At 44.8% G+C, this 103,597-nt stretch overlaps 4 protein-coding genes across 5 annotated transcripts; all 4 read right to left on the reverse strand.

The window, feature by feature from the left end:
* Positions 1 to 24,187: 24,187 nt before the first annotated feature.
* Positions 24,188 to 40,828, reverse strand: LOC115801090 (interferon alpha/beta receptor 1b-like). The gene is made up of 8 exons (XM_030758799.1): positions 40,632 to 40,828; positions 32,909 to 33,047; positions 29,758 to 29,945; positions 28,475 to 28,635; positions 27,427 to 27,580; positions 26,821 to 26,978; positions 26,527 to 26,699; positions 24,188 to 26,189 (listed from the first exon to the last, which is right to left on the reverse strand). Exons 1-8 carry the CDS (start codon positions 40,693 to 40,695, stop codon positions 25,979 to 25,981), a joined length of 1,248 nt encoding a protein of 415 aa, XP_030614659.1. The 5' UTR covers positions 40,696 to 40,828; the 3' UTR covers positions 24,188 to 25,978.
* Positions 40,829 to 45,311: 4,483 nt separating this feature from the next.
* Positions 45,312 to 52,329, reverse strand: LOC115800238 (interleukin-10 receptor subunit beta-like). Its single transcript, XM_030757485.1, has 7 exons — positions 52,116 to 52,329; positions 51,689 to 51,812; positions 49,176 to 49,348; positions 47,385 to 47,539; positions 45,950 to 46,100; positions 45,728 to 45,873; positions 45,312 to 45,615 (listed from the first exon to the last, which is right to left on the reverse strand). The coding sequence occupies exons 1-7, from the start codon at positions 52,171 to 52,173 to the stop codon at positions 45,460 to 45,462; spliced, it is 963 nt and encodes a 320-aa protein (XP_030613345.1). The 5' UTR covers positions 52,174 to 52,329; the 3' UTR covers positions 45,312 to 45,459.
* Positions 52,330 to 53,662: 1,333 nt separating this feature from the next.
* On the reverse strand, positions 53,663 to 84,082 carry LOC115800600 (uncharacterized). Its single transcript, XM_030758078.1, has 15 exons — positions 83,819 to 84,082; positions 83,468 to 83,588; positions 81,576 to 81,705; positions 81,240 to 81,421; positions 80,995 to 81,140; positions 79,959 to 80,112; positions 79,718 to 79,833; positions 73,555 to 74,121; positions 71,457 to 71,577; positions 68,392 to 68,524; positions 66,738 to 66,913; positions 65,885 to 66,036; positions 56,333 to 56,492; positions 55,127 to 55,239; positions 53,663 to 54,836 (listed from the first exon to the last, which is right to left on the reverse strand). Exons 2-15 carry the CDS (start codon positions 83,514 to 83,516, stop codon positions 54,693 to 54,695), a joined length of 2,343 nt encoding a protein of 780 aa, XP_030613938.1. The 5' UTR covers positions 83,517 to 83,588; positions 83,819 to 84,082; the 3' UTR covers positions 53,663 to 54,692.
* An 803-nt stretch (positions 84,083 to 84,885) lies between these two features.
* On the reverse strand, positions 84,886 to 99,169 carry LOC115800772 (uncharacterized). Of its 2 annotated transcripts, none has more exons than XM_030758279.1 (8): positions 98,978 to 99,169; positions 96,784 to 96,864; positions 96,520 to 96,643; positions 89,989 to 90,155; positions 89,230 to 89,390; positions 87,008 to 87,161; positions 86,644 to 86,771; positions 84,886 to 85,863 (listed from the first exon to the last, which is right to left on the reverse strand). In XM_030758279.1, the coding sequence occupies exons 2-8, from the start codon at positions 96,830 to 96,832 to the stop codon at positions 85,165 to 85,167; spliced, it is 1,482 nt and encodes a 493-aa protein (XP_030614139.1). In that variant the 5' UTR covers positions 96,833 to 96,864; positions 98,978 to 99,169; the 3' UTR covers positions 84,886 to 85,164. The 2 variants fall into 2 exon arrangements, with proteins under 2 accessions (XP_030614139.1, XP_030614138.1); XM_030758278.1 differs by having other exon boundaries at positions 89,224 to 89,390.
* Between the last annotated feature and the right edge of the window lie 4,428 nt (positions 99,170 to 103,597).

Raw genomic sequence — 103,597 nt, forward strand, 5'->3', positions numbered from 1 at the left:
CATCACTTCGCGCTTTCTCAGGTTTAGACGTGTGACGTAAGACGCCCAGAAACAACCACCGGGCTGGCAGGGAGGGGCGGATTTTAAATGGATGGCGCTGATTTTGGTTCGTCTTTGCACCTGAGGCCTCAGAGCTGAGTAAAGGCCTGTACGTGCAGACGTCACTGAGGCCTAAATACCGTCAGGTGTGTTTGGCTAGCTGGCTCAGGCTGAACAGGTGTTTGCGGGACCATGATTACCTGCGCTGCTCTCCAAGTGTCGCAAAACCCGAATTTTACATTCTTTAGCTAAGTTACCTTATTACCACGAGCACATTTGAGTGCTTCCTGCCAGCTCAGGTTAACCCGTGAAAGTCCTGTGATTAGAGGATAAAGTGTTTTTGAAGTGGAAGTTTGAGACCCGATTTAAAAACACTCCGAAAGAGTGTCCGGAACTGAGCACCGGGAGCTGAGCACCGGGAGCTCGGATGCTGAGGACCAGCAGGGCTGACTCTCCCTCCTGCAGTGTGGCAGCAGCAGGACACCAAAGAGCAAAGCTCAGGTAAAGTTTGGGAACATGCCAACCTGCTGCTGTGCTTCAGAAAGAAGAAATACTCCCGAGGCTTCTGTTTGACTCTCTGTGTTTTCCTCCAGGCCGTCTGTAGCAGCAGATCTACTAACAGTAAGTGCCGTGTGCTTTTATTTTTCTACTTCTTCTTATGGTTTTTCCGCACACACCATCTTCTTCCTTCCTTCTTTCCCTCCTTCCTTCCAACATGGCCGCCCTGTCACGACTGTCCAGATGTTTTTGACTCTGTTGTGCATTAACTTGATTTTTTCCAAGGGAGACGACCTACAAAGGGTAAGTTTCTCCTTTATAAATTCTTATTTCCGTGCTGTGATTGCTCCGCTGCTGTGCCGGTGACGCTTTCCTCCGTGTTTCCAGAAAAGTTGGGCTGAGGCCTTTTTTGGCATCCAAATTGACATATTTGGGTGGAAAAAAAAACTTTAACAACATTAAAAAGATTTTATATGGAGTGTAGGTTTGCTGTGATTGGGAAACCCCTGCAGTGTATGTGTAGAAATACAGCCCTCCATCTTTTTTGGAAACGGGTCGTATCCGATCGTCGGGTGTTGCTGCCAGTCGTCCGTCTATCCGCTTGCGTCCCTTAAATTTGCTGCGGTCCAGTGTGGTCGGCCCTCGGTCCATCCTTCGGTATTTTTCCAACTGTTTGTCCAATATCAATTTTGGAGCAGAAGCATTAATTTGAGTAAACACCAAAATAAGGTAAGTGCTGTTTATTTGTTTTGGGGGGGGTCCTAACATCTTCCTCCTACAGGTGATTCCTTCCCCGTGTCCGGGGGCTGCTGATCATTTTTGGAGCAGACATTTTCTTCCGGATCTACCAAAGGTGCGTCCCTCTTTTCTCCTTGCTGTGCTGCTTGGTTTGTGGAGGCCGCCGTGCCTCGTCTCTGCTCTCCTGCTCATCTGTCTGATCCAGCTGCTGACGTTTGTGCGCTCTCGCTTCGTTTCCCGCTCCGAGATTTAAACACTGTTTCTGTGGTTGTGTATGAATCTCTCCGTGAACAGCGTTCACTGTGGCTGCTGTGCCACTATGAAAGCTGAGCTAAATATATCATCTGACAGGCCGGCCCTCTATCGGCCCTCTGCCACTATCGGCCCTCTGCCACTATCGGCCCTCTGCCACTATCGGCCCTCTGCCACTATCGGCCCTCTGCCACTATCGGCCCTCTGCCACTATCGGCCCCCATCTCTCTACATCTGCCTTTATCTTTTCTGCTCCTTTGTGTTTTTTGGATACTATGCTGCCAAATGTGTTCACACATCTGCACACACATGCACTTAAGTGACATCCCATAATCCTTTAATGGAGTTTAATGGTTTAGGAGTGTTTATGGGAATTTCTGACCATTCTTCCAGAAGCACATCTGTGAGGTCAGACACTGATGTTGGAGAGAAGGCCTGGCTCACAAAGGTGTTCTATCAGGCTGAGGTCAGGACTCTGTGCAGGCCAGTCAAGTTCTTCCACACCAAACTGGCTCATCCATGTCTTTATGGAGCTGCTTTGTGCTCTGGTGTGCAGTCATGTTGGAACAGGAAGAGTTGGTTCCCAATCGCTTCTACTTTGTTATAATCCCACTAACAGCTGACTGTGGAATATTTAGTAGTGGTTGGACTTGTTGCACAGGTATCATCCTATCATGGTACCACGCTGGGATTCACTGAGCTCCTGAGAGCGACCCATTCTATCACTGATGTTTGTAGAAGCAGTCTGCATGCTGAGGTGCTTGGTTTATACACCTGTGGTCGTGGAAGTGACTGGAACACCTGAATTTAGTGATCTGGATGGTGTGTGAATATTTTTGTGTGAAAGTGATGATAGAGACTCAGACATCTGTGGTTCAGAGTCTGGTTACAGCTGATCCAGGACTCTGAAGTGTTTCTGTGGTGGATCAGGCAGGTTTCCTGTTTTTTGTTTAAAAGGGAAGAGGCTCGGCTCGGCTTGGAGGAGCTACAGTAATGATGCGTCTGTCTCATTGTGTGTTGCCGGTTCTGTGAACTTGTCAGAAGTAGAATTGTGAACCCTGGTTTGACTTTGTCATGTTTGAGGAAAACCTGTTCTGATCTAGGCTCAAAAAACAATCATCACAGTATTAAACTTCAAGGATATTCAGTTCATTAAGGAAGCATTAATCATGAATTCATTTCACCTGCTTTGATGCAAATACGTTTCTCCGTAGCTCTACTGCTGGGTTGATGCCCTTCTGTCCAGCTCTCCTCGTGTAACAGCCCATCTCCCTCGTCTCTCCTCAGCACTCTTGAGTGTGCCAGGAGCCACAGCAAATGATGTAGTGGCATTTACAGATATACCATGTTGGAGGAGCTGGATTACATGTTAGCCTGGTACCATCTCATGCTGCCAGGAGTGATGAGAATACTAGCAAAAAGAAAAAATAGAGAAAAATCATTGAGAAGGAATAAGGACAGGAAAATGGTTTGTGGCCACCACCTACAGAAACTTTCCCCTTTTGGGGGGTGGGGGGGTTGTTGCCCCACCCCCCAAAAAGGGGGGGAGGGGCAACAACCCCCTTTTTGGGTTTTTTTTATATTAACTAGGTGATATCCTAGAAGTATAACTAACAAATGTTCTTATATTTTTATTGGATATTATTGGAGCCAAGAGGCGCCCCCTCTTGGCTCCAATAATATCTTGGCTCCCGGCCAAGAAGGGGCGCCCAGCCGCTTGCTCGCTCTTACGTCCATGTACCCATGATCCTTAAGTGAATGTGGGTGATATCCTAGAAGTATAACTAACAAATGTTATATTTTTATTGAGTATAAAAACTAGGGCTGTGAATCTTTGGGAATCCAAACGATTCGACTCAGAATCGATTCTTGGGGTCACGATTCGATTTTTTTTTTTTTTTTTTTTTTTTTTCTTCCCCCGATTCTTACAAATCCAAACGATTCGATTCAAAAACGATTCTTTTCCGATTCAAAAACAATTCTCGATTCAAAACGATTCTCAGGATCTACTCCAGTCTGCTGGCATGAAAGCAGAGTGCATTTATAAAGATTTTATAATTGTAAAGGCTTTATCAACCTATTGCAGTAATGTAAACACACAACGGTAAATCCAAAACGTCTCATTTATTTATGCTTGCATGCATTTTTTAAACTTGTACAAACACAACACAATATCTTTGAGGCTGACACTCAAGCTACTTGAACTTCTCACAGTTATCAGAACACTACATTAAAGTAATAAAACTGTAGTAAAATAAATAAAATTGGTAGGCTTAGGCTAGCTGCCAGAACTTGCCACTACTCAAAACTTAAATTATACAAAAATACTGCTCTTTCTGTAAAAACAACAAATTGCTTTGTACAAGAACTAGGCTTAGGCTAGCTGCCTATTTCTGAGAACATGCCACTTCTAGAAATAAAATTACACTTTTTTCCTTAACAAATCACAAAAATTACAAATGTATAAAAGTGCTGTTACATTAATAAAATGGGTAGACTTAGGTTAGCTGCCAGAACTTCCACTTCACAGATGAAATAAAACAAAAAATACTGTAACCCCTCTTTGTGTAAAAACTACAAAACAAAAGGTTTATAGCAGCCTCCATAAAGAAACAGGCATTGCCGAGGCAGGCATGCAAAATGAAATTAAACAAATACTGTTCTCTTTTTTTCTTAACAGCAAATCACAAAAATGCTTGACACAACTAAATTGGCAGTAATCAAATCTGTAGGTTCTTCTGCAGGAAGATAAGCTGATCTACATGCTCTGAAGAAAGACAGCTCCTCTGAGCTGTCCCTCTATCTCCAGCAGTGGAGAATACTCTCTCTGCTGCCACACTTGTACCAGGGATACATAGATAGCGTTTAGCTAATCTGGCTAGTAGAGGGAAATCTCTCTTCCACCAGTGAAGGGGGTCTTCTGAGAGAGAGAGAGAGTGCAGGTTCAGCTCCTCCTCAGCCCTGGTGCTGGCTGACTTGGGTGCAACTCTGACCTCAGTGAATGTCTTGCCCAGCAGATTCACCAAAGCAGCAGATGTTGTTGTCCTTTTAGGGACAGGACGTTCTTCTGGGCTGCTGTCAGCCTCCCCAGGCTCCTCCTGATCCTGTAGGAGGAAAACATGTTCTAGTTTTGTAACAAGGTCCCTAAGATTAACATTATTAATAATATAATTTAATATATTATTGTATTCTTATGTTCTAGTAAGTATTTATTAAAAAAAAACTTATCAATGTGTTTTACACTTGCTTTGTGTAAAGCACTTGGTTTGATGAAATATGCTATTTATAATCAATGAAATCACATATTTTATATTATAAATATAATATACTGTTGTGTACACACACAGGTATGTTTTTTTTTTTTTTTTTTAAAGGGTATTAATAAATTTTAGGTTCATTTAATTAAGCGCTGCCTCTTTTATCACATCTGTATGGATGTCCAGCTGTTGTTCTCTGGCAAGGAAAGGCAGTGCTTTAAACCTGGGGTCGAGTGTAGAGGCCTTGTGGAGAAGCTTTTGGGTCTTCACATAGCTGTATCTCTTGGCCAGATCCTCATGGATCGCCCGTTTAATTTCCCGGACAAGTGTGGAGTTATCAGTCATCTCCTGTGTCGTGAAGAAGCTGGGCAAGCAGGCTGCTGCTCCAGAAACCTGTCGACCATCTCCTATGCGCTATTCCATCTGGTTGCGACGTCGATTTGCAGCTTGTGATCTTCCAAACCAAGAGCCTTCTGACTCACTTTCAGAGTCAGAAGGCTCTGAAAGGTCGTTGTCCCTCTCGCGCTCGGCCAAGTATGGGGGTGGCGGGGTCATCGTCGCTCTCGCCCACTCCCAGCCGAGAGGGGATGTTGGTGCGCGCACTCGCTCGCTCCTGGCGATTAATTGGAGAATGCTCAGTAGCCAGTTGATCTGAGAGAGGACCACAGCAACCTCCCTGAACAGGATCTAGTAACCACCAACCAGCTGCTAATAACACACCTTGAATAGCTGACTGAAGGCCAGTTGGTCCTGATCTCCAAGGATACACAGAAGGGACAGTCCCATCCAAATACCAGTCAATAACCTGTGGCAGTATAAAATGGAAACTCCTGTCAGGTATCATAGCAGCTCAGACAAGCAGGCATGTGGCCCAATACATAAATGAGGCCTAAAAAGGAACTGGCAGATACAAGGGGAGCAAAACACCAGCTACTGGTAGAGCAGTCACTCATACATGGATCCTGGAATGCCTAGAACTATACAAGATCCACGGAACCTGCGGAACTTTCATCAAGAACTCAATGGCAATGTGGAGAATAACACTAGAGGCCAACTTGAAGCCCATTGCACAAGTCACCATCAAGTGCAGAATTTATCAAGGAGATATTCTGTCCCCCTGCTGCTCTGAATAGGCCTGAACCCCCTCAGCCAGTTCATTGAGAAGACTGCGCCATTCTGTAGTCGTATCCATTACCAAACATCAGCCACCTCCTGTACATGGATACCAAGCTGTATGCCAGGCGTGAACAAGACATTGATTCTCTGATCCACATGATTATGATTTACACTAGTGACATTCGGACTGGAAGAAGTGTAGGCAGATGGTAACAGAGAGGGAAGTTAGTTAGAACTGAGGGGATTGCACTACCAGAAAGCAACATTGCAGACATTACCCTCTTTCCCACCAACAGGGTTCCGGTACCTTTATTTGAACCATTAGGCGGGTTTTCCACCGCGGAAGCACTTGGTGCTTGGCCGAAAACCGAGTTCAACTCAGGCTCCGCAAACTAGCTGGTCTCGAACCAAGAAAGCGTGACGAAAGCGGCAGAAGGGCGTGACTCTGCCATCTCAACATCAGGTTTTCTACCATATTACATGTGTGTTACATGAGAAAAGTGAAGCGATTTTCACAGCTGTGAATTAGGTTGGGCTCTAAGGCTGAACTTGCTGCTTTGTATCAGTTCATATCACAGATAAAAGGACACAAAGTGTGTACTTGCTGTCTTGCTCTAATCGCTGTCTGTGTTTACATCTGTGCTGCACACAGATGCTGCAGTAGTTTGGTTTGGACCGTAAAACATATTTGCAGCGCAAGAAAGGGGAGCGTGTTCTCCCACATTTGTGCCCTTTGGCTTCAATGTCCAGACGAAAACCCGCCCACACTCATACGTAAAGGAGCAGTTCACAGAAATGTGGTGGAAACGCAGGCCTGTTAACACCTATGCCCTGCCAGTTGTCAGATACCCTGCTGGGATAATAAGCTGGCCAAAGGAGGAGATGGAAGCCACAGATGTTAAGACAAGAAAGCTCCTTACCATGCATGGAGGGTTTCATCCCAAATCCAGCACCCTGAGACTGTACGCTAAGCGGAAGGAAGGTGGCCGAGGACTAGTGAGTGTCAGAACCACTGTCCTACATGAAACAATGAAGATCCGTGAATACATCAGGAAGATGGCCACAATGGATCATGTGCTTAGTATCTCAGGCAGCAGAAACCCGAGAAAGAAGAGGACGAAGGACAGGAACCATCATGGAAGGACAGGCCTCTGCACGGCATGTACCACCGGCAGATAGAAGTGGCCGATATAGAGAAATCCTACCAATGGCTCAGAGGCACTAATCATGGCAACACAAGAGCAAGCTCTGAGTACAAGATCAATAGAGGCTGGGGTCTACCACACAAGGCAAGACCCCAGGTGCAGGCTGTGCAGAGATTGGTGTCCTGCAAACTGACAAGTGTGTTCCATGTTGGCAATATGGGAAAAAATTCTATTGGGAATAGCCAACTGTGGGAGTCAAAAACATCACCAAATCAAAATCCACCACCCACACTCTAAAATACACCAACTCAATGCCACACCCCCAAATTTGGGTGTCAAAAGCAATACCAAAACAAAACCCACAAAACACATACTAAAATGCATAAAACCACACTAACCAAACCAACGCCACACCCACAACTGTAGGTGTCAAAAACGATACCAAAATAAAATCTACCACATGCACACTAAAATGCACCAACCCAATGTCACACCTGCAGCTGTGTCAATAAATATACGAAAACAAAATCAACCACATGCACAATAAAATGCACCAAACCAACCAAACGCGGAAATGTGGATGTCAAAAACAATACCAAATCCAAACCCACATAATAATATGCAGCAAACCAAGGCCATGCCTGCAACTGTGGGTGTCAAAAATAATACCAAAACAAAACCCACAACCTTACCCACTAACATGCATAAAACCACACTAACCAAACCAAGGCCACACCTGCAGCTGTGGGTGTCTCAAACGATACCAAAATAAACTCTACCACATGCACACTAAAATGCACCAACCCAATGCCACACCCCCAAATTTGGGGGTCAAAAACAATACCAAAACACAACCCACACAATAAAATGCATAAAACCACGCTAACCAAACCAACACCATACCCACAACTGTAGGTGTCAAAAACGATACCAAAACAAAATCTACCACATGCACACTAAAATGCACCAACTCAAACAACTAAACCTATGCCACATCAGCAACTGTGGGGTGTAAAACAACCGTACCAAAACAGAACCCGCCATCCACACACTAAAAGACACCAAAGCAATGCCACACCTGCAAATGTGGGTTTCACAAATGATACCAAAACAAAATATACCAAATGCACCAACCCAACGCCGCACCCCCAGCTGTGGGTGTCAAAAATTATACTAAAACAAAATCCCAAACCAATTAAACCTATACCACACCAGCAACTGTGGGGTGTAAAACAACCATACCAAAACAGAACCCACCATCCACACACTAAAACATACCAAAGCAATGCCACACCCCCAAATTTGGGTGTCAAAAACAATACCAAAACAAAACCCACAGCACACATAATAAAATGCAACAAACCAAGTCCCTGCCCGCAACTGTGGGTGTCAAAAATAATACCAAAACAAAACCCACAACCCACACACTAAAATGCATAAAACCACACTAACCAAACCAAGGCTACACCTGCAGCTGTGGGTGTCTCAAACGATACCAAACTAAAATCTACCACATGCACACTAAAATGCACCAACTCAAACCAACTAAACCTATGCCACATCAGCAACTGTGGGGTGTAAAACAACCATACCAAAACAGAACCCGACATCCACATACCAAAATAATGCCACACCCCCAGCTGTGGGTGTCAATAAATATACCGAAACAAAATCTACCACATGCACAATAAAATGCACCAACCCAATGCCACACACCTGCCCTTTAAAATTACTGCAGCGATTTACCAGAGATGTGCAGTATTAATTCACGTGGACACTTAAGATGTGGACATTTTTGGGCCTCTTACACACACATACACAGCGCACTCTTTCAGAGATAATGCAAAGTAAGAATAACACAAACATAAACACATACACTTACAAGTTGGGGAGGGGGAGGGGGGGGAATGGGTCATCTCACACCCCGATTTCTTACACCTCGCCCGGGGTTGGGGGTCGGGTGGTTCCTTGGGGACCGGGCTGGTGGCACTGGGGTGGTTTCCACTCGCCCCATCTTGAGAGGGTGGGTAGCTATGGATGAATGTGTGTCTTTGTGTATTTGTCACTGTCTTTGTGAGTATGGGTTGGTGAGTAAATGTGTGCGTACGGTGTATCTATGTTTATATGTGCATGGGTGAGTGTGTATGTGCATGTATGTGTATTTGTGCATAAATGTGTACATGGGTGTGCTTGCGGGTGTGCGTTTGTGTTTGTATGTATGGCTGGACCTGGGTCTGGGGCTTGTGCCTGGCCTCCTAGCCGCTCCTTGCTGGTTGCCTCCTCCCCCCCGCCCCCCTGGGGTGTGGGTGCCTCTGGGTTCCTGGGTGGGGCTGGGGCTTCTCATCGCCTCGGGTTCTCTGGGCCCTTGCTCCTCGGCTGGGGGGGGCGTCCGTCTGGGACCTCCCTCTCCCGTCTGCTGGGGTGGGTGTGCGGTTCTCTTTGGAATGAGTGGCCGCAGGTCTTCGTAGGTCTTGGTGGGCTGCTGGTGGCCTGGGCTTCCTGGGGCTTTCTTTGCCCACCTCTAGCTTCTGATGGGCAGAGCTGTGGCGTTCTGCCCTCATTGGTAAGTACATTTCATGACACAAACACAAACACCCACGCAATAATAACACAAAATGGTTGGTTTGTGTAACCGTGCTTTTTTTTGTTTTCCCCACACAATTTTTAATTTTGCAAATATTGTCAGTATCTATATGGTTTACTTACTTGCGCTCTTTCCTGTTTCTTTTTTCTATTTTCTGTCTATTTTCTTTTTTTTCCTTCCTCTTTCCCTTTCTCGTTTCTTTTTCTTTCTTTCCGAAGCCTGTCAGCTCCAGCACAGTTTTTCACATAGCATGTTAAAAATAATTCAAATAAAATAAAAGGTCACACTCTAACAAGAGGAGCCTGTAGAGAACCTATAGAGCTCATCTTGAAATAGCAAATATGTTTGGCACAACAGTGCATTCAGATCACAGTTCTGTTTGCAAGATCTGCCAGACATGACAGGCTTTAAAAAAAAAAAAAGAATAACACAAAGTGTTTTGTGGCACGCAGTTTACTGTCATGGTCTCTGGGTTGTCGCTCTCTATTCTGTAGTGTATATGTTATCTAACTGGTCCCTGTGTTTTTACAGGTGGGTCTTCCTCCAGCTGTTGGTGATTTGGTGCTCAGCAGTTCCTCCTTAAGCTGGAGGGAGAAGTACGCTTGATGCCGGATCATTACCAACACCTAGTTAGTGGAATGGTTGTGTTTTGCTTATTGGTTACCAGAAGACCCTTGTAACTCTCTGTCTCCTTCTGTACAGGTAATCTGGACCCTGAGGTGGTTGTGGAGTGAAAAAAGAAATGGAAGATGTGTTATTGCGCTGGCTCTGTTGGAGTATCAGCTCAGGAGCTTTGGATCGGACCACTGCGAGCATCTGTTGCCACCACCCCAGACCCTACAGTTATCATTTGTTGCTTACCTTCACTGTAAATAAACACACTGAACTGTGATTCCTACGAGTCTGCATTTTGATTCCACAGATCACCTCAGCCATGACAGTTTACTGCATTTTAAAATTATACAGTCCATACATCAGTGGCAGCAGTAAGGATGCTTTTACTGGAGTCCGTTCCATTGAGTCCACATTTTCCCAGACAAACTGATGCCAAAAACATAACCAGAGAAACAATGCTGTGCATATTGAGATTTTCTGGCTGTCCAACTCAAGAAGATGCCTCAAACAATTTTATATTAAGAATAACATAACTCACTACTGCTAAGCAGCAGAGATGCCTTCTAGTTAAAATTTCATGACCCAACAACTGTGGTGAGGCATAACTATGGAAGGAGGACAGACTTGCCATTCCATGAATTTTTAATTACCAAAATTTGTAAGGGTAACATTTCAAGGCCTTGAAATATCCTACAACAAACATGCAACCTCACCCAGATGAGACAGTGGAGAAGAGTAGACTTTTCTTTGGACCAATCACTGTTAAACTGCCATGAGTTTTCAGCTGATGGTGGTGAAAACTGTTCAAGCAGCTGAAAGTTGTTCTTCATTGATTCACTCTTGGACAGATTTTTGTGAAAATTGTGTAGTTTCCATGATGAAAGGTCAGGCAAGACTGTGGTAGCACTTTGTATCCATTACATCCACAACACTCATGGTTCTCTTTAAGCTGTGCAGTTTGTTAAATATTGTGTTATTATTGATAATTACAACTAGAAGTTGCAGCATTATTATTATATGTATTATATTATATTTACAGTCATTATCAGGCTTCCCCAGCAGAAAGTGCAGCATAATAAAATGAACACTGATAAAGTGAAAGACCCGTCTACACAGATATGAGACCTCTCCATCTACTTGTACCTGTGGTGCTCAGATTTGATCCCATCACAGCTCCGTGTTGGCATTCAGCTGTTTTAACCTTGGTGTCATGGTGAGAGGCAGAGCTGTGATAAACTGCAGAACATTGCAGTAACTAACCAGTTCCTTATCCTTTCAAATTATTTATTGCTTACTGATTTAATTAAATTGGTATGTAGCCGAGGCTTCCTGCAGAGCTTCTTGACACAGAGGGAAGACTGTGTTCAACTCCATGCTGTGAAAGCACTTCCCACCTGAAGAGCCTGCACAACCACTGTTTAGATGTTTTTTCTCATGATGTTGGGAGAAACTGGTTTAGCTCCTCTGAACTTCAGATGTTCTTTTTGTTAGGTTCGGACCACCGTTAAATAAAGAAAGACACAGAAACCCGTAGTTGGTCTTTTTACCTGCAGGGAGAGTCTCAGTCAGCTCACACTCGTTTGCGTGTCTGAAACAGTGTCTGACTTCCTTCTTTCTGCTGGCGCTTTTATTTTAGCATCATGTGGGTGCGTGGGGGGGTGTGTATGTGTGTGTGACGTCAGGAAACAGGCGTTACCTGCTTTCCTCACCTGGAGGGTCCAGGTGTATGAGAGTATGTTTTGTGCTTACAATCTGATGGTCATGTGCATGTTTATGATGAACACATTGTGATACATAGAAAAACAGTTACATGTTTATCTATTCTAACACTTTTGAAAATATTTTTTAGACCAAAAGCTGAATTTATGAAGCTGTACATGTGCATTTCTGCTGTAACATAATGCATTTTATCACAGGAGTCCATGGGCATAGACTTACTGCTACATAGGCTTAGTTTTTCAGGTTGCAGGTTTTTATAGGCTCAGGTGGAGCCAGGGATTATTCTCTTGGTGCTATTCAATATACTTTTATAATAGCTCGAAACCCAAAATGTAGTTTTAAGTAAATGGTTTAGAATTCTCGAAAGCTGTAGGCTTTTTGGGGGAAATGAGGGAAATACTTTGATTACTTCACATTAAGCTGAAAAGTTATTGTAATTCATTATTATCAGGCTGTCCTAAAAGCTCCCTGAAAAGCCTTCAGCTGATCCAAAATGCTGCAGCTAGAGTACTGACAGGGACTAGAAAGAGAGAGCAGATTTCTCCCATTGGCTCCCTGTTAAAGCTAGAATAGAATTTAAAATCCTTCTCCTTACCTACAAGGTCTTCAATAATTAGGCCCCAAATTAGAAATCAGACTGTTTATGATGTGTCGGTGGGTCCTGCTGATCTGTGTAACAGGTCTATCATCACCTTTGCTGTGATTGAAATTCTCCCAAGGAGTTAGTCAGGATTTTCTGTGGTACGAGACTCATCGTGAAATCTCTGCGTGAAGTTTCATTCTGATAGAAATACTTTGTCTAATTTTTTTTTTTTTACACATCAATAAAGCACCAAAAAAAAAACTACACAGCATGTACAGTCAAAGCTGCTCTAATTGACTGCCACACTAAACAGTCCAGTGATGCCCACCTCCCTCCATCAGAGGGCGCTATTCATCTGTGCAATTCCCTCTTGCTCTTTGTTCAGTGTCAGCACTGCTGCATAAAAGTCCTGAAGTTCTCTTTGACATTACTGAGCAGTTACACATGACAGATCCAGGAGCCCCTCTCAGAGGTCACAGGTCACTCGGATTTGCTCCGTCACAAACTCGAGGCTGAGTCGGTCACTTCAGTAGAAACGTGTTTCCAGCCTGGAGAGAAGAGTTTGGGTCTCCATAGAGATCATATTGATACATGTAGAAACTCACTTGTCACACTCATCCATCCATCTTCAACTTTTGCAGTTCAGGGTCACGGGGGGGCTGGAACCTGTCCCAGCTAACACAGGGTGAGAAGCGGGGGTACACCTGGACAGGTGAGCAATCTGTCCCTCTTGCAGAGTACTTTTAATGTAACAGTGAGTGTCAGAGAGAAAAGGAGACAGGAAGCCAGCATCAGCAGCAAAGACAAAGGTTTTATTAAAGATTACGCTCACAGAGACGGCGCAGCTGCTTTTACCCACTGACAAAGAGCACCGCTACAGCGCTGACACTTCTAAAGATCACCCGAACCAGTGCCTGAACGCTGTCTCAGAAGTCATACTCAGTGGTGACATCAACAGTGACATTATGCTCTTCATCCAGTCTCTGATCTCCTCTACCACGATGGCTTATCTCCATGAGGACGGCTGGGTTGTTTGCCGTCTTCCTGCGGCAGCAGATGGACAGCAGCAGACCCGCAGAGATGCAGTACAGACAGAAGACCACCAGGTGGCAGAAGAGTCTGAGCACAGACACACGGGGAGGAGGAGGAGGCGGCGGCAGCTCTGCAGGAAACCAAAGAGGAGCAGTCAGGAGATGAAACGTTTACAGGTACCCTGAAGGGAAGACCTGGGTCCCATTCCAGGAAGCAGGTTTAGCTAAAAAACCTGGAGTTGTTAACCCTAACTCCATGGTAACAGGCTCTGTGACCCTAACCTGGCAGGTTTTATCCAACAACCTCTGAGTGTCTCTCTGACTCCTCCCCTCCTGCTGCACCTGAACCACCTGTCTGACACTCCCATTCATTTCCTCCTTCATAAAGTGGCTGTCAGAGCGTCAGAGGAGCGAATTCATCTGCAGACGTTTGTTTCTACAAGCACTGAAATCCCAGTTAGACGTTAGTTTGTTAATGCAGCCGACAAAGATACAGACATTCATACTGTCTCACACACACACACACACACCACAACATGATTGTTGGATTGTGTAGCCGTGTTTTTTTTTCATATACAGCAGGTGCTGAATTATTGTGTTTTTCCTGCCTGTCAGCTCTGGCAGTGCCATAATTCACCCACATTAACATGAACATAAATGAAATAAAAACACTAACGAGGAGCTCATAGAGACTTTGTAGAGCTCATCTTAACCATAAAATGTGTTTGGCACAAAGAGCATTCAGATCATGAAAGGCTGCAAAAGAATGACCAGACTCAGGGAGGGGCAGCATCTGGTTTCATAGCTAAATGGAACTGGGTCTCATAACCATACCAGTCAAAATGAATGCTGTCCATGCCCATCATTTCCCTTTGACCTTTACTTTGAGGTCACTGTAACGAAGCGGTGTTTTACTTGTTCAGAGTAATTTGCATTTTTGTTCTGGGTATTAGATGTGTGGGCATATTTGCACTTCAGCTAGCACCAGGGACGTTACATATGATACTAAACCTGTGTCGAGGCTGTATCGTTTCCTGAAATCACGTGACTGTCTCATTCTGAGACTCGAGTTGATGAAGTGTTCTGGGTGATCTGAGGTGAGTCTGATCCACTGTTAAAGCAGCATAGTCAGAAGCACCTGGATCCTCTCGGTACACATGAGAACTTCAGTTTCAGCTCCCTCAGTCCTCAGTTTTCTAAGGAATCACCTGAGCCCCAACACTGTCACAAATGGTTTATTCCTGAATAAAAAAAAAAATCAATAAAGCACCCCCACCTCCACCCAAGCACTTCCTGTAACTGTTTATTCACAAACACACCACACACCGTCTCTACAGAATACTTTATTGCTATACCACAATTGATCTATTGATACTTACGATCGGCATAGATTTATTTAACCCTTAGGAGATCTTAGGGACATTTTGCGTTTTTTTTTTTTTTTTAATTTGCCTGCCATTTTGTCTGTGCTGATTGAACATAACTCAAACTTGCCAAAGGTTAATCATTTTCAACAAATTTTAGAACTGTCAAATCAGTTTTTAAAAATAGCCTAAATTAGCTTAGCAATTCAAAAAGTCACACTCGTTATCCTAGGGACACAAAATGTCCCATTCAAAACCATTGAAAATGGCATTTTTGATCACACGTTTATCTTCACATAAACCAATGCAATCTTTTTCATTAAGATTTTATTTTGGACTACTGACTTTGAATTTTTGATTTTTATATTTGTCCACCAGGTGGCGCTACTTTTTACCATTCAATGCATGCATCAAAATTACACACTTTTTATTGTTTTCTGCAAGGTTTTCTTGCTCCCGAAATAATAAGTGTGTGTCACTATTGATGTTGGATCATCGTGTATGTGTGTATATGTGTGCGCGTGTGTGTGATGTCCAACTTCAAGTCTTTTCTCTTTGAAGGCCAGATTCTGCTTTATAAACCTAATTCAAGAATAATAAACAATGAGGGACCTTTCAGAGCTTCAAAGAGGCCTCAGCAGCAAGAACCAAAACAAAATTGGACTTTGTTCTGGTTCTCGCTCAGGTAGATTCTGCACCTGCACTGCAGCCATGGCTATAAGAATGAACAGTAGTGCAAGATTAGCCCTTTTGGAGATGACAAGATTTTACAGCACATGGCATGGTGTTTACAGGTCAAAAAATGAATCAACTCAAATCTACAAGGTGCTGCTGCAGGCCCCTCTCTCATCAGTAAATGTAGAAGTAAGAAGCAGCGTGAATTTTACATGCAAATATGGGAATTTTACATGCATTTTACATGCAAAGACCGCCACAGTTTGTCCATTTGCAGTCTCCGCTTTACCTTAGCTGGACTCTCACAATCACAGACAGACACATAGCTCTACACTCTCCCATCCTGTCTGTCTCTCACTCACCCTGTCTGTCTCTCACCCACTCTGTCTCTCACCGTCTTTCTCTTTTGCTCTATATTTTTACAGCAGTTTTTGAGAAGGTGACATTTTTTGTCCTCAGAACCTCAAGTATGATTTTTTTTTATTTGTCACTGCAGGAAAAACAAAAAAATGCATGAAAAAACATATTGCTGCCAATCATTTACCATCTCATGGCCTAATAAAAATCAAATATTCCATTCATTTGGTTCCACTTATCCAATTCTGCGTCACAGAGGGTCTGGAGCCTATCCCAGCTGCCACAGAGGGAGGGTACACCCTGCACAGGTCACCAGCCTGTCACAGGGCCAAGACAGAGAGACAGACAACCATTCACATCGATGGGCAATTCAGAATCACCAAATGACTTATCCCTACAAATTGCATGTCTTTGGACTGTGGTAGGAAGCTGGAGTCCCCTAAGAGAACCCACACATACATGTGGATAACATGAAAACTCCACCCAGTAAGGCCCCAGGCAGAAGGTGGATTTGAACCCAGGACCTTCTTATCTTCTTGGTGTGTGCCAACAGTGCTAACATTTGCACCGCCATGTTCCTCTCCTCCGTAAAATGTATTTTATGTAAATTATTTTAGTCATTTGGATGTTTGATAAAAAAAAAACAGTGGCGGTATGTAAGAATACTGGCCTTTGAAGGGTTAAAATACCCAAAAATATATGTAATATTTGATATATTTATTTCAAGCTGAAGTAGTTTTAAAAGACTGGATCATTTAAGGTGGAAAAAATACTACTTTATAATATTTTTACAACAGTTTTTGGATAGAGGACAGTATGTGTCCTTAGGATCACGAATGTAAGTTTTTCACAAAACCTGATACTGTAGAAAAACAAAAAATGCATGAAAAAGAATGTTGATGCCAATCAGTGACTCATCTCAGGGCCTAATAAAAATAATAATCCAATAGTCCCCAAAATACATTTTATGGAAATTATTTGAGTTTTTTAATTTTTGTCCATGAAAAAAAAGTGGCACTGTGTAAGTAAATGGGCCTATAAAGGGTTAAAAATTTTCAAAAAGTATATAATATTTGGTATCTATCTGTCAGGTTGAAGTAGTTTTAAAAGACTAGATCATTTAAAGTGGAAAAAAATATTACTTTATAATATTTTTACAGCGGTTTTTAGGAAGAGGACACATTTTGTCCTTAGGATCACGAATGTAAGTTTTTTAAAGGATCTCCCAAGGGTTAATCTGGTTTTACAATACCTCAAATGGAGATTGTGACATAATATTTTGCATAATTGTGCTAACAGATCCACCAGTCAACATGTAACATGAAAGCAGGAATGCTGTACATCGGATGTCCAGCAGGTGTCAGCACTCCTAAATGAAGAAAAACCAGCCTCTAAATGCTTCCTATAGCTTCCAATGAGAGTCTGGATTCTGGTTGAAGGTATTTTGGACTGTTCTTCTTTCCAAAACATCTCCAGTTCAGTCAGGTTTGATGGTTTCCGAGCATGGACAGCCTGCTTTAAATCACACCACAGGTTTTCAATAATATTCAGGTCTGGGACTGAGATGGCCGTTCCAGAACGTTGTACTTGTTCCTCTGCATGAACGCCTCAGTAGATTCTGAGCAGTGTTTAGGGTCGTTGTCTTGTTGAAGTATCCAGCCCCGGAGCAACTTCAACTTTGTCACTGATATTAACTGGAATCCATGCGACCCTCAACTTTAACAAGATTCCCAGTACCTGCACTGTCCCCACAGCCCCACAGTATGATGGAACCACCACCAAATGTTACTGTGGGTACCAAGTGTTTGTCTTGGAGTGCTGTGTTCTGTTTCCACCATGCATACCGCCCCTTGTTATGTCCAAATAACTCAGTTTTAGTTTCATCAGTCCACAGCACCTTATTCCAAAATGAAGCTGGCTTAAAATTATCAGGGGTGCCCAAACTTTTGCACACCACTGTACATGCTTCCCTTAGGCAGTATGATTAGAAATGCAGTCTGTCCTCAGATTTTTGAGGCACTTGCCCATCACACACTTTAAGTCATTAATATAATCAGTCATGTGATACTGCCATCATCATCGTGTAGTATTTCAAACTGAACACTCATGCTCAGAGTACATTTAACTGACTAATCCAAGTGTACTTCTACATTAACAGTATTTTTGGTTGAAGTGCTCTTTACTCTGCAGATTTCCCACCTTTCAGCCTCCTGGAGAGGAACCAGACCTGCTACAACTGGGATGGATATGGAGGAGGAGGGAGGAGGCTGGGAGGTGTAAAAGAAGAGTAGATCTGACAGGAGAGGAGTGAGTGATTGGAGAAGGAGGATGAGGGTCTGAGGTACAGATGATGAAGCTGTTTCAGTCAATAATGAGTTTATTATCAGGTCAGCAGGTTAGTGCATGCATTCAAACAGGAAGTGATGTCAGTGTACTCACCTCTGATCCTCAGAAAGCCCAGAGGAGATGATTCAAACTCCTCAGTAGAACACCAGTAGAGATCTTCATTAGACTGCTGCACGTCAGTGATGAAGAGCTCTGATTTTGGTCCAACATGACTTTCATTAAAGTGGAAATATGCTACAACTGCTGAACCATTCCTGTTTCTGCAACGCAGAGTGACATTACTTCCTGCCCTCACAGGAAGTGCAGGGATCTCCAGGATCATACCTTCATCTGACCAACAGAGACACAATCAGTGATGCAGAGACAGAGTGGCACCAGCAGAACAAAGTCCTCCAGACAGAGAGACCGCTGGGAGCAGCTCATTTCCTGTACCTGAAACTTTGATGGAGAGTTTATCGCTCTGCCGTCCAGATGAGTCTTCACAGAGGAAGTTTCCACCAGAGGAGACAGAGAGATTCAGAGCACAGAAGGAACTATTAACCCTCACAAAGTCTGAACCACCTGATCTGCAGTTCTCAGTAGGTCCTCCTCTGATCCTCTTCACCATCCACCCATCAGCTGTCTGTCCATCATCATCATCAACACAACCCAGAGACACTAAGGAAGATCTTCTGAAGAACATTTGAAGGTTTGGACTGACCTGCAGAGAGACTGGAGGGCAGGCAGGGGGGCAGAGTAAATGCATTTGTTTTCTTGTTGGAGTCTCACTGATTGTTTTCACTTCCATCAACTCACCTGCAGAAATAGTCAGAGCAGACAGCAGCAGCACACACACACCTGCAACAAGAGGTCAGAGGTCACTAAAGGTCAGAGGTTCTCAGGAGGGCAGAGATGCAGACATGTCAGCTGAGCTGTGTCTGAGTTATCTCAGATTAAATGGGGATCAGACAAACATAATCACAAAGCCTGGAAGTGAAAAGATACAGAAGTCAAGCAGATAAAGCATCCATCCATCCATCCATTTTCTTCCTCTTATCCGGGGCACTGTCGCGGGGGCAGCAGCCTAAGCACAGAAGCCCAGCCCTCCCTCTCCCCAGCCACCTCCTCCAGCTTATCCGGGGGGGCCCAAGGCATTTCCAGGCCAGCTGAGAGATATCATTTCCAGCGTGTCCTGGGTCTGCCCCGGGGCCTCCCCCCAGTGGGACATGCCCACAACACCTCACCCAAGAGGCGCCAGGAGGCATCCTATTCAGATCCCTGAACCACCTCAGCTGGGTCCTTTCAACATGGAGGAGCAGCAGCTCTACTTCAAGCTCCTCCCAAATGGCTGCACTCCTCACCCTCTCTGTAAGGGAGCCACCCTCAGAGGAAGCTCATTTCATAATGATCTTGCCCTCCTGTACAGAGTTAGGGATACCCAAAAGGCAGACAGGATTCAGGGTGATAGCACTCACTCTGTCTTCAAAGTATCAGCTACTGCCTTCAGGAAGGAGGTATTCTTTGCTGCACTGCAGAACAAACAGACTTAAATTCTCATTCATTCCTACCTCTATTAACTTTGTGAATTCTTTTAGGTGATTCTGTGTCCCTGGTTGTGAGTGAGTGATTGATTTCTGCCACTTGTATCTGCATATCTCATTATTTCAGTCACTACCCAGAGCACATGACCATAGGTGTGCATAAGGATGTAGGTTGACTGGTAAATCGATAGCTTTGCTTTTATGCTCACCTTTGGCTTCACCACGACAGACCAGTGCAGCGTCGATCTCTCTGTTGATCTCCCATCACTCGTGAACAAGACCTGAGATACTTAAACTCCTCCACCTGGGGCAGCAACTCATCCCTGAGAGGGAGAGGGCACACCACCCTTTTCTGGTTGAGGACCATGGCCTCAGACGTAGAGGTGCTGATTCTCATGCGAACCGTTCCGGTGTGAGCTGGCGGCCACCGCCTGATGAAGCCAACACGACCGCATCTACCAGTGAAAACTCAGATGTACAGCAAGCTGAGGGGATACAAGAATACCAGCTCACCACCTCTCACCAAGGGCAACTCCAGACTGGAACAGAGTCCAGCCCCTCTCCAGGAGACTGGTTCCAGAGCCCAGGCTGTGCGTTGAGGTGAGCTAGCTATCTAGCTGGTATCTCTCAACCTCACGCATTATCTCAGGCTCCTTCACCAGAGAAGTGACATTCCACGTCCCAGTAATCAGTCTCGATAGCCGATGATCGGCCCACACGACACACAGATAAAGTAAAACCACAAACATATATCCTGAACACAGAGACGAGGAGACTCTCACTATGATACAAACAGGGAAACACTCAGGAGATTGCAGCAATAATAAATCAAATTCAAAATCTCTGAAAGGTAATCATCAGAAGTGAGAACTGCGAATAAATAGAACAGAAACGGGCTTGAGGAGCACAGCCTTTCCAAATGGAAACAAGCCAATTCAAAACCTGTTCAAAGCTCGCTGTGAACAGGTTTAAACAACGAGGAAGAAGAAACCCTCAAAATAAAATAAACCAAAAAAAAACACCATGAGGAGGAGCCTGATACAGACAGGGTACAAGTGTGTGTTTGCATTTTTCTCCTGCAAAGATACAGAAATGGGTCGATCGGCCTGACTCTGCTTCACGCTCGCATCATTCTGCTCATGTTTGTGTTGTAACCTGTGAACCAGACACTTCCTGCATGAGCACTAACCTGACTGCAGGTCAGACAGGTGAGAGCTACTCTTCCTGAACTTCTTTCTAGCTGGTGTAATGATGTTCGGTCAGTCAGAATTCTACACAAAAACAAGCCAACTTCCTCTTTCCACCTCCTACAGCACCAAGAAAACTCAGCGACCATTCAGTATCAGTCCTTCAGCGGGACCTGGACTCACTCTGGTCCCTGTGGGGGATGGATGGATGTCAGAGTGCTGTGTTTGACTCACCGAGGAGCAGAGGTACAACTGGAGTCTTCATGTTGTCTGGATGGCGACTGACCATCAGTCTGATCATCACTTCCTTGTTACCAACCTCAGCGCATCACAGGTGTGAGAAGGCTTACTGACTTCCTCAAATCGTTTCATCTTTTATTACATCTTGCTGCTCTTGGTTTGTGGCTCACACTAACATCAGATGCATTGTTTGATTCTCTCTGCAGTTTTAACACCAAATTTGGAGCCATCTCTGCGTACTGTCAGGCTAAAATATTCATAGCTTCACTACACTAAAGTTACTCCCTCAGGGTCGTGCGTGTGGTCTCAGATCTTCAGCACTCTTGGGGGGCTGCGGGTGGCCTCTCTTTTTCACTATTGCTGTTTCTCATCCTCATTATCAAGTAACACACACCCATCTCTCTATCATCTCTTCCTGCCCTTCGGCTCTGATGATGTTGGGACATTTAAACACAAATATAGAAAGAAACTAAGAAGAGGAGCGTACTGAGTCTGTAGCGCTGCTCACTACCAATCAGCTGATTCTGAGGGGTCAGGTGGGAGCAACTGAGTAATTTTAATGGAACTCAATAATAAAAGCCTGAAACAGCTTCATCACTGATGCCTCAGAGTGGACAAAACTGCTTTTCCCCTCCCTGAAGAAACTGCAGAAATGTCTGCAGAGGATGAACAGTAATGCTAACAATTCATTAAAGCTACTTTTGCTTTATCATTTATTATTATTATTAACCAACAAAAGGTTTTTCAGTTTTAATTATTGCACTGCCTCAAACACATGAACATTTCTAGAGTTTAATTAAAATGAAATAAAAAAACATGCTTCCAGCTCTCCTCCTGTCACACATAAAGGAGCAGCTTTCAGGGGAGGGCGCCTTCACCCCTCATGAGATTTCGAGCTGGTATTCCCCGTCAGTTCCCAGAGTCAGAGGGAAAGTGAAATCAAAAGCCCAGCAGGACCAATTTAATTCAATTTTATTTATATAGCGCCAAATCACAACAAAGTCGCCTCAAGGCGCTTTGTATTGTAGGTAAAGACCCTACAAACATGTGGCTCCATTATCCTGCTTCTCCTTACAGCAGGTTCTGCACAGCTGGGCTCTGAGATCCTCCAGCTTTTTGATTCATCATAACCTCATGAGTCCAGAAGACTTCTTGCTGTGAGGATCATTCCTGGATAAATGTTGTCTTTCACTGATTTTCTTTTAGAAATAGAAACATGTAGTCTTTAATTTGGTTAAATATTTATTTTGGATTGAAAATAAATCTGCGTCTCAGTCAGTCAGGACGCCCCGCAGCACCAAGGAGGCAGAGCTGGCTGACTAGTTTAGAGAGGAAGGTGAAATTCAATGGGAAAATTAATTTAGCTCAACCTGAATCACTGACTGAAGCAGAACAGGAGGCAGAGCCTCTTCTGTGGAACCAGCTCCCAGCTTGGATTCAGGAGACAGACACCCTCTCTATTTTTAAGATTGGGCTTAAAACTCTCCTTTTTGATCAAGGTCATAGGTCGGTTTGGTTTTAACCCTTAAGGTTGAAGCTTGGTTATACTCCCCATCAGGACAGACTCTGACCCACATGGCAATGAATGTTCGGCCTGAATTCACTGGCATGTTGGATATTTCTGCTTCCACGTCCCCACAGGCACAGAGCCAGCCTTACTTTATCAGCAACACTCGAGCTGTTCTTCATCTGCAGGAAAACATGCAAAGATGGTCCAAAGGAAAGTTCAGCAGCAGAGCAGAGGCCTCTCCGTACTCCCAGAGAGGAAAGTGTGGAAAACTGAAACCCTGGTCTGTGGAAGAAATCAGCCTGCAGGAAAACCAGCAGCTCTCCAAGAATCAAAGCTCATGTGAACAATAACTCATTCAGTGTTTTAATACTTGGAAATGTTTCAGTTCTTAAAATACTGAAGCATGCTTTAGATCCCGGGGGGACATTAGTCCAGTCAGACAAAGAGAGGATCACAAATATGATGAGACTGAGCTCACAGACTATGATCACATCAGATGATGCTAGCTAGCTTTTAGTGCATAGACTGTAAGGGAGTATCACACAGACACTAATCAGTAATATCCTCATAAAATCTCTAAATTTCACCCAAACTGGAGCTCTGCCTTCTTGGACAGTCCGTTAGTCCAATGAAGCCACAGCAGCCATATTATTGGTCAGATAATTGTATTAAAAAGGCTCCAACTGCACAGACACAGCCCCTCCCAATAGACCTCAGTCATGCAGGTCTACAGACCGGCCAGTCTGACTGGAAACTTTGGGGATTGTGCATTCTCAGACTGGTTGGTGAGTGGTTGCTGGGTAAGGAGTACACTGCAAACCACCCTGTGATTACTTGGGTTGCTAACAGGCCAACTACTCTCCAAGCAGTAGTAAAACTTAAAGGTGAATGTTTGCCTTCAGAGCAAATCTGCTTTGCTGCAACTGAAACCAACACATTTCAGTTTTACTTTGAAGGCCAACAGTCTGTTGGTGAATGTTGGCAGACAGGCTGGCCTCTTGGTGTTGCTTTGTGACCGATTTCATCAAGAAACTGCCAGCTCCCACTCGCTAACCAGTCCCTGTAGCTGAGGTGAAGCCTAGCAGACAGCTGGAAGCTGCAGCCGCGTGCATCGCCATCCACCTGTCAGAGGCCACGCCCCCAATAATGCAAAGGTTGTTTTTAACACTCACCTGTTTAAACATCCTCCCCCCATACAGCTGTTATGAAGGGGAAATTATCTACAGTCTATGGGGACTGACTCACTGTGGCACCTCTGCTGACCATCAGAGGAACTGCAGTTAGTGACACCCCCACACTTTCTTTGACTAGCATATTAAATGAGGGTTTGGAAGAAGAAAAGGGATTTTTTCCAGGAAAAAAAAATTTCAGCTGATAAATCCAGAAAATGGTCCACACAGTAAAGGGAGGCAGTCAGAGGCGGGTTTGGCCTTTAAGGTGATTTATTTAGTTTCTCTGATTGTAACACAGCTGCACAAAAAGCTTCTACACAAAAGTTTACAGCTCAGCAGACAGTGGAGGGAAAGATGTCAGTGATTCAGAGTCAAACAGGTTCAGCAAATCAAACCACATTTCCTGTGATAATTACTCGAGGTCCTGTTTGCTTTGGGATGTTTTGTCCTGCACTCATATTCAGAAGTATTTAATCATGGTGTGGGTGGAGCTTCTGAAATGGTAGAATAAAAGCTGCAGATGAAGTTAAAACAGAGAAATAATGAAGACCTCATAGAAAACAGTAAGTGTGGACAATAAAGAGATTCTATAAGAATCATACACGGAAAATAAAATGTTCTGTTAAAATTAAAAAACATGAATATTAAATGAAAAACATCAAAGCGACAGAAAAAGTCCTGAATCCTTCCTCCAATCAGCAGTTTAAACGCAGCCTCGTCTGCAATAAAGTTACAGAAATTTGAATTGCTTCAGATGGTCACATGGTTGTGTTTCTGGAGGCACGTGCAGTTTCAAACTAATCGTGTTGGGACTGAAACGGCCCAACATAAAGGCAAGTGACACCAACCGGCTGGTTAAACTCATCAAGACAAACACCTGTACCTGCAAAGCTCCGCCCACCTTCAACCTCACGTGTATGACCAATAAGGCGTGATCTGCAGGGACTGAGACCCTCTCTGAACCACACGCAGTCTTTTTCAGGACCAGCAGGTGTGAGCTTTCATGTCCTCCACGTCCAGGTGAGTCTGTAATAACAGTCAGCCTGGACTTCTCACATTTATGAGGTGAACGTTTCAGGTCATCCTCGCTCCGCCCCACGCCGTCAGGGTTCTTTGTAGAGGTGTAACGGTTCAGTGAGTTTAGGTTCAGTTCATTTGCATCTATGAAACAGTTATTTCTGGTGATTATTGATTAAAATACATCAGTTGTTCAATAACAAAGAATAACTTTCAGTGAACATAAAACCACAAAAACCTGATGATCAGCTGAGAGGTCTGAACATGAGCTGATAAATAATCCTCTGAGATTCATAAGAACTAAATAACTTTATTCCAGCTAAAGCTGGGCTGAATGTCCACAACATTAGAGCCACCTACAAGACAGCAGCCCTAAAACAGCAGAGAAATATTTATCAATCTGTTTTTACTCCTGATTTTATTACAAAATAGTCAAAATATAATGTGTAAAAAACAGTTTTTATCCACGGTCAGCAGAAACACTGTGAGTACAACAACCGTGAGATCCGTGGCTTCTGGGGAACCGTTACACCTCCAGTTTTACGTGTACGATTAATCGGGCTCATTAACATTATGAAGGGAGGCGGGGCTTTTAGTCAGGTGTACTCAGGTAATGAACGATTTCCTGTTTAATGCTAGCACCTGCAGGCTACCTGTGTTAATTACAGAAAGGTGAGAGAGTTAGACGACATTAATGCAGATTCGAGGTCCGCGTTGGTCCCTCGCAGCACAGCGAGCGTTCGTGGTTCAGACGATGACAGCCGAAGACGAGGAATGTTTTTGAATCAGCACCAGCAGAACTTCCTGACTGATCCGACGCAGGATCTAAAAACACAAACAGCAGCGAGGCGGTTCCTGCCCAGCGTGATGCCGTCCCTTCGGTTTGGGGGGAGGTCGTCCAGGCAGTTCAGTCTTTTTTAATTTTTTTTTTTATATTGTTAATAAGAGCTCCTCCTTTTACAGTGAGGTGGAAAAAAGGAATGCCGCTCATGTCCCACAAACCTGCAACATCTTCAGACGCACACGTCCACGACACCCTCATCCACAACCACGGGCCGGCTCTTGAGGCCGGCCGCCATCTCCAGTAGGTTCACCCGCTCGGGGTCAAACGAACCCTTAAAGCCGTCCTCGCTCCCTGCGTAGGCGAGCTGCTGCGGGGCGGAGCTGCCGCCGGACGAGTAGACGCCGGAGTCACCGCTGCTGCTGCTGTCCTGCCGGCTGTGTCTGAAAACACAAAGACATCGTTCAGGATGATGAAGCTGCGTTTGCTGACCTGCTGAAGTAAATGAAAACCCAAGTTTCATGTCTGCAGCCTCAGCAACCAAAGGAGACGTCAATTAATGTATTTAACCAAGAGTGACAGTGGGATTGACACCACAGGGCCACCGTAGAGCGCCCCCGCAGGACAAACATTTATTCCTACTGTGCTGTAGGTAAAGGAAATGAATACCGGAATAATTACCCACAACCCCACGTTTACGGCTCAGGGTCAAAGATCAAAGGCAGCTTTGTTGTCTTCACACTGACACTCACCAGGTACACAGGAGCTTCATCAACTGACCTACTGTTTGGATCCAGGCCCTCAGGGGGCGCCGACAGGCCCTCAGGGGGAGAGATGTGGATCTCCAGGACGGCGGGCAGCGGACAGACCGTCACGCCTTTGCACAGCAGCTCTGACTCAGAGTCCGGGGTGAGGAGGCGAGGGGTGTCTGAGCTGGGAGCGCTGCAGAGGTACTGCAGGGAGGACAGAGGAGGCGACATGAAGGAGCTGCACAGCACCTCTGCTCTGATCACAACTCACACATGATCAAGTGAATCATTCATCAACATCCGGTTATTAAAGTCAACAAGGTACCTTCTTCAGGTGTGGGGGCAGCTGGTCAGAGGGGTTCAAATAGTCTTTGATGGTCTTGCAGCACCTGAAGGAGCCGTAAAACACCACCAGCACAAACAGGAAGAAGAACAGCAGCGAGCCGAGGAAGTACAGGAAGACCTTCCACCAGGGGATCGGACCTGGAAACAGACAGACGCTTCAGACCGTCACAGCTCCAAAAACAGCTCACAGCTGCCAACACCAAGAAGTGAAAGAGGAACGTCTGATTTCAGAGCAGCTCATCATGTGACCACCCTCAGAGGTCTTTTTCTCAAACCCTGAACCTCATTTTTCACCTCCAGAGGCTGTGATTGGTCGAATTTACGAGCCTTTATAGCCTCTCTTGCAGCTGCTCAATCATCATCATCTAATCAGTTACTTTGCTCAATAGCTGCAATCTCGCTGAGATACGAGCAGCACAGGGTCAGAGGGTACAGCTGCTGAGGGGCTCGGTGTGTGATGTTTGTGGTCCTCCACCTGAGGCGAGGCGAGTGTGGTCACTCAGTCCTGACGGCATGCTAACCGTGGTTTGCACCACTTTCCCATCAGACCTTGCTCTGCTCTGTCAAGTGAAACTAAGGGACTTACCTTCGGTCTGCATGCAGTGTGGTGCCGTGAAGTCGCTGAACTTCCCGTAGTAGTCGTAGCGCGTCTGAACCATCACACAGTACCAGGTCCACGCCTTCAGGTCCGGCAGAGTCACCATGGTGGTGTTGATTCTCAGCAGCTTATGGGCCGAGGCCTGAAGGAGGAGAGGCGAACATCAGAGTGAGGTTACTGCTTCAGTCACAGCTTTATCATCACAAAGTTCCTCTAATGGCTCTGAGTGGACTGTGGTGCATCAGTGTGACTACAAACATGCGGTCAGACATCATCACGCTGATGCTCGGCCTGACTGCAGCTCACCCATGAAGCCCACGCCTGTGATGCACTGCACATATTTACACTGCAGGCAGCACAGGTGTGGGCTGCTCAGAGGCTGCTGTAGTCTTCAGGCCGGGACTCTTCAGTGGGTTTAACACTGATTTGATTCCAGGTTTTAATGGAGCTTAAATGATGTTCAGAGCTGAGAGCTTCATGTAGATCTCTGCAGGACTCAAAATGCTTTTCCAGCCTGAAACTGAAAGCTCAGCGTTGTCAGGTTTCATTAATGAAGTGACCTGAAGGGGTCGGTGGGGCCTGACTCAGGACTCGGCACGAGGACACGTCTCTGCTGCTGTCTTTATCTCTGGGTTGTAGTGTGGAGTTCACCCACATCGCCTGACTCACTCACCACGTGTGCTTCGGTTCGGGGTTATTTTGGGATGTGCTGCAGTAAGCTGCTTCCTCCTGATCAAACCAGTTTTCAGAGGCCTGATCGCTGCCTCGACTACAAACGGGTGGCAGGAAGTCGAGGAGTCGGGTACGCCGTGTTTGTTATTGTCAGACAGGAAACGCCTCTGCACGAGAGAAAACCACCAGGCCGAACCTCGACTGCGAGGGAACGACTTATTTTTGTGACATCTCGACTGATTTATGTCCTCAACCAGGTGAGGAGAAAACCGGGATCAGCAGGAGGAGCTCACAGCACGCCGTTCACATACGTAACATAACAGCCACTTCAGGGAAACACCAAACCTGGGACAAAGTTTCCTACCTGGCCGTCCGCCGGGCGCTCCCAGTACTCGAGGCGGTAGTACAGGTCTGGGACGAGCAGCTTCATGGAGGTGTTCTGGCTGCTCAGAGGGTTGGTGACGACCACGTCCAGGTCACTTCCAGCAGGTGCGAGGGCCACGCTGCTCGGAGGCCCCAGAGCAGCTAGAGGACAGAGAGGAGATCACGTGAGGTTCATAAGAAGTCGACAAGTTACCACCAGTTCAGGCTTCTCTGCCCTCAGCAGGAGCTTCCAGCCTGCACTGACTGCAGTCCAGGCAGCTTTAACTGTGCACGCGCGCACACGCACACACACTTTTTCCTCCTCTGACTGTCAGAGCTCTAAGAGCACTGAGTAAAGGCGGTTCTCTGATGTGGGCCTCGTTGGATTTGATGTGATTATTATTTGTGCACTAAAGAAAACGTTCTTTAAAAATAAGATTGGCACAAACACACTGAAAGGACTCGGGTTTGACAGGTTATGCAGTTAAACTATTAAAAACTGCAGTTTGTATAATGGAAAGCAGAGTGCAGCTCATTAGTAAGACTAAAGTAGTTCCTGTCTGAGGACTCGCTTGATCGAAGGAATACTCGATTACTAAAATAATTGATGCTGCCGCTCTAAAAGAAGCGTTCACTGATCAGCTCTGTTAGAGACGTCGATCCTGCCTCGAGTACAAGAACAGCACAAACTGTATTTGCTAAGACGCCCGGATGGCCGGAGCAGCTCGGGGGAGGCGGTGTGCTGTGACCGGCGGTCCGACACACAGAGCTGAACTGCTGGAACCAATGAGCAGCGTCTGCGCTCTCCAGCTCAGCTCTCAACAATCAGCAAACACACAGTCGAGCTCAGCTCACAGCGTAGGCTCAGCTTAGGCAAATACCTACAGAAATAGACAACCATGGTAGCATAACACAAATGAGGTCAGCTTATTTACATGGGACCAACAATGTGCCATCTGCACAATCAAAGGTGAAATCACAGGTAACTTCCTCATTCTTTAGAAATGTGAAAAGCTTCTGTTGATTTCAGTGATGCTTCACTAACGACCCGGCACCATTCAGGGCTCTGCAGCCTGCACTGAAGCCTCGTTAGGAGTGCATTTGAGACCTTTAACGTTACTGAACTCTGCCGTGCAAAGTCTGCGCACTTCCGCACCGCGCTGCTCACGTCTGACTCACAGCGCCTCGTCTCTGAGGGTTTGTGGTGAACCACCTGTGCTAACACGCCGCTGCAGAGCACCACGGGCACGCCGCGTTTCCTGGAAACTCAAAAACTCGTCTTACCTTCCTTATCAGGGCAGAACTCCAGCTGCTCCCAGTCAGAGTGTCGCCCATCCACGCTGGCCCGTACACGGAGCGCGAAGATTCCCAGGTAGTGCAGGTTGAACGGTGTAAGGTCACATGACCGGGCTGCTGTCTGATTGCACACAGTGATCCATTTCGGGTTCTTCTTGTACTTCAGCTCGTGCCGTCTGCAGAGATGAGGAAATAACACATTAACACAAAATACTCATTACAGCCATTCTTTGTGTGGCCTCATCAGCGTGACGTGAACTCTGACCTCCACAGTTCAGTCGAGTTTACAACAGGCAGAAATGTCAGGCTTCAAGCTTTCTTCAGTAACCTGAAGCTAAACGTCTGATGTTAAAGTGTCAGAGTAAAAAATGTCCCAAAATTAACTCCTGACTCTTCAGTGCAACGAGAAGCCACCAGCTGGGTGATTAACACTGATGGAAACGGGATAATTGGGAACGGGGCAAACAGAGAGTAAGGAAAACTATGAGGAGGAAAGCTGCTCCAAAGAGCCGGATGGATTTAAAGTAGGAGCGGAGGTCTTTAATGAGATGATGAACAAGCTCAGCTGGTTAAGAAACTATTTCAGATGAATTCCGGTGAAAACCAGAGAAGGAACCAAGAACTGGGAAGAAATGTGAATCGTGCTTCAAGTATGAGGAACTGCTGGCTGTTACTGAGGTCTGGCTCCTGTTTCCAGTAAACGCCTCTGATCTGAAGCCGTTTCCTGCTCTTGGTTTGGATTAACCACATCAAGCTCCTCCAGGGGGGGAAAGATGAGAGTCAGAGAGCATCAGCAGAGACCGTCAGGACCGCGATCCAGAAACAAGTCTGAGTGGCAAACTGGGAGATTTCACTTCCACAAAAGCCGATGGAAGTTTACTCGGTCCTGAGTTAATGAAAGGATCCTGTTATCAGAGGAGCTCTGATAGCAGGATCCACCGCAGCAGCATTAACCCGCTCACATTTATCAACAGATCATAAAACCAAAGCATCTCTGCTTCCTCAGCTGTAAGCTGACAGGCAGACATCAGACTGAGTTTAAGGCTCAAACTTTCATTTTTTAAATGCTGCTGAGCATCGTTCAAACACCTTAAAGTGTCTTCAGTCTGTGCTGTGTGGATGAAGGCAGCTGTAACGAGATGATGAACACCAGTCTGAAAGATTAAAACTGGACTCGTTTCACGCTCAAACATCTTCAACTACAGTCACTGACGCCTGGCAGCATCCTGTTGGGGATTTTTATCACTTTGACATTAATAATTTACTGTCACTGTCTGGTATTATTAATCACCCGTTATGTTAATCAGTCACACACTGGATTAATGGTCACTTTTTAGATTGTCACACATTGTGTCACTCACACACTGGAACAGTGCATGCTTTAGGTGAGTGGATAAAACTGAGGCCTGCTGGGCTCAGGGTCTCATTTTTCCCTTAGTAAAACCACTCAGTCATATTTAGAGGTTCACTTTTATCTAACGCACAACTTTTTGTGTATCACATTTTAATTAAGCTCAGGTTGCTTGGAACCATGTGTCCAGAAATTGGGGTTTGAAGTCTCACCTACATTCATTTAATATAAATCATGTGTGGGAGTGAATTTTGTGTACCCAGATAAGACTGCAATTAGGGCTGTGAATCTTTGGGTATCCCACGATTCGATTCAGAATCGATTCTTGGGGTCACGATTCGATTTTTTTCTGATTCTTTCAAATCCAAACAATTCGATTCAGAAACGATTATTTTCCGATTCAAAAACGATTCTCGATTCAAAACGATTCTCGGGATCTCAGGATCTACTCCAGTCTGCTGGCATGAAAGCAGAGTACATTTATAAAGATTTTATAATTGTAAAGGTTTTATCATTAATTAATCATGAATTTGAAGCTGTCTCTCACCACTGCGCTGTATGGTCGCAGGTCTTTTGCGATGAAACAAGCGATGGATTTTGTTATCTTCTTTGCCCGTTCACAATTGTGTGGCAGTTTTTCAAAGTGGTGAAGCGTGAGCTGATCAGCTGGTCGTGTTGGCGCTGTCTTCACTGGATTATCCAATTCTACCAACAACTCTGGGTGATGTCTTTCCAGGTGAGAACGGGGATTTGAAGTATTCCCGAAATACTTTACTGTTGCAATCTCTGCAAATCTCATGAGTCGTGTCATGCCCTTTCTTACCCGGGCCGGGTTGCCGGTAAAATCCAAAGTGTTTCCAAATGGTTGCTTTCAAAGACCGCGGAGGCGGTTGGATTTCTTTTTCTTCATCCTCCATACTTTAGCGGCGCAATAACAAACACTGTAACACGACACTACACACCCCTCTGTAGCCTACTAGGCTTGCATGCCTGTACATAGCCCACGCTGCTTCCTTGTTTTGCCTAGCACTACGGTGGCTGAGAAGGCACCGCCGCACCCGCAAAAAAAAAAAAAAAAAATCGATTTTTTAAAAATGAGAATCGATTCTGAATCGTTCAATGTTAGAAACGCGATTCGAGCTGGAATCGATTTTTTTCTGCACCCCTAACTGCAATAATGAGTTTTTAATAATGAGGAGCCCAGGACGGCTGTCTGTGGGAGTATTCCTGTGGGAGGCGTTTTCACCTGGGAAAGTTGATCATTTGGACAGCGCCAGAGAACCGGGCCTTGGAGCCTGCACAAAGGAGCTGAACTAGTGGAGCTCATAGTGGATTGGCTGATGGAGACGCCACTCTGTGCAAACCAGCCTGTGGCTAAAGAAGAGGGTGGAGCGAGCGCTCCTCTCTACAGCTCTGAAGCGATTTGCTTTCTTGTCCTCTGTTTAACTCTGTGCATCAATAAATCCTGGCAACGAAACCTGCTCATCTCCGGTGATTTTATTGAAAAGTTTGGATTTACTGCCGAGTGCATTTGTTCCCGCTGGAATTACTTCCATCTGCTGGAGGGGCAGCGGGAGAGTCGAACCACGAACCGATGATTTTACATCTAAAAATGTGGAGTCTGAACTTTAAGACCAGTCTGATGTCACAGGTCCATCAGCGAGCTCGGTCTCACAGGGGAGGTCAGAGTGCATTACCATGGTAACTGAGTTCACAGCCAGCTTCCTCCATAGACTTGAATCAGTTTCAGCTGAGCGTGGACCACACAGCATGTTCTCTGAGACTTACCCCACATACTGCATGGTGAAGGTGACGGCGTGGGACTCCGCGGCGCTCGGTTCCCACTCCCAGCTCAGCACGTAGTGGGTGTTCAAGGTTACCATGGTGACGTTCTGAGGAGGCGGCACCTCTGCTTCACCTGCTCCACCTGCAGGACAGGGAAACAGATTAAAATACACCATCTCAGGGCTGAAGCCTCTCCCAGCTGTCAGAGCGCGCCCTGCACAGGTCGCCAGCCTGCAGGGCTAACCTGGAGACACACAACCTTACACAATCACACCTACGGCCAGTTCAGAAACACCAGTTAGCCTAACTGCAGGTCTCTGGACTGTAGGAGGAGCCTGGAGAGATCACATGACCCATGATCACAGATTACAGCTCAGAAATCCCTCAGATCACTCTAAAGATCACTCTACAAATAAATAAGTCTTCTTCCTCACGGGGTCTCCGTCCCAGCCGGCAGCCTGGGACAGGGCCGCTACAGTTTGAGAGCCGTATGTTTGACACCCCCCATTTCTCCGGCCATCGGCCCATCACTGCATCCCATAACTAAGTTTTATTTTAGAAAATCTTCAAAGTGTCACATGACCCTCATTTGGTTGTAATTCAGTTACAATAATCAGTATCAGCCATGAAAACAATACGCATTTTAATAAACGTCTGCTTGCATCTGCTGAGGAACAGGAAGTCCTGCGACAAACCGTGACCGCACTGAAAGCGAGAGAGATTATTTACCCAGCAGCCCCGGGGGCAGCATCAAAACACAGGTGCTTCCGACCGTAATAAAAATAGGAGCAAAAGAGTGGAGGGGGAACCGTGGAGATGTTTACATGAAAACTGAGACTACAAAGCTCAAACCTCCCTCCACATGGAGACCAGTCCCCTTCATATCTGAGTGAGGCTCTGACACCAAACCGTTCAGTTTCATCTGACCTCATAACGGTAAAAAAATCATCAATCAATCAAATCAATCAATCACTAAGGGCTATCCAGCACAGTTTACCCAGAATGCACTGTGAGATGTTTCCTGCAGTGTATCAGATCCATCATCCAGGTCCCAGTGCTGGTTCCTGCTCCATCACAATGAAGACCTGCAGGTCATTCAGACTGATGGATCCGTCGCCCCGACGCTCACAGTGGCTGTAAAACTGATCTGGGTGCAGTTTTTAGCAAAGCCTGAATGGGTTTTTCAGGCCTGAAGGCTGCAGGTGGAAACCTGAAGGACTTCTGAAGTTATGAGGGCTCAAAGGTGTGTGTAAAATAATGAAAAGCAGCAAATGTAAAGTTTGTGTAACTGAAAATATTGCTGTGTATGTGAGGTCAGATCAGAGCTGTGAGGCCAACGTGTTCATGCTGTGAACAAACAGAGCTTCAAACCAACCTCAAGAAAGAGGAACAGGAAGAAAACCAGAACAGTTTGATCTGTTTGGTGTTTAAACACCTGTGTGTGTGTGTGTGTGTGTGTGTGTGTGTGTGTGTGTGTGTGTGTGTAGCCCCCTGATTGGCCGAGCCTGCTGTGCCTCTGCTTGTTGCTAACAGTTATTCTCGGTGCTGCTCATGTTCTCAGCCACAGGTTAGAGATTATACTGATTGTGGTTTCAGTGTCTGTAACGACTCTAACGAAGCACCACCCAAAGTCACAGCGAGGCACCGATGTGCCCGCCTGCACCACCGCAGGCCCAGTGTTGTCGTGTCAGTCCCTGAGGGCAGCATCCGGTGAAGAAGAGGAGCGTCCTCTGGCCTGAGGGTGGCTCCTTACTCACAGTGAAACTGAATGGGTGAGTCAGAGAGCAGATGCAGTCAGAGTGAAACGAAAGTAAACCAGCACACCACCCGCCCGACATCAGCTCACTGACGGCCAGTTTCTGCACCCCCCCCGTACACCGTTTAATGAGAGAGGACTTTTCCCCTCGTCACGAACTCGTTGGACAGCCTGACTCTAAATGACTCACTGTAAAACTATTAAAGGCACTATTAAAGCTGGGAGCAGCACAGAGCCTCTCACCGACCAGTTACTGACCAGTTACCTTCCAGCACACTAATCCAGCGACCCGCTCAGGAGACACACTGCTCGTTAACAGGGGAACACAAAAATGGACCCACAGTGTGTGCTCACTGTAGACTTTGATGCTGACATGATGCACTCAGTTTGATAAAACATGCAGCCGCTCCCAACAATCACCACAGAAATAACTTCTACACACACACACACACACACACACACACACACACACACACAAAACACTGGGGCTGAGCCGTGCACGCTAAACAAATGTCACACTGAAGAACCCGTGCTGACTGGAAAAAGCTGGCTTCAAAGAAAAGGCGTGACGTGTTTACAATCACACAGGTGTGTACCTGTTTGGTTTTAAACACGTCACTGATTCAGATAAGAGCAGTTTGTTAGCAGCTCATCCACATAACCTGCACTCCTCCCACCGTCCAGGCTCAGATCAGCAAACAGTGAGGCCAATAAATGGGAAAATACATGACCGTAAATAAAGACAAGGATCACAGTTAGTGTATGTGCTCGCAGGTCAGAGGTCAGAGTGATCTGACAGGACTGTAAGTATCAGCTCGCTGCCTGAGCTGCACAGTGTTCACAATGCTGCAGACTCTCTGTCCTTAGCAGAGAAAACAAAACCAGCAGATAAAAGACCGTCTTTAACTCGAGCTGAAGGTGAAGCCGCTGGCTCAGGTGAAGCATCACAGAGTGCATTCTGGGTAAACTGTGTTGGGGCAGAGCAGCAGCCTCTGAGGACGATCACCAATTTAAAACCAGACGTCCTGTAAGAACAAGAGCCTGCAGCAGTTCCCTGACTCTGAGGCGCAGGGCTGCTCGACTATGGAAAACATCACAATCACGATTATTGTGGTCAATAATCACGATTTAACACGATTACTCACCGACTGCGTAAACATTTACTGCGCTTAAACAGTAAATACCTTGAAATCTACTGCACTTCTACAGTCTCGTGAAAATACAGAACATATAAATAGAAAAATCTAAATACAAAAAATATATATATTAGGGGTGGGACTTTAACGCGTTAATTTTGATTAATTAATTACGGGGAAATTAACGCGTTAAAATTTTAACGCATTTTAATCGCACTTTGCACCGTGGAACGTTTCTCAGTGCACGAGTTCCAGGCATACAGATTATATTGACGCACAATGTCCAAATTAGGGGCCGCATCCTGCGAAGGACCCGGCCCACGTCTTTCGCAGCCCACGAACACCACAAAGGCCGGAAGTGAGCGGCTAGCCTTCATATCAGCTGCCGTCACCTCTGTGTAGCTCATGTCGCCTAGCAACCGTGAGTGCGAAGCACAGCTGTGTAAAAACAGCTGTTTAAACGGAGAACGAACTTTTTCTCCTTTTTGTGGTTTAATTTGAAGTCTTTAATTCAAAATAAGCTGTTAAAACAAGCATAACACATTTCAACATCAAGGAATACAGCTGAGAGAATGATTAATTTCCAACTATATTAAGTGAGACATTAATGTTGAATAAAACTATCCAGTTATGATGCTGAACTTTGATTTCAGGAGTTTGTTTATCACAGGAGCACTTCCACCCTTCATTGGTCTGTGTAGCAGACTGGTGGGAAAATAAACTAAATTTTGAAGTTTAAGCTTATGTATATTGATTTATTCATCAACTAAACTTAAATTAATATTTCTCATGTCAAATATTGAAATGCGATTAAAATGCGATTAATTTTGATTAATTAATTACAAAGCTTGTAATTAATTTGATTAATTTTTTTAATCGAGTCCCACCCCTAATATAAATAGATATAAATACATAAAATATAAAATGCTAAAAATGTGACCACATACACCTCAGAAAGTAGCTGCAGTCCTGATGGGAGACATATCAAAGGCACTCTGAAATCTTTGCTCACCTGCTGATTTAATTCAACACGTTAATACAGAGAAGCGCACATTAAAACTGTGCACCCTTCTCTTCTCCGAGGCTCAGAACCATGGGTTTCACTGCTCCAAAACACAATGAGACAAAAAGACATGAGCTGTACTGCATTAGAGCTGTACTGTTTAAAGCAGCCTCAGTACACAGTGTGGTGGGTTGCCAGTTGGGCTTTTTTTGGGGTTGTTTTCATAGAGTTGGTTGCTTGTTTCTATCACAAGATCTGGCAACACTACTGGTGAAACAACACGGCGTGTTAAATGATGCAAGGTTTGGGACAATTTCAGTCTAGATAAAGGAAAAAAATATATATTAAAAAAAATATAGTATGTATTTATGGTTAGTCGTTAAATTTATATCAGCAGCAAACCTGATTAAAATTTCTGAATGAAGTTTCCATCTTCCTGTGCGTTTACTACCACATTTTAAAATAACCTTATGCTAAAATGTAAAAGCTGATAGCTAAAGAAGTGCCATTTCATAATTATGTGATTCATAATCCGAATAGTCGATGACTAAAATAAAGTCATTAGTTGCAGCCCTACTTCTAAAATAACACCAGGGAGAATGAGAATATTTCAAACTGATCAAACTTTGTAATTTTTCAGGTAAAAAACTGTGACGTGAATTTCTGCATCAAAAAAAATAAACTGCAGCAGACGCAGACCTGCTCTGATTTCTTTTTTTTGACAACATGGAAAGTGGCATAATTTCCCTCTTTGCATAATTTCCCTTTTCAAGTCAAGCTGCACCAGCGAGAGGACTTGAAAAGCTTTCACTGTGTCACACACGTGTGTGTTAATTACACATGTGTGACACAGTGAAAGCTGCAGGTTTAACACATTAAGATGCTTCATTGTGTTGCAGAGAGAGGCTGACTCACACAGACACCTTTCCCCCCGGAGCCCTGCTGAGACTCTTCCTTTACTTTTCCCTGTCTGTGTTACAGTGTTTATGATGCGTTCTGTCTTCAGGACTTTGCTGCATCATTTCCTGCTGTGTGACGCAGTGACGCACTGTCAGCTCACCTGTGCAGGTCTCCCTCTGCAGCTTCTCCTGTATCTGTCCCACCAATCTGCTGGGTATTAACATTATTGGTATTAACATTGGCAGGGATGGGAGTCCAATCGGTTTCTGGGATTTTCAGTGATGAGTCGGGGGGGAGGGGCGGTGCTAATACAAATATTGATAGCGTCAGTTCCCTCCTGTCCCTGTTATTTGTATGGCTCTGATTCCACTCAGGCTGACCCAGGCCAGAACAAACAGGAAACATGTTCAGACTACATTAGAATTATGCAGGTCGACACAGCAAACACTGGAATTTTTATATATATATATATATATATATATATATATATAAATATATATAAATAAATAGTTGTTTTGTTGGAGCCAAAGTCAAAATGAAAATTGGATTAATTGCACAGTTCTACTGAGGCCTCCTCGCTTTAGAACTGATCTGAGGACTTGCCTATTTAGTCCACAGCTTTATGCTTTTGGACCTGGACAGAGAAGCACAGGCTTCAGGGTCGGACCGAGGACGAAGCCGAGCGGCAGATCATTCAGATGATCTTCACACATAGGAAAAACAGCTCACTTGTCCTTTTTTTTTATTTTAAAGAAAAGCAGAAGAAAGCAGCGCACAGTAACAGGAACAAGGGTTTTTTTTGTGCTGCTGTTGAAAATATTTTCTGAGAAATCCCTGACCTCTTCCCATTTCCATTCAGCAGGAACAGGCTGATTTCTGCAGAAGACTTTACCTCCCGTCAGCTCTTTCACATCTTAACACAAGTTCACCAGCCTGCAGCCGTGAGGAACAAACTGCAGACCCGAGGCATCAGAGACTCCTGAAAATACGGACGTGTTTTTGGTGACAGGATCTGCTTTCAGACGCATCCATGTAACTGCCCAGTTCTCTCACATGTTCATGTTACATTTAAAACACTAACCAGAGTCCATGGCAACTTACTGCAGTACATTTTGAAGTATATGTACTTTAAAGCTGTATTCAGGAGTGTGTTTGTGAGTAAAAAGTTGACTCTGAGGCCAAACTGCAGCACAGTCTTCCTTTTATCTCAGTTTTCAAAATCCCAGAAATAGGGGTGTGTGATATTGACAAAAAAAAAAAAAAAAAAAAAGATATTTTCTGTAATTTTCTCAGTAACGATAATTAACGATATTTCGCATTTAAAAATATGTTGACACAAGAAGGGCAAGCTGGTAAAATATAAGACTTAAATCAGTGTTTTTGAGACAATAACTTATTTATTTTATTTAACCAGGAAAAACACATTGAGATTAAAATCTCTTTTTCAAGAGTGTCCTGGGCATCAGGACAAATGTAAATAGAAAAACTTAGGTGAGTTTTTCAAAAGCAATCGCTCAATACGGAAGACTTGACAGAAGGAGAAAAAATAAATAAAATAAGAGGCTGTCCAGGGCGATTCCCTTTACATTATAGCAAAATAAACCACAGAACCTACACACCCTCATCTGATCAGAAACCCGCTTCAGCGTATTATCCAAGGCTCCAAACAGGTGAGCTCTGAGAACGTCGCTGGGTTATGACGCAGTGATTGTAACAATATCCTTTAAGTTAAAGTAGGTATAACATCTATCCATTATTTTTCTCTTTATTCTAGTCGTGGTTTGTTTTGGACGGCGGTTTCCCGAAACTTTTCATCTTCCTCATACTCGCTGATGATGAACATGTTGGTTGTGGATCTATTGGCTTTTTTTCTTACAAGATCAGCAAACAGCAAACCACCTCCTCGCCTGGGAATTAAGGCGGTAGACTGCGAGGCTGGTGATGTCTGAGTTTCCTCCCCTGGCGCAGTGTGTTCACTCTTTTCCAGCTTTAGGTGTGTTGTTCAGGCAGCTATGCTAGCGCACAGTATGGGCACTCTCAATGCGCACGCGCAGCAGTCTGTACTAAAGCATGAAGTAGTGAGCGCGTGGAGCCGAGGGTTTGATTGTTTTTTTTCCCCCTCATTAGCATACTCAATGTCAGCTCGCACATTGTTAACACGGCAAATGCAATATTATCGTAGACGATATATATCGCACACCCCTACCCAGAAACCAAAATGAAACTTGAATCGACCCCACAGGCTGAGGCACATTTTCATGTCTGTGTACACAGAAGCCAGACCCGCTCTGGGAAACATGATCACATTTAATACGGTAAATATACTGTAAAAATCCCCCCCCCCGGGGGGGGGCTCCCCCGGAGTGAACACACCTCTGACAGCTTTCACTACAACAACACACTCACTGCTGTCTGACACATCCTCACACTGTCCCCACACACAATTAACGCACTTAAATCCATGTAACCCACTTTGTCTGCGTTTGGAAACAGCGTGCACCCTTTAAACAGTTTTATCTCAGTTTTAAACCGTTTTAAGGAACTCTGGCTGTATTTGATCCCGCTGAGCAAGATTCTCAGACTTGGACAAACTTCCAGAGGAAGTTCACGGTGTCCACAGGAGCTCATTTTAACCGGTTTACTTTGTGTCTCCTCGGACTCGCACCTCGGGCCTCCACCTGCGTGCGCCCCCACTTATTTATACACTTGCGGTGATTTCTAACCGCACAGCACGGCCCAAACCGAGATAAAGGTCACTTTTCATCTTAAACAAAACCTCCACAGCGGGCAGGGAGCGAGGCTGGCGGGTAAGACCGTAGGTGTGGGTCACACAGGTGAGCTCCGGTCTGTAGTTTCAGAGAAAATGAAGCAAATAAGCAGCACCGACCGGGGCTAGCATAGCATGCTAACGCGGCCAGCTGCGGGACTCACCGCAGAAGAGGAGGAAGAGGAGGAAGAAGTCGTGAAGAAGGCTGGGGCGGGTGGGCGCAGACATGGCGACGGCTGCTGTGAGACCCACAGACTGTTAAACTTGTACCAGACACCGTCGGTCAGCCGCGCGTCTCCCGGGGACGATCGATCCAGGTCTGAGAGTCACGGGGTATAATCCGGTCTGAGCTTCAAAATAAAAGCTCCAGCTCTGAGCGTCATGGGGTATAATCCGGTCTGAGCTTCAAAATAAAAGCCTGGGCGGAGACTCTAGCGACATCCGGCCCGTGAGACGCGTCTCTGCCGCCGCCATCTTGCTTCGGGGCTGCGCTCTGACCCACTCTCACACAAACTGCTGACCTTTGACCCTTCCATAAAGAAATACAGATCAACCAGGGATCAGATGCAGTCTGTGGAGAGGTTTTAATATTTAACCGTCATAAATGTGCATAATTTGATGCGCCATAATCAGGAATCCCTCTTTAAGCTGGACTGGAATCAGCAGGATTTCTGAGAATGATGCATTTGGTGCATTTGTGTTCCATAAAGATGTTAAAGTGGGTGATCACAGCTCTGCGGGTGTGAATCCAGTCAGGTGGGGGGAGAGAGAAACTGAAGTCTCCTGAAATCATGAACAGTGCCTCTGGATGTTTACTCTGTATCCTAGCAACAGTTTCATGGAGAACGTGGAACTTCGGCTGTTGTTTTGATTGGACTGAATTCTCTCGGTACTCAATATGGTCGCACACAAACCGCCAAACTTCAGTATCAGGACAGCACATCCTCTCCCCGACAGTGGCGTGTGCAGGACTGCACCACCTCTGGTTCACAAAGTCAGACCCCCACCTTTATTCTTGCCACTGACTTCAGCATCTGTCTGACTGTGTGAGGGTGAAAAGGTCGATGCTCATTAGTCAGAGATGCTTGGACTGAAGCGTGTTTCAGTAAAACACACGAGGCTGCGCTCACGCTGTACTTTGAGTCTTCACCGATATCTGCAACTCATCGCTTCTGTCGGGCAGAGATGATGTTTCCCATGTTGGCAGGAAGCTCTTATATCTCCACTTCCAGGTCTTCACCTTTGCACCAGCACAGCAGCCACGAGGACACGTCTTTATCTCAGCTGGGACAGGGTTTGCTCCATCTCAGTGAAAAAAGCTCTTCTCCTCACAGAAGGATCCATCAGTATTTTACAAAAACAAAAGAAAATCGATAAAAACACAACGAAAATAAAGTCTGAGTAAACATCAGAGCTAAGAAATGATGATGATGAACCAGAGTTTTCTGTTCCCTGTGTGATCCACAGTTTAAGTTCCAGAATAAGTGAATGCAGATTTATGCAGGCCGGCCAAAGGCCGAGGGTCCGCTATGAAACCCTTCAGGGCCTTGCAGAGCTGTGGGTGCATCCTGTCCTCACTGCCAGCACCGAAACTCACAGCTCCAGCATCAGGGAAGCAAACGTTTCAGGAAAGAGCACCGTCCGTTTGTGCTGGCCTCAGGCCGTATACAGCAGCGTGACTCGTGGGGACGTTTTAAAAGCTGCGCAGAGTTAGAAGGATTCTTCAGGAATCTACTGTGACAGAAAGATTAACAGCAGGTTCCCGGGAAGGAGGAACAACACCACAAACCTCTCCCTAAAACAAACCGGGGCCCGAAGGGTCCCAGCGCTCATTCACGGACCACCGAAGTCAGAGGGCGGCGGGGCCGAGGCTGCAGACTGATGTGTCAGGTTTCTCTGTTTATGTATTCAAATAAAACAAAACGCTTTAAAGAATCTGAATCTGTCCTGTGAGTGTTCAGTGACGCAGAGGGATGAGTGGGCTTTGTTACAGCTCGTTATTAAAGTCAGTTCAAACCCGTCCTGGTGGGGCTCAAATTAAGATACAACATTTATTTATACGTGTGTTACAGCAGCAGAGCTATGCAACAACAAAAGGCTGCTTAAATCCTCCCAGCTCCAAAATAAAATACATCAGAAAAAAGAACAAGTTAACGTCAAATCCAGCAAAAGTGGAACATAACACAATAACATGTGAATATAAAAAGATCCCAATAAATTCAATAAAGTAAAATCAAACAGGCTTTAATGGCTTTAAATGCAATAGAAACACGCGTCTGCGCACACACACTGACTGAGGCTGCAGCGCCTCCTGCTGGCCCCATGAGCCAATGACCACAGAGGTTTGTTTTTTTAATCAAACCTTTATTTCCAACAGTTATAAGATATATAAGCAGATTTACAATATACATTCAATTGAACCATAAGTTGAACCTATGAACAATGTGGAAATATAAACAGCTAATCCAATGACTGCAGAGGTGCTGACATCTCATACTGCAGGCTGTCGTCACACTTCATAATCATCATCATCATTATATTATCATAACTGTGCTGCGTTTCCTGTGTGTAACTCACCCTGCAGGCAAACAGAGCCTGGTACATTTATTAAAACAAATGTTCATGGATTTTATAATATTGATGTTCATGATAAAAATGCATTTATAGTAGTAAGTAAGGTGTTATGTTAGCCAAATCAAACCACATTTGGTGGAGTTTGGTGAACACTCGGCGGCCCGTGAGGAGCTCCCAGATGTTTGAAAAGACTTCCTGCTTGTTTTTCAGGATGAGCGTCGCTCCAGTCGAAGTGTGTCATTCAGAAATTGTTTAAACAGAGTGAGCGCTGTTCATTTCTTTGCTCTGTCTGATATTCTGCTGATCCTTTTCATTGAAATGGGGCCCAGGGTCCCGTCCACCTCTGTACCAAAAGGTTTCTCACTGCTGACGTGTCCAACGGGCTTCCCAGGACCTTAATAGTCATGCACCTGTTTCCACAGGTACATCCCAGATGTCCTGCTCTTTTTATAAAGATTACAGGATCCACAAAATTTCTTCACATCTCCCCAAACCTGTAGAGCATTATAGATTACATAGGTTCTTAATATTGAAGGGAAGGCGTTGATGTTCTTAATGAAAGGTAGAGAGGTCAGCGGATTAAGAGGTTCTGTCCAGTGGGGAGCTCCTCGTGTCCCAGCTGATCAGTCCCTTTGTCTGGACCCCCCAGTGATACAGTTGGAGGTCTGGCAGTCCAAGTCTGCCTTTCTCTTCTGATTTAATCAAAGTTTTAAAAGGTGAGGAATTTTTCCAAATAAAGGAGCTCAGTGATTTGTTCACAGATTAAAAAATTAGTTGTCTAGGTAACAAGGAACAGGTGACTGAGGTGGGGTAGTATATTTATTTTAATGACATTAATTTGGTCCAGGAGGAAAATCAGAAGCTTTAATTTTTCCTTAATCTTTTTTAATAAAGGCGTTAGTTTATATGAGAGTCTCTAAGTTTTTGTCATTTAGATGTAACACTGCTGGAACTGAGTTCTCTGGACTCATCAAATATAAAATGATGTCATCAGCATATGGTTAGGTTCTGTTAGTTGCTGCCGTGTCAGTTCCAGAGATCTCCTGACTGCCTCAGCTAAGGGTTCGATGGTTTGAGAGCATCCTCTATGTTGGCCAAACTTTTAAGAGAGCCGTTTATACATATTTGGGCGTGCAGGTTACTACGCGGCTTGACTCGACCCTGTCTATTTTTTTTTTTTGTTTAGCTGGTTTAACGCCTCAAAGCCCAGTGAGAGGGGACGGATCATCAGCTGTTACTGTCTGAGCGCGCTCACAGAGGAGGAGCTGCTGCAGAGGCATCGTCAGAGGGCGTGAAGATGTTACCCTGCTGAATCCACGATCAGCTCACAGAGCAGCAAATGAAAGCTTTAACCTCCACTTCATTTCTGTTTGTAACGTGACTGCTGCACAGCGGCGCTCTGAAACCTCAGACTGCGTCCACGTCACTCTCCTCGCTCCTCAGTGCTGCCTCACTGCATCTGTGATAAACCGCCTGCAGAAGCACCTGAGCAGATTTCTGAGGTGTTCCCGCAGCCTTACGTGCCAGTCGGTGAAGCTGCATCTGCAGCCAAAACTCAGGGGAACAAAGTTTGTGTTTCACACACTTTGCTGCTTCATATTTATTTAAAATAAATTTTTTTGACATGTTTCTGTAGAGAAAAATAACCACAAGCCTTTCATACATATCAAAGATTTTATTGGACAATAAATCCAATGTATGCGCAGTCAGTATTTACAGTGTTCACACTTGATTACTTCTACTGGATGGGCCACATCCTGACTGATGGAGGTCCATTCCTGCCTTACCAGACCCCCATGCTCATGGCTGATTGTGGGCTGATCACAGATCAGATTAAGACCTGGGGAGTTTCCTGTGAAGCTGGAATGTATCAGTGGAGCCAGAAGAGCACAGCAGGAAGTAGTGGCAAACCTAAGCCAGCCTCAGGCGTGCCTCCATCCACACGTCAGTCGTTATTACACGCACGCAGCACGGCCCGTACGGCTGCACTTTCATATCTATTTATAGTGTAATTATAAAACACATAATGAGACAGAACATTAAAAGATCCGGACTGTCTCACTGTTGCCCAATATGGGATAATCTGGTGTTGATGAGCAGGGACAGCAGAGGCTCCAGTTAAACTCTGGGCTTCTAAACCGCTTAAAAACATTTAAAAAGATGAAAAACATTAAATTTACACTGACAGAACTAAGCTCTTAAACATGCCCGTAAACTGGCAGTTTATGACGCAGGGAACAGCTTCAGAGTCCACGCTCCTTCACCTCAGTTTGAACAGCTTCACCTGGACGAGCACCTGCTCCACTCCTGCTCGTCTTCATCACATCGCTGCTGCGGTCAAACAGGATTCGATGGCAGCTTCTCCGAGTCTTTAAAGTGCATCCCACCTCCTCCTCCTGTCTCTCCTCCAGCGCAGCATCAGGCCATTTGCTGCTCCTTCCTTCCTTCCTCCAGAGGGCGCCCTTCATCCTCCGTCTTAGTCCTGTTATCTGCGATGATGCTGACCCGGTCACAGACCTCCTCAGAGGGGGGCGAGGCCAGGTACACGGAGGATTTAGGAGGTGGCAGCAGAGACTAAGGGGGTGGGGCAGAAAGTTTGTCATTAAATTAAAGAGGGGAGAGAGACACACACACACACACACACACACACACACACACACACACACACACACACACACACACACACCTCTTTAAAGTGTGGCGGCAGCACGATTTCTGGACACAGAAACTGGGAGATTCGATTCCAGTAGACCACCATCACCACCGCCAGAGCCACCAACACAACCATGACCAAAACCGTCACCACAGCCGCTACCCATGGAACTGCATCCTCTGCAAGAAAAGCACACGGGTGAGCTCGTCAGCGCCACCGTCAGCGCCTGAGTTTCTAAAGGTGCCGGACGCCTACCGTCAGCGGTGCTCTCACAGACGATGTCGCTGAACTCGCTCGGTCTGGTGTTTTGGTTGGTGTCGATTTGGACTTGGACGCAGTACTCGCACATGGGTTCCAGGTCTTCCAGAACCACCCGGTTCTGCCGTAAATCACTGAGAGTTTTCACCTGTAGGAGGCAGCAGAGAGGAGGTCAGGTGTTTCTGTTAGCTTCTGTTCTTTAAGGGTTTTTTTTTATTAACTTTTAAAAACAAATTTATTTTTGTTTTAGGTTATTTTTCAGGTTGGTTTTAATTTTTCAAATGTTGAGGGGCTCAGAGTAGAGCTGCTGCTCCTAATTTAAATATAAATGCAGGGTTAGGGTTTGTTCAGGTACAAAAATCGGACATTTGAAGCCAGCTCTGCTGCGTCTCATTGGCTGTGTCCTGCAGATATTCATGAATATTTCACCAACTTCCTCCGTTTTATTGTTCCTACACGTTCAGGGTCAAAGTATATTAAACAAATATGTAGGACCGCTTTTTTGCATTTGTGCAATATTTCTAAAATTAGAAACATCCTTTCTCAGAGTGATGCTGAAAAGCTAATTCATGCATTTATTACTTCTAGGCTGGACTATTGTAATTCATTATTATCAGGCTGTCCTAAAAGCTCCCTGAAAAGCCTTCAGCTGATCCAAAATACTGCAGCTAGAGTACTGACAGGGACTAGAAAGAGAGAGCAGATTTCTCCCATATTGGCTTCTCTTCATTGGCTCCCTGTTAAATCTAGAATAGAATTTAAAATTCTTCTCCTCACATACAAGGTCTTGAATAATCAGGCCCCATCTTATCTCAAAGACCTCATAGTACCATATCACCCCAACAGAGCACTTCGCTCTCAGACTGCTGGCTTACTTGTGGTTCCTAGGATACTTAAGAGTAGAATGGGAGGCAGAGCCTTCAGCTTTCAGGCGCCTCTTCTGTGGAACCAGCTCCCAGTTTGGATTCAGGAGACAGACACCCTCTCTATTTTTAAGATTAGGCTTAAAACTTTCCTTTATGATCAAGTTTATAGTTAGGGCTGGATCAGGTGACCCTGAACCATCCCTTAGTTATGCTGCTATAGGCCTAGGCTGCTGGGGGGTTCCCATGAGTGTTTCTTTTCATTCACCTTATTTACTTTTTTTTATACTCCACTCTATATTTAATCATTAGTTATTATTAATCTCTCTCCCCCCTCAGCAGATGACCCCCCCTCCCTGAGCCTGGTTCTGATGGAGGTTTCTTCCTGTTAAAGGGAGTTTTTCCTTCCCACTGTCACCAAGTGCTGCTCATAGGGGGTCATTTTGACTATTGGGTTTTCTCTGTATTATTGTAGGGTCTTTACCCACAATACAAAGTGCCTTGAGGTGACTGTTGTGGTTTGGTGCTATTTAAATAAAACTGAATTGAATTGAGCTGTCAGTTCCCACCTCTTCCTTCTGGCTGCTATTCCAGTAGGTGATGTTATAGGTGGCAGATGGGTACACGACCCTCAGTGATGACGTCTTAAACACTGGATCTGTGATGCTGACTTCCAGAGATGTCCCAACGCGGTGGAGGGTCACATTGGGCGGACCGATGGAGGCTGAGGAGGACAGCACGAGGAAGAAGGTAATGACATATTACTCCAGAGGTTCAAAGTTTATGGTTTTTATTGGACAGCAAACATCAACCTGAGCAAAGCCAAAGCAGGAAAAAGTTCAACAATTCCAAAGTTTCCTCCAAACTCTACAGCGCTCAGCAGCTTCAGCCTGAGCTCTACAGAGAGGGGAAGATGGGGAAGAACTAACTCATGGTTTCATATCTGATCATCTGCAGTTCAGTGATGCTCTTCAGACTTCCCCTGATAAAGCAGTCAGAGGTTGTTGTTTTCAGTCACTGATGGTCAATACTGGAAACTTTTATCTCCAGATTGGGAGCAAATCCGGTTTAAAACGCAGGAACCTGAACTAGCCATCAAAGTGACCCATCACATCAGGCTCCATAGGCTCCGCCCAAAAGGTCAAAAGTCAGTTTCTTCCGAGGTGTAGAACCTGCAGCAGCACAGGTGCACAGCAGACACTCGTGTGCACGATGTTTCATGTGTGCACGGCTGCTGAGTTCTACGTTGAAGTTACCCACGAGGATGAACACCTGCGCTCGCCGAAACACGTTATTTGTGCAGATTATATTTTTTTTCGTGTGTGACTTTTGCCCTGAATATAATTCCATTCTCGTCTTATCAATAATTGGAATTTGCAGTTTTCCAGCGAACGCTCATTAAAACGGCGACTCTCTGTCTTTGGGGAAGGGGCGGGGCCACAAACAGACTGACAGGTCACACGCAGACGGGCAGGTGGAGAAATTTACTTTAAGACGCATTTTATTGCTCCGTTTCATAAGCAAACTATTCGATCAGATAGTTTTTTTTTTTATTTAAAAAACAGAGTTTACAATTTCCAACAGTTTCAAGCACTACATCCAAAATTCAAGCACTTTTCCAACCTTGAAAACACAACATTAAAACATTTCCAGCACCCATAGGAACCCTGCTGGGCCCGTGGGTTACTGTCTGGGTCTCCTTTCCTTTGTAAACAAAGACCAGTGGGTGGACGAGGAAGTCTTGGCCTGGATATCAAAACTGAGCACAGAGCGGCCGGCGGGAGTCACACCAGCGTCTCCTCCTTTGGAGGATATTTGGCACAAATAAACAGACAATAAGCATAAACAGTATAAAACAGCCTGTGTGAAGTTAAAACTCCCTAGACTCACATTCTTTTAACAGATAGGGGGTGTGTGTAAGCCCCCCTCCCGCAGTGAACACTTACCTAATGCTACATCAGTTTATTATGGTTATTAGAATCAGGAGTCATGATCCTGGATAATTATTTATTGTTTAACAACTTCTCAATCACAAGTCGTTAGCCAATGAGAATGCAGCTCTGCCTCTCGCGCCTCACAGCAGGTTAAGATGGAGACCCTGATCCCAACAGGGGGAGGACACGCCCTCTTTCACCCCGTCTGCGCTGACAGCAGCATAGAGCACACGGCCACAGGTTTTGGACCTGCCGAGGTCTCTAAGCACCGCCTTCCTGGTGTGACTGCAGCAGTGATGAGGCGGAGCTGAGTTGAGCGGCTCACAGGTGAGCCTGTTTGTAATGCTCAGCATGTCAGACATTTTTAAGGCTTTACATCATTGAGTTTCCCTTCCAAGTTAAATGTACATCTGGGTTTCCACTCACTGTCTCTGTCCAAGGTCATCTGGTTACTCTCCACCCAGCCGGAGCTCTCGGCTCCCCAATGCACCCGCACTCTGCCCCGGTAGTGCCCATATGGGGTGATGGAGGGGGAGTTGAAGTCACACTGAAGGGCTGAGATGTTCATGCAGACAGTTTTGTATGGAATAGCTGAGCTTCTGTAACAGAGAAACACAGAGGTCACAGGTTTGAGAGAGAGGAGCAGAGCTGAGGATCCTCCCGGGAACACGGCCGACGGTCAGAAGTTCTCACATTAGTGATGTCATCAGAAAGTCTACAAAGAGCCATCAGTCACATTCATTTTTAAGGTTGTCTTTTGGAGGCTGAAGTGATGCAGTGTGCATCTAGCACTGATTTTAGGCCTGCGTACATCAAAGCAAACACAATCACGTCTAAGAGCTCGCGACGCTGCTGATCAGTCACATCAAAGCGTCGCTGCTGGAACACGATGTTCACAGTGTGTGCGTCAGGACACAGATGTGTGTGCCTGCTTCAGCTGCGTTTCCCAGAACAGACATGCTGCAGGTAAGAGGAAGTTTGTGCTGTGTGAACACCTGGACCGCAACAAACAGCTTAGATTTCACCACAGTCCTCACAAACCGCACACACCAGCACAGTTCCACACATTAAAATGACTTGAATGACATTCAGAGCGTGAGAACAGCAGGTGCAGTTTTTCTGACTGCAGCAATGCAGAAAAGTGGAACAGCAGGTGCAGATACTGCCTATTTATATGCAAAGCAGCACTGAAGCAACAAAAGGCTGGACGGTGTGGTGGAGGGGTTCAGCTCTCTGTGACCTGTGCACTCAGGGAGCAGCTGCACAGCTGGACCCCTGCAGGGGCTCGGGAACGCACCTGAGAGCAGCTCGTCCACGCAGGAAGTTCAAACAAGACCCAGCAACACCAGCGCCTTTCCTGAGTCCGAGCTCCGACCAATCAGAAACAAGCCTGTTCTCAGTGCACAGTTCAAAGCAGATGTCTATAATATAATATAAAATAATATAATATAATATAATATAATATGCTGCCACTCATGAACTCAGAAGCAATTCTGATGCACGTATCAATAAATGATGAAGGCCTGGCTGTCTCAGGAAATGTAAACAAGTCTTTAAAATGAATACTTAATAATAATAATAATAATAATAATAATAGTATTATAGTTATTATTGTCGTTTGGTAGTTAGTTATAGTTTGTAAAACTCCATGAGACACAAAATGCTGAGAATTATAATTCTCAGGGGGGGCGTTGTGCGGAGCCTCGAGCTTGCTTTGTTGCTTTGCTTTCGACTAACTGCTGCATTTCCTGGTTTCCTCAGTCTGAGCGCCTCCTGCTGGCTCACCTCAGAGGTACAGGCTGCTCTCTTACAACAGTGCCGCCACTGTCTCTGCTTCACCTGGACGTAGCATGTCTCCTTATAGGGAGAAAGGGGGTGTGGCAGTATGCAGATGACACGCCTGCTGGTTCAGAATTGTTTGGATTCACTAACGTGTGCAAAGGTGGTCAGAACAGAACAGGTCAGTGCAAACGTTTCATAAATGTGATGGTAAGTTTGGGTACGCACTTGTTTTCTGGGCAGAGTAAGAATGTTCTCTCACACACACACACACACACACACACATCTTTATTCAGGGAAGGTCTTGCTGACTTCAGCAGGACGATGCCAGACCTTATTCTGCAAATATTCTTGCTGATTTGCTGATTTTGTAACTTGTTGTTTTGTGGTTGCACAGCTGCTGCCTCAGACAGAAACATCTGATTTCCAACACATTCTCCAAGTATTATCGTCTTTGTTTGGAAACTTCCTTATTTCAGCAAACTAAACCATTCTTCCATCAGCGCGACTGTTCAGAGAAAAGCTGTCAAAACCGTTTTAGAGATGAGTCACAAGCAGCACAACCCAGTAAAGCAGCTGCTTTAGTTCACAGACGCACAAGTAAACTCTGACATTTAATAAGCCCTCGATTTATGAAACAGATGCATCAGCCTGAGTTAATGTGTATTCATTTACTCTTTATGATACAGTTCCTCAGGAGTACTTTAACTTTGCAGTACAGTTAAGATTTTAAAGACTTCATCACAGTTTTCACACTTTACGAACCATCCACTGGGTCAGACTGGACCCTGTGGGGGCCGGTTCTGGTCCCCGGGCCTCATGTTTGACATCCCTGGTTCAGAGCAGAAGTTCTACAGAGCGAGCTGTGAACGGTCTCCGGACAGCAGAGACACAAAGTGAACAGTTAGATCTGAGTAACGGCGGGGCTTAAATGACTGAGTTTATTTACATGTTGCGCAGAGAGCCAGCTGCTCTCATGTACTTCCCCTTCTCCTCTGACCTTTCACCAACGCTGGAAATCAGTAACACTCAAAGATTAGGTTTCGATTCAGGGCTTAAACGTGAACTTTCGTTTAAAATGAAAGTAACTCGTGCTCTGACATTTAAAGGCCAAATGCTGTGAAGTCACCTGTAGCTTTCACACCGGGCTGCTGACTCACCTGTACTCAGCTGTGTAATTCAGATCACCGGCCGCCCCTTCAGGTGGGTCCCACCAGAGCACCAGGTCCATGTTGTGTGAGGTCAGGTGGACGTTGGTGGGTGCGCTGAGGACTCCCGACCCCGCTGAGCAGCCCGGACACAAACACAAAGATATCAGTGCTGTTCAGTGACATGAAACACACACTGCTCTTTTATCCTGGGGTCAAAGTTCACCTGCTGTGCTTCAGTAAACAGAGGTGCCTGCTTTCAGCTCAGAACTTTACAAACTTGGACTGACCACGTTTATTGGCCACAGTGAGGAAGCTCAGCCGCTCGGTGCTGCTTTCTCTTTTCTAACTGACTCCAGCCTGACTGGAAGCGTCAGCCGCTCCTCCTCAGCTGCCCTCACACTAACAACCCGCCGCTTAAAGTAAAGGTAGAGTTTACCTGCGGAGCCGCACAGCGCGTACAGCGTCAGGATGAAGGCGCAGACACAAGCTGCCATGTTCTCCGGCAGGTTCTCCGGCAGGTTCCCCGCCGTCTCTGTGCTGCGATCCGGCTCAGCGCTGCCTCAGCGTGTGTGTGTGTGTGTGTGTGTGTGTTTCCTGGTAGCGCTCACAGTTAGCAGCGGGGGAAGTACACGGAAATGAAAGTCGTTAGTGCGCAGAAACGCGACAAGCTTCAAGGAATCTGAGCGCACTGGAAAAGGTGTGGGTTCAGCCCAGATCACGTGACTTTATTTAGTCATTTATTGACGCGGCAGTGCGCATGTCTGCGGGTCAGTCATTCAGAGTGGAATCAGCCCGGAGTGATTTATAACGTCACTGTTTATAACTCTTTGACATACATATTTGATTTATCAAGTTTTGTGAACAGGATAAGGAGAGAGTGGATGTTTTCCTAAAACCTCTGAATGTGTTCAGTGAACCATACTTTTTAGAGTGTGTGATCACGTGTCCAGGTGGCGTCAAATGTTTTTTTGGGTGGGTGTTTATCACCCTGTGAGGACCTGCTGGTACACTCATGGTGACATAAACGGACTGGAAATTAATGCAAGTGTAAAAATAAATAAAATGAAACTGAGTTAGTTTAACTCCCCCTAACATCCACTTCAGCACTGAAGCTGCAGTTCCTCTAACGTCCAAACAGAGGCGCCACAGTGAGTCTGTCCCATAGACTGCCATGTTAAAACAGAAATAAACACGTTTACAGCCTGATACAGAAACTGCTTTGGTCTCTGTGGCTCACACAGTATCCGGTGGATACAGTGAAGGGAATACTTCGATCCCATTGGTACACATGCAGAGTGGAAGCAGAGTCTGGGGAGGAGGGGATGAGTCGGCCATCACCGCAGGCGAGGTCACTGATAGTTAAATAACTCCTTGGCAGCAGAGCCTTCAGGCTCTGGATTTATCTGCATCACTGCATGTAAATCAGGACCATGCCTCTGATTGCAGGAGCTGCTACAGGTGAGCGGGAGGGAACACCTGGACAGGTTACCAGCCTGTCACAGGGCTAACACAGAGAAGCAGACAACCATTCACACACCTGGGCAATTTAGAATCACCTAATCGAACCTAACCCCACTAACTGCATGTCTTTGGACTGTGGGAGGAAACCAGAGAACATGCAAACTGCACACAGAAAGGCCTGATGGTGGATTCAAACCCAGGACCTTCCTGCTGTGAGGCAGCAGTGCTAACCACCACTCCACCCCATCCAAGGCTGATTCCATGGAAACAAAATATGAAGTTTTTTGTATTTATTTTCCAGCTCTTTGCTTCCTACTCTTGTGCAGATCTCTGTGTGTTAGCAACATTAGCAGCATGGAAACAAGCAGCAGCGTGTCTCCATCATGGCTCGGTGTCAGTGTGGCCTTTAGTGAGCCAACACAGACCGAGGGCATCTCACCGTGGTTACAGCGTGAAGGACCTCTTTAACATCACACAGGTGAGTCCAAACGATCGAGGATAATACAGCTGCACACCAAACTCTTTACAGACAGCTTCCTTTATTTCAAAACAATCACATTAAAGTTCATTCAGAATTTGAGGACAGGCACAAGCTTTGATATCATCAGGGTGGAGCTCAGATGGCTCCACCTTTCTGAGCCATCACTTCCCAGAAAACCAGTTGAACTGGGCCTGATGGCAGTCACGGTGAGAATAAAAGCATCGCTCGACTTATTAGCAAAGAAAAGAAGGAATGCAGGAAGGCTTCACAGTGACACTTCACATATAAACACACAGTAACACTAAGTTTTTAGGGTTATTCCTATTTTCACTTCCTGTCCCTGTTAAAGACCTGCTCTGTGTTATAAAACTACAGAAAATGTACCCAGATTTAGAAGAAATGGTAAATATTGTCAGGATTATAACAGGTTACATAGTTACAGTGAGGAGGGTGGGAACTAATTCTTGTGGGACTTGTTTCCTCGTGTGATCATGTTCATGTGAGAACAGTCTGTGCACAAAAGAATGACCTGTGCACAGATCAGGTCCACAGGTTTTTGGACAGTGACCTGGTTTTTGTAGTTTTGCCTCTGTGCAGCAGCAGTGCAGACGTCCAGCTTCAGTTCATGGGGGTTAACTAAAGTACTGCATTAGCTGGTGAGGAATTACAGCCAGATTTAGAACCAGTTCCCCATTTTCAGACACTCAGAAGTGGATGGGTGGGTGGATGGATGAGAACAATCCTTGTACTTACTGATACTCTGAAAATGTGGGCCTGTTTAAAGATGGCTGTAATTCTTAAACACTTTATGGCACATTTTGTTAACTAAAGCAGAAAGTCTGCACTTCAATCACATCCTGACTGATTTAAAGTCCACTGTGGGGGATCTGACCGTATCTTGTGGGAATCAGTTATTTTCTTATTTCTCCAACATATCACCTGCTTCTTTGTAAGACATTAATTTGCTTGCAGGAGATTTTAAAAAATGACCTTATGGGACTTCAGAGGTTATGTATCTTTTCCCCCACTAATCCTGAAGCCCTCACACCCACTGAGCCGAGTCGGCTCCAGCTAAATAGGCTCCTCTGGTCTCCAGCCTCGCTCCGGCTCCTCTGAGCAGCTCCTCTTCAGCTGGTTGGAGGAGCTGCTATCATTTGAGATTTGATGCAAGAGTCCAGGCGTAGCATTTCCACGGTGGTAGAAGAGGACATATGACTGGAAGAGAGAGTCAGACAGTTTACTCACCGCGCTGTTATTCCCTTAGAAGATGCAACAGTCATTACTGGATGTTTCTGATCTCTGAGCATGAGTATTCATGTTCATTGGTCTTTATGAGTTGTACATAAAAACACTGCCAACATGAGTAAAACTTAAAATACTGTTATACACAGTATTTCCAACACTATCAGTGTTTAGGAAATGAAGAACAAGCCTGTTCTCCCCCAGATGTTGAAGCAGTTTGAGTTTGTATCATCAGCGTGTGACTGATAAAGATAAACCGTTACCGGAGTTTGGGGGCGGCGCCATTTCAGGGTCAGCTGACTGCCACAGACGACCAGCACCGTCAGGAGAAACATCAGCACGCAGAAGGAACCCAGCAGGCCCAAGACCATGTACACTGAGGAAGAGACGCAACATACACCTGCACATTTACATCTCTGAGAGGAAGTGCTCACTCTCAAATCAAGTTCCTCTTTCAGCCTTCAAACACACAGTTAATGCCGGGGGGTAATGAGCAGTTTGTTTAGGCTGTAACCATACGCTGCACAGTTAACAGCATCACTGCTCCTGTCAGCTGTGCATGAATGGGCCCCATGCAGCTGCAAAAGTGTAATCTAAACACTTTTAGACGTGGCCAGTTAGGAGGCTACGAAATGGGTTTTCCAGAGCCAATGATAACCAGAGGGCGTTATGTAGTTTTTCCAGGTGATTTTGGTGCTGCCAGTTAACAGGTAAAAGGGCCTTTTTAATTACACACCACATTAAAGTCACATGATTTATTCTCCTTATTACCAGCCCTTCATTTTCTGAGTGAGCCAGTTTATCAGGTATTATGGTGAAGTAAAGACAGGAATTCATAGAAGCTGAAGTAGTCTGTGGATTCAGCCTCTGTGCTGCTGGCACTGTTTACTTAGTCAGCAGCTTCCTGGTCACATGGTGGATAAAATATCATCAGGTCTTTGATGATACAAATACTGATACATGAGATGTTATTCATTCTTCTTTAAAATTCACACTCAGACATGTCTGTTAATTTACAGCTTCATATTCCTTCCTTCAGCTTATACGGGGCCCCACCCATCAGGTATCCGCTGTCTAAAATAAGCTGCTTTGACCCCTCCTCCTTTAAGCCAAATTTCTCTCCGGTTGGCTGCCCCTTGTTGAAGGAGTGGGTGGGGCTCTTGACCCCTTTGTGACATCATACAGATCCAGGAGGAGAAAAACCTGTGATAAACTGAGTGTTCAGAGCACATGTACAGTCACACCTGTGAGTGTTTGTCTCACAGGTGTGACCCCATGCACTCACCTGATTATTAGAAATGTTTAATGTGCACATCCTGCACAGGAAGAGGACATGAAATAAGGAAAAGCAGGTGCACTTTAAGGAGTTTTGCACCAAAACAAGATGAAATTAAAGTTTTTGTATAACTAGACGCTCACCACATTCAGAAGTTTTCATTAATCAGCAGAATGAAGGTGGGTTCACATACGTGAGGTGGTGCTTGGAGGGGGGCTGGTGAAGGCGCAGTGAGGCTCGCTCGGGATGGCTGTGGTGTAGAAATGCCTGACGGAGACGGTCACACAGTACTCCACACCTCTCTGCAGGTACCTGATCACAGTCTCCTCAGAGTACGGCATGTGCAGTGTGAACTGAAACACACACACACACACACACACACACACACACACACACACACACACACACACACACACACACACACACACACACACACACACACACACCTGGTGATTAAAGTTCATGTGAGCCACACAGGTGGATCTTACTGTTGTGTTCATGAAGGTTTGTGTATGAGAAGCAGTCAGAGGGTAAATATCTCATCCAAACTCTCTACAGTCACATTAATGAGCTCAGATCACGAGTTTGAATCTAATCTAATAGAATCACTTTAATTTTTGAAGAATAAAGGCTATCAAAAACAAGTCATTGGTGGATAGCCTCCCAGTCTTATCAATCATTCAATCAAATTGCGTATTTATAAGAAGCAACTTAATGTACAGGTGCTGGTCATAAAATTAGAATATCATGAAAAAGTTGATTTTTTTCAGTAATTCCATTCAGAAAGTGAAACTTGTTTATTATATTCATTCATTACACACAGACTGATATATTTCAAATGTTTATTTCTTTTAATTTTGATGATTATAACTGACAACTAATGAAAACCCCAAATTCAGTATCTCAGAAAATTAGAATATTACTTCAGACCAATACAAAAAAAGGATTTTTAGAAATGTTGGCCAGCTGAAAAGTAGGAACATGAAAATTATGATCATGAAAAGTATGAGCATGTACTGCACTCAGTACTTAGTTGGGGCTCCTTTTGCCTGGATCCCTGCAGCAATGCGGCGTGGCATGGAGTCCATCAGTCTGTGGCACTGCTCAGGTGTTATGAGAGCCCAGGTTGCTCTGATAGTGACCTTCAGCTCTTCTGAATTGTTGGCTCTGGCGTATCACATCTTCCTCTTCACAATAGCCCATAGATTTTCTATGGGGTTAAAGGTCAGGTGTGTTTGCTGTCCAATGAAGAACAGGGATACCATGGTCCTTAAAGCAGGTACTGGTAGCTTTGGCACTGTGTGCAGGTGCCAAGTCCTGTTGGAAAATGAAGTCTGCATCTCCATAAAGTTGGTCAGCAGCAGGAAGCATGAAGTGCTCTAAAACTTCCTGGTAGACGGCCGCATTGACCTTTGACCTCAGAAAACACAGCGGACCAACACCAGCAGATGACACGGCACCCCAAACCATCACTGACTGTGGAAACTTTACACTGGACCTCAGCCAGCCTCTGTGCCTCTCCTCTCTTCCTCCAGACTCTGGGACCTTGATTTCCAAAGGAAATGCAACATTGACTTTGATCAGAGGACATAACTTTGGAGCACTCAGCAGCAGTCCAGTCCTTTTCGTCTTTAGTCCAGGCGAGACGCTTCTGACACAGTCTCTGTTCTAGAGTGGCTCGACACGAGGACTGTGACAGCTGAAACCCATGTCTGCATACGTCTGTGTGTGGTGGTTCTTGAAGCACTGACTCCAGCTGCAGTCCACTCTTTGTGAATCTCCCCACATTTTTGAATGGCTTTGTTCCACAATCCTCTCCAGGGTGCAGTTATCCCTGTTGTTGGACACTTTTTTCTACCACATCTTTTCCTTCCCTTCGCCTCTCTATTAATGTGCTTGGACACAGAGCTCTGTGAACAGCAGCCTCTTTAGCAATGACCTTTGTGTCTCGCCCTCCTTGTGAGAGGTGTCAAAGGTCGTCTTTTGGACAACTGTCACTCAGCAGTCTGCCCCATGATTGTGTAGCCTACAGAACTAGACTGAGAGACCATTTAAAGGCCTTTGCAGGTGTTTGGAGTTAATTAGCTGATTAGAGTGTGGCACCAGGTGTCTGCAATATTGAACCTTTTCACAATATTCTAATTTTCTGACATACTCAATTTGGGGTTTTCATTAGTTGTCAGTTATAATGATCAAAAGTAACCCTCTATGGCATGAATTTTTATCTTAGGAAGAAAAAATATTTCACCTTAGGTTTTTGGAGCTTGAGGGTCCCTGATAATATATCAATCATAAAATATGCCACACCTCCCCAACCCCGCCACCAGATACTGAATTTGAGGTTTTCATTAATTGTCAGTTATAATCATCAAAATTAAAAGAAATAAACATTTGAAATATATCAGTCTGTGTGTAATGAATGAATATAATATACTAGTTTTTAATGATATTTTAATTTTATGACCAGCACCTGTACATTTAAAAGACATGAACAATAATCAATCATCTCTAATCTACTCTACTCCCCTCGGCTCCATCCTCAGAAGGCATAAAATTCCTTTTAATTGCTATGTGGATGATACACAGATTTATATGCCCCTAAACCGCAAGGAAGCCAACTCTGTACAGATTCTAATTAAGTGTCTTGATGAAATTAAATCTTGGATGGCTCTAAACTTTCTGAATTTTAATGACAAAAAGACGGAGGTGATTGTTTTTGGCCCTAGTACCACTGGTGGATTTCCTCCTGTGGACCTGGGTCCATTATCACAATATGTAAAGCCGTCTGTCACAAATTTGGGTTTTATGATGGATGAGAGTTTTAAGTTGGAGGGCCAGATCAGTGCAGTGGTGAGGTCTAGTTTCTTTCATTTGAGGCAGCTGGCGAAGATAAAAAATATTTTATCAAAAAAACACTTTGAAGTAGTGATCCATGCCTTTATCACAACTAGGCTGGATTATTGCAACGCATTGTATGTTGGTGTTAGCCAGTCTTCCCTATCTCGTCTACAGCTGGTTCAAAATGCTGCTGCGCGGCTCTTGACGGGATCACGGAGGAGGGAGCGTATTACTCCTGTTTTATCCTCACTGCACTGGCTGCCCGTCCATTTTAGAGTCCATTTTAAAATTATTTTATTTGTTTTTAAGTCATTACATGGCCTTGCCCCACCTTATCTCTCCGAGTTGCTGCACTTGCATGCTCCTTCCCGGTCACTCAGATGAGCTGAACAACTGTACCTTGATGTGCCGAGGACACAGCGGAGGCTCAGAGGAGACAGAGCCTTTGCTGCGGCAGCTCCTAGACTCTGGAATTCGCTGCCATTGGGCATTAAACAGGGCTCGTCATTGGCCAGTTTTAAATCTACTCTTAAGACATATCTTTTTCATATGGCCTTTGACTAGTATGAGCTGCTGTTTTATTTTGTTTTTATTTTCTTATTTTTTTTAGGATAAACTGTGTATTTTACTGTTTTTATTTATTAATTTTATTCTATTTATGTATGCATTTATTTATTTAGTTATTTTTTTTATTACATTTTTAAATTTTATCTTCTCTTGTCCTGATATGTTTTATGTACAGCACTTTGGTCAGTGGTTACTGTTTTTAAAGTGCTTTATGAATAAACTTGGCTAATCTGGTAATAAACAGTAAGACTGAATGAATAAAAACAAAATAACCCATGTAAAGCAGAAAGGATCAAAAGCCAGAAGATTCACATTCAGCTGCTCTCAGCTCATTATAGGCTCAATTTCATTCAGTTTTTATCACTAACATGATCAATCCTTTATTTTTAATTCCTCACTAAAGCTCGACATGTCCCAGCTACGAGCTGACAGAAGTCTTCATGCACTCGGACACCCGGAGAACCAAAGAGCCCGAGGAGTTCCTCAGGTTCTTCCTTAACAGAAAGAAAATCTTAAGTGTTAGCACGTCATGCAGCTAATGTGTCCAAGGTTACTTTAGCTCAGAGCTTTCTTTTCTGTCTGGTTGTTCCAGAGAGGCCAAGCCCAGACCCTGTCCCTAACCCTCGAAGGGTCCCCTGGTAGGGGTTGAGAACAATTTGGTGCCATAAACAAGGATCAACAGTGGGTAATGTCAAAGTCACCAAAGTTTTTCATTTGTTCTTTGTTTTCTGTTCCATAAAATGATCAGTGTGACATTTCTCAATAAAGGTTCATACTCAGGGTCCCTGATGGACAGAGACAAACACCATCATATGGCAGGAAGAAGACGCTGATGGACCGAACTTCAGCCAAGAGAACGTCTGAGATGATCCATCCACAGCACGAGGTCAGGTGTTAATCTGCTGCTGCTGGTTTGGATTACTCGCGATGGAAAGTCCTGATCCTGAGCTTCATGTCCACACTGACATCTAAGTCTTCTCCAAAGTGTTCAGGTATTTGGTGTCCGGGACACCGCGAGCTCATGGACTGTAGTTACACCAAGAGTTTTTAAAACTCTGCTTACAGACGTGCTGATGCTGAGCTGTACAGGCGAAGGCTGAAGGGTTCTTGGCTGCTCAAAAAATAAAAAAGCAAAGAAGCGCAGCCTCGTCCCACAGAGGAGAAGCTCGGACTGGAAACTGGGACGATCACAACTCAGAGGGAAAAAAGCTTTTCCAACCCTTTTCTGAGGCAAAGTCACCAAACTGTGAAAGATTAAACTTAAATCAGATTTGAACTGTGATTCTACGCAGACAGTTTTTATGTCCTGTGACGGCGTTCTTACAGCTGAGGCTCCCTAACCTGACCTCTGAGACGCTGCGAGACTTCCTTCAGTAAGAACTTTGTGTTTGATGAGGGAGCCACATGTCTCATGATAAATGACTGACTGCAGCCTAAATACATAAAAAAGTGTAAACAGTAAGTTAGTTTTCTGAAGTTTGTCTGTTCTTGTCTCTGTTTATTTTCTGTTCCTCACATTTAGAAGTTCAGATTTTTTCTGCCATCTTTTCCTCTGTAGTTAACGAACCTGTAGCTTTCTCCAGGGGGCGCTCATCACTGCATGCATCAACAGCCTAATTCTTGTACTTCCAAAAACAAACTGGTGCAGTTGCATTATTACAAAGTGACGTGCCTCACTTCCTGTGTTACAACAGTGATTTTGTTTTTTCAAAGAAAGGAAGAGCTGCCACTCATTGGCTGATCAGAACAACACACTGAACTGCAAACATGAGGAGCCACAGAGTGCAGAAACATTTGGGCCAAATCTGGGCTCCATTACGGTGCTGGTGAATACCGTGTGGGCCAGATGTGAACCAAAGCAGTCCGACAGTGGACTCTATGGTCCTCTTAGGCCAGGGATGGGGTGGCCCATACTGGCTCAAAAGTCCACACAGGTGAGATATGGATGAAATGTGCTTATTTTCTTTCAGCAGAAGACCAACAACAGCTTCAACTCTTCTGGGAAGGCTTTTTAAAAAGAAAGAAAAAAAACATGTGTGCATGTGGATATATATACACATCATGTGGATATAGCCCAAAGTTGAGTTTTTTATGTAAATTTCTGACTTTTTACTTTATGTGACATTACCTGGGTACCCAGCGTTCCTCTTGTGGAGAATAAACGCACAGATGTTGATGGCTGTAGAAACTGTGTTTTTACTGCTACATAAATTGGAATAAATTAATCTCCATAATGTCCCTTTAGTTAGGTTTTTGTTTAATATGCTAATTTTTTCAACCTTCAGCTGACAGAGGACCGACTCTCTTTTCTCGAGGCTCAGCATTTCCTCAAACACCGGCAGATGTGAGCCGGGGGGGGGGACGCAGCCCGAAAACCACAGACTGAAAAACGACGGCTCTCTGCGCTCCCGTGTGCTCAGTGAGCGACCTTTCAGGCACGCAGACGAGCTGCCGCGTGGGTTTGCTGTTGTGATGTCTTGGCATTTATTCCTCACGGCTCCGAGTTTCACATCATCAAAACAACCTGCGTTAAATCGCGCAGGTGAAACTGCACTGTTTTAATCAGTGTCTCTTCTTGAGATTTCACAAAAACAGATCTGAGTGCAGCAAAAAGATGCAATGATTGCAGATGTGGCTGGATTCAGCTTTTAACCAAACCGCTGTTTAAAAAAGAAATCTTGTGTTTCTGATGGGAAAATAAAGGGTAAAGCTCACCTTTTAGCAGAGTTAAAATAAGTAATTAACCTTTTTTGTGAAAAAAGTGTTATTTTAGAATATTTATTAATTATTGTTTTGCTTGATGATTGATCATTTTTTTCAAAAGGAAAAAAAATGATAGCATAGGGTCAGGGTTATGGGCCATGAGGACTTAATAAGCTTAAATACATTTTCTTGTAAATACATGTGGTCAATAAAAGTGAGAATTTTGTCACTGACAGACGTGGAGAAGGAGCTCTGTTTGAACCTCATACTGTCCCAAAAACAACCACATGCAGGAAATAACCGGGTTTAGCTATCAGGAAACAACATCTTTGAATGATATTTAACAACAGAATTATATTATTCTATTAAACTACCAATCAGAATCACTCATTTTCTATAATTACATTTGTATGTTGAATCTGTTGTATGAGTCCCTTTGAAACACACTCAGATGGGATGTAATGTTAGCACAAAAGCTACAGTTAGCCAGCTAGCTGTAGCTTAGCTACACTGCATGAAGTGATGTTCATGATGTTAGCTAATAGGGTCATTTTAAATCTAACATAAGTAATTTTAAAATTATTTTGCCAAATATTCCCCCTCATTTTTACCAACCTTGTAGTCGCACTGCTACTCCCAGAACACGCAGCTCATGTTACGGCCATCTTTTATTGATTTGCGTTTCTGGGCATAAAATTGGACTGTTTCCTATTTTTTATAGTTTCCAACATTATTTTTATTCCCCTCACCAGAACTTTATACTCCATTCTCAGATCTCATTGGGGAGTCTTCTTCACACACTAAGCTTAATTATGGAGTTCCACAGGGATCTGTGCTAGGACCAATTATTTTACACTATACATGTTTCCTTTAGGCAGCATGATTAAAAAACATTGCATACATTTTCATTGTTATGCAGATGATACTCAACTTTATCTATCCATGAATCCATGAATGCTGCAGTCAGAACTTTCTGATAAAGAGACTTTAATAAAAAAAAAAAAAACCTGTTTGGAGCACTTTCAAATGTTACATTTGCCAAGTTATTAGCCTTTCCCAGCTGTGTCCCTATTTATTATTTCTTCTGGGAAACTCAAGTGATTTGTTTAATTGTCGAACTTTATTTTGAATAATTGGAATATATGAATTAGAAAGCTTTGTGTGTTCATCTAATGTTTCCCAAGGTGCTAGATTGCCTATGAAATTTACACACAATTTCCTTCTCGATATTAAACATCTGTCAATGCAACCCAACAACACCCACCCTCACTGAAGCTCTGCATGCAATTAGACAGCATTTCTGGTGCTGTGAGAGGAGTTTAGAGGGACTGTTATAAGAAAGCATGGAGTTACGCAGCATTGTGTCACTGATCTCCTGGTTATTGTGAGAACTTGATACAATCATCACATCTTAATTCTTACTGAAACCTGATTTCTCTTCCTGCCTTTCACAATAAAAGCCCTCGAACTATATACCAATGTATTTGTATGTATTGTATTGTATGTATGTATTTGGAATAGTACAAGAAACTCGTGTTGAAGAACAACTAAAGAGGTTAAAGAGATGTGTTGAAGCAACCTAATTCAGATTTTATCACAGGGTTTATTAGTTACTAAAAAGAAGACATTTCTTTTTCTTAATAAATACTTTTGGGTTTGCTATGAATGTCTTTTTGTATGCAACACATTGTTGTAATTATTGTTCATTAGATGATGATAAAAAGCTCCTCTAAGTTGTGGCAGATTTGTTTCCTCCCACTCCTGAACCAGCGACTTTCATGCGCTCGGTCAATGGGTCAGCCACGACACTGTGGAGCCACCCATTACATGATCATACAATTTATATTTATTGGTTAGTTAAATGTAATTTTTCTTTAGTATAATTGTTTTTGTTATTTTGTTCTTTTAATGGCAAGAAAAACCTTTCCTGTGAATAATCGTTATTAAATTGAAAACTCAAGACTAAATCGAAGATTATGTTTAAAATACTGATGAAAACAAAACAGCATGATGACGGTGACAGTGGAATAATATTGATTCATAGTTTTTCTGGTTACAGTTGATTGATCATCTATTTACAGTTGACCAAGTGACAACAGTGAGATTGAAAATCCTGATTGTTACTGCACCCCAGAGAAAACAGCAGGTAAGCATGAAAGAGATATTTATACCAGTTAGCCCATTTACACCATAAATGGGCTAACTGGTAGTGTGAGAAGTCTCATTCACAGCTACAGTCAGAGCTGGTGGAGGCAGGACATCATACAAAGGAGTGAATTCACCAAAAATTATTTTAACATTGATTTAACAATCCTTTCTCTGTGGAGTTTACATGTTCTCCCCATGACTGCACTGATTAAAATAAAGTTTCATACAAACAGTCCTGCTTCACTATAGAATTCACTGTTACTATCAAAATAGCATCTGAAGCCACAAAGTGAACTGCAGGCTGGAAAGTCTGTAAGTTATTTAATCAAGAAAAAAGAGATTTACTTCTAAAATAGAAGCTAAACTTCATAACAGATTAGCAATCTATGGATTAAAGCTGGTCTCTTAAATGGACTTACTACTACGACTACTACGACTACTACTACTACTACTTTATTTATAAAGCACTTTAAAACAACAGCAATTGCAACAAATTGCTGTACAGATACAAGTCAAATAAACCAATACACATAACAATGACAACAACGACAATAAGAACCAACACAATAAAACAAATAAAACGAGTCTCAGCACGTATTAAAAGCCAGGGAATAAAAATGTGTCTTAAGAGCAGTTTTAAAAGTCGACAATAAATAAATAAAGCAATAAAGCTGGATTTAGTATCAGATGTAAGCAACCTTTTGTAGAGACCTTAAACCAGGGCTCTTCAACTCCAGGCCTCGAGAGCCCCTGTCCTGCAGGTTTTAGATGTGTCCCTGAATCAAATGGCTGAATCACCTCCTCAGTATGCAGTCAAGTTCTCCAGAGTCCTGCTAATGACTTCTGTATTTGACTCAGGTGTGTTGAAGCAGAGACACATCTAAAACCTGCAGGACATTGGCCCTCGAGGCCTGGAGTTGAAGAGCCCTGCCTTAAACTTTGTTTCATGAATGTTTCAAACCAGTTTTAAAAGCAGAAAATAAGTTTGTAGTGACTGAAGTTCAGTCTAAGTGTTCACATTGGCAGCACAGAGAAGTATCTTTGCACAAATGTCCTTATTGGTACAGAAACAAAACAGGTCCTAAAATGGGACCCTGAGGGACACCTTTATGACCAGAAAAATCAGATTCATGACCTCAGCTCAGACACACTGAGTTCAGTCTATCATCTCTAAAGCAACAACCAGCATTTGAATATTTCTTTAACAATAATTTCTAGCTCACATGTACACAGCTGTTTTTAGCCTTTCATTCAGAGCGTCTGAAAAACTGCTTAAATGGTGGCAGACGGTGCTCCATGTTATTATTTGCAGGCTTCTGACTGGCCAACAGTCTATCGCCACCTGTAGCTTTGGCATGCTCTTCATGGCGCCTGACATTGTTTTTTGTGTTCTCATGTTCAAAACCATGCCCGGGTGGACTCGAGAAAAATCATTTTCTGAAGCTCCCCGTGTACATGTGGGTGCTTCCTGGGTGTAAGGCTGACATACCTGTGCTCCATCCCGGGTTCTTCGCACATGGAGGATCAAGTCTGCGTAGGACTCCTTCAGGTAGTCGATCACCTGGGTCACCGGAAATGTGAGGTGCAGGATTAAACAGTTCCCACATCCAGACACCACCATGTCAGGAGGTCCAATCACAGCTACAGACAGAAACAATTTTGGCCAACTGGTCAGAAAGCAACACAGTGACACGAACAGAGCAGATAGTTTTTAATTTTTCTGAGGAGAGCTGAGGAGGCCTAACCAGGTAAACTGCTGGGTTCTTGGAAAAATCAAGGAGGAACTTCATGGAACCTTCTAAAGATCCTGAATAGTTTTTCACTTCTGAAAACCAAGACTTCTAACCCCCCCCCCTCAAAAAAAAACAAACAGTGGAATCGGCCATAAACCTAACATCGAGTCTTTGAACCACATAATCATAGTGTCTATATATAAGGTCTACTGATTAAAATTAAAAGTAATGCACAGTTAAAGAAGTTATAAGTAAAGAAAATGGTGTGTGAATTATTAGGAATCTACAGGTGATGGCAGAGCAGGTCAGGTATGTGGTGAAACCCTGGTTCAGGTGGAGCGCTACCAAAACTACAAACCCTGAGACACAAAATGTCAAATTTATTGTGTTTAATAACAGTTTAGGATAAAATCAGTTAAACCCTCAGAAAATGGTGAGTAGAGTTCATGATGAGGATTAATCTGAACCCATGTGTTAACAGGATTTATTCCTTTATATTGCTGGAAACTAATGAAAAATAGGGAATAATAATTCTGGGCCACATTGTTCCTCTTGGATCATTCGTCCTTAGACTGAACACTGGTATTAAACTGCATTAGAGTGCCTCACTGTCTGACAGCGGCTGGAAGTGTTTTGCCTCGGTCCAGTTGGACCTCCAGGTGTCCGTGAAGGCCTGGACACGAGCCACGTAATGGTCGAGCGGGTCCTTGAAGGCTCTGGTCAGGTCGCACGTCTGCCCGGCCTTCAGTGCCACACAGGCAGCCACCGGTTTCCATGACTGCTTCCTCCAAAGTCAAAGAAAACATAAAGACGGAGAGATGAACATGTCATCCTGTGAGTTAACGCGTCACAGCCTGATGGAGCTGTGGGTGTGTGCGTCATCCAGGATAAATAAGCTTTCATCTGTATCGAATAAATATGAAAGTTCACATTTACTCAAAAAGGAAAGTGCTGACTCGGAGTTTAGAGGTGCCCGAGAAACAGAAATGAAACATGAAACTTACTGAACGGAGGAGCGAAATACACAGCAGCTGATGGACGCAGCAGATATCATTTAGGATGAAATGTGACTGAAATTCATTTACTAAGATTTCTGTAACCTGAAATAGTTTGACAGGAACTTTTAGCAGGAAGTATGATGCAGGAAGTCCTTCATTCACCGCTTTATACTCTGTTTATACTCCACTCTGCATTTAATCGTCAGTTATTATTAATCTCTGTCTCTCTTCCACAGTGTGTCTTTTGTCCTGCCCCCCCCCCCCCCCAGCAGGTGACCCCCCCTCCCTGAGCCTGGTTCTGATGGAGGTTTCTTCCTGTTAAAGGGAGTTTTTCCTTCCCACTGTCGCCAAGTGCTGCTCATAGGGGGTCGTTTGGACTGCTGGGTTTTCTCTGTATTATTGTAGGGTCTTTACCTACAATATAAATCACCTTGAGTTGATTGTCTGTCATTTGGTGCTATATAAATAAAACTTAATTGAACTGAAAGTAGTGTCAGCCTTGGAGGTGTAAGACCGGCGGCTCTTTATATTTAGTGGACCACAGCCTGAAAAGTGCACAAGGCTGAATTTTTTTTATAACACACCTGTTTGAATTGAGAAGCTGTTTGTGTTTTTAGCTGCATGGCAGTGTGAGGCTGTCATCACTAAAATATCTACTCAAGCCTTTCATGGTTATCCTGGAGTGCTGTTAGCCTCCACAGAGCTGCGTCGTTTCTGCTCAGCAGAGTTTTTACATCTCAGGACACGAGTGAGTAACAACATGTAACCAAATATATTTAGAGGAAGTTTAGACTTTTTCTGACATCATTGTTTAAATTTCTGACTGAATAGTTAACGCTGAAATCACTCTCAGGTGTTGTTGGTGAAACAGCTGGAAAACACCAGCATCTTAGCATGTTAGCATTGGCACTTTGAGCAGATTTTCTCAAAAAGACACTTTGTGCTGGGACGGTGCTTACACTGCTCCACCACGCCATCCAAGCCCAAAGGATCTGCCCTTTTTCCCAACCCGATCGAGACCAGTGAAACTCTCTGGAGTCAGTACTTTCCTCTGAGTCTGAGAGCTCTCAAACTGCTCTGAATGCTGTTGTGTGCCCCGTTAATGATCTGGAAGCTGAATTAATCAGTTGGGAATGATGCAGAACCTCAGTGAGCAAAGCTTTGAGGCACCATAATTCAGATTCAGTCTGAGGATTGTCAGTGTGAACCCGTGCATTTGTTTGAGATGTTGGACACAGGAGACTTAAATAAGATTTCCAGAATACCTGGAGCAGAGAACTTCTACTGTGAAGCTTGCGTCGGAGGGGGTCTGGGGGCCTGGCAGGAAGCTGAGGGTGTGCTCCATGTTGAAGGAAGAGATGGAAACTTTGGTGGGTGCAGAAAGGGAAATGCACCTCACTACAGACAGGAAGAGGATATAAAAAAAAGGTTTAAAATCATCCTCCCACTATGGTTAGGACTGAAAGTGTTTACCCTGTGACTCTGTGACCACAGCAGATCAGACACTCAAAATGTGACTGAAGTACAAGATCTCAGCTTTATTCAAGGACTGAATACTCCATTATTTACAGGGGCTCAGATATAATTGGATAGTTCACTTAGACACTAATCCACAGGTGTGTATATATCTTATTTCTCCACATCTGCACATCCATCTCAGTGCAGAGGACACATCAACATCAACAGAGAGAACAACCAGAAGGTCACTGGGACAGCAGAGGGGGATGATCCCAGGATCCATCCATGGTGAAGAAAACCCTGTACGACATCCAAATGAAGAAGACTCTCAGTGTTGCATAAAGAGAAGATGTCACAGAGTCTTAGATGGTGTGTGAAAGACGGACGTAGCCACATGACATCACCCATCACTGAAGTCCTGTCCTGAAGCCTCGGGTGGAGCTTTTTACTGCCCCCATCCTGATGCTCTGAAGCTGGACGTGACAAATGGGGGTGGGGGGGGGTTTGACTGAGAAATGCAGGGCCATTGCATCTGATAGCAAAAAAAGCCTAGTTTACGAGTTGGAGAATGAGAAGCGTAAAGCTCTCTAATGTCCAGCAGGGGGCGACTTCTCTGGCTGTGCAGCGTTCTGCTCAAAAATCAGAGTAAGAAAGTACCTGAAGGTGGGGGAGGATTTAGGGCGGAGCGACCCCGTCATTCTCAGTCAGATCTACCTGCAGGTCTGTCATGTCCAGTTTCGAAGCATCAAGATGATGATGAGGAAACTTGTTATGAGGACTTCATGATGGCCGATAGCGCCATGGGAATAGGTCACAGTGGACACACCCGTGGATGAACGTGCTCTGTGAAGTCTTCTCTTCATGCTGTGCTTGGATGATGAGAGGTCTTCCTCCTGGAGAGTCTTCTTCACTTGGTTTGATGCTGTGATCCATGGAAAGGATTCTGGGATCATCCCGTTGCCTTTACAGGGTTTGGACCGCTTGTTTGGCTGACCTCCTGACCTCAGCCCTCCTCCGATCACTGTGGCAGCCTCCAGCTGCTGCAGGTATGATCCACTTTGTACGTGAACTGGCTCTTGAGTGGACTCCACCTTTGTCACTTACCTTGAGGCAGTCTGTGACACACAGAGGCTCCTCCTGCATTTGAGCTGGGAACTTCTTTCACCTGAATCAAGAATTGTTCCTCTGGATCCTGCACAAGCCCCCGTTTATCACCACAGTTATAAGATAGTCAAACTAACAGAAGCACATAAAGGGTAAAGTAGGGCGGAGGGAAGAGAGTGCCAGCTTTGTCATCACCACTGTGGGAGGGGCGGGTTTGCAAAAACAGTTCCCAGTGGAAACATGCCACACTGGGATCACCTCCAGACCTTTTACCTGCTTCATCCATGGCAAAATAAAACCAGCCGTTCTTCCAGTTTGAGCTCCTGAAAATACAAGACTGTGCAAAGAACCGTGTACTTCCTCAGTGATGAATAAATGTGCTGAATTAAAGCTGAGAGTCTGCACTTCAGTCACATCTGTGCTCAGAGGGCTGCTGGAGCAGAGCGCACACTTCAGGACAGAGGAACCTGAAACCTGCCTGAGCAGAAAACAAGCGCCCTGTGGCCACAACACGCAGCAGGTTTTAGCAGGCTGTTGGAGAAACGTTCATGGGTGACACCAGAGCCGGAGGTCAGAGGTAATAATCAGTCAAACACAATGAGAGCAAACGTGAGGAAGGAAAACGGTGTGAGCACAGCTTCACGGGCGAGCTGAAGCGCTGGAGTGTGTATTTAGACTCTCTGCGGTGAATCACATCAGCTCTCTGTGTGTTAGTTAGCAGCGTGCGGCTAACTGCTGCCCTGAGCTCACACTCACCTGTTTAGGCCTCAGAGACTGATCTGAGATCAGAAACCACAGCTGCTGCTGCTCTAATGGACATCACCCAGTTTAAAGGGGATCCGCACAGGAAGTGACACTGAGGAACGGCCCAAAAAGTGGGCGGGTCTCAGAGCTGACCTTTGCTCACAGGGTCACTGATGTATGATGGCATACTAAATACAGGTTACCTAGGCAACCAGAGCTGAAAATGATGCCTCTAATCCCACCGACATTCCTACCACCAACATTCCTACAACCGACCGGTGACGGCAGAACGTAACCGTGCAGTCCGGAAGAAATATTAGTTACAAATATTAATTTACTGCACGTGGAGCCTCTCAAAGTGATAGCATAGCATAAACGTTCATATTTTCAATCTGACAAAGACAACAAAGGACTCTTCTTCCCGTCCTGATTAAATGTTACAGAAGCATCATTCAAACTTTTACTCTAAATTCTTCTTTTCACTCAGCTGCTCCTCCATGTAACACGTCTGCAAACACGAGCCTCCAAATCCTGTTTCATTCTTCAGCTCTTCATCATCATATCAGCTCTGCACAGTACCATTATTGAGGGCCAAAGAACTTATGATAATGTTATTGGTATATCCACAGAGATTTTACTGTCAGTAAACGTGATTTTTATCTTCTTATAATGATTTCTTTTTTGGCTAATGAGCTGAACTCATTTAGGGAACTGAAGAGAAATGAAACCAGAACTAGAATTTAACTAAAAAACAATAATTACAGTTATTTAAAATATTAAACACAATATTTCATTTTCATTAGTACTGTATCATTTCCTGCACCCCCCAAAAATCATAGAAATGCCTCGAACTGTAAACCTGCTGAGACCTCCAATCAGACACTTCTTGTAACTCCAGTGATTCTTCTGCTAACACACACACACACACACACACACGCACACACCTCAGTGCAAAGGTGTAAAAAAAACAGATAAAGCAGCACAAAGCTTCATTACCCCCCACCTTCACCCCAGTGAGCTTTACCCAGGTGTAAATGCAGGAGCAGCAGCATCCACAGCCCCATCGTGCCTCCATAGACTGTGCCAAAGTTAAACTGCCTCAAAGTGGCTGATAAGCCTGTTGTTTGTGGGTTTGAGGACACAACCTATAGCGGGAGGGGAGGCAGCAGAGGGGCATGTGTTACAGCACAGCTCAGAGTTTCTGTTTCCCCAGAAGTCCCTCCCTGCTCAGACTCCTGCTCAGCAAACAGGACGCTCGGCGGTGCTCATCTCTCACTTTATTGGTACAAAAAGGTCCGAGGCTTCTTGTTGCTGTTGCTTCAGTAACAGACATGAAGTGGCTTAAATACTGAATACATGATGTCACTGTGAGTACAAACACACAGACAGGCACAGGTATGAAGTTTGTTCTGATTACACAGTTTGATTAAAGATGTTTGTGTTACTGAGGTACCTGATGTGTAACATTACTGCAGTCACAATTCAGACATGATCACCTGAGAGGAACGGTCAGTGGCTCTCAGGTCAGTGAACATTTCTAAAAATTCATCATCTCATATTTATCATTATTTAGATTCCTTCCAGCCCATTACAAACGTGCCCCACAGCGCCCCCCAGAGTTCAAAGGAACAAATTAAAAAAAATCAACAGTCCAAAAACACTCAGCAGCAGTTTCACATGAAACCACACAAGCCAAGCAGCAAAAGTACGACAATCAGTCAGACTCACAACTAATCAGAGGCAACACCATTTGGACAGCTCAGAGTCACTGAGGCTCTTACAGGAAACTGAAACTGAGCAGAAATAAAACATCAAGCAGGAAATGACTTCAGTTTGTTCAGATTTCTGTGTTTGGGCATGTTTGTGTTGTGATTCCTTTAATTACAGTCACCCACACAATAATGATGACTAACACTAATAAACCTGCTCAGGACATGAACCAAAAGCAAACCTTTCAAAATAAAACTCCACAATCAGAGCAGAGCACAGTTCATCCTCAAGTAAAAAAAAAAAATAGAAACACGGTCCTCGTTATGGTCTCAGTGCTGATGGAGGACGTCTGCAGATTAAAGACTTTATGGAAATTATTGGAAAAATGTGCAAAACTCGCTTCACTTTAAGCGTGTCGTACTGAAGACAGGCCACCAGGTGGCACTGCAGGACCTTTACAGTAACCTCACTGCTCTTTATTTACAACCTGCTGCTGGACGTGAATGGCTTTAACACGCCGCGTGTCTTTGCATGGCTTTAAATGTTTCAGACTACTGGCCATCATCATCTTCATCATCCTCCCACATTAATCAAAATATCATTTAGAAATCTGGATCGTCTCATAACAGAAACCTTCAGCACAGCCGCGCGTTGTTTACGCTCCACCTCAGGTAAACATCCAGGAATATGAATATGGCGCTGCACACATAAAGGCACATCAGCACCATCACTGTGACTGTGTGGTGTCGTCCAGCTGTAACAGTATCAGCTGTTTGGACTCCTGCTTTTATTCAAAGACAACATTTTGGAAGATAACTCGAGTTTAGGCTCAGACCAGGATCAGGTTTGGGCTCGGCTGGTTACGACAAACACACCTGTGTGCCTGTAAGCTCCTCCTCCCAACAATGAGACGGAAGGACGCCATCTTTATCTCTGATCGGAGCTTCCTATTGGTGGAGAGCCATCAGTCTTTGTGTGAAACACGAGAAAAAAGTAAATCAGGTTAAAAACTTCCCTCACGTCAGTATGACTGATCCAATACTCAGTGCATTAAATATACAGGAAAAGCCTGTAAATTAAAATCTGATTTTATTTTTATTCAGACTGTCCTGTAAAACGTTTCTATCCTCTTTTCCTCCTGGGCTTTGAGACGCCTTGAAATAACCGACCATCGTGATGGAGATACTGATCATAAATACGTGAGGAAGCAGACGGCTTTATCACAGGAACCAAGATGGATCCCAACTCATCCTCATCGAACCCGCCGGCCTACAACGGAAAATAAAACTAATAAAATGTTCAAACCAAAACCAGAACCTCGTCCTGAAGACGAAATCTGATTCAGAGTCAGGCGCTCAGTTCAGTTTTACTCCTCATCGTCCTGCTGAGCTGCTTCTTCCAAAGTCCAGTCAGACACGGGGGCGCCCCATATATCCACACTCCTCCTCCTCATCTTCATACACTGCTCTTGTGGTGTCCTCCGTGGGAAGCACGGGGTCAAACTCCACCTCCTGCACATTGAGGTCTGATTTTTCCTCTTCTTCCTCCTCCTCTTCCTCCTCCTGTTCAACCCTGCCAAAAGTTAGCGTGAGGAGGTTCACATCCTGGGCCTCCTCCTCCTCCTTTGCTCTTCCTCCACAGTCGGTCCTCAGCTCCAGGCCAGCTCTGGGTGGACTTCCTGTTGAAATCTGGGCATCACTCTGTGAGGACGGCAGCTGATTGGAGGAGAGGTCAGGCGGCGGTTTGGGCTGGGACAGACACGATGATGAAGAGGAGAGGGGGTTAGCGCCCCCCCGCTCTGTGTACGCCCCTCCCGCGCTGACGCCGGTGCTCTCCGTCTCACCGTCCTCATCGCTCTCGTCCGATGAAGAATGGCTGCTTCTCTTCTTGCCTGCAGAGGGCGCCGGCGGCTCAACACTCAGGAGGGAGATGATGCAGCGATCACGGACCTGCACCTGGTCCAGGCTATGGATGGTGGTCTGACACACAGAGACACACACAGACACACACAGATTATCCAGTGAGTCAGAAACAAAAAGCGCAGAAGCAGAAAAATCTGAAGCTTTCACACATTAATGGTTTCTCCCTCCTGAGGTCACTGAAAGGTCACACCTGCACACACCTGTTTCTACCACTCCCACCATTCTCCACCTGCACATTATTCTCACTGTGGACTGTCGGTCGTTTATAAAAGAATGAAACGGTCTGTGCAGAGCTCAGAGCGCCACCTTCAGATTCTCCAACAGGACATTTCAAGATTTTTTTTCCCCTCAAGTTTAAAAAAAACAGCTAAAATTACTCATTACATTTAGTAACATTGTATCGATCAGTGTGATCATTTTACAGCTGGAGGACTGCGGATTAACACGGCTGTAATTCCTAAACAGTTACTGCAACAGTGAGCCTGATTTAAAGTCCCCTGTGGTGGTGTAACGGAGGTCATCCACCCCCTATGGAGGGGGGTGATTAACAGCCACTCAGCTGCACTCTTCCAGGTGATCTATAGCACAGCAGAGGGGCGTGCACCGAAACACCGACTGAAGGTTTTGGTGCTGCTCAGGAAGTGTGAGCAGCTGATCAGCTGAGAGGCAGCGCTTCGACTGTTTTACCCTGGAAGCAGCTCAGAAATCCCCCTTCATAGTTCCTGAGAGCTTCCTGAGAAGTGTTACATCTGCTAATTCTCCTAAAGCTGTGACCTCTGACCTGGCTGCACACAGCAGGGAATTTTCCAGAGTTTAGGTTTCATTTCTGTCCCGTCTTACCCAACACCAGTTATTAATAACATGATAGTTAATACTGTAGACCGGTATTTCAGAAATATGTGTACTGCTGCACCAGTCAGTGCATACTTGGAAAGATGAGCTCAGCTGATAAAAACAGGAATTCCAGCTGTGTGTGGAGAGGAGCTGAAGGATACGCAGCAGAAACAGCTGCACAAGTATTCAGAGAACAACCTGCACTGAACACCATGAAAACCAAAGAGATCATCATCGACTTCAGGAAGCACAGGACTGACCCAGCTCCCCTCTACATCAACGGCGAGCGTGTGGAGAGGGTCCACACCTTCAGGTTTCTTGGTGTCCTCATCTCTGCTGATCTCTCTTGGTCAGATAACATCACAGCTGTTATCAAGAAGGCTCAGCAGCGACTTCACTTCCTGAGGGTCCTCAGGAAGAACAACTTGGACTCAAACCTGCTGCTGACCTTCTACCGCTCATCCACTGAGAGCCTGCTGACGTACTGTATCACAGTATGGTACGGCAGCTGCACTGAGGCAGACAGGGTCAGGCTTCAGAGGGTAGTCGAGACAGCACAGAGAATCGTTGGCTGCCCTCTCCCCTCCCTGATGGACATCTACACCTCCTGCTGCCTTAGCAGAGCAGGAACATCATCAAGGACAGCTCACACCCTGGCTTTGACCTCTGACCTGCTGCACTCTGGCAGGAGCTACAGGAGCATCAAAGCCAGAACAAACAGACTCCAGAACAGTTTCTTCACCACAGCAATCACCACCCTGAACTCTCACACTGTAACTGTGCAACACCCACATCTCTGTGCAGTATATTGTTCAGTATGAATAATATACTGCACAGAGATGTGGGTGTTGTTCAGTATGAATAATATACTGCACAGAGATGTGGGTGTTGCACTGTTACAGTGTGAGAGTTCAGGGTGGTGATTGCTGTGCAGTATATTATTCATACTGAACAATATCTGTCACTCCTATATTGGTAATATCCAGTATTCATTCACCAATTGCAATACTCACATCTTCATTATTATGTGTATTTATTTTTTTACAACGTATATATTTTTAGATTATATCAGATTATTATATTTTTATTTTAGAAAGTTTGACTTTCTATTGCATGGCACTGAACAAGAGTGGCCCTCCAATCTCATTGCCTTTATTGTCATTATACAGGATGTACATTCTATTCTATTCTATTCTATTCAAAAATGAAAGCTTATTGAAATGTTTCAGTGAAACTGAAACAGCAGATCAGAATCAGAATCTTTATTGTCATTGTATACGCAAGTTGCACAACGAAATTTAAAATGCATTCCTTTCTAGGTGCCTCAGACAAGAAATAATAAAAATACAAGTGATAAAAATGATTAATGAAGTACAATACACAATAATAAATTAACAACGCACACACACACACACACACTCAGCACTACCACCCCACATCACCGTCTAATTGACCACAAAAAGTTCAGTTCAATGATGGTCCTGGCATAAAAGCTGTTCCTCAGTCTGTTTGTTCTGGCCTTCATTGTCCTGAAACGTCTGCCTGATGGCAGTAGCTGAAACAAAGAGTGTCCAGGGTGTGAGGGGTCCTGGAGGATGTTCTGTGCCCTCCTCTGGCAGCGGCCATTGAACAGTTGAGCAGCAGGAGGACGAGGAGCTAAACTTAAATTAAGATGATGTGGCGTTCAGCAGACCCGCTGACACCAACAGTTCTTGTGTCCTGCGGCGTCCTTCAGCCCGTCAGCCGCCCTTCCACTGAGACCGTTTCTGATGAGGTTTCAGTGAACAGCAGACGATCAGCTGAAGCTCTAGATGATCTCTCAGGTCCTGTCAGGTCTTTGCTGGATTTGTTCCTGCTTCTTCAGGACGTGATTTTCAGATCCTGATCATCAGAGGGTTTTAGGCCCCACACTTCTTCTTCTGTCCTCCATGTGTCCGGCTTCCTTTAAGGACACCACGCTGAGACCTGCGTTCAGCTGGCAGCTCTGTGGGAATCGGCTCGCTGGGGCAAAAATCCTCCTTTATGCTGTCAGGCTGTTTTATCTTTGGCATTTTTCATAGAGTCACCTGAAGAAATGTGAGCAGGTGATGTGTTTCTGTGACAGGCTGCGAGTAACCTAAAGATCTCATTTAAAACTGGGTCTCAGTTTCCTGTTTCCTGTCCCGAAGCGGCGCCGGAGCATCTTAATGTTTCAATGATTCACAGGTCAGAGTTCATTCCTGTGAAAATGCTCAGGTACGTGGACTGAAACTGAGTGAAGAAGCAGCTGATGTCCAAAGGAGAAAGAAAAACTTGCTCAAGAGCACTTCAGGACAGTCCGGCTGCTTGGAGCAAAATACAAAGAAGGGGGCAGCTCAAAACTTTTGTACAGTGCTATATTAGGTAAAAGCATGAATAAATGAAATTCTGAGCTAAACATAAACAGTTGGTAGACATGATGAGCAGCTTTGAGCCTCACAGCGAGCAGACAGAGACCTTTGTGAGCTGTGCCCTTTGTGTGACTCACAGCGATGCTGAGCCGGGCACACGGCGAGCGCCCGCTCTGGAAAAGAAACCGTTGGTGAGCCACCAAATTTCACGATTGGTCACAGAGCAGTCATCCTGGGGGGGAAGCCCCTCTGCAGTCGCTGTCTCTCTGGTTACATGAAGCCAGTTAATAACGGAACATGAAACTACATCTGTTTCATGGAAAGCGTCTTCCATCCCTCTAATTTGCATGCGACACACCATAATTAATAAAAAGGTTAACTGTAAGGACGCCCACAGCTGCTGCATCCCAGCGTCTGAACGAGGAGATACTGAAATGAACGTTTCACAAAGCAGATGGGCTGCCTTCACTCACTCATGGGAACTTAGCAAAAACCCCAGGGTTCAGTAATCCCACTGATAACCACATTCACCCGCCTGTGTACAGAGAGCCCAGGAAGCTGTTAGCTAACATACAATGCTGCAGGTCTTCTCTGAGGTTATTGGTAGTTATTGTGGGTAAACCGGTATAACATGCCTCAGCATCGCTCCCACTGAGAACTGTTCCATAGGAGTGTTTTCCCAGTGCTCCACAGTCTTTGTTCTGCATTGGAAAGTCTCCATATCAACTTTACACAGAGGACAGGGCCACTGGCCGGCTTTCTGCTGCTGCAGGCTGAGATGAACTCATTAACGTGGATGAGAAAGAGTAACGGGCCAGGAACACCCCCCTGGGGTACGCCGGAGTCTCGGAGACATTACGTCACCACTTTCAGATAAACCTGTTCAACAACATCCTTCGATTTCCAGCGTCCGATCACACATAACCCCACAGATCCTGCTGAGGTTTCACCAGTGTGTGATCCACAGAGTTTAAACCAGGGTCCAGCATGGAGACAGAGAGAGAGACGGCTCGGGTTTCTCCCGTCTCAGCTCTGAGACTCTACGAAAACCTGATTCTGATCATCGGGCGTCTGCAATGCACCCTGTGAGTTAATGTGCACACAGAGTCGATGTTATGGTGCTCTGTTCACACACTTGTTTCATTCACAGAGAGGAAAGGCTTCACGAGCACTTTAAACAACAACCTGAGCTCATCTGGAAATATTGAAACTTTCCAGATTTTCTGCCCGTGTGGGAATGCTGGCATCCCCACAGCACTGACTCTGCGGCTCGGCCGTGGAGGATCCGACGGGTTCTCAGGACGGCGTGAACCTCTGCGTCTGCTCGATCCTGTTTCAGGATCTTTGAGGGCATTTTTGTTGTTGGAGGCTGTGAGAGCAGCGAGTTTGTGCTGATGCCTCGCTGTGATTGGGTACTGCAGAAGAACCGCAGCTTCACGCCTGCTCGTCTTTTCTGTTTCTCAGAAAGCGCTCGGCGTGCGCTGCTCGCCATCCGACCACAAATAACAAACAGCATGTTCACCGCGGGTCGACGACTCAAAGCATAACTGAGACCTGATCCTGGATCAGTTTCACCACATTAGGGTCCACCTACAGCATCTGTACGTGCAGCCTGCACTCGGTTTACTGTGTCTCACACATATCAAAGGATGTGAGATAACCACAGAAACTCGCGTGTTCTCTGCATTTCACACAGAAAAACATGAACATTTCTGCTGCTGTGGGCGTGATGGAAAATGTTTGAGCTCTAATAACCTCTGCATACCTCCTGTGGCTCTACTTTTCTAGCACAAAGACAGAGAAGATGAGAAAACAACTGAAGTGTAGACCGTGTCCGAGGTGATGATGCAGGTCACTGCCATGCTGATGCTGCATGAGGGGACAGGAAGTCCTGACAGCTAACAGAACTAGCTGTTATTATGTTGTTCTGTGGTCAGTGCCGTGTGAAGACTCTTCGTGCTGCATCGATCTCTTTGCAAAGGTTTCAATAAATATCAGAATATCAGTTTGGTTTTATTTTCCCCCACAGTGGGACGGCTCCTGTTTTTAGGGGGGGTGCTGTGTTGGAGGCTGTGGGCTGAGATTTCAGCGGCCTGGCTGTGAAAGGATCTCTGCCACACCACAGGCTGTGGCTTTGCATGCACACATTTTGTGACTGAAACACTGGTATTATCAGCCGCCTCTGCTGGAATTTCAAAATAAGAGTCTGCGTGCACTCAGATTGAGATCACGCGCTCTGAAACTGTGACATGAGATGGTACAGAGGTAGCAGCTCATTTTTAGGTGGTAGTTACACAGAATGGTGATGACATCATCTGAAAACGGAAGAAATCAGATGAATCCAGAGCGGAACGCTGGGAAAATGGAAGGATTCGTTCTGCCTTTCTTTAGTGCGTGAATCTGAGGTACAGACGGTTTCACTGACGGCCCGAAATAAACCCAGAACTTACCAGGACCAGGGGCAGCGGCCTCCATCTCGGACAGATGTACCCGGTCCAGATCAGCAAGATGACGAAGACCACTATGACGATCACCATCAAGCACAATGTTCCCGAGATCAGCGGATCTGCAGGCAGGAAGTACAAACCAAACCCATCAGAAAGGACCGCGGTTCCTCACCTGATCAGTGACATAACTGAAGTCAGGTGTGTGTGTGTGTGTGTGTGTGTGTGTGTGTGTGTGTGTGTGTACCTGCAGAGAAGATGGTTGGTATCACAGCACATTTAGGCTGGCTGAAGTGGGAATAAAGATTCTCAGTTTTGTCGTTGAATCGCACAGCGACGCAGTACTGCCTGCCGGGCGCCAGGTTATCCCACAGGTGCATCAGAGACGGAATCGTTATGTTCTGCACACACAGGCACAGGTTAGCGTACAGGAGGGGCCCGCTCACACCGATTTACCCAAAAATCTCACTTCATGCTGTTTATTCCTCCTCCTGCTCACAGCAGTCACACAGACGCCTGCTCTTAGCATGCACAGACAGACCTTTGACCTTTCCCAACATACTTAATGATTTATTGCAAATAAAACCGCAGAAAGACTGGACCCAAACGGTGACTGTGAGCCCACAGAGGTCAGGACAGGAGCTGCCCCATAAAGAGCCCCTTTTCCTGACCCGCTCCCAGAACGTTCCCCAAAAACGTTCCCTGACCCCACAACACAAAAACGTCCTCAGGCCGCTCCCAGCAGGAAAAGCGTGCCGGTCTTCGAGGTTTACCTGACAGCATCAACAGGAAACTGTAACAGGACGCCCACACAGGAGGGGGCAGCGGAGCCCGGAGAATGGCGGGAATAATAACCGTCAGCGGGTCGTTTCTGATCATGGTCAGTATGTGGGGAGGAGGTCGGGACAGCAGCACAGCATGCTGGGAAATCTGTATTTTTATCTGCTGTAAAAGAGAAACCTGCCGCCTGAGTATGGTGTGTGTGTGCGCATGCGTGTGCGTGCATCGGTGTGTGTGCGTGCGTGTGTGTGCATGTGTCCACCTCCTCCCTCATCAGAATCTCAGGAAGGATTTTGGACCTCGGACTCTCGCGGTCACGTTTCAGGCGTCTCATGTTGAACTTGATTTTTTATGGAGGTGAACTCAAACCGGACCTCCTGGTTGGTCTTCGTCTCACCTGTACGTGCAGCTACAGGCCCGCCTCTCTGTTCGGCTCTGAGAGCGAGTTCAGACTCATCAGTCACCGTGACGCACACACAGGTAAACCTGCACGCACACCGTACCTGTGGCTTGTCTTTGCTGCTCCTGAGCTGCAGCTCGTAACTGAGCTTTTTGTAGGCGTCCTTGAATCTCTCCACGGACGGCTGAAGCTCCACCCTCAGGTCTCTGCCGCTGGGTGTGACGCTCAGCAGCGGGAGGCTCAGCTGTGCTGCAGAAATGAAAAACAACACAGACACACAACTGTGAGAGGGCTGAAAATAAGACATGACAAACATGTTCCTGCTGCTTTTCTCTGCACGATGCTCACAGACGGGTTTGAATCCATACTGGCCATACTGGCTGTTTCCTGGAGGTGAGGCCCGCTCTCCCAGGTGAGCTGTAACCCTCGTGAGGTATGCCATCATCGGGTTAGAGAACACCGCTGTCAGGTTACAAACCAGAGGCTTCTGCACGCACTCACAGCCGGACACTGGGTCCCACAAATGATTCCTAATGAGAGAAACAGAGGGTCAGAGGAGGCGCTCGGGACCACCTGAATCAAAATGTACCAAAAATGAAGACACTCAATACCACACAAGCTGCAATTAGCCAGGTGACGTAATGTGACACCTGCAGCTGGTCCTAGGTCAGTGTGTGAAGGTACCTGTAAGGCACATAGGTAACTTTATAGTGGACTCCATCAGGTGTGTCTGGCCCCGCCTCCCATTTCAGTATATAAGTGAAGTTCAGTGAGGTCAGGGTGACGTTGATGGGTGTCGGGAGCTCACCCACAGCTGGAACACAGACAAAGGTCAAAGGTCAGCAGGAGAGCTGAGCCATGAGTTTGTGTTAAATCTGAGCTGCAAACCAAGTGAATGATTACAGTTCAGTTGTGACCGACAGCTGAGCACACAGACAGGTGTTACTGATCCAGAGGGAAGGTTACAGCAGCAGGAGCTACACGGAAACAAGCAGCAGCGTTCCTACACCTGACAGAAGCTGATTTGGGGGGGAAAGGTCGTGTTCTTGCTTCCTTGCTCCTCCTCCCATCTGCACGTGCACGCTGTGGGTGGAGAGGCGGAGCAGGAGAGCTGCATGTGAAGAACATTCAGAGAGAACTGTGGAGCTGTGGGAGGAAAATAAGGCCAGCAAACATGCTGAATACCAAATACCTGGGAGTGAGTATCTCACAGGACCTGTCCTGGACTCATCACATTAACATCACTGTGAAGAAGGCCAGACAGCGTCTCTACCTCCTCAGGCGGCTGAGAGACTTCAAGCTCCCACTCAAGGTGCTCAGGAACTTTTACACCTGCACCATCGAGAGCATCATGCGTGGGAGCATCACCACCTGGATGGGAAACTGCACCAAGCAGGACTTCATGGCCCTAAAAAGGGTGGTTCGTTCAGCTGAACGGACCATCAGAACCACCCTCCCCAACCTGCAGGACATTTACACCAAGCAGTGCAGGCTGAGGGCCATGAAGATCCTAAAACAGCCCAGCCACCCCGGACACTCTCTCTTCTCCCTGCTCCCATCAGGCCGGCGTTACCGCTGCCTGAGGACTAAGACTGAAAGGTTGAAGAAGAGTTTTTACCCACAAGCCATCCGTCTGCTCAACTCTGAGCCCTAACTGGACCATTATTGCACAATGTAAATATTATAATCTATAATTCCATGTAAAGTGTGTATAGTGTGAATTACTTATTTTTATTCTTCTTATTTATATGTGTTTGTATATCTGGTTGCAGGTACAAAATACATTTCACTGTGCATTGTACTGTGTATAACTGCGCATGTGACAAATAAACACTATCTTATCTTATCTGAATAATCATCAGCTGGACGCCTTCACGTCTGCTTTTGGTTGAAAAATAGATCCCGACATCGCGGAGCTGAGCTCACCGTCCTCCTTGGACATCACCTGGGCTTCCCACCAAAATAAAGTTTGGGTTCAAGACTATTTTTACATTATAAACCCATCAGGGGTGATTAGATGTATAAAAGCTGGCTGTAGCTTCCAGGTGTGACACCTGCAGAAGAAGGCTGATGGCGTGGAAGTCTCCTGAGCTCAGCGAACTCTTCCCCCATGAGTTTAAGGTCTCAGTCGCTGCTTTCAAGACCTGCTGAATAAAACATGAAGTTGATTTTGGAAATGATGCTCGGATTAGGATCACACAGGAGCAGGAAGCAGGGACCGTTTGGATGTTTCTGACAGGACAAACTGTGGTGGAACCACGGTGATGCAAAGTGCGCCTGCACAAAGGAGGTGGCGGCGGTGGTTTGGTATTAAAGGGTTAGTAACGAATGGGTGACGTCACAGGGGTCATGTCCATCTTTGCTATACAGTCTCATAAAGTTCATGGCAGATGAGTTCCTCTTTTTAAGCTTTCATAAATTTAAAGTTTGTAGGTAATCGGAGCACCCACAGCCTCCTGCTGGGTAGACGCCCAGAATCCTCCTGTGTGTGCGGACTAACACAGCTTCATGAGTCACACTCTGAGTGTGAGGAGACGCTTTCAGGTAAGATCACGCGGCTCTGAGTGTGTTCTCACCTGGCAGGACCACAGGCACCCACGAGAGCATCCAGAGGAGAGGAGTCATGACAGCTGGAGCACATCTGCCGAGCTTCAGCTTCAGCTCCTGAACGCACAGACAGCAGCTGCTTTCACTTTCCTGATGAGCAGAGATGAACGTGCAGTTAGACCCACGCGTTTACTTTCTGCCTCATGTCTTACACGCATAAACACACGCAAACACACGCAAACACAGGTAAAAAGTTTTTCCACTGACATAAACCGTTATTACGTCCCTGTGTGGGGCTACCGTCCCTCAGCCTGCTGGCCTCTGATTTGGCCTCTGACCCACTCTGAACCCACTCTGAGGAGATAAGTCGCTGTGCTGACCTGCCACGGAACGATAAAGCGCCCATCACACGGCGGCGTGTCCACAGATTAAACTCTTGGTATTTCTCAAACCGCCCACTCTCCGGAAATCCCTCCGCATCTCCGGCTGGCGGGCTCGCTCCTCCCGGGCTCCCGTAGAGGCTGATCACCGATCAGTGAGTCCGTGTGAGCCGACAGCTACCTGTCCCGGTGAGCTCGTCCGTGACTGTCCGTTAGCTCTCCGTCAGTCACAGGAACGAAACAAGCTGCTACCGCCCGCTGCCTTCACGGACCTCCGGTAAACCCGGACCTCCGCGCTCTGTGTTATTTGTTTGTTTGTGTGTTTGCTGACACGCGAGTTTACACTTAATAATGACACAGTAACAGCACTAAAAACAGTTCCCCTGAGATCGGGAGGAGGATGCAGTATAAAATTTGTCCGCTTTTTTAAAAAAAAATTACGATCTTTAACGTCGTCTCTGATGGTAATGCCATTTAGTCCGACGGTCCCTAAAGGCAGCTCTGCAGGAGCTTGGTGACGGGAAATCACGTGATGTAGTAGAAGCGGCGGAGGAGCAACCCGTGGACCTCCATCTGCGAGTTTTACACGAGTTAGCGGGAACTGCAGCGATCACGGGACAAAAAAGCTGCGTGGATATAATCAGCGGTAAAATCATTCCAGACTTCAGAGCCCGGGCATTTAAATCAGCCATCCTGGCGCTCCGCAGAAATATCAGCGGATATGAATCACTTCCTGCTTAAGCAGTCCGGCAGGTGTTCATATTACATATGGACCAAGTTTCACTGGTCATGTACAAGGAGTGGTGAAAGCTGTGGCTGCAGACAGTTTTCTCCACTCCTAGATCTATATTATGTCACAGAGGGGGTATATCCTTATATGGGCATTGCAGAAGCTCCACCCGGCTTCTGGCTAGGAGGGGCAGCCAATCAGAAGACGGCACTCTTAAAGGCAGAGGAGCTAGAACAGGAGGAGGCCCAGTGTAGTGCAGAGGAACATGGAAACAAGAATAGATAACAGTACAAAGACCAAAGAAACATGATTGTTCTGTTTTTTTAATAAATGCTCATATTTAATTTTTACACATATAAAAGGCGTCTGCAACCTGTGTGACAGCGTCAGTTTGATGGTCGCCGTATAAAGTACATCACTGTCAGCAACAAGAATCAAAATGTCAGAGATAATCTGGCTGGTTTCTCTGCAGACCTGCAGCATGACTCTGTTCAGGTGTTTGTACCTGCAGTGAAAACCTCATTTAAATATTTCAGGTACCCGTTTCCTTTCATAAGAAAGGAATGTACCTCCTGGAAAGAAGGAATGATAAAGCAGCACATGTCACAGCAATGTATCATCTGTTTCTCAAATACAGTGAGAACTCCTCTTCCTCTTCCTCCTCCTCCTCCGTGAACGTGTCGGTGCACCTGCCTTCAGTAAAGTCTCTGCATGTCGACAGTACCTGAGGTGTCGGGTGATCACCTGACTCAGTTTGTGAGTCTGTGGCAGGCAAACACTCCAGTCTGGACTCTATTGATGAGTCTGCTATCGTCTCCTCCTCCTCTTCATCATGTGCAGCCATTGAAGCGAGGGTGACTGAGAACAGGTTGACATTGCTGGAGGTGTCCGGCGGCACCTCATCCTCCTTCACCCCCTCCTCGTCCCGACATTGTCCCCAGACTTTTTGATCCCTCTCTTTCACCCAACAACCGTCCGCTCCCTCCGCCTCCACCTGTTCTTCAAACTCTGCTGGCAGCGCCTTCACCTTCACCTCAGCGAATAACCTCGAACTTTCAGGGTCCAGCGCCGCTGCTGACTCACTGTTCATCGACATGCTACCAGAATCAGCGTGGGAACTTTCCCCCGAGGAAAGCCCTGCTCCTCTGTTCACATAGTGCTTATCGTCATCGTCATCATCATCCTCTGAGTCAGCGTCCCTGTCAGCAGAAGGTGACGTCGCGGGGTTGTTAGGCTCTCCGTTCCCTGAGGAAACGATGATCAGATCTGGGATCGTAGGCTCTGGGGTCAGGATGTAGCCTTTGGTTAGAGCCGTCTACAAAGAGAAGGGAGAAAGAAGTGAACCTCTGAGAAGATGTTATAGATGGAAACTCAGAACTGCACCAACTCTACTGAAGAGGCTTGCGTATGATTGAGTCACTGCAGTTCCAGTGGATTATTAACCAGGTCTAATTCTCAGGTTAATAATCCACCGGAACCACTGATGGTTGTGGGGTGGTAGGAGCCTATCCTAGCTGACACCCGGCGAGAGGTGGGTACCAGAGGACTACAGTCAGTGAACACTGTGCAGTGTAACTAACCAAACGCTGAATCTGGTATTGTATGGCCTACTTTAAGGCCTGTACAACAGAAGCATGCACGCCTCAGTGCTGTTTCCAAGGCCTACTGTAATCTAAAGCCAGAAGGAGCCAGGCAGCAATGTGGCAACAGTGAGATCATTATATGTCGATGCAATACAGCGAGCTGCAGGGTGAAGCACACAAGTCCAGGCTTACTTCCTCCTTTCAGAGGGAACCTGAGACTCAGCCAGCTCGTTTGCTTAAACTCATTTGCTGGAGGATAATGTTGTAGGCTCACACACATACGGTCTCCTCTGAGAGGCATTCATGTCCTCGGTTCTCCAGTAAAAATAATCAGTGATTTGGTTCCTGCTGACATTCTGACAGGCTGTGACGGACGGGCTGACAATCGTTGGGTGATGTCCAACTTTACAGCAGAAACAAACATGTCAGTACAAAGTCTGTGACTCAGAGGACTCAAACCATCCTGTAGCAGCAGCTAAATGTTAACGTGTTTATCAACTCTGAGGTCTTACTCTTAATGCTCTGGGCACAGCTTCCCTCAGTTTGCAGATGACTCCAGCGTAGAAGAGGACGATCAGGCAGCTTGTCAGGATGAAGATGACAGCGATGGGGATGCCGGTAACCATGCCTGAAATGAGGCCTGCAGACACACACATTAAAGCTCAGAGTGGAAACGTCTGTGTGAACGAGCACCGAGGTGGCCTCAGGTTGGTGTGAGAGTCCACCCGTTTACAACATGAACTCATCAGAATGGTTAAAAGCACATTTATACCCTCCTCCTCTGAGGTCCAGCCTGGAGCTGGTTCTGGCCCTAATTCACCAGCACAACGTCTTAACAACACCACCCAAATAACCAGCAGCCCATCATCAGCTCACCTCCCTGCAGGTCCACCGGGGTCGTAAAGGTGCACTTCCAGGCCGACGGCTGGGTGTGTTCATTCATGTTAATCTTCAGCATCACCTGCACGCAGTACTCCTCCCCTCTCTTCAGATTCTCAAGGGTTACATTTTTGCTCTGTGTTAACAACTCCTGCAGGTCAAATACGGAGAAAACGGCATTAAAATCATGTTTGTCCAGAAGTTTGGAGGTCTGGGATTTGGACTTGTTTCATCCTGAGCATCAGGTTATCTTCTGACTAGGGTTTAATATTTTTCCCGAAAATGACATGAATCAAATCCCGGGAAATGACGAGCCATTTCCCGGGAATCCCGGGAAAAAGTTTATTTATTTATTTATTTTAATTAGGCCTTCTGTAGCCTGTGTCGGCCTTAACCTATTGTGATATTGTAGAGGTAGCTTTCCAGCTATGTCCTGTTATGCCCAGTAGGGGGCAACGTTGGCTTGATTAACGCAATAAAACCTACATCTCGGCATTTGAGTGCTCGAGCTATGCGGTGTTGTATCGTTCCTCAACACTCCCTTAACAAATATAATTCAAATATTCCTCCATTGTACATGGAATTATACCAAGATATTTTACAACTGCTGGTGCAAAACAATACGGTTCATCTCCACAGCATTGATAATGGCTCAGCCACGCTGTCGTGGCGACATCTGTTACACTGTATCTCCACCAGTGGAACGCTGTAATAGTCATTGAAAAGTTAACTACCGTACTACACTATAATATGGCATAACACAGGGCCTTGAGTAATGCACTACGACTTGGTCATTGCCATTCTGGCAACAGCAAATTTATAACACCGTGTCTGAGGGTTAAAGTAGGTTCGCTGTGAATCGTCTTTTGAAAAACTGGCCAATCCTTATAGCTTAAAAAATATACATTTTACTCAACTCCATTTTAAAAGCGAAATATGTTAAAGCAATCTATTTAATGATAATTTCTTCACCCATTAGGCCCGTATCCTAATTCATGGTTGTTAGTAAGCGGCTGCAAACGAGGAAAAGAAACACTCGAAGTTAAACAGATATTTCTTTATTGTTCAGGGCAGGCATATTTTATAGGCTATATAATGCAATATAACAATATATAATAATATAAAATTATATAATACAAAATACCTTAGGGTAAACACATTGCCTACGATTTTAACAAATTAAAGAGGAAAAAAGTACAACTGTGTAATACCTCTATTAAAACGCTTGCGATGAAGGCTGAAGCCTTAAACGGAGGCTGAACGTGCCTGAAATGAAGAGTAATGCTTTTCGCATTAAACGAACCCTTCTCTCAATATTTCCTTAAATTTAACATTCTGAAGCTTTCTTTTCTTTCTGAAAGTCAAATCGACGCGCGCGACTTTTTTCCCGGTTTCCCGTCTAACGTTTCCCGGGAAACGGGAAATGGTTCTGATCGCATTTCCCGGGAATCCCGGATCCCGGGATTAAACCCTACTTCTGACCTCAATGATGGGGTCATGAAAACACCTTTAAAGGCCTGAGGGTGGGTGGGTAACAGCATGCAGGGCGTCGATGCTCTGGCAGGTGACTCTCAAAAAAAGCCTCCTCGTGTCAGTTAATCTGACATTTGATTGGAGGAAGAAACCTGCTGTGACTGGTCACTTCCCTTCTCAGATTACAAGGCGGCAGCAACACAAGTGCCATTTTATGCTGTACATGTACTGCATGTGTTTTACAGCTACTCCAGGAGACCAGAGATTCCTGCCTGTTAGGTGAAACTGGTTGCAAGAAAGGTGCTGCACCGAAAACCTTCTGATTGCTTTGGCTGTTAGCAGGTTGCCACGGTCACTTGTAGTTTGCATGGAAGATGCCAGCTTGTCTGCAAACACTTGCCAATTACTCACAAAGTGGTGGTGAAACTGGAAAAAGTGGCATTTTTAAAGCGGCGCCCTTTGAAAGGTGTGAGTAGTACGAACAAGTTTTACTCTCAATGTTTCTGAAGAACATTCAGAGGCCCGCTACTAATCACGAGGGTTTCAGTGCAGCACTGTGTACTTCATGACTAATTCCACCTAGCAACAGCAAGAAACCAATGGGGTCTCTGGCTGGTCTCTGGACCCGAGTGGCTGAAGCCTCAAACAGCTTTCAACAAACTCTAAACGCCATCATACAGAACACAGAATCAGCAGATCTCAATCTGTGGTGTTGTATATGAATAAAACTGGTTTCTTACCATTACCTTTCCATCTTTTCCTCTCCTATATGAGATTTTGAAATCCGCAAAGTAATAATCCTGGATATCATGAACACCTGACATCCCGTCAGCCTGAGGCATCGAAATGTTGATCCGGATGGAGTTTTCGAATCCAGCCAGTGAGAACTGTGGAGGACCTATTTTAGCTTGTAAGAAGAAGAAAACACATCATTACCCTCAGATTATAAAAACATCAGTGTGACATCAGTGAAAGGCTGAACATGTGAAGTCTCCACTGGATTTAACTGGACTCCTGAGTCTTTCAGTCAGCTGGACTTAAAATCAGGATGTTTGCAGGACTCCTGACCATCCTGCACACGCCGGGGGCGCTGTTAGCTACCACAGCTACGCTAAAGAAAATTCAATGAACAGCTTTCTCGTGGGAGTTTGAAGCGTTGTTGGAACTACTTGTGCAGTTCATGATGTTTCTCCTAAAGAGTCAGCCTGAAATGAAAATAATGAAACTGTCCTGAAGCTCAGGTTTGCTGCCTGATGAGACAGAGCAGCCGTCCAGCTGATGCTGGTAGAAATTAGCAGGTATGTTAAAGCATGGCTGCCAGCACATAAAGGTGTAACTACACTAAAACTCAACAGTGACATTTTTATTAAAAACTGATGAAGATGGATTTGTGCACTACAGTGACCTCCAGCTGTTTGCAGCTGGGGTGGCTGAATAACACTGTGTGACCCACATCAATCCACATCAACAGGTGTGAAACCCAAACGACGCTCATACTGACTTACTTTCTGCATAAGGGCTGAATGTGCAAATTTTGGACCGTGGAGACGAGGTTTGGTTGTAGAACGCCTGGACGAACAGATAATACTTAGAATCAGGGAATGGTAGCACCACCCTCATCGATGTTTCAGCTGTTAGGATGGACAGCTGGTCCCAGCTCTCTTGATCATTTCTAGACAAAGAGAAACAGAATATTTTAGTTCATAGTTAAGGAGTACAAACTAATTACAACTGTGTCCTTAAACAGTGACGATATCCTGAGCTGCATCCCTTAGGATTCCTCAGCTTCTCCCATCACACCAACAACGTTTCAGATAGAAAAGTTAAGCAGTCATTTGCAGTAGAGGCTGCTGAGGAACAGCAAAGAGGAGTTTAACAAATGTTGATGCTTCTGTGAAGGATCCTGATCTCAGAGTGATCAGGAAATCATTTTAGTCCAATCAGAAACCACATTCACAGTGATGTCACAGCGAGGATCAGGAAGTTGGTTTCACTCAGAAACAAAGAGGCATCCACCCTCCCAGCTGCTCTGTGTGTGTGTGCGTGTGTGCATTCACAGCTGCATCACCAATGGAAACAAACCACACTAAGGCAGATGAGTTAGAGGAAGCACCTCCACCCAGGCAGATATTCCACCACAGAAGAAGAAGGAGCCACTGAAGCTGCTCTGACTGAACCCGTGACCAGATTAAAGGTTGCGGTTCAGCAGGAGTAAGATTATCATCAGTGTGAGAAATTCAAACACATCCATGACGCCTCGTTTTATTTACAGTAGCCGTTCCCGATGAACAACGAGGAAATACACGAAGCTATCTTTGTTCACAGATCACACACACGTGCCGCCTCAGGGTCACCTAAAGGGTTAAAGAGCTAACCTCAGACCTCAACACCCCCCCGTCAGAGTCCAGCGGGGATATTTTCTGCACGCTGCTTTCCTCTCACTTCCTTTTTTTAATCACAACAGTCTCCATAATAAAGAGCACTGATCTGTGTGCTGGAAAATCTGTGCTTCCCCTCCTTTACTGTGTGTGTCAGTGTCTGTGTGTGTCAGTGTCTGTGTGTGTGTGTCTGTCAGTGTCTGTGTGTGTGTGTGTGTGTGTGTGTGTGTGTGTGTCTGTGTGTGTGTCTGTGTGTGTGTGTGTGTCTGTCAGTGTCTGTGTGTGTCTGTCAGTGTCTGTGTGTGTGTGTGTGTGTGTGTGTCTCTGTGTGTGTGTCTGTGTGTGTGTGTGTGTGTGTGTGTGTGTGTATCATCTAGCAGAGAGCTGTTGCAGCTCCGGAGGTTCCTCTGTCTGTTATCAGGCAGATTCCTGCAGGACTGTGAGAAGAAAACTCCCTGCAGATGATAAAAGCTTTGATCCACAGCAATCAGCAGAGGCTGACGGGGTCAAAGGTCATTTTAAATGAATGTGCCTGCGTGGCCTCCATCAGCAGATGAACACAGCTGTGCTGTTATTGATGCTCTCGACCCAGAGCGGCTGCTCTGAGGGGCGTGGTGGAAAAAAAAGAGACTCTGTTTCCATGAAGGCTGTTTGTTAAATATGAACAGCAGCAGGTCGGAGCTTTAAACAGGTGAGATCGACACAAAGACACAACCTGCTGTTTTCTTTCATTTTCTAATTATATCAGAAATCAAGTGAAAAACTTATAAAAATAAAAACAGCATATTCTTAATATGCCTGAAGAATACTAAAGAAAATAAAATCATATTTATTAAATAATGAAACTTGCAGTAAAACAGGAAATCTATTTTTTATTTGGTAAAAAGTAGAAGCAGCAGTGGAATTCCCCGCCAGCTGAACCCAGATCAGTAACATCGGGTCATCTCGCCCACTGTGGTCACATGACAGCAGTTGAAGATACTCAGCGGCTCAGTTTCCCTCCTGATGCAGGAGGCCATGAACAACAATTCAATTCAATTCAATTCAATTCAATTTTATTTATATAGCGCCAAATCACAACAAACTGTCGCCTCAAGGCGCTTTGTATTGTGGGTAAAGACCCTACAATAATACAGAGAAAACCCAACAGTCAAAACGACCCCCTATGAGCAGCACTTGGTGACAGTGGAAAGGAAAAACTCCCTTTAACAGGAAGAAACCTCCAGCAGAACCAGGCTCAGGGAGGGGCAGTCATCTGCCGCGACCGGTTGGGCTGAGGGGAGAGAAAGACATGCTGTGGAAGAGAGCCAGAGATTAATATCAATTAATGATTAAATGCAGAGTGGAGTATAAACAAAGTAAATAAGGTGAATGAACAGAAACAGAGCATTATGTGAACCCCCCAGCAGCCTAGGCCTATAGCAGCATAACTAAGGGATGGTTCAGGGTCACCTGATCCAGCCCTAACTATAAGCTTTATCATAAAGGAAAGATTTAAGCCTAATCTTAAAAATAGAGAGGGTGTCTGTCTCCCGAATCCAAGCTGGGAGCTGGTTCCACAGAAGAGGCGCCTGAAAGCTGAAGGCTCTGCCTCCCATTCTACTCTTAAGTATCCTAGGAACCACAAGTAAGCCAGCAGTCTGAGAGCGAAGTGCTCTGTTGGGGTGATATGGTACTATGAGGTCTTTGAGATAAGATGGGGCCTGATTATTCAAGACCTTGTATGTGAGGAGAAGGATTTTAATTTCTATTCTAGATTTAACAGGGAGCCAATGAAGAGAAGCCAATATGGGAGAAATCTGCTCTCTCTTTCTAGTCCCTGTCAGTACTCTAGCTGCAGCATTTTGGATCAGCTGAAGGCTTTTCAGGAAGCTTTTAGGACAGCCTGATAATAATGAATTACAATAATCCAGCCTAGAAGTAATAAATGCATGAATTAGCTTTTCAGCATCACTCTGAGAAAGGATGTTTCTAATTTTAGAAATATTGCACAAATGCAAAAAAGCGGTCCTACATATTTGTTTAATATGTGCATTGAAGGACATATCCTGGTCAAAAATGACTCCAAGATTTCTCACAGTGTTACTGGAGGCCAAAGTAATGCCATCCAGAGTAAGTATCTGGTTAGACACCATGTTTCTAAGATTTGTGGGGCCGAGAACAAGAATTTCAGTTTGATTTGAATTTAGAAGCAGGAAATTAGAGGCCATCCAGGCCTTAATATCTTTAAGACATTCCTGCAGTTTAACTAATTGATGTGTGTCATCTGGCTTCATTGATAGGTAAAGCTGAGTATCATCTGCATAACAATGAAAATTGATGCAGTGCTTTCTAATAATACTGCCTAAGGGAAGCATGTATAATGTAAATAAAATTGGTCCTAGCACAGAACCCTGTGGAACTCCATAATTAACCTTAGTGTGTGAAGAAGACTCCCCATTTACATGAACAAATTGGAGTCTATGAGATAAATATGATTCAAACCACTGCAGTGCAGTACCTTTAATACCTATAGCAAGCTCTAATCTCTGTAATAAAATGTTATGGTCAACAGTATCAAAAGCTGCACTGAGGTCCAACAGGACAAGAACAGAGATGAGTCCACTGTCAGAGGCTCTAAGAAGATCATTTGTAACCTTCACTAATGCTGTTTCTGTACTGTGATGAATTCTGAAACCTGACTGAAACTCTTCAAATAAACCGTTCCTCTGCAGATGATCAGTTAGCTGTTTTACAACTACTCTTTCAAGAGTCTTTGAGAGAAAAGGAAGGTTGGAGATTGGCCTATAATTAGCTAAGACAGCTGGGTCAGTGATGGCTTTTTAAGTAGAGGTTTAATTACAGCCACCTTGAAGGTCTGTGGTACATAGCCAACTAATAAAGACTGATTGATCATTTTTAAGATTGAAGCATCAATAATTGGAAAGACTTCTTTGAACAGTCTAGTAGGAATGGGATCTAACAAACATGTTGCTGGTTTGGAGGAAGTAACTATTGAAGTTAACTCTGAAAGATCAACTGGAGCAAAAGAGTCTAAACAAATACCAGCAGTGCTGAAAGCAGCCGCACATGAAGAATAATCTTTGAGATGGTTATGAATAATTTTTTCTCGAATGTCTAAAATTTTATTTGTAAAGAAATCCATGAAGTCACTACTAGTTAACGTGAAAGGAATACTCGGCTCTACAGAGCTCTGACTCTTTGTCAGCCTGGCTACAGTGTTGAAAACAAACCTGGGGTTGTTCTTATTTTCTTCAATTAATGATGAATAGTAAGATGTCCTAGCTTTACGGAGGGCTTTTTTATAGAGCAACAAACTCTTTTTCCAGGCTAAATGAGCATCTTCTAATTTAGTGAGACGCCATTCCCTCTCAAGCTTTCGGGTTATCTGCTTTAAGCTGTGCGTTTGTGAATTATACCACGGAGTCAGGCACTTCTGATTTGAAGCTTTCCTTTTCAGAGGAGCCACAGTATCCAAAGTTATACGCAGTGAGGATGTAAAACTATTGACGAGATAATCGACCTCACTGGGAGCAGAGTTTAGGTAGCTGCTCTGTACTGTGTTGGCACTGAAGAGCATAACAATGAAGGAATTAGATCCTTAAACTTAGTTACAGCACTTTCAGAAAGACTTCTACTGTAATTAAACTTATTCCCCACTGCTGTGTAATCCATTAAAGTAAATGTAAATGTTACTAAGAAATGATCAGACAGGAGGGGGCTTTCAGGGAATACTGTTAAGTCTTCAGTTTCTATGCCATATGTTAAGACAAGATCCAGAGTATGATTAAAGTGGTGGGTGGGCTCCTTTACATTTTGAGAGAAGCCAATTGAATCTAACAATAGATTAAATGCAGTGTTGAGGCTGTCATTCTCAGCATCTACATGGATGTTAAAATCACCCACTATAATTATTTTATCTGAACTGAGCACTAAATCAGATAAAAAGTCTGAGAAATCAGACAGAAACTCTGAGTAAGGACCAGGTGGACGATAGATAATAACAAATAAAACAGGTTTTTGATTTTCCCAATTAGGATGGACAAGACTAAGAGTCAGGCTTTCAAAAGAATGAAAACTTTGTCTGGGTCTTTGATTAATTAATAAGCTGGAATTGAAGATTGCAGCTACTCCTCCTCCTCGACCTGTGCTTCGAGCATTCTGACAGTTACTGTGACTCGGGGGTGTTGATTCATTTAAACTAACATATTCATCCTGCTGTAACCAGGTTTCTGTAAGGCAGAATAAATCAATACGTTGATCAATTATTAAATCATTTACTAATAGGGACTTGGAAGAGAGAGACCTAATGTTTAACAATCCACATTTAATTGTTTTATTTTTTGGTGCAGTTGATGAAGCTGTATTATTTGTTTTTGAATTTTTATGCTTAAATAGCTTTTTGCTGATTTTAGCTTTGGTTTTTGGTGGTCTGGGAGCAGCACCGACTCTATGGGGATGGGGTTTTGGGGGGATGGCAGGAGGAGAGAAGCTGCAGAGAGGCGTGTAAGACTGCAACTCTGCTTCCTGGTCTCAACCCTGGGTAGTCAGTTTTTAGGAGGGTTAATAAATTTGGCCATATTTCTAGAAATGAGAGCTGCTCCATCCAAAGTGGGATGGATGCCGTCTCTCCTAACAAGACCAGGTTTTCCCCAGAAACTTTGCCAATTATCTATGAAGCCCACGTCATTTTTTGGACACCACTCAGACAGCCAGCGATTCAAGGAGAACATGCGGCTAAACATGTCGCTCCTGGTCTGATTGGGGAGGGGCCCAGAGAAAACTACAGAGTCCGACATCGTTTTTGCAAAGTTACACACCGAGTCAATATTAATTTTAGTGACCTCCGATTGGCGTAACTGCCGACGTGAATAACGATCTTACCAAATCTACGATTAGCCTTAGCCAGCAGTTTCAAATTTCCCACTTCCATAATTATTATTATTTTTAGGAATTTCTTTGTTAATGAGTCCATAATTTTTCACCAATCTTGGAGCCTTTTAATCTCCCATGATCCCAGTTTTTGTTTTATGAGGAAATCAGAGAAGAGCACTTCAGTTGTGTATTGTTGTCCTTTAATATTGGTGTGTTTTATCAGGTAATCAGCTCAAATATATCCAAGGTTAGTGAGCAGCTCACAAAACTGCACGTCAGCGTTCCCGAGTTAAGTGTTCAGGTGTGGAATCAGAGCCGTGTCTCTGCACGACATCAATAAAGTTTCAGTTTTTAAAAAGAGCAAAAGAATCTGAAACAGGTGATGTTTGTGGATCATGCTGCTGATGGAGGCCTGTACTGTTTAAGGTGATCTTTGTGGGATTTTACATTTAGATTTAGATGTTTGTCACATCCAAAGACCCCCTCAGACCCCCTCAGAGCCCCTCAGAGTCCCTCAGAGCCCCTCAGAGCCCCTCAGACCCCCTCAGACCCCCTCAGACCCCCTCAGAGCCCCTCAGAGCCCCTCAGAGTCCCTCAGACCCCCTCAGAGCCCCTCAGACCCCCTCAGAGCCCCTGAAAGCCCCTCGGAGCTCCTTGGAGCACTCTGCACAAACATCTTTTCAAGAACTTAAAGGTTTGTGTGATTTGATTCAGACATCATCAGATCTTCATGTTATCAGGCTGGGAGTGACAGGAAATGAAGGCAGACGGCGGACAAATTACCTCAGAAAGACCCCGTACTCTGTCCCAGGGGGGGTGCCGGACCCAGGGTCCCACCGGAGGATGTGATGGAAGTTCAGAGAGTTGACACGGAGGTTAACCGGCGCAGGAGGATGGGCAGGGAATGCTGTGTGAACAACAAATGATAGCACGTCACGCTGGCTGATGAGTCAGGAGAATGCAAAGTACAGCTGGCAGGAGGGGCGTGGCAGCACAGAGCTATGTGAGGTATTCAGCAAACACCTGATTGCTCTGAACAAAACTCACCTGAGTGAAGCAGCAAACTGAGACAGAGCAGGAGAGGCACACAGGTCATCGTCTCAGGTCGTGAGGATTCATCACCATGTCCTGAGAGTCAGAAAACATCAGGAAAAACATCAGGAAACCATCCGGAAAACTGTGAGGAAAACTGTGAGGGAAAGGCTGGAACACGGTTCACTGTCATCTTTACCGCCGGCAGTGTTCACCGTGTTTGAGGTGCCGGAAGAACTGAAAACATCTGAATTTAAAGCAGCTCATAAACACGTTGGTGCTTTAGACCAATAAACCAATAAACCAACAGAGCAGTCTCAGAGCTCCACAGTAACAGGCGTCCTGTATTTGAGCTGAGACTTCTCACCTGTACCTGAGACGCTGGAATACTTTGAGGTTATAATTGTAATATTTCAGATTAAAGGGAAAACAGTTTGTAAAGTTTTAGTTTAAAATATTTTCACGAATTCAGTTTTATTTAAACCCAACAGTCACCTCGAGGTAAAGACCCCACCATGTTCGCACAAAAACCCCAACGATCAGACAGCGGGGACCAAAAACTCCCTTTTAGCAGGAAGCAGCCAGAAAACAGGATGAAACAAACTCTGAGAAAAGACTCAATTTAATGAGTCGCCGAAGAGACGGAGAGCTCAGAGCATCAGGGGAAGTCCCCGAGCAGAAACTAAGGATGCTCAAAACCACCACCGTCATCCATCGCACACAAACTGCTAACCTGCTCAGGTTCACGGTCCATCACACCTCAAACCTGTAACACTGCTGCAGCCACACAATGAAATATAAATGAATTATAAATCAATGTGCTGCATGAGTCAGGTCTGATATGTCCAGTTTAAGTCAAAGTCACAGCTCAGCTCTCACACACAGCAGCTCCATCTCCCATCAGCACCAGGAGGAGGGAGAAGCTGAAGACCACAGATCTGCACCCCGAGGCCACGACACCGAGTCAGACACAGGCCAAACAGGCCAGTCTCACCTACAACTACACTACACTACACTAAAACTACACTACACTAAACTAGACTAAAACTGCACTACACTAAACTATACTAAAACTAGACTACACTAAACTACACTAAACTAGACTACACTAAACTACACTAAACTAGACTACAACTACACTACACTAAACTAGACTACAACTACACTACACTAAACTAGACTAAAACTACACTACACTAAACTAGACTAAAACTACACTACACTAAACTATACTAAAACTACACTACACTAAACTAGACTAAAACTGCACTACACTAAACTAGACTACACTACACTATACTAAACTAGACTACACTAAACTACACTAAACTAGACTACAACTACACTAAACTAGACTACAACTACACTACACTAAACTAGACTAAAACTGCACTACACTAAACTAGACTACACTAAACTAAACTAAACTAGACTACAACTACACTACACTAAACTAGACTACAACTACACTACACTAAACTATACTAAAACTACACTACACTAAACTATACTAAAACTACACTACACAAAACTAGACTAAAACTGCACTACACTAAACTATACTAAAACTACACTTCACTACACAATACTAAACTAGACTACACTAAACTACACTAAACTAGACTAAAACTACACTACACTACACTAAACTATACTAAAACTACACTACACTAAACTATACTAAAACTACACTACACTAAACTATACTAAAACTACACTACACTACACTAAACTATACTAAAACTAGACTACACTAAAACTAGACTACACTAAAACTAGACTACACTAAAACTAGACTAGTTTAAACTAAACCTGGTGTGACAAACACATTTTAGTGAACTGAAATATTAACTACACAATCTGTGCGCTTACAAAACTAAAATGAGATTTTAAAGAACACAGGAGGAGTTTTAGTTTGACCTTAAACTTGACAGTAACAGCAGACACACACACACACACACACACACACACACCTGGTGATTAAAGTTAAACTTTCGCTGCCTAATTGCGCAGCGTTGTGCGGTTCTTGGTTTTTTCGCTTCCCTAAAACGTGTTTTTCTCGTGCTTTTCACGTCACCGCAGGAATTCAGACTCCAGGCTCATCACCGTGAACCTGCCCCCGTACCTACGGACCCTCCGGTAGAGGTACGGTCAGCGGAGCGGCAGACGGGCTCAGCCGACCCCGGTCACTCGTAGCTGGGTCACTTACCGGCTCGCTGATCCCGGAGCAGAGCCTCCACAGCCACGCAGGACAGTCTCGGACGGTCTCCTCCTCTCCTCTTCTGCTCTGGAACCCGCCTGTTCGGCCGCTTTCTTGCCCCACTTTCCTTCGGGATCAATAAAATATCGATCGAACTATCTGAAGACAAACTGCGCTCCTCTCAGCTGGCAGCCCTCCACATCAAACGCACCGCCGCTTCCTGCGCCGCCCTTCAAAGTAAAAGCCTCGCCTGCTGCTTCTGTTTTCCGCTCTCGGAGCAGCGTTGGTTCTGCGCTCTCATGATTCACAGTTCAGAAAAATCCGTATTTATCAGCCCGACAGGTTGTGGAACATTTTAAACACATACATTCACAATCATTCCCTTTAATATAATACGCACACATAAATTATTAGGTTCATGTGTTTTCACATTATTTTATCAAATTATCATTATAGGAAACATGTTTAATATGAACACCCTCCGCGGGGACAGCAGTATAAATAATCCTATGCTGCTATTTGTTATTCATCAGTGCACCTCAAACCATCTCAAGTTGTTTCTGTTATAGCAGAATACTGATATACCTGTTTTTAGTGTAGTTTATTCGGATTCGTCATGCCAGCGTGTCCGACCTGGGTTACGGTGAGTGATCGCTCCCCTTTTCCCTCTCTTCTCGCTTGCTCTCTACGTGACGTCATACCACACCTGTGGTTGATTGCAAAGCCAGCGTCCCAAAGGCATGCGGCTTGCAAGTTGGATTATTCCCCTGTCTAAAGTGTGGAAGTAACAGAGCAGCTGGTCGAATGGTGTTAATTCCTCGTGTGAATACGACAGGTAGGCGCTGCTTTAAACTGCTGTGTGTGTGTGTGTGTGTGTGTGTGTGTGTGTGTGTGTGTGTGTGTGTGTGTGTGTGTGTGTGTGTGTGTGTGTGTCATACCTACTGGGCATTTTAGAATTGTTTTTTTAATTTATTTTTATCCTTTGTCCAAGTTGTTATAAGGTGCTCATTTGTGTGATTATCGCACCTCATTGTGAGTGTTTCTATTTGCTTTTGTTTGTTTCTCCTTGTCTTTGGTTTTAGGTGTGACTGGACAGCGATGAGCCAGTAGCAGTGTGGGCCCTTCTTGCTGGTGGGGTTTTGTCCAGTTTGTGGTCACGGTTGCTGTGCTGCACTTGGGGTGAGATCGTTGCGTGTGTGTATCGCTGTGATTATTTGTGTTGAAGGTCCCCTGTTACTGGTAAGTCTAGCTTGGCTTTTATCTTTTTGGTTCGTTTATTTTTGTTTGTTTTGAGGTTGCGTGAGCCCTTACTATTGTACTTTTATTTCTGGTCTTATGGTTTTATACCCATTTCGCCAAATAAAGAAACTGTGTTAATCTAGAACCATATCTCTGTCCCAGTGTATAATTTAGAACCTGTGCAATTATTAAGGTGTTTTATTTATTTATTTATTTATTTTTTATTTTCTACATTTAAAAGTAAGACTTTCCAGAGGGTGAAATTCCCTCCGGTGGCGTTGTTGCAGCAATTTACCACACTGTCACACCAGAACACACAATCATAAACAAAAACAAAGCTTGGCATAAGGAACCAGGATTGCACAATAAAGCATAAACACTTATTTCCATTGTGGTCCCAGACAGCAACCAACAACACCCCTAAAACATACATGTTATAAAAACTAAAAATAAATATCTCACTCTTGAGTTAGATCTCTTATAAAATGCAGCTCTGAAGGAAGATTATTCCATCCCAGAATGGCGGTGTATATTAAAAAAAAATTAATTAATTTTCCAAAAGACTCAACCCTGGTTATGTCCAAGGATGATGCACTAGATCTTGTATTTATAGAATGAAGCTCATTAATAAAATTAAAGCCATCAGCCAAAACAGTTGGTGCAGTGCCATTCAAAACTTTAAAACAGGACTGAGCTTCAGCTGAGCCACCTGCATACTAACCGACATGTGGGTGGCATGCCGGTTAGTTTAGTTTATTAAATTTAGTTTATACTTATTCTATCTTTATTTATCCTATTTTAGCTAGCAAGTTACAGGTGTCCTTCCAGTAATTGCGGGATAGTTGGCAGTTTTATCAGAAAACTGTGAAGGCTGTTAAATCGAAGTATTTTTCTGATATCATCACCTCAAACTGTCACAATCCTTGTCTTCTTTTTAAAGTTGTACATTCTGCTCTGAGTGCACCTCAGTCTGATTACCTGGAGAACTCCTTCAAACTGTGTGAGAACTTCATGAAGTTGTTCATCAATAAGGTCACTAGCATTAGGGCCCTCATTAGCTCTTCCTCCTATGACCTCTATGCCTGTTTTTGACCAGTTCGAGCCTGTCACTCTGTCGTCTCTGAGGGAAATCATTGGTCATATGAAGCCTGCTGGGTCACCAAATTACCCCATTCCACATCACCTTTTCAAGGAGGTTTTTCCCACCTTGGCACCTTACGTGCTTAGTGTTATCAATGGGAGCTTAGCAAAGGGTATATTCCCTACCTGTCTTTAAGTGGTAACCCCACTAAAAATAACCCCATTAAAAAACCTGGCCTAGGCTCCTCTAAACTCTCCAATTTCAGGGCGATTTCTAAACTCCCTTTTATTTCCAAAATTCTAGAGAAGATTGTTCACTGCCAGCTCAGTTCATTTTTAGATAAGCATGACACACTGGAGGACTTCCAGTCTGGTTTTAGGTCTCGCCACAGTACCAAGTCAGCACTTTTGTGGATTCTTAATGACATTCTCTTAGCCACAGATGCTGGTCACTGTGTTGCTTTGGTCCTGTTGGACCTAACAGCGGCCTTCGATGCTGTGGACCACGAGATCCTCCTGTCTCGACTGGAAAAGTGGGGTGGGCATTAAGGGTGTGGTTTTAGATTGGTTTCGATCCTGTTTGTCAGAGAGGAGTTCTTGTGTTCGTATTGGGGCTGCTGAATCTTGTACAGCACCCCTCACATGTGGGGTGCTCTATTCTCGGTCCTCTCCTCTTCTCTTTACCTACTTCCTATGGGATCAATTCTCAGAAAACATGACATCACATTCTACCTTTATGCCGATGACTGTCAAATTTATGTTCTTCTAAAGCAGCAAAATGCATATTCTGCTAACCATCTCCTCAGGTGCATTGGAGAGCTCAAGGCATGGCTGTCCACGAACTTTTTGCACCTAAATCATAAAAACACAGGTGTTGCTGCTTGGGGCCCAGCGATACTTCTAAAATGACTACAGACCTGGGTCCCTTAACTCAACATGTGACTAAGATGGTGACAAACTTAGCTGTAAAGCTGGACAAAGAACTTAAACTTGATGTGCAAATTAAGTCAGTAGTCAAGTCCAGCTTTTATCAGCTAAGACAGCGGGCCAAAGTGAAGCCATTTCTTTCATGGCATCATTTTGAGATTTTAATCCATGCTTTTATCGTGACTTGCTTAGTCTACTGCAATGCACTTTATGTTGGGCTCAGCCAGACACTGCTTGCCCGGCTCCAGATGGTACAAAATACTGCTGCACGACTTTTAGTTGGGGTCAAAAAATGTCCATATTTCTCCGATCTTAGCTTCACTTCATTGGCTCCCAGCTCATTTTAGGATTGATTTTTTTAAAATCCTTTTTGTTTTTAAATGTTTTCGTGGCCTCGCCCCGTCATATCTGTCTGATCTGCTCCACCTGTACGTTCTTCCACGTACACTCAGGTCAGCTGATCTAGCACTGCTGGCTGTCCCAAAGACAAAGAGGAAGTCCAGAGGTGACCGCGCTTTTTCAGTTGCTGCCCAAAAACGATCTTCCCTTGCACATGAGGCAGGCTGACTCTCTCTCTGCTTTTAAATCCTCTCTTAAAACACATTTCTTCTTTTTGGCTTTTAACTCAGTTTGAGATGTTGGTTTTCTTTGTTTCCTTGTCTTATGTCTGTGTTTGCTCTTAGCTGTGTACAGCACTTTGGCCAACTGCATTTGATTTTAAAGTGCTTTATGAATAAAGTTGAGTGGAGTAGCTATCTATTATTTATTTTCTGTACTTATTTAAATGTTGTTGTTTGATTACTATAGTATATTACTGCTAATCCTATGTCTGACCTACAGCCAGACCTGAGAACTACATTTCATTCACACTGAACAGTCTGAATGACAATAAAGCTGAGTCTGAGTCTGATCAGGAGATGCAGCATTGATCCACTTACGGTGCAGCTCCAAACTCACCTGAAGCTCTTCGGCAGCAGACTGACTGAGCGGGTCTGTCTCTGGGCTGATTCTGGTGCCAGCTGTGCCCTCATCAGTTTCCTGATCTGCACATGTACAAAGATCTTTCCTGAGCCCACAAAGAACCGGCTCAGTGCAGTCTTTAAAGCATTAATGTGAGCGTGTGTTTTAGTCTTAGGGTTATATGGATGAGAGGAGCGCTCTGTTTTCTGCTTTATTGCAGATGTTAATGTTTTAAAGAGTCAAAAGTACCAGCTGTCATTCAGAATGAATTTTCCTGTGAAACTGTCCTTAAAGCAGCAGAAACAGGAAGTGTGAGAAAGTTTGGGCCTCTGAGTGAATCTCAGCATAAACTGTTTATTTATGAAGTTTTAGCACCAAAAAACAGAGTATTTTCTGCACTTCTTTAAAGATGTACCTGAAATC

This window comes from Archocentrus centrarchus, chromosome 21 (assembly GCF_007364275.1).
Source record: "Archocentrus centrarchus isolate MPI-CPG fArcCen1 chromosome 21, fArcCen1, whole genome shotgun sequence".
NCBI classification, from domain to species: domain Eukaryota; kingdom Metazoa; phylum Chordata; class Actinopteri; order Cichliformes; family Cichlidae; genus Archocentrus; species Archocentrus centrarchus.

Coding starts and splice junctions, on each gene's coding strand:
- LOC115800772 (XM_030758278.1), bottom strand. CDS start 96,832: ATGACCTGTGTGCCTCTCCTGCTCTGTCTCAGTTTGCTGCTTCACTCA. Junction 96,644..96,783: donor CAGTTTGCTGCTTCACTCAG/GTGAGTTTTGTT, acceptor TTGTTCACACAG/CATTCCCTGCCCATCCTCCT. Junction 86,772..87,007: donor CCCGGTGGACCTGCAGGGAG/GTGAGCTGATGA, acceptor GTGTGTCTGCAG/GCCTCATTTCAGGCATGGTT.
- LOC115801090 (XM_030758799.1), bottom strand. CDS start 40,695: ATGTCTGCGCCCACCCGCCCCAGCCTTCTTCACGACTTCTTCCTCCTC. Junction 26,979..27,426: donor ACACTGCATGCAGACCGAAG/GTAAGTCCCTTA, acceptor GTCTGTTTCCAG/GTCCGATCCCCTGGTGGAAG. Junction 26,190..26,526: donor GGCCTGGATCCAAACAGTAG/GTCAGTTGATGA, acceptor TTGTGTTTTCAG/ACACAGCCGGCAGGACAGCA.
- LOC115800600 (XM_030758078.1), bottom strand. CDS start 83,516: ATGACTCCTCTCCTCTGGATGCTCTCGTGGGTGCCTGTGGTCCTGCCA. Junction 66,914..68,391: donor GTAGAAGTTCTCTGCTCCAG/GTATTCTGGAAA, acceptor TTGACTTTGGAG/GAAGCAGTCATGGAAACCGG. Junction 54,837..55,126: donor GGCGCCGCCCCCAAACTCCG/GTAACGGTTTAT, acceptor TCTCTCTTCCAG/TCATATGTCCTCTTCTACCA.
- LOC115800238 (XM_030757485.1), bottom strand. CDS start 52,173: ATGGCAGCTTGTGTCTGCGCCTTCATCCTGACGCTGTACGCGCTGTGC. Junction 51,813..52,115: donor CGCGCTGTGCGGCTCCGCAG/GTAAACTCTACC, acceptor CGGGCTGCTCAG/CGGGGTCGGGAGTCCTCAGC. Junction 46,101..47,384: donor ATAGCAGCCAGAAGGAAGAG/GTGGGAACTGAC, acceptor TGCCTCCTACAG/GTGAAAACTCTCAGTGATTT.